The sequence below is a fragment of the Bombina bombina genome, chromosome 7, assembly GCF_027579735.1.
Source record: "Bombina bombina isolate aBomBom1 chromosome 7, aBomBom1.pri, whole genome shotgun sequence".
Lineage (NCBI taxonomy): Eukaryota > Metazoa > Chordata > Amphibia > Anura > Bombinatoridae > Bombina > Bombina bombina.
In genome coordinates this window covers 517612533-517756711 of record NC_069505.1, presented here as the reverse complement: position 1 = coordinate 517756711, position 144179 = coordinate 517612533, and the positions used below count along the sequence as shown (strand labels likewise).

General features: G+C 38.5%; 1 protein-coding gene and 1 long non-coding RNA gene across 2 annotated transcripts in view; one reads left to right on the top strand and one right to left on the bottom strand.

The window, feature by feature from the left end:
• Positions 1–2022, top strand: part of LOC128636044 (uncharacterized) — a 2376-nt gene extending 354 nt beyond the window's left edge. Inside the window, exon 2 of the long non-coding RNA XR_008398649.1 lies at positions 1493–2022. This is a non-coding gene — a long non-coding RNA (uncharacterized LOC128636044). The remainder of the gene's footprint in view (positions 1–1492) is intronic.
• Positions 2023–44521: 42499 nt separating this feature from the next.
• Positions 44522–104980, bottom strand: LOC128636043 (estrogen-related receptor gamma-like). The gene is made up of 7 exons (XM_053689117.1): positions 104913–104980; positions 98789–99162; positions 79363–79479; positions 77446–77565; positions 76045–76206; positions 59949–60218; positions 44522–44766 (listed from the first exon to the last, which is right to left on the bottom strand). The coding sequence occupies exons 1-7, from the start codon at positions 104978–104980 to the stop codon at positions 44522–44524; spliced, it is 1356 nt and encodes a 451-aa protein (XP_053545092.1).
• Between the last annotated feature and the right edge of the window lie 39199 nt (positions 104981–144179).

Below are 144179 nucleotides of genomic sequence, written 5' to 3'. Positions count from 1 at the left end.
GAGCAAGAGTGTGTGTTTGTTCCTGTGTGTGTGAGCAAAAAGTGTATGTTTGTTCCTGTGTGTGAGCAAGAGTGTGTGTTTGTTCCTGCGTGTGTGTGAGCAAGAGTGTGTGTTTGTTCCTGTGTGTGTGAGCAAAAAGTGTTTGTTTGTTCCTGTGTATGAGCAAGAGTGTGTTTTGTTCCTGTGTGTGTGTTTGTTCTGGTGTGAGCAAGATTGTGTGCGTTCTGTGTGTGTGAGCAAGATTGTGTGCTTGTATGTGCGAGCAAAAGTGTGTGTTTGTTCCTGTGTGTGTGAGCAAGAGTGTGTGTTTGTTCCTGTGCGTCTATGTGTGAGCAAGAGTATGTGTTTGTTCATGTGTGTGAGCAAGAGTGTGTGTTTGTTCTTGTGTGTGAACAAGAGTGTCTGTTTGTTCCTGTGTGAGAAAGAGTGTTTGTTCTTGTGTGTGTGAGAAAAAGTGTTTGTTCTTGAGTGTGTTTTTGTTCCTGTTTATGTGTGTGAGCAAGAGTTTGTTCCTGTGTGTGAGCAAGAGTGTGTTTTTGTTCCTGTGTGTGTGTGAGCAAGAGTGTGTGTTTGTTCCTGTGTGTGTGAGCAAGAGTGTGTGTTTGTTCCTGTGTGTGTGTGAGCAAAAAGTGTGTGTTTGTTCCTGTGTGTGAGCAAGAGTGTGTTTTGCTCCTGTGTGTGTGTGTTTGTTCCTGTGTGAGCAAGATTGTGTGTTTGTATGTGCAAGCAAGAGTGTGTGTTCTGTGTGTGTGAGCAAGATTGTGTGCTTGTATGTGCGAGCAAAAGTGTGTGTTTGTTCCTGTGCGTCTATGTGTGAGCAAGACTGTGTGTTTGTTCCTGTGCGTCTATGTGTGAGCAAGAGTGTGTGTTTGTTCCTGTGTGTGAGCAAGAGTGTGTGTTTGTTCTTGTGTGTGAACAAGAGTGTCTGTTTGTTCCTGTGTGAGTGTGAGAAAGAGTGTTTGTTCTTGTGTGTGTGAGAAAAAGTGTTTGTTCTTGAGTGTGTTTTTGTTCCTGTCTGTGAGCAAGAGTGTGTGTTTGTTTCTGTGGTGTGAGCAAGAGTGTGTGTTTGTTCCTGTGTGTGAGCAAGAGTGTGTGTTTGTTCCTGTGTGTGAGCAAGAGTGTGTGTTTGTTCCTGTGGTGTGAGCAAGAGTTTGGGGCCTATCTATCAAGCTCCGTACGGAGCTTGAGGGCCTGTGTTTCTGGCAAGCCTGCAGGCATTGCAGGGCTTTTTGCAGGGCATTGCCCCAAGCTAATCATCTCTTTTACAAAAAATACACAAAGTCCCAACAATAAAACCCCCCACCCACCAAACCCCCCCAAATAAAAGAACCTAACACTAAAAAAAACTAAACTACCCATTGCCCTGAAAAGGGCATTTGTTTGGGCATTACCCTTAAAAGGGCATTTAGCTCTTTTATTGCCCATCCCTAATCTAAATAAAACATCCCCCCCCTTAAAAAAAACCTTAAAAAAGCCTAAGTCTAACCCCCAGGTTGATACCGTTCCTGAAGTCCGACGGAGAAGGTCCTGTTCCAGGCGGTGAAGTCTTCATCCAAGCGCGATCTCTTCTTCCAGGAACATCCTGTGCGGAGCGGAGCTGAAGACCGATGACCGTGGAGCTGAAGACCGGCGACCCTGGAACTAAAGACTGGCGACCCTGGAACTGAAGACCGGCGACCACGGAGCCATGGAGCATGGAGTATCCTCTTCGTCCACCGTAGACTGAATAGTGAATTCAAGGTACGCGATTAAAGATGGCGTCCCTTGAATTCCTATTGGCTGCTAAACCAAAAATGGGCCGGCTCCTAAGCTTACATTCTTGCTTTTCAAATAAAAATACCAAGAGAACCAGGAACATTTGATAATAGGAGTAAATTAAGAAGTTGCTTAAAATTGCCTGCTCTATCTGAATCACGAAAGAAAAAAATTGGGTTTAGTGTCCCTTTAAGAAAACTTGATGATAGAAGTGAATTGGAAAATGTTGTGCTCTATCTGAATAATTAAAGAAAATGATGTCCCTTTTGTGTGCCTTTAACACATTCCTTATTGGCTTGCAGAGCTCTCTTTAACCCTTTCTCAGACACACATATCTGAAGAGTTTGGATTAACCCCTTCCATACACAATCCTGTCATGAATCACTCCCTAAACATGTCTTATAATGTTTTTTTCCTAGTTGCAAACCCATTGAAAATTAGAGTGTAAGCTGTCAGGGGATTTGTCCTCTTTTATTCTGGCACATAACACCTTGTGCTGTATGGTTTTATAGACGTGTGGGACTTTGAGTGGTTCAATGCTCTAAATATCATAAGGTGAGTGGTCTACAGCAGTGTTTCGGAACCGTGGTCCTCAATTAACCCCAACAGGCCAGGTTTTCATTATAGCTGAACCAGTGCACAGGTGAAATAATCAGCTGATGGCTGAGAGCAGGTTAGTAACCATGGTTACTGATCAGCTGATTATTTCACCTGTGCCCTGGTTCAGCTATAATGAAAACCTGGCTTGTTGGGGGTACGCGAGGACTGCAATTGAGAAGCACTGGTCTATAGCACTGGTTTTAAAACCTTTCCTCAGGCCTCCCTAACAGGTCAGATGTTCAGGATTACTTTGGGTGAGAACAGTTTAATAACTGTGTTTACTAATCAGCTAATAATTTCACCTGTGCTCCAGTTCAGATATCTTCAAAATCTGGCCTGTTAGGGAGGTCTGAGGACAGGTTTGAAAACCAGTGATCTACAGAGAATGAACTGATTTAAAAGAACGTACTATACAGAACAACGTACTATACAGAACAACGTACTATACAAAACAACGTACTATACAAAACAACGTACTATACAGAACAACGTACTATACAGAACAATATACTATACAGAACTACGTACTATACAGAACAACGTACTGTACAAAACGACATACTATAAAGAGCAACGTACTATACAAAACAACGTACTATACAGAGCAACGTACTATACAGAACAACGTACTATACAGAGCAACGTACTATACAGAACAACGTACTATAGAGAACAACGTACTATACAGAACAACGTACTATACAAAACAACGTACTATACAGAACAACGTACTATACAGAACAACGTACTATACAGAACAACGTACTATACAAAACAACGTACTATACAAAACAACGTACTATACAGAGCAACATACTATACAAAACAACGTACTATACAGAACAACGTACTATACAGAACAACGTACTATACAAAACAACGTACTATACAGAACAACGTACTATACAAAATACTAGTGCAGGAAGGAAAAGCGAGAGGGCGCCACAATAGCGTAATATTGTCTGGTATTGTGAGCAAACATATATAGACAAATGGTGTGCTTACCAGAACAAGAGGCACTGTGCTGTGACCAGTGCGTGATAGCTTGCTAGCACTTAACAGTGGCTAGTACACTGGATGGATAGCGTTCCTTGGAGTCTTTGCTGGTACCCCCTAGGCAACCTTTTTCTTGGTACTGGTGATTTCAACTGGAATATGAAATCTGGTGTGTTGTTGTATGGTATTGGAATACCACAAGGCTTAGACAACTTCTTGTAATAAAAAGCTTTAATATGACGCGTTTCTCAACCCCAACTGGGTCGTTTCCTCAGATAAAAGCGAATAAAAGTGGTTACATTTACCAACATTATATACACATTGTATCTTTAAAAACAGGAAGTTGTCATTAGGTGTTTGTCCAATAGGACTACATTTTCAATTGTGAGAGCCCAATCTTGGCTATCAGCTGTTACCAATATTAACACAAGCATCAAGGAGGAAAAACCCCTATACAAAAGATTTGCAAAAAGACATTATAAATAAATCAATACAAAGGTTCCTTTGTGTACAATTTTGTACTTTTGTCTGTGTAATTATTGCAGTCTAACTAGTTGTTGGCATAATAGGAAAAAACATAGCAAAACAAACAGACCTTTTATAAGGCTCTTTCACCTTGCTGTATATATATTTGTTTTGATGATATAGTTGTGTCATGTCTGATAATAAGCGTGCTGCAAGCTTGTATCTGTTTATGGGTTGATGTTGATACTGAAAATCTTTGTAGTGTATTGGATAACTATGACCGGGCATATAAAAACATGTTTTATATGTAAGGTCATACAAAACAGTGTATGACTGAAAATAAGATTCCTTAGATTATGTGTAAAATCAATGGAAGACCTGAGTAGTGGCTCTATTTATAACCTGTGAGGTTGTGATTTTGTATCAAATATCAGGAGCGAAGTTTTAACATTGTATTTCCTAAAAAATTATCTTGTTTAATTATCTTGTTTGATCTTTAGGTGTCACTGTATTTAATATCTGCTGTTATCAGCCCGGTATGGTGAAGGGTTCATATTTGAAAAAATCTGGTGATGAAATATCTGATAGCATGATAGTATAAACATGAGTAAATATATGAACTTGTATTTGGTAGCGGATTAACTGCTTATAAATGATGTGATGTGTATGTATATGTAATATGAAAGAAAAAGTGTATATTTTGTAATAGAATGTTGGAAGTGTTTGAAATGTATGTTTTTGTATGTATAGATATATATTTTTAACTCATTCTACACTATAAGGTAGATAATGTGTTAAACTAAGAAATATTAGAAACCAATGGTTGCCCATGGAGTCATATTGCATTATAAACCTATAAACAACAAAATTGAGAAAAAGTAAAAAGAGGTCATGATATATGTGCCGTGATCACCCGAACAGTAAAACTGTCAGTTGGTATATATACAAACAATGGTATTGTTATAAATATTTGGTGCATGGAAGAATAAGAAATGTAACACATGAAACAGCAAAACAACAACAACACACCAGATTTCATATTCCAGTTGAAATCACCAGTACCAAGAAAAAGGTTGCCTAGGGGGTACCAGCAAAGACTCCAAGGAACGCTATCCATCCAGTGTACTAGCCACTGTTAAGTGCTAGCAAGCTATCACGCACTGGTCACAGCACAGTGCCTCTTGTTCTGGTAAGCACACCATTTGTCTATATATGTTTGCTCACAATACCAGACAATATTACGCTATTGTGGCGCCCTCTCTCTTTTCCTTCCTGCACTAGTATATTCCCCACTCTCTGGGACCAAGAGGAGCTGCCTGCTTTTACGCCACCATTTCATCTCAGAAGAAACACTTCTACCACCGTTTTTTCCAAAAAAAGGGGAGAAAAATATTGAAACAAACTTATAGGAATCCCTTTTCTGTCAAGGACACAATCACTAACCGGTTTTACGGTAGAGTTTGCACATTGACTTTGTTTGCTAAGATATGTTTTATGTTTTACACTTTTTTCAGCGCGCTTTTTTTATCCCCACCTGGGATAATTCATACTATACAAAATAACATACTTTACAGAACAACATACTATACAAAACAACGTACTATACAAAACAAGGTACTTTACAGAACAACGTGCTATGCAAAACAACGTACTTTACAGAACAACATACTATACAAAACAACGTACTATACAAAACAACGTACTATACAGAGCAACGTACTATACAAAACAACGTACTATACAGAGCAACGTACTATACACAACAACGTACTATACAGAGCAACGTACTATACAAAACAACATACTATACAGAACAACGTACTATACAAAACAACGTACTATACAGAACAACATACTATACAGAACAACATACTATACAGAACAACGTACTATACAGAACAACATACTATACAAAACAACATACTATACAAAACAACATACTATACAAAACAACATACTATACAAAACAACGTACTATACAAAACAACATACTATACAAAACAACATACTATACAAAACAACGTACTATACAAAACAACATACTATACAGAACAACGTACTATACAAAACAACATACTATACAGAGCAACGTACTATACAGAACAACGTACTATGCAAAGCAACGTACTATACAAAACAACGTACTATACAGAACAACGTACTATACAAAACAACGTACTTTACAGAACAACGTACTATACAGAACAACGTACTATACAAAACAACGTACTATACAGAACAACGTACTATACAGAACAACGTACTATACAGAACAACATACTATACAAAACAACGTACTATACAGAACAACGTACTATACAAAACAACGTACTATATAAAACAACGTACTATACAGAACAATTTACTATACAGAGCAACATACTATACAAAACAACGTACTATACAGAACAACGTACTATACAGAACAACATACTATACAGAACAACATACTATACAGAACAACATACTATACAGAACAACGTACTATACAAAACAACGTACTTTACAGAACAACATACTATACAGAACAACGTACTATACAAAACAACGTACTTTACAGAACAACGTACTATACAGAGCAACATACTATACAAAACAAGGTACTTTACAGAACAACGTACTATGCAAAACAACGTACTATACAAAACAACGTACTATACAGAACAACGTACTATACAGAACAACATACTATACAAAACAACGTACTATACAGAACAACGTACTATACAAAACAACGTACTATACAAAACAACGTACTATACAAAACAACGTACTATACAGAGCAACGTACTATACAAAACAACGTACTATACAAAACAACGTACTATACAAAACAACGTACTATACAAAACAACGTACTTTACAGAGCAACGTACTATACAAAATAACGTACTATACAGAGCAACGTACTATACAAAATAACATACTATACAGGGAGTGCAGAATTATTAGGCAAGTTGTATTTTTGAGGATTAATTTTATTATTGAACAACAACCATGTTCTCAATGAACCCAAAAAACTCATTAATATCAAAGCTGAATAGTTTTGGAAGTAGTTTTTAGTTTGTTTTTAGTTTTAGCTATTTTAGGGGGATATCTGTGTGTGCAGGTGACTATTACTGTGCATAATTATTAGGCAACTTAACAAAAAACAAATATATACCCATTTCAATTATTTATTTTTACCAGTGAAACCAATATAACATCTCAACATTCACAAATATACATTTCTGACATTCAAAAACAAAACAAAAACAAATCAGTGACCAATATAGCCACCTTTAGACACTCAAAAGCCTGCCATCCATGGATTCTGTCAGTGTTTTGATCTGTTCACCATCAACATTGCGTGCAGCAGCAACCACAGCCTCCCAGACACTGTTCAGAGAGGTGTACTGTTTTCCCTCCTTGTAAATCTCACATTTGATGATGGACCACAGGTTCTCAATGGGGTTCAGATCAGGTGAACAAGGAGGCCATGTCATTAGATTTTCTTCTTTTATACCCTTTCTTGCCAGCCACGCTGTGGAGTACTTGGACGCGTTTGATGGAGCATTGTCCTGCATGAAAATCATGTTTTTCTTGAAGGATGCAGACTTCTTCCTGTACCACTGCTTGAAGAAGGTGTCTTCCAGAAACTGGCAGTAGGACTGGGAGTTGAGCTTGACTCCATCCTCAACCCGAAAAGGCCCCACAAGCTCATCTTTGATGATACCAGCCCAAACCAGTACTCCACCTCCACCTTGCTGGCATCTGAGTCCAGCCACGGGCCCATCCATCTGGCCCATCAAGACTCACTCTCATTTAATCAGTCCATAAAACCTTAGAAAAATCAGTCTTGAGATATTTCTTGGCCCAGTCTTGACGTTTCAGCTTGTGTGTCTTGTTCAGTGGTGGTCGTCTTTCAGCCTTTCTTACCTTGGCCATGTCTCTGAGTATTGCACACCTTGTGCTTTTGGGCACTCCAGTGATGTTGCAGCTCTGAAATATGGCCAAACTGGTGGCAAGTGGCATCTTGGCAGCTGCACGCTTGACTTTTCTCAGTTCATGGGCAGTTATTTTGCGCCTTGGTTTTTCCACACGCTTCTTGCGACCCTGTTGACTATTTTGAATGAAACGCTTGATTGTTCGATGATCACGCTTCAGAAGCTTTGCAATTTTAAGAGTGCTGCATCCCTCTGCAAGATATCTCACTATTTTTGACTTTTCTGAGCCTGTCAAGTCCTTCTTTTGACCCATTTTGCCAAAGGAAAGGAAGTTGCCTAATAATTATGCACACCTGATATAGGGTGTTGATGTCATTAGACCACACTCCTTCTCATTACAGAGATGCATATCACCTAATATGCTTAATTGGTAGTAGGCTTTCGAGCCTATACAGCTTGGAGTAAGACAACATGCATAAAGAGGATGATGTGGTCAAAATACTCATTTGCCTAATAATTCTGCACTCCCTATACAAAACAACTTGCTAGACCTATGAGCAGTTACCTGCAGTACAGATAATGACCATTAGGTGGCAGGGCCCTGACTATAAAGGCTTTTAACAGGGGATTTAGAACTTTTACCGCTGATTAAAATATAAAGGAGATGTCTCTGTATCCTGCTTCTCCGTTTGCCAACCATTCCCTTATTTGCTCAAACTTTTTTACAGTCTCCCAGGCTCAGTTATTTATCTGCTCTTAGGACAATTTTCTCCCTTATTTTTTTACAACATGTAAAATCTATTTCAAACATATAATATTCTACTCTTGTTAAATTCTTAAATCTTATGTATCTGACAGTTTAATGCAGTGATTTTTAACCTTTTTTTTGCCGTGGCACACTTTTTTACATTAAAAAATCCTGTGGCACACCACCATCCCAAAATGTTAAAAAAAATCACACATTGTAGCCTAATACAGCATATATATATACACATACACACAAACACACACATACTGTATGTATTGTGCTGTTATGCCATGCCTCCTACACACTACCCCTGCACTGGGAGTAAAAAACAAGCAAAGTTTAAAAAATATGTCACACTGTTGTCAGTCTGCCGTGGCACACCTGAGGATCTCTCACGGCACACTAGTGTGCCACGGAACACTGGTTGAAAAACACTGGTTTAATGTCTTTACTCCCACTGGACATTTAATGATGAATATAATTCACAGATTTAAAGAACGTTGTATTAAAGGGACAGTCTAGTCCAAAATAAACTTTCATTATTCAGATAGGGCATGTCATTTTAAACAATTTTAAAATTTACATCTATCACCAATTTTGCTTTGTTCTCTTGCTTTTCTTTTTTTTTTTTTAAATACATTTTTTATTCATCCAACAGGGTAAACACATATACATAGTGCACATTTAGTCACATAAACGCCAACAAAACAAGAAAAGACCCAAAATAGTAATAAAAAAAAAACCAGATAACAAATCAAGAGTAAACAAGTCCTTAGTACAATAAATATATAGTGACACAAGGCCATATGGCATTTCAAAAATATCTTGATCCAAATTTGATCTGAAATATTCTTTTTCACCAACAAATAAAAACGAGAGTATACACTGTTGGGGTTTTTAGAATTTTTTTTAAAAAAGAAAGATAATAAGTAAAAAAAGAGAAGAAGAAGAAGAAGAAGAAGAAGAAGAAGAGAAGAAAAAAAAAAAAAAAAAACACCCCTCTCCCGCCCTCTCCCAACTACTCTTTTATAAAGCATACATCGGGCCTAAGCCATTAATACAACTAGTTCCTTATAGACTTTGTGAGTTTAAAGGGATACTAAACCCATTTTTTTCTTTCATGATTCAGATAGAGCATGAGATTTTAAACACCTTTCTAATTTACTCCTATTATCAATTTTTCTTTGTTCTCATGCTATCTTGATTTCAAAAAGCAGTACTGTAAGCTTTAGAGCCAGACCATTTTTTGTTCAGCACATGGGTAGCACTTGCTGATTTGTGGCTAAATGTAGCAAACCAATCAGCAAGCTCTACCAAGGTGCTGAACTAAAAATGGGCCGGCTCCTAACCTTTTATTACTGCTTTTTCAAATCAAGATAACATGAGAACAAATAAAAATTGATAATAGGAGTAAATTAGAAAGTTGCTTAAAATTGCATGCTCTATCTGAATCATGAAAGAAAAAAATGAGTGTTTAGTATCCCTTTAAGCAAATACCCACTCTGGGGGAAAATATCTCTCAATACTAGATATTGAAAAGTTTCTGAACTATGAAAATACAGTGTAAGTATATATTGAGTTGGTAGAGGAAATAGGAGAATAATTTTAAGCCACTTTAAAAAAAAAAAAAAAAAAAAAAAATGTGCGTCTCTTGCGGGATTATTAGATTAAACTGTTCGAAAATAATCTGAGTATGTACAGCTTTAATGAAGGTAGATAAAGAAAGAGCTTCTCTACTCTTCCATTCCTTTAAAATTAGATTGCGACCTATCATAATACAGGTATTAATCAGGTTAGTTTCTTGCCTTGATGGGCTTATATATAAGAAAATTATATTTTTTGCATGTATTGCAATTTGGAAATCTAAAGATTTGTTTAGCCAAAAGGAAATTTTCTTCCAAAACTGATTAAAGGGACAGTCAACACCAGAATTTTTGTTGTTTAAAAAGAAAGATAATCCCTTTATTACCCATTCCCCAGTTTTGCATAAACAGTACAGTTATAATACACGTTTTACCTCTGTAATTATCTTGTATCTAAGCCTCTGCTGACTGCCCCCTTATTTCAGTTCTTTTGACAGACATGCAGTTTAGCTAATCAGTGCTCAGTCCTAGGTCACTTTATGTGCATGAGCTCAATGTTATCTATATGAAACATGTGAACTAATGCCCTCTAGTGGTCAAAATGTATTCAGATTAGAGGCAGTCTTCAAGGGCTAAGAAATTAGCATATGAACCTCCTAGGTTTAGCTTTCAACTAAGAATACCAAGAGAACAAAGCAAAATAGGTGATAAAAGTAAATTGGGAAGTTGTTTAGAATTGCATGCCCTATTTAAATCATGAAAGTTTTTTTGGGACTTGACTGTCCCTTTAACTTTTGGGCAGGAGAAAAAGCAATGTATAATATTTGCCTGAGGGTAGCCACATTTAGTACATGATATAGTTTCATTTTGTTTCCACTTAGCTAATCTTTGTGGGGTAATATAAGCATTGTTTATTAGCTTGATATGGTACTCTTTTCATGTGTTGGAGATTGGTCCTTTTCTAATCCAATTAATACTGTTTTTAAGATCCCTTACTTCAAAATCTCTAAAGTGGTTCTTCCAATTATCCTTAATTAAAGGGACATTAAACCAAAAAAATGTATTTCATGATTCAGATAGAGAATACAATTTTAAACAACTCTCTAATTTACTTCTATTATCTAATTTGCTTAATTCTCTTGATATTCTTTCTTGAAAAGCATATCTAGATAGGCTCAGCAGCTGCTGATTGGTGGCTGCACATAGATGCCTCGTGTGATTGGCTGAACCATGTGCATTGCTATTTCTTCAACAAAGGATATCTAAAGAAAGAAGCAATTTAGATAATAGAAGTAAACTGGAATATTGTTTAAAAACATAATTTATGTAAGAACTTACCTGATAAATTCATTTCTTTCATATTAGCAAGAGTCCATGAGCTAGTGACGTATGGGATATACATTCCTACCAGGAGGGGCAAAGTTTCCCAAACCTCAAAATGCCTATAAATACACCCCTCACCACACCCACAATTCAGTTTAACGAATAGCCAAGAAGTGGGGTGATAAGAAAGGAGCGAAAGCATCAAAAATAAGGAATTGGAATAATTGTGCTTTATACAAAAAAAATCATAACCACCACAAAAAAAGGGTGGGCCTCATGGACTCTTGCTAATATGAAAGAAATGAATTTATCAGGTAAGTTCTTACATAAATTATGTTTTCTTTCATGTAATTAGCAAGAGTCCATGAGCTAGTGACGTATGGGATAATAAATACCCAAGATGTGGAACTTCCACGCAAGAGTCACTAGAGAGGGAGGGATAAAATAAAGACAGCCAATTCCGCTGAAAATAATAATCCACAACCCAAAACAAAAAGTTTTAATCTCAATAATGAAAAAAAAATGAAATTATAAGCAGAAGAATCAAACTGAAACAGCTGCCTGAAGTACTATTCCTACCAAAAACTGCTTCAGGAGAAGAAAAAACATCAAAATGGTAGAATTTAGTAAAAGTATGCAAAGAAGACCAAGTTGCTGCTTTGCAAATCTGATCAACAGAAGCTTCATTCCTAAAAGCCCAGGAAGTAGAAACCTGACCTAGTACAATGAGCCGTAATCCTTTGAGGCGGGACTTACCCGACTCTACATAAGCATGATGAATCAAAGACTTTAACCAAGATGCCAAAGGAAATGGCAGGAGGCCTTCTGACCTTTCTGGAACCAGAAAAGATAACAAATAGACTAGAAGTCTTTCTAAAATCTTTAGTAGCTTCAACATAATATTTCAAAGCTCTTACTACATCCAAAGAATGTAAAGATTCTCCTTAGATTCTTAGGATTAGGACACAATGAAGGGACAACAATTTCTCTACTAATGTTGTTAGAATTCACAACCTTAGGTAAAAATTGAAAAGAAGTCCGCAACACCTGTCTTATCCTGATGAAAAATCAGAAAAGGAGATTCACAAGAAAGAGCAGATAACTCAGAAACTCTTCTAGCAGAAGAGATGGCCAAAAGGAACAGAACTTTCCAAGAAAGTAATTTAATGTCCAGAGAATGCATAGGTTCAAACGGAGGAGCTTGTAAAGCCCTCAGAACCAAATTAAGACTCCAAGGAGGAGAGATTGACTTAATGACAGGTTTGATACGAACCAAAGCCTGTACAAAACAATGAATATCAGGAAGATTAGCAATCTTTCTGTGAAAAAGAACAGAAAGAGCAGAGATTTGTCCTTTCAAGGAACTTGCAGACAAACCTTTATCCAAACCATCCTGAAGAAACAGTAAAATTCTAGGAATTCTAAAAGAATGCCAGGAGAATTTATGAGAAGAACACCAAATGTAAGTCTTCCAGACTCGATAATAAATCCTCCTAGACACAGATTTACGAGCCTGTAACATAGTATTAATTAGTGAGTCAGAGAAACCTCTATGACTAAGAATCAAGCGTTCAATTTCCATACAGTCAAATTTAATGATTTGAGATCCTGATGGAAAAAAGGGCCTTGAGATAGAAGGTCTGGTCTTAACGGAAGAGTCCAAGGTTGGCAACTGGCCATCCAAATGAGATCCACATACCAAAACCTGTGAGGCCATGCTGGAGCCACCAGCAGTAAAAACAAACGTTCCATTAGAATTTTGGAAATCACTTTTGGAAGAAGAACTAGAGGCGGAAAGATATAGGCAGGATGATAATTCCAAGGAAGCGACAACGCGTCCACTGCCTCCGCCTGAGGATCCCTGGATCTGGACAGATACCTGGGAAGTTTCTTATTTAGATGAGAGGCCATCAGATCTATTTCTGGAAGTCCCCAGATTTGAACAATCTGAAGAAATACCTCTGAGTGAAGGGATCATTCGCCCGGATGTAACGTCTGGCGACTGAGATAATCCGCTTCCCAATTGTCTACACCTGGGATGTGAAACGCAGAGCTTAGACAGGAGCTGGATTCCGCCCATACAAGTATCCGAGATACTTCTTTCATAGCCTGAGGACTGTGAGTCCCACCCTGATGATTGACATATGCCACGGTTGTGACATTGTCTGTCTGAAAACAAATAAACGATTCTCTCTTCAGAAGAGGCCAGAACTGAAGAGCTCTGAAAATCGCACGGAATTCCAAAATGTTGATTGGTAATCTCGCCTCCTGAGATTCCCAAACCCCCTGCGCTGTCAGAGATCCCCATACAGCTCCCCAACCTGACAGACTCGCATCTGTTGAGATCACAGTCCAGGTTGGACGAACAAAAGAAGGCCCCTTGGACTAAGACGATGGTGATCTATCCACCACGTCAGAGAGTGTCGTACATTGGGATTTAAGGATATTAATTGTGATATCTTTGTATAATCCCTGCACCATTGGTTCAGCATACAGAGCTGAAGAGGTCACATGTGAAAACGAGCAAAGGGGATCACGTCCGATGCAGCAGTCATGAGACCTAGAATTTCCATGCATAAAGCTGCCGAAGGGAATGATTGAGACTGAAGGTTTCGACAGGCTGAAACCAATTTCAGACGTCTCTTTTCTGTTAGAGACAAGGTCATGGACACTGAATCTATTTGAAAACCCAAAAAGGTTACCTGAGTCTGAGGAATCAACAAACTCTTTGATAAATTGATCCTCCAACCATGTCTTCGAAGAAACAACACAAGTTGATTCGTATGAGATTCTGCAGAATGTGAAGACTGAGCAAGTACCAAGATATCGTCCAAATAAGGAAATACCGCAATACCCTGTTCTCTGATTACAGAGAGAAGGGCACCGAGAACCTTTGAAAAGATCCTTGGAGCTGTTGCTAGGCCAAACGGAAGGGCCACAAACTGGTAATGCTTGTCTAGAAAAGAGAATCTCAGAAACTGAAAGTGATCTGGATGAATCAGAATATGAAGATATGCATCCTGTAAATCTATTGTGGACATATAATGCCCTTGCTGAACAAAAGGCAGAATAGTCCTTATAGTTACCATTTTGAATGTTGGTATCCATACATAACGATTCAATATCTTTAGATCCAGAACTGGTCTGAAGCAATTCTCCTTCTTTGGTACAATGAATAGATTTGAGTAAAACCCCAGACCCTGTTCCAGAACTGGAACTGGCACAATTACTCCAGCCAACTCTAGATCTGAAACACATTTCAGAAATGCCTGAGCCTTCATTGGGTTTATTGGAATGCGAGAGAGAAAAAATCTCTTCGCAGGCGGCCTTACCTTGAAACCTATTCTGTACCCTTGTGAAACAATGTTCTGAATCCAAAGACTGTGAATCGAATTGATCCAAATGTCTTTGAAAAATCGTAACCTGCCCCCTACCAGCTGTGCTGGAATGAGGGCCGCACCTTCATGTGGACTTGGGAGCTGGTTTTGACTTTCTAAAAGGCTTGGATTTATTCCAGATTGGAGAAGGTTTCCAAACAGAAAACGTTCCTTTAGGAGAAGGGTCAGGCTTCTGTTCCTTATTCTGATGAAATGAACGAAAACAATTAGCAGCCCTATATTTACCTTTAGATTTTTTGTCCTGAGGCAAAAAAGTTCCTTTCCCCCCAGTAACAGTTGAAATAATAGAATCCAACTGGGAACCAAATAATTTATTACCTTGGAAAGAAAGAGAAAGCAAAGTTGACTTAGAAGACATATCTGCATTCCAAGTTTTAAGCCATAAAGCTCTTCTAGCTAAAATAGCTAAAGACATATACCTGACATCAACTCTAATGATATCAAAGATGGCATCACAAATAAAGTTATTAGCATGTTGAAGAAGTTTAACAATGCTATGAGTATTATGGTCTGATACTTGTTGTGCTAAAGCCTCCAACCAAAAAGTGGAAGCGGCAGCAACATCAGCCAAAGAAATAGCAGGCCTAAGAAGATTACCTGAACATAAATAAGCTTTCCTTAGAAAGGATTCAATCTTCCTATCTAAAGGATCCTTAAAGGAAGTACTATCTGCCGTAAGAATAGTAGTACGTTTAGCAAGAGTAGAGATAGCCCCATCAACTTTAGGGATTTTGTCCCAAAACTCTAATCTGTCAGATGGCACAGGATACAATTTCTTAAACCTTTGAGAAGGAGTAAATGAAGTACCCATATTATTCCATTCCCTAGAAATTACTTCAGAAATAGCATCAGGGACAGGAAAAACTTCTGGAATAACCATAGGAGGTTTAAAAACCGAATTTAAACGCTTAGTAGATTTAGTAGCAAGAGGACTAGATTCCTCCATCTCTAAAGCGATTAAAACTTATTTAAGTAAAGAGCGAATAAATTCCATCTTAAATAAATATGAAGATTTATCAGTGTCAATATCTGAGACAGAATCCTCTGAACCAGAAAAATTCTCATCAGAAACAGACAAATCAGAATGATGACGGTCATTTAAAATTTCATCTGAAAAATGAGAAGTTTTAAAAGACCTTTTACGTTTACTGGAAGGAGGAATAACAGACATAGCCTTCCTAATAGATTTAGAAACAAATTCTTTTATATTAACAGGAACATCCTGAGTATTAGATGTTGAAGGAACAGCAACAGGTAATGGTATATTACTAATGGAAATACTATCTGCATTAGCAAGCTTATCATGACATTCATCACAAACTACAGCTGGAGGAACAGTTACCACAAGTTTACAACAAATGCACTTAACTTTGGTAGAACCAGCATCAGGCAGCGTCTTTCCAGAAGTAGATTCTGATCCAGGGTCAATCTGAGACATCTTGCAATATGTAATAGAAAAAACAACATATAAAGCAAAATTATCAAATCCCTTAAATGACAGTTTCAGGAATGGGAAAGAATGCCAATGAACAAGCCTCTAGCAACCAGAAGCAATGAAAAAATGAGACTGAAATAATGTGAAAAAAAGGTGGAGACAAGAATGATGCCCACATTTTTTAGCGCCAAAAAAGACGCCCACATTATTGGCGCCTTAAATTTTTTGGCGCCAAGAATGACGTCACATCCGGAAACGCCGACATTTTTTGGCACAAAACGTCAAAAAAATGACGCAATCACAAACAACTTTCGGCGTCAAGTATGACGCCGGAAATGACAAAAAAAAATTTTGCGCCAAAAAAGTCCGCGCCAAGAATGACGCAATAAATTGAAGCATTTTCAGCCCCCGCGAGCCTAACAGCCCACAGGGAAAAAAGTCAATTTGAAACAATTTTTAAGGTAAGAAAAAAAATTGATTATTCATATGCATTATCCCAAATAATGAAACTGACTTGTCTGAAATAAGGAATATTGATCATCCTGAATCAAGGCAAATATAAGTTTAAAGACATATATTTAGAACTTTATATATAAAGTGCCCAACCATAGCTTAGAGTGTCACAAAAAATAAGACTTACTTACCCCAGGACACTCATCTACATATAGTAGATAGCCAAACCAGTACTGAAACGAGAATCAGTAGAGGTAATGGTATATATAAGAGTATATCGTCGATCTGAAAAGGGAGGTAAGAGATGAATCTCTACGACCGATAACAGAGAACCTATGAAATAGATCCCGTAGAAGGAGACCATTGAATTCAAATAGGCAATACTCTCTTCATATCCCTCTGACATTCACTGCACTCTGAGAGGAAAACCGGGCTCCAGCCTGCTGCGAAGCGCATATCATTGTAGAATCTAGCACAAACTTACTTCACCACCTCCACGGGAGGCAAAGTTTGTAAAACTGAATTGTGGGTGTGGTGAGGGGTGTATTTATAGGCATTTTGAGGTTTGGGAAACTTTGCCCCTCCTGGTAGGAATGTATATCCCATACGTCAGTAGCTCATGGACTCTTGCTAATTACATGAAAGAAATTGTATTCTCTGACTGAATCATGAAAGAAAGATTTTGGGTTTAATGTCCCTTTAATTCAAGAAAATGTTTACTGTTTTTATTTAAACAGATTTTATATAAGAAGGAAGAGGAGTGACAGCCCTTTTGGTAAAGGCTGATGTAGTCCCCCATTTCTCCTAAATCCCCAGATCCTTGTAAGATATCTATATTATCAGAGATAAAGTGCCTAATTTGCAAATACGCAAAGAAATAGTTCTTATAAATATTATATTGTCGAGAAATAGTTTCAAACGTTTTAGTCTGGTTATTCCTATCTAGCAATTGGGCTAGAAACACAAAACCCTTTTTTTACCACTCTCTAAAGGTCTGCTAGTTTAAACCAGGTATAAAATTTGGGTTGCCGTTGATTGTAAGAAAGGGGGAAAATTGAAAATTTATTTCTAGGGTGGAACATAGTATCTGCCACGCCGTAATTGTATTCCATATAATAATCTAATTCTGGATATTTCCTGGAAGTTGAATTTTTTTACAATGCAATACGCTTTAAGTGAAAAACGGGATATTAAATTTTCTTCTAAGTCAAAATATGTTAAATGATTTTCTTTGGTAAGCCAATCTACTGCATATCTAGCTAGAGTAATAATATTATAAACTTTAATATCCGGAAAAGAGGCTCCACCGAAATCCGTAAGTTGAGATAGCTTCTTTATTGATAGTATATGCCTTCTCTTAGCCCAGATAAATGTGGCACAAGCTCTGTAAAAGGAGTCTATGTCTTTCTTAAGTATAAATAGCGGGACATGTTGTATAATATATAATAGCTGGGGTAATAATATAACTTTAATAAGCATTACTTTCCCTGAGAAAGATATAGGGAATGCTTGCCATCTACATAATTTTGCTTGTGTCCTTAACAAAAAAATCTGTAAAGTTTAATTTATACCAGTTATTCGGGTTCCTATGGAATATAAATCCAAGGTACTTTATTGATTCCACTTCCCTAAATGGATGGTTATAATAACTATTGTTATGTTTATGAAGCCATATGATCTCGGTTTTGGATATATTAATTCTATATCCTGAGATAGAGCTAAATAGATCAAATATTTGGAGACAAAGTGGGATACTACTTTTTGTATCTTTAAGAAATAGTAACAAATCATCCGCGTATAGAGAGAGTATTAATTCCTTGTTGCCTATTTTAATTCCCTTCAATTCTTGTCTAAAAATTATAGCAAGAGGTTCTAGGGCAAGATTAAATAAAAGAGGAGAAAGTGGGCATCCCTGTCTTGTCCCTTTATTTAGAGTTAAATTTAAAGTAGGTGAGCCGTTCACCAAAAGAGATGAAACTGGGTGATTATATATTGCTTTAATAAAAGATAGAAAATGACCTGAGAACCCAAATTTATAGAGAGAATAATATAGATGTTCCCATATTACGGAATCGAACGCTTTCTCTGTGTCTACACTTAAAATTGCGAAATCTTTGTCCCGAGTTCCTCTTTTTTATACAGATCGTTCCAGAATAAATCCAACAACAGTGCTACTTTCCTAGTATTTTTAATCGAGGATCTGCCTGTCATAAATCCGGACTGATCCTCGTGTATAATCCGGGTAAGACCTTCTCTGAGTCTATTTGCTAAAATGGAGGTAAGTATTTTATAATCTATGTTTAGTAGTGAAATGGGTCTGTATGAGCCTAAATCTGTTGGGTTTTTATCTTTCTTCAAAATTAGTGTGATCATGGAAGAAGTAAAAAACTTTGAGATTGGATTATTCTTGACATAATACTTATTATATAGCTGGTTTAAGACCTCTAAAATCTCATTTTTTAATATTTTGAAAAATTCTGCTGGGATCTGGTCTGGTCCTGGCGCTTTGTTTAACTTAGCAATATCAATCGCTTCCTCGATCTGGTGGGATGGTGGGTAGTGTTATCTTATTCCAAAATTGGGTTTTAATTGATGTGTCTACTTCTTTTGCTGTGTATATTTTTTTATAGTAATCAAAGAAGGCTTTTTTTTAATACTTGACAGATGTGTGTAAGTTTGTTTATTTTCTATAATTTTTTCAATAGTATTATTTTTTTTCCTCATTTTATCCAGACTCGCTAAATATTTAGCTGATTTACCCATTTGACCTCTATACCTTGCATTTATTTTCAATTCCTCTATTCTATTATTATAGGTTAAAAAAGATCTCTCTCTTGCCTTGCAGCAGTATATTTATTCCAGTGTATATTATTAGGGGAAGCTATATAAATTCTATAAGCTTTTCTAACTTGATTTGAGAGTTGTATGCTTTAATTTCGCCTCTCATATAGGCTTTAGCTGTTTCCCAAAATATTTCAGATTTTTCATAATATGCGTAATTATATTTTTTATATTCTCTCCATTTCTGAGTTAGCCAATTACGAAATTGCTTTTCTTAGTTGAAAGCTAATTCATATGCTAATTTCTAAGCCCTTGAAGGCCGCCTCTTAGCTCAGGGCATTTTGACAGTTTTTCACCACTAGAGGGCGTTAGTTCATGTGTGTCATATAGATAACACTGTGCTCATGCACATGGAATTCCTAGGAGCCAGCACTGATTGGCTAAAATGCAAGTCTGTCAAAAGAAATGAAATAAGGGGACAGTCTGCAGAGGCTTTGATACAAGGTAATCACAGAGGTAAAAAGTGTATTAATATTACAGTGTTGATTATGTAAAACTGGGGAATGGGTAATAAAGGGATTACCTATCTTTTAAAACAATAACTATTCTGGTGTAGACTGTCCCTTTAAATGGAAATAAAACCCACATTTTTCTTTTCATGATTTAGCTAGAGCATATAATTTTTAACACCTTTCCAATTTACTTTTATTATCATCGAAATTGCTTTGTTCTCTTGGTATCTTTTGATGAAAATAATAACCAGGCAGGCTTAGGAGCTGTGAGCTAGCTGCTGATTGGTGGCTGTATATATATCTCTCATCTGTCATTGGCTTACAGATGTGCTCAGCTATCTCTCAGTAGTGCAATGCTACTCATTCAATAAAGGATACCAAGAAAATGAAGCAAAATTGAAAATAGAAGTAAACATTTTTGGGTTTCATGTCCCTTTAAGATAGACTGTGTGAACTGTGAATGAAGATGATTTGTATGAAAAATGTTGTTGTACCAAACTGTAAAATAAAGTTGTTTTTTACCAGTAACTACTGAATAATAGGACAATTTAATAACTGAAATTTGTTGTTTCCTTATTTTCTTAAAAAAAAAAAAAAAAAACAGCAGTAAATTACAGAAGTAGCAGGCACAATAAATACATAGGCCTAGATTTGGAGTTTTGCGTTAGAAGGGGTGCGTTAGCTACGCGTGCTTTTTTTTGGCCGCACCTTTTAAATACCGCTGGTATTTAGAGTTCACAGAATGGCTGGGTTTTCAGTGCGTTAGGCTTCAAAAAGGAAGCGTAGAGCATAATTTACCGCCACTGCAACTCTCAATACCAGCGGTGCTTACGGACGCGGCCAGCTTCAAAAACGTGCTCGTGCACGATTCCCCCATAGGAAACAATGGGACAGTTTGAGTTGAAAAAAAAACCTAACACCTGCAAAAAAGCAGCGTTCAGCTCCTAACGCAGCCCCATTGTTTCCTATGGGGAAACACTTCCTAAGTCTGCACCTAACACCCTAACATGTACCCCGAGTCTAAACACCCCTAACCTTACACTTATTAACCCCTAATCTGCCGCCCCCGCTATCGCTGACCCCTGCATATTATTTTTAACCCCTAATCTGCCGCTCCGTACACCGCCGCAACCTACATTATAGTTATGTACCCCTAATCTGCTGCCCCTAACACCGCCGACCCCTAAATTATATTTATTAACCCCTAATCTGCCACCCCCAACGTCGCCGCCAGCTACCTACACTTATTAACCCCTAATCTGCCGACCGGACCTCACCGCTACTATAATAAAGTTATTAACCCCTAATCCACCTCACTCCCGCCTCAATAACCCTATAAGAAATAGTATTAACCCCTAATCTGCCCTCCCTAACATCGCCGACACCTAACTTCAATTATTAACCCCTAATCTGCCGACCGGACCTCGCCGCTACTCTAATAAATGTATTAACCCCTAAAGCTAAGTCTAACCATAACCCTAACACCCCCTAAGTTAAATATAATTTAAATCTAACAAAATAAATTAACTCTTATTAAATAAATTATTCCTATTTAAAGCTAAATACTTACCTGTAAAATAAATCCTAATATAGCTACAATATAAATTATAATTATATTGTAGCTATTTTAGGATTTATATTTATTTTACAGGCAACTTTGTATTTATTTTAACCAGGTACAATAGCTATTAAATAGTTAATAACTATTTAATAGCTACCTAGTTAAAATAATTACAAAATTACCTGTAAAATAAATCCTAACCTAAGTTACAATTAAACACTACACTAGCAATAAATTAATTAAATAAAATACCTACAATTAAATACAATTAAACCTAACACTACACTAGCAATAAATTAATTAAATAAAATACCTACAATTAAATACAATTAAACCTAACACTACACTATCAACAAATTAATTAAATACAATACCTACAAATAAATACAATTAAATAAACTAACTAAAGTACAAAAAATAAAAAAGAACTAAGTTACAAAAAATAAAAAAATATTTACAAACATTAGAAAAATATTACAACAATTTTAAACTAATTACACCTACTCTAAGCCCCCTAATAAAATAACAAAGCCCCCCAAAATAAAAAAATGCCCTACCCTATTCTAAAATTAAAATAGAAAAGCTCTTTTACCTTACCAGCCCTGAAAAGGGCCCTTTGTGGGGCATGCCCCAAAGAATTCAGCTCTTTTGCCTGGAAAAAAAACATACAATACCCCCCCAACATTACAACCCACCACCCACCACCCACATACCCCTAATCTAACCCAAACCCCCCTTAAATAAACCTAACACTAAGCCCCTGAAGATCTTCCAACCTTATCTTCACCACACCGGGTATCACCGATCGGTCCAGGCTCCGATGTCTTGATCCAAGCCCAAGCGGGGGGCTGAAGACATCCATCCTCCGGCTGAAGTCTTGATCCAAGCGGGCAGAAGAGGACATCCGGACTGGCAAACATCTTCATCCAGGCGGCATCTTCTATGTTCTTCCATCCGATGACGAGTGGCTGATCTTGAAGACCTCCAGCGTGGATCCATCCTCTTCTTCCGACGACTAGACGACGAATGAAGGTTCCTTTAAGGGACGTCATCCAAGATGGCGTCCCTCGAATTCCGATTGGCTGATAGGATTCTATCAGCCAATCAGAATTAAGGTAGGAATATTCTGATTCGCTGATGGAATCAGCCAATCAGATTCAAGTTCAATCCGATTGGCTGATCGGAAAAGCCAATAGAATGCAAGCTCAATCTGATTGGCTGATTGGATCAGCCAATCGGATTGAACTTGAATCTGATTAGCTGATTCCATCAGCCAATCAGAATATTCCTACCTTAATTCCTACCTTCAAGCCGCTCGTCATCGGATGGAAGAACATAGAAGATGCCGCCTGGATGAAGATGTTTGCCGGTCCGGATGTCCTCTTCTGCCCACTTGGATCAAGACTTCAGCCGGAGGATGGATGTCTTCAGCCCCCCGCTTGGGCTTGGATCAAGACATCGGAGCCTGGACCGATCGCTGATACCCGGTGTGGTGAAGATAAGGTTGGAAGATCTTCAGGGGCTTAGTGTTAGGTTTATTTAAGGGGGGTTTGGGTTAGATTAGGGGTATGTGGGTGGTGGGTTGTAATGTTGGGGGGGGGTATTGTATGTTTTTTTTCCAGGCAAAAGAGCTGAATTCTTTGGGGCATGCCCCGTAAATGGCCCTTTTAAGGGCTGGTAAGGTAAAAGAGCTTTTCTATTTTAATTTTAGAATAGGGTAGGGCATTTTTTTATTTTGGGGGGCTTTGTTATTTTATTAGGGGGCTTAGAGTAGGTGTAATTAGTTTAAAATTGTTGTAATATTTTTCTAATGTTTGTAAACATTTTTTGTAACTTAGTTTATTTAATTGTATTTGTTTGTAGGTATTGTATTTAATTAATTTATTGATAGTGTAGTGTTAGGTTTAATTGTAGATAATTGTAGGTATTTTATTTAATTAATTTATTGATATTGTAGTGTTAGGTTTAATTGTAACTTAGGTTAGGATTTATTTTACAGGTAATTTTGTAATTATTTTAACTAGGTAGCTATTAAATAGTTATTAACTATTTAATAGCTATTGTACCTGGTTAAAATAAATACAAAGTTGCCTGTAAAATAAATATTAATCCTAAAATAGCTACAATATAATTATAATTTATATTGTAGCTATATTAGGGTTTATTTTACAGGTAAGTATTTAGCTTTAAATAGGAATAATTTATTTAATAAGAAATAATTTATTTCGTTAGATAAAATTATATTTAATTTAGGGGGGTGCTAGTGTTAGGGTTAGACTTAGCTTTAGGGGTTAATAAATTTATTAGAGTAGCGGTGAGGTCAGGTCGGCAGATTAGGGGTTAATAAGTGTAGGTAGGTGTCGGCGACGTTGAGGGGGGCAGATTAGGGGTTAATAAATATAATATAGGGGTCGGCGGTGTTAGGGGCAGCAGATTAGGGGTACATAAGTATAACGTAGGTTGCGGCGATGTGCGGTCGGCAGATTAGGGGTTAAAATTTTTTATTAGAGTGGCGGCGATGTGGCGGGGCCTCGGTTTAGGGGTACATAGTTAGTTTATGGGTGTTAGTGTACTTTAGAGCACAGTAGTTAAGAGCTTTATGAACTGGCGTTAGCCCAAAAAGCTCTTAACTCCTGACTTTTTCCTGCAGCTGGAGTTTTGTCGTTAGATTTCTAACGCTCACTTCAGCCAAGACTCTAAATACCAGCGTTAGAAAGATCCCATTGAAAAGATAGGATACGCAAATGGCGTAGGGGGATCTGCGGTATGGAAAAGTCGCGGCTGGAAAGTGAGCGTTAGACCCTTTCCTGACTGACTCCAAATACCAGCGGTAGGACAAAAGCAGCGTTAGGAGCCTCTAACGCTGGTTTTGACGGCTACCGCCAAACTCTAAATCTAGGCGATAGTTACTACAAAGTTATTTACTTCACACAATAAAGGATTTTATGGGATTGTTTCATTGTTGTAATAAAAAAAACACTACATAAACAGTAGATTTTACTGTTTATTTCTAATATTTTTTTTTACTTAATTTGTAAAGGGTCAATACTTTTCTAGAGGAAGGGCAATATGAGTAGCTTTTCCTTTGATGTGGGTTGCTAGGAGACACCTGCTCTAGCTGCTGTCAGTTTCTTGCTTGTTAAAGGGACAGTCTATTCAAAATTAAACTTTCATGATTCAGATAGGGTAATACATTGTAAGCAATGTTCCAATTTACTTTTATCATCAAATTTGCTTGTGTTCTATTGGTATTCTTTGTTGAAAGCCTAAACCTAGGGTAAGGCCCTCATGCGCTAATTTCTAAGTCCTTGAAGGCTGCCTCTTATCCACTGTATTTTAACAGTTTTTCACTACTAGACAGTGATCAGTTCATGTGTGCCATATAGCTAACATTGTGCTCACTCCTTTGAAGTTACCTAGGAGTCAGTATATTACTATAACCGTGTTGGTTATGCAAAACTGGGGAATGGGTAAATAATGGATTATCTATTATTTTTAATTAACTTATGTCATTATACTAAGGAGCACTGTTTCATATCCCTTTAAGAGTCACATTGGACCTTTATTTGCCACTTGCAGAGCCTGTGAACACATTTTAAAAACCTGTTAATTTAAAGGATTTTTGCATAAATGTTTTATAGATGATTCATTTCTATAGCCCATCTGGGAGTGTTTTTGTAAAAAATGTATAGTTTTGCTGATTTTTTAAGAACATTGTGCTGATTTTCAGACTCCTAACCAAGCCCCACAGTGTTAGATGTATACACAAGTTTACAGATTCCTGTGGCTCTGTTTGTGTTATCTGTCTTTTCATATGATGGGAGGGGGTATCTTCTCTCCAAGCCCCTTTCACTGGGTTGTCCCCTGTCTAAGATCATCAACAGTTCTAAACTGGGAGCTTTTAAGTAAGTTTTTTAAAAGGTTCTATGCTGGATGTTTAGATCATTATCTGTGCTTATTATTCTTTATTGTTGTGTCTATTACATGCCATGATTAAAAATTGATGTATACTGTCCCTTTAAATAAATATCAGCTAGATTACGAGTTTTCAAAAAGTTACGTTATTATTTTCCTATAGACGCTGCATTACAAGTTTACAAACATACGCCATTTGCGTGCGATATGGTTATGTTGAGCTCCATACCGCACACAATCAGAGCGCTGCTGAGACGTGCTCGTGCACGATTCCCCCCATAGACATCAATGGAGAGAGCCGGGGGGGGGAAAAAAAAAAAACCCTGCGATCGCGGAAACAAAAGTTCTGTAACCGCAGCCCCCATTGATGTCTATGGGAAATAAAACTACTGTTTAACACCCTAACCATAAACCCTATGTCTAAACCACCCCTAATCTGCTGCCCCAGATCGCTGACACCTGCTTACAGTTATTAACTCCTAATCTGCCGCTCCCGATATCGCCGCTACCTAAATAATATTATTAACCCCCCTAATATGCCCACTCCCCGTTATTGCCGCCACATATACTACATTTACCTTAACCCCTAAACCTCAAGCCCCCCAAATCACAAGCTAAATTAAACTATATTAACCCCTTTAACCTAACCCTTAACCACGCAACCCTAACCCTAACATAACCCTAAACCTAGCCCCAACACCCCCCTTAACATAATAAAGATATAGCTAAATTAAATTTACAATTATTAACTAAATAAACCTATTAACCCTAAACTGCCAGCCCCCCACATCGCAACAAGCTAAATTAAACTATATTAACCCCTAAAACCTAACCCTAACCCCCACTAACATTAACCTAATTAAATTAGATTAAAATAAATGTAGAATTATTAACTAAATAATTCCTATTTAAAACTAAATACTTACCTGTGAAATTAAACCTAAGCTAGTTACAATAATGACTACATAGTTACAGTGTATCTAGCTTAGGGTTTTATTTTTATTTTACAGGTAAGTTTGTATTTATTTTTAACTAGGTAGACTAGTTAGTAAATAGTTATTAACTATTTACTAACTACCTAGTTAAAATAAATACAAACTTACCTGTGAATTAAAACCCTGCCTATACACTAAAACCTACCATTACAAAAAAAAACTACTATCATTACAAAAATAAAAAAAACTATAATTACAAAAAAAAACCCCGAAATTATCCAAAACAATAAAGATTATTCCTATCTAATACCCTTAAAAAAAAAAAAAAAACCCCCAAAATAAAAAACTTACTCTAGAATAAACTAGAAATTAGAGATGGGTCCCAGCACTCACCATCCAATTTAGGGTGCACGCTAAGGGGTTTCTGCACTAAACCCAGAAGTAGACAGTATTGTAGAAAAGGAGCAGCAGCACCACACTTTAGGAAATTTTAACTGCTTTTAATGATGAAACTATCAGAAAGACAACGACGTTTCGGTCATCAACTGACCTTAATAATGTTGTATACAGAAGTAGCTAAATACACTGTTTAATAGCTATATGGGGAGGGGTTACAAATACCTGTGTGGGTGTGTACCCTTATAGTTAACACTTTCATATACCAAACATAGTATGATTCTCAAACTCCCTCTAGTGGACAAAGGTACTTCATTTTAAACTTCTATAGTGACCTATAAGACAAAATATAAATATATACATTATAAAAACATCAATTTACGGTGTGTTGTAATTGCAATAATGTAATTAGAGGTGACTGTTTCTTGCATCCCCTGACCGGCAAAGAAATATAAATCCCTGGTTACTTTACATGTAACTCAGAGTATGTGATTTACTTAATCAAATGTCCATGCTCAAAGATTTACATAGATGAGTCCTACACGTAGGGTAAGGGATAGAATTGTTGAACACAATCCAACATAAGATGTGGGAAATAGGGACGCTCCAGGTCTCTAATCATTTCTTGCAGGCAGGCCACACTATCTCCCAATTGAGATTCCAGGTCATAGACAGATCAGGAGGCCTAGGAGAGGTGGGGATAGACAATCTATACTCAAAAGCAGAGAGACATTTTGGATTTATACATTACAAACACTTGCCCCTCTAGCGAATGCCTAAGGAAATAGATTGGCAAGTAACGCTGTGAATATACTGTATTAATAGTTATACAAAGATCTGGATATGTTGTTATAAGTGAGCGTGATATGTAGATATATTGTTTCTCTGTAATATTTGCTTTTTGCAATATTATAATGCCGTAAATTGATGTTTTTATAATGTATATATTTATATTTTGTCTTATAGGTCACTATAGAAGTTTAAAATGAAGTACCTTTGTCCACTAGAGGGAGTTTGAGAATCATACTATGTTTGGTATATGAAAGTGTTAACTATAAGGGTACACACCCACACAGGTATTTGTAACCCCTCCCCATATAGCTATTTAAACAGTGTATTTAGCTACTTCTGTATACAACATTATTAAGGTCAGTTGATGACCGAAACGTTGTTGTCTTTCTGTATGTTTCATCATTAAAAGCAGTTAAAATTTCCTAAAGTGTGGTGCTGCTGCTCTTTTCTACAATACTGTCTAGAATAAACTACCAAGGGCCCTTAAAAGGGCCTTTTGTAGGGCATTGCCCTGAAATAAACAGCTCTTTTACTCCAAAAAAATACACCCCCCCCTAACACTATACAAACCCACACCCCCCAAACTACCAAGGGCCCTTAAAAGGGCCTTTTGGGGCTTCTTAAAATAACTTTTGTAGGGCATTACCCTGAGATAAACAGTTATTTTGCTAAAAAAAAAAACACCCCCTAAAAATATACATTAAACAAAATAACAAACAAATGAGTCAAAAAAAAAAAAAAAATTCCAATTCTAATACCCATAAAAAAACACCCCAAAATAAAAAACCTAATCTAGAATAAAATACAAGGGCCCTTAAAAGGCCTTTTGTGGGGCATTGCCCCCAAATATATCAGCTCTTTACCTGTAAAAAAACACAAACACCCCCCAACAGTAAAACCCACCACCCAACCAACCCCCCCAAATAAAAAAAACTATCTAAAATAACCTAAGCTACCCATTGCCCTAAAATGGGCATTTTTATGGGCATTGCCCTTAAAAGGGCATTTAGCTCTTTTACGGCCCAGACCCTAAACTAAAAAATAAAACCCACCCAATAAACCCTTGAACGATCTTCATCCTGGCGAAGTCTTCATCCAGGTGGCAAGAAGTCTTCATCCAGATGGCCTTTTCTATCTTAATCCAGCCGGCGAAGTCCTCATCCAGGCGGAAAGAAGTCTTCATCAAGGCAGCCTCTTCGATCTTAATTCAGGCAGCGCGGAGCGGATCCATCCTGAAGACATCCGGCGAGGAGCATCCTCTTTTAATGGTCGCCGCCGTACACTGAATCTTCAATGCAAGAGACGAGATTCAAGATGGGATCCCTTGCATTCCTATTGGCTGAGAAATTTGAATCAGCCAATAGGAATTAGGGCTGCTAAAATCCTATTGGCTGTGCAAATCAGCCAATAGGATTTAAGCAGCTCTCATGCTATTGGCTAATTCGAATTTTTCGGTTTTATTTTTTAGTGTAGGGTCTGGGCAGTAAAAGAGCTAAATGCCCTTTTAAGGGCAATGCCCATACAAATGCCCTTTTCAGGGCAATGGGTAGCTGATATCTTTGGGGCAATGCCCCACAAAAGGCCCTTTTAAGTGCTATTGGTAGTTTATTGTAGGGTAGGGTTCTTTTTATTTTGGGGGGCTTTTTTATTTTGATAGGGCTATTAGATTAGGTGTAATTCTTTTTATTTTTGATAAAAAAAAAATCCGTAATTTAATGTTTTTTTTTGTAATTTAGTTAGTTTTTACTTTTTGTAATTAGATACTTTTTGTAATTTTTAGAGGTAGTGTTAGGATTTTTTATTGGTAGTTTAGTTTTATTTAATTGGTAGTTAGTTTAATTTTAGTTTAATAATTAACCCCTTAACGACTGAGGACGTGCAGGGTACGTCCTCAGAAAAAAGGCAGTTAATGCCTGAGAACGTACCCTGCACGTCCTCAGTGTGGAAAGCAGCTGGAAGCGATCCTGCTCGCTCCAGCTGCTTTCCGGTTATTGCAGTGATGCCTCGATATGGAGGCATCCTGCAATAACGTTTTTAAGTCATCCGGTGCAGAGAGAGCCACTCTGTGGCCCTCTCTGCACCGGAGATCGGTGGCTACCTGCGTTGGTGGGGTGGGAGCCGGACCGGGAGGGCGGGTGGCGGCCATCGATGGCCATGTGGATGTGAAGGGGGGCGGGATCGTGGGCGGGGGTGGCTTGGGGGCGCGCTCGCGGTGCACGGGAGGGTGGGGGGCGGGCGCGTGCACGGGGAGGGAGCGGGTGGGAACCGCTACCCTACAGAAAATGGGAAATAAAAAATATATCAAAAATAAAATTTTAAACAATAAGCAAGGTGGGTGGGGGTTTAGTCTGTGGGGGGTGGGGGGGGGGGAAGCTACACTACAGAAAAAAACCAAAAAAAACAAAAAAAAAGCATTTTTTATTGTAAACTGGGTACTGGCAGACAGCTGCCAGTACCTAAGATGGCCCCCAATAAGGCAGAGGGGAGGGTTAGAGAGCGGTTTTGGGGGGGATCAGGGAGGTTGGGGGCTAAGGGGGGGATCCTACACAGTAGCATATGTAAATATGCTAAAAAAAATTCATTTTTTTTTAAAACCCTTTATTTTAGTACTGGCAGACTTTCTGCCAGTACTTAAGATGGCGGGGACAATTGTGGGGTGGGGGAGGGAAGGGAGCTGTTTGGGAGGGATCAGGGGGTGGGATGTGTCAGATGGGAGGCTGATCTCTACACTAAAGCTAAAATTAACCCTGCAAGCTCACTACAAACTCCCTAATTAACCCTTTCACTGCTAGCCATAATACACGTGTGAGGCGCAACAGGATTTAGTGGCCTTCTAATTACCAGAAAGCAACGCCAAAGTCATATATGTCTGCTATTTCTGAACAAAGGGGATCCCAGACAAGCATTTACAACCATTTGTGCCATAATTGCACAAGCTGTTTGTAAATGATTTCAGTGAGAAACCTAAAATTGTGAAAAATTTTACGTTTTTTTTAATTTGATCGCATTTGGCGGTGAAATGGTGGCATGAAATATACCAAAATGTGCCTAGATCAATACTTGGGGTTGTCTACTACACTACACTAAAGCTAAAATTAACCCTACAAGCTCCCTAAAAGCTCCCTAATTAACCCCTTAACTGCTGGGCATGATACACTTGTGGTGCGCAGTGGCATTTAGCGGCCTTCTAATTACCAAAAAAGCAACGCCAAAGCCATATATGTGTGCTATTTCTGAACAAAGGGGATCCCAGAGAAGAATTTACAACCATTTATGCCATAATTGCACAAGCTGTTTGTAAATGATTTCAGTGAGAAACCTAAAGTTTGTGAAAAAATTTGTGAAAAAGTGAACAATTTTTTGTATTTGATCGCATTTGGCGGTGAAATGGTGGTATGAAATATACCAAAATTGGCCTAGATCAATACTTTGGGATGTCTACAAAAAAAAAATATATACATGTCAAGGGATATTCAGGGATTCCTGAAAGATATCAGTGTTCTAATGTAACTAGCGCTAATTTTAGAAAAAAATGGTTTGGAAATAGCAAAGTGCTACTTATATTTATGGCCCTATAACTTGCAAAAAAAGCAAAGAACATGTAAACATTGGGTATTTCTAAACTCAGGACAAAATTTAGAAACTATTTAGCATGGGTGTTTTTTGGTGGTTTTAGATATGTAACAGATTTTGGGGGTCAAAGTTAGAAAAAGTGTGTTTTTTTCCATTTTTCCTCATATTTTATCATTTTTTTTATAGTAAATTATAAGATATGATGAAAATAATGGTATCTTTAGAAAGTCCATTTAATGGCGAGAAAAACGGTATATAATATGTGTGGGTACAGTAAATGAGTAAGAAGAAAATTACAGCTAAACACAAACACCGCAAAAATGTAAAAATAGCCTTGGTCCCAAACGGACAGAAAATGGAAAAGTGCTCTGGTCACTAAGGGGTTAAAATAGTTAAATTGTTCGTTTAAATTTTTTTTTTTTTAATTTGACAGGTAAGTTTTAATTAAATCTAAGCTAGGGAAATTGTAATTTTAATATAAAGTTAGGGGGTCATTAGGTTTAGTGGTTACTAGTTTAAATTAGTTTATTTTGTTGGGGGATTTCAGTTTAGGAGTTAATAGTTTATTTTAGTATATTTCTTTGTGGGGGGGCTTGCAGTTTAGGAGTTAATAGGTTTATTATAGCGGTGGTGTGGGCGGACGGCAGATTAGGGGTTAATATTATTTAAATAGTGTTTGCTATGCGGGAGCGCGGCGGTTTAGGGGTTAATACGTTTATTATAGTGGCGACAATGTCGGAAGCGGCAGATTAGGGGTTAATAAATTTATTATAGTGTTTGCGATGCAGGAGGGCCTCAGTTTAGGGGTTAATAGGTCGTTTATGGGTGTTTAGTTTACTTTGTAACACTTTAGTTATGAGTTTTATGCTGCAGCTTTGTAGTGTAACACTCATAACTACTGACTTTAGATGGTGGTATGGATCTTGTCATTTTAGACTGTAACGCTTTTTAGCCAGAACGCAAAACTTGTAATACCGGCGCTATGGGAATCCCATGAAAAAACTTAATTTTTACGTGTGCGGGACTGACGTTGCGTTACAGGCTAAAAGGTGTATGGTAGACCTATGCCGACAACACTTTAAATAGCTGCGGTGCTGTTTTAACGCTAAAAATGCCATATTTTCAGCGTTACAAGCTGCAACACAAAACTTGTAATCTAGGGGATTCATTTTTTTTAAAAAAAAAGGGTTTAGGAGCAGCAATGCAATATTGAGAGCTACAGTATCTGCTAATTGGTGGGTTTACACAAATGCCTCTTGTCATTGGCTTACCAGATGTGTTCAGCTAGCTCCCAGTAATGCATTGTTGCTCTGTTGTTGACTTTAAAGGGGCAGTATACTCTAATCTTTTCTTCTTATAAATGTAAAGTAGGGCATCAATTTTACCTTCTAAAGTTTACCAAACTTTGCAAAAAAAGTTTTGTGTTTTTTTTTAAACTGACAACAGTACTTATCAGTAATCTACCTAACTCCCCAAGTCAGAATTTCAGTTCAGTCGTGATGTTGTATCTTTTCTATTGAGAACAGAGCTACTTACTGCTTGTGGCTGACGAGCATATGCTGCAACACCTCAACGTCACTGCTAGTTTAGGGTAGTCACCTGTCTGGGAATGTAGGCCCAGACATACAATTGTCCAGGAGGTTTGTGTGTTTGTGTGTCTGTGTTTGTGTGGGAGTGTGTCTGTGTGTGTGTTTGTGTGAGAGTGTCTGTGTGAGTGTGTATCTGTTTGTGGGAGTGTGTCTGTGTGTGTGTTTGTGTGGGAGTGGGTCTGTTTGTGTGGGAGTGTGTGTGTTTGTGTGGGAGTGTGTCTGTGTGTGTGTTTGTGTTGGAGTGTGTCTGTGTGTGTTTGTGTGAGAGTGTCTGTGTGAGTGTGTATCTGTTTGAGGGAGTGTGTCTGTGTGTGTGTTTGTGTGGGAGTGTGTGTGTTTGTGTGGGAGTGTGTCTGTGTGTGTGTTTGTGTTGGAGTGTGTTGGTGTGGGAGTGGGTCTGTTTGTGTGGGAGTGTGTCTGTGTTTGTCTGGGAGTTTGTCTGTGTGTGTGGGAGTGTGTGTGTTTGTGTGGGAGTGTGTCTGTGTGTGCGTTTGTGTTGGAGTGTGTCTGTGTGTGCGTTTGTGTTGGAGTGTGTCTGTGTGTGTTTGTGTGAGAGTGTCTGTGTGAGTGTGTATCTGTTTGAGGGAGTGTGTCTGTGTGTGTGTTTGTGTGGGAGTGTGTTTGTGTGGGAGTGTGTCTGTGTGTGTGTTTGTGTTGGAGTGTGTTGGTGTGGGAGTGGGTCTGTTTGTGTGGGAGTGTGTCTGTTTGTGTTTGCCTGGGAGTTTGTCTGTGTGTGTGTTTGTGTGGGAGTGTGTCTGTTTGTGTTTGTGTTCGAGTGTGTCTGTGTGTGTTTGTGTGGGAGTGTATTTGTGTGGGAGTGTATTTGTGTGGGAGTGTGTTTGTGTGGGAGTGTGTTTGTGTGGGAGTGTGTCTGTGTGGGAGTGTGTCTGTGTGTGTGTTTGTGTGGGAGTGTGTCAGTGTGTTAGTGTGGGAGTGTGTGTGGGAGTGTGTCAGTGTGTGTGTTTGTGTGGGAGTGTGTCTGTGTGTTTGTGTCGGAGTGTGTCAGTGTGTGTGTTTGTGTGGGAGTGTGTCAGTGTGTTAGTGTGGGAGTGTGTGTGGGAGTGTGTCAGTGTGTGTGTTTGTGTGGGAGTGTGTCTGTGTGTTTGTGTGGGAGTGTGTTAGTGTGTGTGTTTGTCAGCATATTTCTGTGTGTGAAAGAGGGAGTTTATTTGTGTGTGTGTGTGAGAAAGAAAGATTGTGTTTTAGAGTGTGTGTGAGTGTAGTCTGTGTGAGTGGGAGCATGTGTGAGAGTGTGTGTGCTGTGTACGGCACAAGTGTGTTTGGGTTTGGCCTGAACTAACGGTGGCAACCTTAAAGGGACATTAAACACTAAATAAATGCTAGATAGAAAAGTTTAGTCTGAGAATAACATATAGATGTATTTTTTAACGTTTCATTAACTGTTTAAATATTGACAAAATAAGTGTAAAGTTTTAGTGTCTATAAAACAATGGGAGCTGCCATGTTGTAACTTAGGTTACCTAATCTGCTGTGGCCAATTAGGGACTTTTATAAATAGGTCACTAGAGTGTGCAGCCAATGGCTGTGTGGAATATAACAGTGTTCTGCCCTTCCATTTCTAACAGGAACTGAAAAGCTCACAATTTCAGAATGGCATTACAGGAAAAGGGGACAAAATAAATAATAAAAGTATATTGCAAAGTTTTTATATATATATATATATATATATATATATATATACATATATACGATTTATCATTTTATATTACCAACGCAAAGTGTTTAATGTCCCTTTTAAGTGTAGAAGCTGTACTCATGATAAATAATTAAGCTTGTCAATGGCAAAAGCTGTTGAATTGATCTGCTGGTGCCCATAACACACCAACTGCCAAATGTATACGAATATCCAAAAGAGACAGTTGGTTATGTGAACTGTTGCAGAAAAAGCACAAATACACACGTGACTCATCATAGTTCAATGTTGCTTTATATGATTCAACCATTAACTGACAAGAATCGATAGCCTGGCCGGCCCTTACCCAATAATCGCATAAAATATTATGACAATTATTTTAAGCACCTCACCAACTTCTCCTCTGACTTGCTTTCAACTGACATCCTAGCATGGCTATTGGTCTAGAGGTGAAAACCTCACCTCATTGGAGAAAGTGCTGTGCCGCGGGCAGGCGGAGACGCTGTTAGCAATCTACTTTTCCTACAGATAGGGTGAGTTTAACGATGCAAGAAACTGTTTTAGTGATAGTAAATCCTAGCGTTTGTTATACGCTTGAGTTCAAATGTTATGGTTCTTGATTCTCCCTTGGGTTCATCTAAAAACATTTTACAACCTACCTTACTTATGTATATGTGTGACATAAATGTCTGTCTGTTACCTATAGCTGTCACCAAACCTGATGTGACTGAGAAACACAAGAGATAGTTTCTTAGTTTCTTTCTTTCTCTTTCTCTCTCTCTCTCTCCCCTCTCTCTCCTCTCTCTCTCTCCCCTCTCTCTCATCTCTCTCTCTCCTCTCTCTCCTCCCTCTCTCTCTCCCCCCCTCTCTCTCTCTCCTCTCTCTCCTCTCTCTCTCTCTCCTCTCTCTCCCCCCCCCCCTCTCTCTCTCTCTCTCCCCTCTCTCTCTCCTCTCCTCTCTCTCCCCCTCTCTCCCCCCCCTCTCTCTCTCTCTCTCTCTCTCTCTCCCCTCTCTCTCTCCTCTCCTCTCTCTCCCCCTCTCTCCCCCCCCCTCTCTCTCTCTCCCCCCTCTCTCTCTCTCCTCTCTCTCCTCTCTCTCTCTCTCCTCTCTCTCTCTCTCCCCCCCCTCTCTCTCTCTCTCCCCTCTCTCTCTCCTCTCCTCTCTCTCCCCCTCTCTCCCCCCCCTCTCTCTCTCTCCCCTCTCTCTCTCCTCTTCTCTCTCTCCCCCTCTCTCTCTCTCCTTCCTCTCTCTCTCTCTCTCTCTCTCTCTCCCCCTCTCTCTTCCCTCTCTCTCCCCTCTCTCTCTCTCCTCTCTCTCCCCTCTCTCCCCTCTCTCTCTCTCTCCTCTCTCTCCCCCCCTCTCTCTTCCCTCTCTCTCCCCTCTCTCTCTCCTCTCTCTCCCCTCTCTCCCCTCTCTCTCTCCCCTCTCTCTCTCCCCTATCTCTCCTCTCTCTCCTCCCTCCTTTTCTTTCTCTATCTCTATTGATACTCCCTATCTCACTTTCCCTCCTTTCTTTTATCCCCTCTTTTGCCCTGTGTTACTCTTTTCCCATTCTTTCTCTTTATCTACTTATCTATCTTTCTATCTATCTGTCAAATATTTGTCTGTCTGTCTCTATCTATCTACCCATCCATCTTTCCCTCTCTCTATTTCTCTCTGTGTTTCTCTCTCATTTCACTTGCAGTCTTTCCTAGAGCTACGGAAGCTTTCAAGATATCAAGTGGTCATCCCAGTAATTAAAGCCGGCAGCACTTACGTACCACTAGGTCCTAAGGGGGATTAATTAACATTCAAATTTATTCATTAAATCGCACTCTGCTGCTGCTACAAAGGAATTCAGAATAACCCTTTCCTTATAACTCACTAGCCATGCGCCAGTATCTGATGCATGTCGACTAGAGGGATGATTAACGCCAAAGTCCTAACGATCCTTGCTAATTAACAAACACATCATCTTAATTTGGGGACTTCGATTTTCTATCAGTTTTGAGGCTGATTTTTAACACTGCAGCTGCTAAACTATTTTTTTTTTCAGCTTGGGTATTTCATTTATTTTGGGATATAATAAAATAAGCTGAGAAGTTAAATATGTAAAATATATATTAAATATTATGAAATATATGCTCTAAGACTTTAGTTTAAGTATGGTCAAATACAAATTAATTATATAAATAACAGATAACTGACTTGAAACCAGTATCTCTAAGCATGAGCAAATATTTAGAAAATATACAAAAAAATAAAAACACAAAAAATGATAAAATAAACACAGGAGGCATTTCTAGAGGTGTGTCCACTTTTCAGGGGGTGTGCCACTGGACAACAACATATATACATATATTAAATTATGTTGTTGATTATCATCTTTTGTATTTGATGTTTTGTGTAACCATTTTGTTTAATTTATGGTGGTGATTATTATGATACTTATGGATATATTTGCACTCCATGTTTTCTCTTCTTTGATGTGCCCTGTGAAGAACCATTAAAGGGACAGTCTACTCCAAAATTTTACTTTTGTGATTCAGATAAAGCATGACATTCTCTTGGTATCTTTGAAATGCAAGAATGTAAGTTTAGACGGCGGACCATTTTTGGTGAACAACCTGGGTTGTTCTTGCTGATTGGTGGATAAATTCATCCACCAATAAAAAAGTGCTGTCCAGAGTTCTGAACAAAAAAAAAAGCTTAGATGCCTTCTTTTTCAAATGAAGATAGCAAGAGAACGAAGAAAAATTGATAATAGGAGTAAATTAGAAAGTTGCTTAAAATTGCATGCTCTATCTGAATTATAAAAGAAAAAAATTGGGTTCAGTGTCCCTTTAAAGGGACAGTCTACTCCAAAAAATTTATTGTTTAAAAATATAGATAACACCCATTCCCTGGTTTTGCACAATTAACATTGTTATATTAAAGGGATACTAAAACCATATTTTTATTTAATGATTCAGATAGAGCATGCAATTTAAAGCAACTTTCTAATTTACTCCTATTATCAATTTTCTTCATTCTCATGCTATCTTTATTTGAAAAAGAAGGAATGTAAGCTTAAGAGCCAGTCTATTTTTGTTTCAGTACCTGGGTAGTGCTTGCTGATTGGTGACTAAATGTAGCAAACCAATCAGCAAGCTCTACCCAGGTGCTGAACCAAAAATGGGCCGGCTACTGTGCTAACATTCTTGCATTTTCAAATAAAGATGGCAAGAGAACAAATAAAAATTGATAATAGGAGTAAATAAGAAAGTTGCTTTAAACTGCATGCTCTATCTGAATCATGAAAGAAAAAATGTGGGTTTAGTGTCCCTTTAATACACTTTATAACCTTTAAACTCTAAATATCTGCCTGTTTCTAAGCCCCTGTAGGCCTCCTCTTATCTCAGGGCATTTTATTAGCTTTTCACAGCAAAACAGCGCTAGTTCATGTGTGTCATATAAATAACACTGTGCTCACTTCTGTTGGGTTACAAATGAATCAGCACTGATTGGCTAAGATGCCAGTCTGTAAATAGCACTGAGATAAGGGGCAGTCTGCAGAGACTTAGATACAAGGTAATCACAGAAGTAAAAAGTATATTAACATAACCATGTTGGTTATGCAAAACTGGGGAATGGGTAATAAAGGGATTATCTATCTTTTTAAACAATAAAAATTCTGGAGTAGACTGTCCCTTTAATTTGTAATGTTCTTACTTTCAATAAAGTTTTGAAAATTAAAAAAAAAGTGTGCTTTATTAGTCTGTCTAATTGTGTTTTTATATAAATAAAAAATGATATTTTAAATGACTATTGGGTTAGAATAAGGAGCCATTATTATTTATTCTAAGCAGCTGAGAATGGAAGCACTGGTTACTAGGGCTAAATATGAACCCATGTTGACATTCTTTGGAGAAGATGTTTGAAGAGAAAAAAATTGGCTGAAATCAGCTATGAGGATACATAACAACAAAGTGCCAGCAAGTTAAATGCTTGTTTATATGAGACATTTGAGATTTAAATTACTGTCTAAATCTGGAAAGTTAAAGGAACTGTGGAGTCAAAATTACATAAGGGATAAACCTCCTATTACGTCATACGTTCTCTAAACTAATGAACTTCTAAATAAAACACAACACCATTGCTTGGGAGAAAGACTGGTCACGGTCACATTTATTAAATAAACATAATTTAACTCTGGCTAATATTTGTCAAATATTAGACAACTTTTCAATAATAATAAATGAACTTGTAGCAAGTTCCTCATAACTGCGGCATCTACTCACTAACTTAACCCCTACTGATTGACGGTCAAGGCCCCTCCGATGTTTTCAGCGTGGCACGTGGTTACGCACGCTCAATGGCATAGAGAGAGAGTGGTGTTATGTAGAGCTCTTTGGCCTGCATCTCTTAAAGGGAGAGAAACCCCTAGACCGGCACCCAGTGGGCGTCACCTCTCCCTGTTCTTTCGGGCCGTCACTCTGCTCTCTCAGTGCCCGCTCCCAGGGCCTTGCCCGACTGCCAGCTAGGGTATACTCAGCCAGCCCATTAAGGCGACCCCTACAACCGAGTCGTAGAAACACGCCTGAGAGAGGTGGATGACTATTTTACAACCCAGGCTTATGGGGCTAGTTAAATTAAACCTACCCCAGCCGGGAGAACTACTAATGCCCTTAAATTCCCCTTATTGCCGCCACCTTCTTTATCCAGGGACGGGCGGGCGGGGAAAAACTCCCTTGAAGTCTGGATGCAAGAAGAGGCCGGATCCACTGCAACAGTACCCTATAAAGGTAAGAGGTACACCCGCTCACAAACTTGCAACAATGTAACAACAAACACCTAGAACACCCCAGACTTCAAGTCAGTTATCCCTTAATTTTGTTACAGGCCCACTAGAGGGCCCTCCACTGCCATTTTCATGATTCAGATAGAGAATACAATTTTAAACAACTTTCCAATTTACTTCTGTTATCTACTTTGTTTTGTTTTCATTGTATCCTTTGTTGAAGAGCATGCCTAGTTCAGATCAGGAACAGCACTGCACTACTGGGAGCTAGCTGCTGATTGGTGGCTGTACATATGCACTTCTTATTGGCTCACCCGGTGTGCTCATTTACTTCTCAGTAATGCATTACTGCTACTTCAACAAAGGATACTAAGAGAATGAAGCAAATTGGTTAATAGAAACAAGATGGAAAAGTGTTTAAAATTGCATGCTCTCTCTGAATCATGAAAGAACAAATGTGGGTTCCATGTCCCTTTTCTTGCAATTTATAAAAAAAGGCCACATTATATAGAGCAATACGGCTGCTACTGCTAAATTGTAACGCCGTATTCAGGGGTCAAGTCCTACAAAAATAAGTGTGGGAACTCACCAAGACTTCCACACCCCATCACATTTAATATTGTTTTATATACAGTATATACACACAACCACACTGTATTTATATGTATATAATCTATATACACTTTGGTTAATGAAAGCAATTTAAATCTTGGGTGACCATATTGCCTTTTAAATAGGGACACATATAAAAAATACATATGTCAGGGTTCTTATAATGTAACATTATTCAAAACATTTCTTTAAACAGCCCTGACATATGTATTTTTCATATGTGTCCCTATTCGAAGCGACAATATGATCACCCTAATTGAATACCAGTAAAGGGTTGAATGGTTACCTTTGGGGCTGAGACTCCTCCTCTGTCACAGAGTCTCACGCATTAAGGTGGAAAAGTCCTATGTCTGCTGAGGGGAGTTAAATAACCCCAGAGCAAGCCATACAGAAATGTAAGCACCATGTCTTACACACAATGTGTGGTGATCACACAGCAGGACCGCTGACAGGCTTGCATTTAGTGTTTTGTAGGAAGTGTTACTGCCCATTACTAGAGGATCTCACTATCCCTCTAACCAGACTGTGCTCCAGCTCCTCCTACAAGCAACAGCAGTCTTTACTGAAGTGTTACTGTTCTCTTTCCAGGGGGAACTTAGTTCCTCCTGCAAAAATAGTGCAGAAACTCCGTTCCTGTGCGTTTCCACTTAATTTGACTTCTGCTCCTATTGGAAAACTGAAGAAAAATGAAAAATGTACCAATTACAAGGTTTTATCTTTTCCTTCAACATAAATAAAACAAAAATATCAGCTGTCCAATCAAGTAGGGTGGGAGAAGTAGAGGATTCTGGGATAAAAAAGTCACCCCTATTCCAGTTATAGTTTCACAAGTAAAACATATATTCAATTTAATTTCAAATTGTATTTTTATTGTACATTTAATTACAATATGTAAGTATGTTCCTTCAGTTAACATTTTATGCAGGAATTCAGGGGGGCGCATTGTTACAAACGTTTTCTGTAAAGTCACAATGCAACAACGGTTTTCCAGGTAGTACCCATAGACCTGACATTAAAATCCTTACTTAAAGGGACACTGAACCCAATTTTTTTCTTTCATGATTCAGATAGAGCATGCCATTTTAAGCAACTTTCTAATTTACTCCTCTTATCAATTTTTCTTCGTTCTCTTGCTATCTTTATTTTAAAAAGCAGGCATCTAAACTTTTTTATTAGTTCAGAACTCTGGATAGCACTTTTTTATTGGTTGATGAATTTATCCACCAATCAGCAAGAGCAACCCAGGTTGTTCACCAAAAATGGGCCGGAATCTAAACTTACATTCTTGCATTTCAAATAAAGATACCAAGAGAATGAAGAAAATTTGATAATAGGAGTAAATTAGAAAGTTGCTTAACATTTCATGCTCTATCTGAATCACAAAATAAAAAAATTGGGTTCAGTATCCCTTTAACAAAACAAGATGATACCAATTTTTTGTATCATACAGTCTATTTAAAAATCATTAAAGGCCACCAAATATTCTTAAACTCCACAACATTTGTATTCTGTGTAATATATAAATTGGCGTGCTTTAGTCAACTCTTTCCTATCATGCTTCCAAGTTAATAATTAGGATGGTATCTTTGGGATTATTTTAAGGATTTTTTGGAGTGACAATGACAATTAAAACAGGAAACCCCAAAATTTCTTTCATGATTTGTATAGAACATACAATTTTAAACAACTTTACAATTTACTTCCATGATGAAATTTGCCTCGTTCTCTTGTTATCCTTTGCTGAAGGAGCAGCTTTGCACTACTGGCAGCTAGCTGACAGTGCGGATCAGGTCCGACAGACATCGCTGAATGCGGAGAGCAATACGCTCTCCATATTCAGCATTGCACCAGCAGCTCACAAGAGATGCTGGTGCAACGCCGCCCCCTGCAAACTCGCCAGAAACACGGGCCCACAAGCTCCATACGGACGTTGATAAATGGGCCTCATTGTCTTACATAGTAACATGACAGATAGGCTTGAAGAAAGACAAACATCCATTACATTTAACTATTTGATCATCTATGGTCCATGCTATCTTCTGACCATTAAAGGGACACTGAACCCAAATTTTTTCTTTCGAGATTCAGATAGAGCATGACATTTTAAGCAACTTTCTAATTTACTCCTATTATCAAATTTTCTTTATTCTCTTGGTATCTTTATTTGAAATGCAAGAATGTAAGTTTATATGTCGGCCCATTTTTGGTGAACAACCTGGGTTGTCCTTGCTGATTGGTGGATAAATTCATCTACCAATAAAAAAGTGCTGTTCAGAGACTGAACCAAGAAAAAAAGTTTAGATGCCTTCTTTTTCAACTAAAGATAGCAAGAGAACGAAGAAAAATGTATAATAGGAGTAAATTAGAAAGTTGCTTAAAATTGCATGCTCTGTCTGAATCACAAAAGAAAAAAATTGGGTTCAGTGTCCCTTTAAGAATGTAAATATGTTTTTACAGTATTATTCTGTGTGATATATAAGTTGGGGTACAGTAGTCAACTCTTTCAACTCTTTCCCATCATGCTTCGGAGTTAAAGGGACATTATACACTCATTTTTTCTTTGCATAAATGTTTTGTAGATGATCTATTTATATAGCCCATAAAGATTTTTGTTTTTTTAAATGTATAATTTTGCTTATTTTTAAATAACATTGCTCTGATTTTCAGACTCCTAAACAAGCCCCAAAGTTTTATGAGAATACCGTCAGCTACCTACTCCAGCTTGCTCCTGTTTGTGTAAAGGGCCTTTTCATATGCAAAAGAAGGGGGAGGGGGGGAGTGTCTTATTTCCCACTTGCAGTGGGCTTTCCAAATACCTTTTCAACTGAGCTAAACTGAGAAGCTTCTAAGTAAGTTTTTAAACAGTTTTATACTGGATTTTTATATCAGTATCTGTGCATCTTATTCTTTATAGTAGTGTCTATTACATGCAGTTATATGAAAATGAGTGTATACTGTCCCTTTAATGATTAGGATGGTACATTTGGGATTATTTAAAAATTCTGTGGAATTACACTGGCAATTAAGATAATTAAAGGGACAGTCAACACCAGAATTTTTGTTGTTTAAAAAGATAGATAATCCCTTTCCCATTCCCCAGTTTTGCATAAACAACACAGTTATAATATATGTTTTACCTCTGTAATTACCTTGTATCTAAGCCTCTGCAAACTTATTTCAGTTCTTTTGACAGACTTGCATTTTAGCCAATCAGTGCTGACTCATAAGTAACTCCACGGGAGTGAGCACAATGTTATCTATATGACACACACGAACTAACACCCTCTAGTGGTAAAACATGTCAAAATGCATGCAGAAATTAGCATATGAGCCTATCTAGGTTTAGCTTTCAACTAAGAATACCAAGAGAACAAAGCAAATGTGGTGATAAAAGTAAATTGGAAAGTTGTTTAAAATTACATTCTCTATCTGAATCATGAACAAAGTTTATTTTGGACTTGACTGTCCCTTTAACAAGAAATTTAATATTTGTATTTGTTTAGTCGCTGGAAACAAGAGTTAAGAACAACCGCTGCTCCTTAAAGGGACACTGATCCTAAATTTTTTCTTTCGTGATTCAGATAGCGCATGCAATTTTAAGCAACTTTCTATTTTACTCCTATTATCAATTTTTTCGTTCTTTTGCTATCTTTATTTGAAAAATAAAGCATCTAAGCTATTTTTTGGTTTAGACCCTGGACGGCACTTGTTTATTGGTGGGTGAATTTATCCACCAATCAGCAAGAACAACCCAGGTTGTTCACCAAAAATGGGCTGGCATCTAAACTTACATTCTTGCTTTTCAAATAAAGATACCAAGAGAATGAAGAAAATTTGACAATAGGAGTAAATTAGAAAGTTGCTTAAAATTGTATGCTCTATCTAAATCATGAAAGAAAAAAAATTGGGTTCAGTGTCCCTTTAACTCATCTGCCACCTCTGAGGCGGCGGATAGCAATCATCCCGATTGCATACGATCGGGATGATTGACACCCTCTGGCCGCAAATCTGCAGGGGGCGGCATTACACAAGCATTTCACTAGGAATGCTTATGCAGTGTTAAATGCCAACAGTGTATGCTGTCGGCATTTAGCGATGTCGGGTGGACATGATCTGCTATAGCGTATCATGTCTGTCCGACATTTAGTAAATCGGCCCCTATGTTTTGTAGCTGTGCTTTTATCATGCAAGGGAATAAATGGGACATAGTAAGATTGTAGATGATCTTCCATGTATATGATTTACCTTGACAAACATAGAGTTGGGTTCATGTATGATATCTGTTGATGGCCTAACACCACCATTAGCAGATGTTTTATGCACATGGCTACTAGTAATAACCTCTGGTGGAAAAATAATCTAGAATGAAAGCAAAACATAAGACATGTTGTGTAGCATAGTAACATGATAGATGGGGTTGAAGAACGACAAAAATCCATTACATTTAACCATTTGATCATCTGTAGTCCATGCTTACATCTGTCCACCAATAATGTAAATATGTTTTTACAATATTATCCTAAGACATGTTGAAAGAATATTACATTGTAATATAGACTGAAAGATGTATGTGTAGTCCAATCTTAAGCCCCATTACTTTGCAATTAAGTGCCAAGAACTCAAGAAAGCCGAGATGAAGCCATTCTTCATCTGTTCAGAGGCTATCCTCTTAGTTTTCCACATCAGTGGACTTCCAAGGTCCTTGTTTAGCTTTGGCTCAGCCAGCAGAAAGTCACAAGGATAAACAACCAGGGTGGAGGTCACATTTTTGCTTCTAGCATCTCAAGGAAGAGTTTGTGCATGGGGATTTTGCCCTCTAGTCGGATCTGACAGAAGGTACGAACTGCCTCGTTGGCTGTCTGGCGAAGAAGTGGCAGGGTCATGAGAAGTTTCCCAGTCCGATGATTGTCCTCTGGGTGATGTTCCTTCTCATAGTCCTGCAGTGCCTCATGAAGATGGTCTTGTAGGCTCAAGACAGCTTCCACATTCTCTATGTTGGTGGAGTCTGTCCAATGGAATAAGAAATGGTTAGTGGTGTGGAATCAAAGCCTGTTGACTACTACACAACTTCCATGTGTGAAAGATTCTTCACTTTTGCTTCCTTGTTCTACTACTAATAATTCTGTCTTTGATCCTCTTTCCATTTTCTCTCTCATTTGTCACAGATCTCTTGTTTTTCCTTTCACTCTGTCCCTTATGGATCACCCCCCCCCTTTCTCAGTTCTATTATATTTCAAAATTTTCATATCTTTCTGTCTGTCTCTCTACAAAGTATTTATTTTCTTCTGTCTCTCTTCAATATATTTCCACTATCCATCTCTCTCTATTTGTTTATGTCCACAATCCCTTCACACTCCCTATTTGTTATTAATCTCTCTCTCTCCTCTCTCTCTCTCTCTCTCTCTCTCTCTCTCTCTCTCTCTCTTCTCTCTCTCTCTCTCTCTCCTCTCTCTCTCCCTCCTCTCTCTCTCTCTCTCTCTCTCGTTTGCATCTATTTATTCTCCCTCTACATATTTTTCTTCCTTTCCCTTTCTTTTCCTCTTCCCTCTCCTTACACCTTCTCTCTCTATATGTCTCCCTCTTTCTGTCCCTCCCTACAGATTTCATCAACAACCAATTAGAAATACACTAATCAATACTGGCTGATGGATAATATAATTATGAGAGATCAATCTTCTAATTGTAGAGACAGTAATCACTTCTACAATTTGACAGAGGATGGGACACATTAACAAACCTCAATTTTTTACCTTATAATCACCATGATTTATAAGATGGTAGACACATATTGTATTTATAAAACAGCAGCATTTACTCATCTGGGTTCAATAATACATTTACATAACATTTCTAATCAATCATCTCATATTTTGGCTAGTCAGTAAAGAAAAGTTGGGGCAAAATTGTGTTTTCACAGTCTAAGGAGGAGCCTTTTCAGAGATATATATTGAAAATGTCTATAGACTGTGCAAACAGCCTTAATACAGTATTTTTCAGGAGTTTTAACAAATAATCCAAAACATACATATATTTGAAACATTTCTTTAACCTGTTAACTTTACAAATTATTTCTTTCATGTAATTAGCAAGAGTCCATGAGCTAGTGACGTATGGGATATACATTCCTACCAGGAAGGGCAAAGTTTCCCAAACCTCAAAATGCCTACAAATACACCCCTCACCACACCCACAAATCAGTTTTACAAACTTTGCCTCCCATGGAGGTGGTGAAGTAAGTTTGTGGTTCCTTCGTTGTGTCCTAATCCTAAGAACTCTAAGGAAAGATCGTTGCATTCTTTGGATGTAGTTAGAGCTTTGAAATATTATATTGAAGCTACTAAAGATTTCCGAAAGACTTCTAGTCTATTTGTTATCTTTTCTGGTTCTAGGAAAGGTCAAAAGGCTTCTGCCATTTCTTTGGCATCTTGGTTAAAATCCTTGATTCATCATGCCTATGTCGAGTCGGGTAGAACTCCGCCTCAAAGGATTACAGCTCATTCGACTAGGTCAGTCTCTACTTCCTGGGCATTTAGGAATGAAGCTTCGGTTGATCAGATTTGCAAAGCAGCAACTTGGTCTTCTTTGCATACTTTTACTAAATTCTACCATTTGGATGTGTTTTCTTCTTCTGAAGCAGTTTTTGGTAGAAAAGTACTTCAGGCAGCTGTTTCAGTTTGATTCTTCTGCTTATAATTTCAGTTTTTTTCATTATAAGATTTAAACTTTATTTTGGGGTGTGGATTATTTTTCAGCGGAATTGGCTGTCTTTATTTTATCCCTCCCTCTCTAGTGACTCTTGCGTGGAAGATCCACATCTTGGGTATTCATTATCCCATACGTCACTAGCTCATGGACTCTTGCTAATTACATGAAAGAAAACATAATTTATGTAAGAACTTACCTGATAAATTCATTTCTTTCATATTAGCAAGAGTCCATGAGGCCCACCCTTTTTTGAGGTGGTTATGATTTTTTTGTATAAAGCACAATTATTCCAATTCCTTATTTTATATGCTTTCACACTTTTTTCTTATCACCCCACTTCTTGGCTATTCGTTAAACTGATTTGTGGGTGTGGTGAGGGGTGTATTTGTAGGCATTTTGAGGTTTGGGAAACTTTGCCCCTCCTGGTAGGAATGTATATCCCATACGTCACTAGCTCATGGACTCTTGCTAATATGAAAGAAATGAATTTATCAGGTAAGTTCTTACATAAATTATGTTTTTTATTTTCTTGCATATTTTCTACTTAGACCCACAATTTGTAGGTATTTCCTGTTATGTGTTTTGGGTAACAAAGACAAACAATAAAGAGTTCTTTATTCAAGTGATGTTTCGGAGCTCACTAGCCCCTTCTTCAGACCAACCTTGAATTGAATACGAAATATAATATATATATATATATATATATGTGTGTATTATTTATTATTTATATGTGTATATATGTATTTACAGATATACATACACATATAAACACATAAATACATAAGTATACATATATAGACATACAGTATATAAGTGCATTAGAGCCCTTTGCAGTTAAGTAGATGAAAACATGTAAAAGCATATTCATGCAATATTCATATTTAATAAAGTGTTTATGTATTTACTGTAAATATTTCACATTCCAATGTTCTGCACATAGAACAATATGCTCTATTAATTTTGAAATAGATATTCCTATATATATTATATACAGATATATATATATATCTGTATATAATACGAGCACTATCCGACACGTGCAAAAAGCGCGAGTGTGAGCGATAAATAGCGCTCCACTCATAATCTTGCCCTTTTGGGTTTTGAGTGACTTAACTTGAAAAACCCTCACATTTTTGTATATAAAATTTTAATTCAGTGTTTCATTCTATTGACTGATTTGAATTTGAACATGCAAATCAGCCAATAGGAATGCAAGGGTATCCCTATATAAAAGGGTACCACACATTTCACTTTCAGTGTGCGGCTGGTGACCATATGAAGAGAACCTCCGTGTTCAAGCTCTAAAGATGAAGACCACTGCTGCCGCCGACACCAGGATGTAGAGAAGAAGATGGACCCCCACCGGGATGAAGATGGTGCTCCACCATGATCATCTTTGGTGAGTACCATCTTAGGCTTTAGTGTTAGTTTTTTTTTAATCTGGGCAGCAAAAGAGCTAAATGCCCTTTTAAGGGGACATTCAACACCTTTAAGATCCTATATAATAAATGGCCAAGTATGTTTGTCAGATGCAGTCATGCGCAGTAGAGACTGCACGTGACAAACATACCTGACCGTTTGGATCCTGACACTCAGCACAGAGCAAGGCTGAAGCGGAGTGTCAGGGAGCGTGGCCGACGGGAGCGTTGTGATGGGGGCGTGACCGGGTGTCGCGAGGGGCGTGACAGGGCGTTGCGAGGGGCGTGGCAAGACAGGCAAGGGGCGTGGCCGGGCGGGGTGCCGCGATGGTGGCGTGGCCAGAGAGGCAAAGGCTTTCAATGAAGACAGAGCCAGAGAGGGAGCAGGAGAGGGGGGGGGGGAGAACGGCCAAAGAGGGGGGAGAGAGCCAAAGGGGGGGGAGAGCCAAAGAGGGGGGAGGGAGAGAGAGATCCAAAGAGGAAAGAGAGCCAAAGAGGAGAGAGAGCCAAAGAGGAAAGAGAGCAAAAGAGGGGAGAGAGCCAAAGAGGGGGGAGAGAGAGCCAAAGAGGGTGGGGAGAGAGCCAAAGGGGGGGGAGACAGTCAAAGGGGGGGGGGAGAGCCAAAGAGAGGGGAGAGAGAGAGAGCCAAAGAGGAAAGAGAGCCAAAGAGGAGAGAGCGCCAAAGAGGAGAGAGAGCCAAAGAGGGGAGAGAGCCAAAGAGGGGGGAGAGAGAGCCAAAGAGGGGGGTTAGAGAGCCAAAGGGGGGGAGAGAGCCAAAGAGGGGGGGAGACAGCCAAAGGGGGGTGAGAGCCAAAGGGGGGGAGAGCCAAAGAGTGGGGAGAGAGAGAGCCAAAGAGGAGAGAGAGCCAAAGAGGAGAGAGAGCAAAAGAGGGGAGAGAGCCAAAGGGGGGGGGGGATAGCCAAAGAGGGGGGGTAGAGAGCCAAAGAGGGGAGAGAGAGCAAAAGAGGGGGGGAGAGAGCCAAAGAGGGGGGGGAGAGAGCCAAAGGGGGGGAGAGAGAGCCAAAGGGGGGGAGAGAGCCAAATGGGGGGGAGAGAGCCAAAGAGGAGAGAGAGCCAAAGAGGGGGGAGAGAGAGCCAAAGAGGGGGGAGAGAGAGCGCCAAAGAGGGGGGGGGGAGAGCACCAAAGGGGGGGGGAGAGCCAAAGAGGGGGGGGAGAGAGCCAAAGGGGGGGAGAGAGCCAAAGTGGGGGGAGAGAGCCAAAGGGAGGGAGAGAGCCAAAGGGGGGGAGAGAGCCAAAGGGGGGGGGAGAGAGAGCCAAATGGGGGGGAGAGAGCCAAATGGGGGGGAGAGAGCCAAAGAGGAGAGAGAGCCAAAGAGGGGGGAGAGAGAGCGCTAAAGAGGGGGGGGGAGAGCGCCAAAGGGGGGGGGGGGGAGAGCCAAAGAGGGGGGGGGAGAGAGCCAAAGGGGGGGGGGGGAGAGCCAAAGGGGGGTAGAGCCAAAGAGGGGGGAGAGAGAGAGTCAAAGAGGAGAGAAAGCAAAAGAGGGGAGAGAGCCAAAGATGGGGGAGAGAGAGCCAAAGAGGAGGGGGAGAGAGAGCCAAAGAGGGGGGGTAGAAAGCCAAAGAGGGGGGAGAGAACAAAAGAGGGGGGAGAGAGAGCAAAAGAAAGGAGGGAGAGAGCCAAAGAGGGGAGAGAGAGAGAGCAAAAGAGGGGAGAGGGAGAGCAAAGGAGAGGGGGGAGAGAAAGCAAAAGAGAGGGGGAGAAAAAGCAAAAGAGAGGGGGGAAGATAGAGCAAAAGAGAGGGGGGAGAGAGCAAGAGGTGGGACCGCTGTACTGCAAAAAATGGCCCGTGTACACAGGCTTTAGTACTAGTATTACTATAAATGGTTTAATTACATGTAGTAAAACAACTTTGTAATATACTTTCATTATTTATTTTGTTCTCCTTTCCTGTAATTTAATTCTGAATATTTTCTGAATACTCTCATGATTCAGATAGAGCAGCAATTTTAAGCAACTTTCTAATTTACTCCTATTATCAATTTGTCTTTCTTCTCTTGGTATCTTTATTTGGAAAGCAGGAATGAAAAGCTTAAAGGGACATGAGACCCAAATAATTTCTTTCATGATTCAGATAGAGAATACAATTTTAAACAACTTTCCAATTGACTTCTATTATTTAATTTGCTTCCTTATCTTGTTATTATTTGCTGAAAGGTTTATCTAGGAAAGCTCAGGAGCAGCAGAGAACCTTGGTTCTAGCTGCTGATTGGTGGCTGCATTTATTTATCAATTGTGATTGGCTCACCCATGTGTTCAGTTATAAACCAGTAGTGCATTGCTGCTCCTTCAGCAAATGATACCAAAAGAATGAAACAGATTTGATAATAGAAGTAAATGATAAAGTTGTTTAAAATTGTGTTCTCTATCTGAATCATTAAAGAAAAAATTTGGGTTTCATGTACCTTTAAGAGCCGGCCCATTTTTGGTTCAGAACCTGGTTTGCACTAGCTTATTGGTTGCTAAATGTAGCCACCAATCAGAAAGCTCTAGCCAGGGGTCTGAACCAGAAATGGGCCGGCTCCTTAGTTTAGATTTCTACCTTTTCAAATAAAGATTCCAAGAGAATGAAGAAAAATTGATAATAGGAGTAAATTAGAAAGTTGCTTAAAATTACATGCTCTATCTGAATTATGTTTAACTTTACCCTTATTTTTTCAATATTTAAACAATATTTTCAAGTACATGTACAAATTATTCTCAGGCTAATATTTCCGCTGAATACATCAATGCCCAGCCAAATGCCCTTTCCAGGGCACTTTTTAAATTATTTTTTTAGATTGTTGTGGGGGGTTAGAGTTTTTTTTTTTAAATTTTTTTTCCTTTTAAGGGATATTTGTTGTTTAGTTTTAGATAAAAAAAAAATTTGGGGGTGTCTTTTTATTTTGGGGTTTTAGAATAGGCATAATTCTTTTTTAATTTGTGGGTAATTTGTTTGTTATTTTTTGTTATGTTAGGCTTTTTTTTAAGTAATGTATTTTATTTTTTGCTAACAGTTGTTTTTTTAACCTTAAAGGGACACTGAACCCAATGAGCATGACATTTTAAGCAACTCTCTAATTTACTTCTATTATGAATTTTTCTTCGTTCTCTTGCTATCTTTATTTTAAAAGCAGGAATGTAAATCTTAGCAGCCAGCCCATTTTAGGTTCAGCACCATGGATAGTGGTAAAGTTAAACATAATTCAGATAGAGCATGTAATTTTAAGCAACTTTCTAATTTACTCCTATTATCAATTTTTCTTCATTCTCTTGGAATCTTTATTTGAAAAGGTAGAAATCTAAACTAAGGAGCCGGCCCATTTCTGGTTCAGTACCCTGGCTAGAGCTTTCTGATTGGTGGTCACATTTAGATAGTTCCGAACCAAAAATGGGCCGGCTCTTAAAGGTACATGAAACCCAAATTTTTTCTTTAATGATTCAGATAGAGAACACAATTTTAAACAACTTTATAATTTACTTCTATTATCAAGTCTGTTTCATTCTTTTGGTATCATTTGCTGAAGGAGCAGCAATGCACTACTGGTTTATAACTGAACACATGGGTGAGCCAATCACAATTGATAAATAAATGCAGCCACCAATCAGCAGCTAGGACCAAGGTTCTCTGCTGCTCCTGAGCTTTCCTAGATAAACCTTTCAGCAAATAATAACAAGATAAGGAAGCAAATTAAATAATAGAAGTAAATTGGAAAGTTGTTTAAAATTGTATTCTCTATCTGAATCAGGAAAGAAATTATTTGGGTTTCATGTCCCTTTAAGCTTTTCATTCCTGCTTTCCAAATAAAGATACCAAGAGAAGAAAGAACAATTGATAATAGGAGTAAATTAGAAAGTTGCTTAAAATTGCTTCTCTATCTGAATCATGAGAGTATTCAGAAAATATTCAGAATTAAATTACAGGAAAGGAGAACAAAATAAATAATGACAGTATATTGCAAAGTTGTTTTACTACATGTAATTAAACCATTTATATTAATATCTTAAAGGTGTTGAATGTCCCTTTAAAAGGACATTTAGCTCTTTTGCTGCCCAGATAAAAAAAAAAACGAAAACACTAAAGCCCAAGATGGTACTCACCAAAGATGATCATGGTGGAGCACCATCTTCATCCCGGTGGGGGTCCATCTTCTTCTCTACATCCTGGTGTCGGCGGCAGCAGTGGTCTTCATCTTTAGAGCTTGAACACGGAGGTTCTCTTCATATGGTCACCAGCCGCACACTGAAAGTGAAATGTGTGGTACCCTTTTATATAGGGATACCCTTGCATTCCTATTGGCTGATTTGCATGTTCAAATTCAAATCAGTCAATAGAATGAAACACTGAATTAAAATTTTATATACAAAAATGTGAGGGTTTTTCAAGTTAAGTCACTCAAAACCCAAAAGGGCAAGATTATGAGTGGAGCGCTATTTATGTTTAACTTTACCCTTATTTTTTCAATATTTAAACAATATTTTCAAGTACATGTACAAATTATTCTCAGGCTAATATTTCCGCTGAATACATCAATGCCCAGCCAAATGCCCTTTTCAGGGCACTTTTTAGATTATTTTTCTAGATAGTTTTTTTGTTGTTGTGGGGGGTTAGAGGTTTGTATTTTTTTGTATTTTTTTGTATTTTTTTTATTTTTTTAGAAAAAGAACTTTTTGGCCATGCCCTTTTAAGGGATATTTATTGTTTAGTTTTAGATAAAAATTTTTTTTGGGGGGGTGTCTTTTTATTTTGGGGTTTTAGAATAGGCATAATTCTTTTTTAATTTTTGGGTAATTTGTTTGTTATTTTTTGTTATGTTAGGCTTTTTTAAGTAATGTATTTTTTTTTTGCTAACAGTTGTTTTTTTAACCTTAAAGGGACACTGAACCCAATGTGCATGACATTTTAAGCAACTCTCTAATTTACTTCTATTATGAATTTTTCTTTGTTCTCTTGCTATCTTTATTTTAAAAGCAGGAATGTAAATCTTAGCAGCCAGCCCATTTTAGGTTCAGCACCATGGATAGTGCTTGCTTATTGGAGGCTTACATTTACCCACCAATAAGCAAGCATAACCCAGGTTCTCAATCAAAAGTGGACCGGCTCCTATGCATCACATTCCTGCTTTTTAAATAAAGATAGCAAGAGAACAAAGAAAATGTAATAAAAGGAGTAAATTAGAAAGTTGCTTAAAATTGCATGCTCTATCTGAAACATGAAAGAGAAAGAATTTCGATTTTTTTTTAATAGTAGGTAGGTTTTTCTTTTTTCTAAAAGGTAGTTTACTTTTTTTTGTAAAGCTAGGGTTATTCTAATTTTGGATAACTTAGGGGGTGTTAGGTTAGGGGTTTAAATGTTAGTGGGTTACTTTGTGTTGGGGGGCTGGTGCTTTAGGGGTTAATAGTGTAGAAGCTTACTTGCCGGTGGGGTGTGTGTGTGTGGCGGTTTAGGGGTTAATAGTGTACAGCGGTAGTTTGCCATGTGGGGGGTGGCAGTTTAGGGGTTCATAGTGAAGTTTAGTGCAACTGTTTCATCCGGACAAACTCTTTATGCAACCTTTTAGGTTGCATAAAAAGTTTGAGTGGTAAATGTGATTGCGTTCGCATATTACTGTTCATCACTACCCATAGAAAATATGGGGAGCGTAAATTACAACAAGTTTGCGCAAATTAATTTGCGGTTATTTGAACAGCCTGGCACTTGTAATATGGGTTTGAGTCTAAAGAACACGTCAATATCGTGATCGTGTTTACGCTCCTCGCGCTAGCGATATCGCTCAACTTGTAATCTTGCCCAATATGTTTTGTTTATTTTAGTTAAAAGTCAATAAAAATAGTATTCACATGCATGAAATAGTTTTTTTTTCATTATAATTTACTGCAAAATTATCACTGGAGCCTGCTTTTCCTTATTCTTGTTGCGGATTTATTTATTTTTGTTATTACACTATAAAGTACCCTTTTAAAATTACATATAAAATAAATGAATGCAGGATACAATGGATATTACTGTACATACAAGTAATGCATTCAAATTAAAAAAAGATTTAGAGGAATATTATACACTTCAATATCTTTATTAGTATGAATTTCTGTAGCAAAACTAACAATATAAAAAAATAATCCAGTTATATTTAAAAAAATAAATATAAATATATATATATATAAAATAAAAATAATATATATATATATATATATATATAAAAAAAAAAAAAAAATATATATATATATATATAAAATAAAAATAAAATATATATATATATAAAATAAAAAAAATATATATATATATATATAAAATAAAAATAAAATATATATATATATATAAAAATAATATATATATATATATATATATATATATATATAAAATAAAAATAAAATATATATATATATAAAATAAAAATAAAAAATATATATATATATATATATAAAATAAAAATAAAATATATATATATATATATATATATATATATATATAAATTTAAAACAAACAACAGCAACTATTAAAAGCTCATGCGGGAATCTAAATTAAGAAAATCAATTCGGCACATTTGCCGGAGGCTTCAAAGCATTTGCTAACAGTGCGAGAAGTGGGTTATTTCTGCCCCCTCATCCCCTCCCTTCCTAATTTTCCTAAGCACCCTATGCACAGAGCTCTTCAGGGCATTATCGATTGCTGTGTTGGACTCCTAGAGATGGATCATCGATAATGCAGTGCTGCCTGTGACAGGAACCACTGACATCTGCGGATGACAACAGACTGCTAGGGGTTTGGGCACCTAAATTTAAAAAAAAAAGAGGCGCCAAAGTAGAGGCTTGAAGGCTAAAATGAAAAATAGAGCAGAAACATACTGTGGTAGTCCGGGCAAAGAGATCTCGATTAAAGTTGTCTAAAATTATTTTCCAGTTGAAGTTTAAAATGTTACATCTTTTTTTGATTTCTGAAGTAAAATAAAACTATTTTCATGCTTGGGGAGGTGGGAGTTACCTGTGCACAAACAGGTATTTCCTGTTGTTTTCAAAATATAGTTTTAATGGAAACTTTTTCTAATGCAGACATTTTTTTTAAATCATATGGTAACAATGCTATTTCATAGGCATATTGGAGCTTTTTGAGTTTAATGCCCCTTTAAAGGACAGTAAACATTAAAGGGACAGTCTAGTCAAAAATAAACTTTCATGATTAAGATAGAGCAGCAATTTTAAGCAACTTTCTTATTTACTCTTATTATCAATTTTTCTTCGTTCTCTTTGAATCTTTATTTAAAAAAGCTGTAAAGTAAGCATAGGAGCCAGCCCATTTTTGGTTCAGCACATGGGTAGCACATGCTGATTGGATGGCTCCATTTAGACACCAATCAGCAAGCGCTACCCAGGTGCTGAAGCAAAAATGGGCCGGCTTCTAAGTTTAGATTCCTGCTTTTTTAATAAAGCTACCAAGAGAACAAAGAAAATTTGATAATAGGAGTATTGCTTATAATTGCTGCTCTATCTGAATCATGAAATTTAAATTTTGACTAGACTGTCCCTTTAAGAACAACTTGTCTTCATTTTAAAGAAGAGAAGCTCCAGTTTTGGCTGAATTATCCCCTAACAAATCCTGGCTTCACTGCATAGGTAGCACAAGTACAGTGATTTCTCTGTGCAGGCTGGGTGGTCAAATTTGTAAATTTTGCTACTTTACAGTTCACAGGTTTTCCCCATTTCTGTTGCCCCAAAGTGGACACCAAGGTGAATCCTCTAGTCACTATGGTAGCAAATTCATGGTTTTGTTGTTCATTGTAACAGAGGGTTAGTGGGAGCTAGCTGAACACACCTGGTGAGCCAATGACATGAGCCACCAATCAGCAGCTAGCTCCCAGGAGTTCATTGCTGCTCCTATCTAGGTATGCTTTTCAACAAGGAATTAAGACAATTAGATAATAGAAGTAAACTGGAAAGTTGGTTAAAACTGTATTTTTCAAATACTACCCATGATTTCCAGGGTGTTAGTGATGCAGTTAGCAGTGACAGTGTAGGTGGACACTGTAGTATTTATTAGGGGTAGGGTAAGGGTTAATAATAGGGCTGGGGTGAGGGCTAACTCAAGCCTCTTCAATACGAATTCAGGTTATTTAACAGTGATATATGTTTCTATTTATTTATTTTAATATGGGTCTTTTTTATGTTTTGTAATTGGGTTATGTTTTAGCAGGGGTTGGATGATTGAGGAGTATTTGCAGTGGGTGGATGGGATGTCACACGGGAGTTATGAGTGGAAATGTATTGCAGTGGATGAATGAAAGAATTTTGGAGTCCATTGGATGTTAACACTATGACAGAATTGTGGTTTAACATTGGTGGGGGAGTAATGTGCTATAACAGTGGTACCAGTTTTAGTGGTTGGGATCAGATATTCCTAACGACTGATAGCAACTAGCTATAAAGAGCTGCGGTTATTTAATGAGCAACAAATAACAAGCAACTGAGTTTTATCAACACCAACAAGCAACTGAGGGCCTCATATACGCTAAAGAGAGCACACAGGGCCGGCTCAACCATGGGACCAAGTGGGTCCAACAAACCCAGGCTTAACTTGACGAGGCGCAGCACTTCAGTGGCTGAGTCAGTCACTGTCAGACCCAGGCCACTCCTGTCCTCCATGGGGGAAGTTGCAGGCTCCCAACAGCATAACCTCATCATACACAAAATACACAGAACCAGTCAGTGGCGACCTTTAAGATGGGACAAGTACATCTCTTCCTTCCCACTTATTGCTCAGTTGTGCCTAAGCATTGGTTGCATGCAGGTAGGTAGGCTTAGTAAGGTCAGCGGCCAGGCAGATTTGTAAACATTTTAAACTCTCCAGCAGTTAAATAAATCATTGGAGACATATTAAAGGAGCAGGATATTTTTTTTTACAATACAGTGTTGCTTTAATTAAGATGTTACAGCTGCACTTGTAAAGTAAATTGTGAATATGCATATGTGCTAGTGCATTTTATGATTGCACTATCGCTTGCATGTAACTATGTGTTTAACCCCTGTAAAGAGTTTAAACTTACAGTTAAAGCTAGCTCCATTGCAGCAAAGCACTACTGGGAGCTAGCTGAACACATATAATGAGCCACTTACAAAAGGCATGTGTGTAGCCACCAATCAGCAGCTAGTTCCTAGTAGTGAATTGTTGCTCCTGAGCCTACTTAGGTATGCTTTTCAAAAAAGGATACCAAGACAACGAAGTGAATTTGATTAAAATTGCATGGTCTGAAGAAAGTTTAATTTTGCGTTTTATATCCATTTAAGCCATGCTATTAAGCTTTCCACCTCTTGTTGAACTATGCACTGGATACATTCACTAAGGGTTCACTGTAGCCTCTTAGGCTTCCTGCCCTCACCAGACTCTTTAGGTTTGTAAAGCTCTCATGTTGTTCTATGCAACTTATTCTATGGGTGTTCACAAGGGGGACATCTGCCCCACCCCCTGGAATATTCTCCTCACCTGAAGGAAAAAAGACAATTGAATGTCCATTTATTTCCTTTAATTCCCCCCTTGAATGTAGCTCTGTTTTAGAGGAAGAAACACAGCATTCTGGTAGTTACATAGCATTCTAGAATTTGTAGTTCAATATTGTGCCACTGCAGTTCTGGAATCTAATTCCCAGCATGCATTGAACAGTGGTGGGGAGTGAGCTACCTGGAAGGAAGAAAGGTTTGAATGAAACCTTTAGGCGCCATGTACTAAATGGCGGGCGGACAGCTTCTTAACTCGCGAAGCTGTCCACCCGCCTTCGCTACACACGGGCAGCGGATCTGAGGGAGACTGAGAGACTAAAGAATTGGCAGATGAATGAGCTTTAGTAGATCAGTTGCATAGGAAACATAAGAATTGACAGGGTTTGAAGAGCTGGTGAGGCCAGTGAAGCTGGAGAGGCTTGAGGGAGCTTTAGTGAATCAGCAGCATACAAAAACATAGGAACTACTGAGGATGTGAAGAGCTGGTGAGGCCAGTGAAACTGGAGAGGCTTGGGGGAGCTTTAGTGAATCAGCAGCATACAAAAACATAGGAACTGCTGAAGATGTGATAAGCTGGTGAGACAAGTAAAGCTGGAGAGGCTTGAGGGAGCTTTAGTGAATCCGCAGCATACAAAAACATAGGAACTGCTGAAGATGTGATAAGCTGGTGAGACCAGTGAAGCTGGAGAGGCTTGAGGGAGCTTTAGTGAATCAGCAGCATACAAAAACATAGGAACTACTGAGGATGTAAAGAGCTGGTGAGGCCAGTGAAACTGGAGAGGCTTGGGGGAGCTTTAGTGAATCAGCAGCATACAAAAACATAGGAACTGCTGAAGATGTGATAAGCTGGTGAGACCAGTAAAGCGGGAGAGGCTTGAGGGAGCTTTAGTGAATCAGCAGCATACAAAAACATAGGAACTGCTGAAGATGTGATAAGCTGGTGAGACCAGTAAAGCGGGAGAGGCTTGAGGGAGCTTTAGTGAATCAGCAGCATACAAAAACATAGGAACTGCTGAAGATGTGATAAGCTGGTGAGACCAGTAAAGCGGGAGAGGCTTGAGGGAGCTTTAGTGAATCAGCAGCATACAAAAACATAGGAACTGCTGAAGATGTGATAAGCTGGTGAGACAAGTAAAGCTGGAGAGGCTTGAGGGAGCTTTAGTGAATGAGGAGTTGAGAGCAGTGAAACTAGAGAAGCTGGAGGAGTTAATTACATCACAGGCTTTTCAAAGGGCTTTTAACAGTGTTTTACGGAAGCAAAAAATAAGCCGCTAAAGCGAAAGTAAAACATGACAAGTAATTGATTTAGTATTGACGACTGTCTAATGTGTTTGATAGCAGTTTTTTGTTAGCTGTGCACGGGACATACAAGTCAATAGAATGCTGTGCTACATATTATGTGCAATTAACAATATTAACTTATCCAGAACATCCAAATACTAAAACGCAAACATAAATAATCTATAAATTATCTTTTAGTTGTGAACAAAATTCACATTTCAAAAGTGTGATATCCGCTTTATTTTTATTAAAAAAAAAAGCTGCAAATAACTTTATTAACACAAGAACTGGGAACGCACACAAAATGTAACATTAAAAAAACCCTCAAAACAAATGTACAGTCAGTCAAGGAATGCTGGGTCAGTGATATTTTATAAAGGATATTGAAATAGAACATATGACAATCTACATGAGAAGTGTTTTCTAATGGACTGAAATGCTGCTGTTGACTTAGTGTAAATATTAAAGGGATAGTAAACCCTAAAATGTTCTTTCATGATTCCGATAGAGCAGTAATTTTAAACCACTTTCTAATTTCCTTCTATTATAATTTTTTCTTTGTTCGCTTGATATCTTTTGTTGAAAAACAGGGAAATAAGCTTTGGAGCCTGCCCATGTCTAGAGCACTATATGGCAGCAGCTTTACAAGAATGTTATCTATTTGCAAGACCACTAGGATGGCTTGTAGTTCTCCAGACACTTACATAGGTATCTCTTCAACAAAGGATGTCATGAAAACAAAGCACATTGTATAATAGAAGTAAACTGGAACATTTTAAAAAATTCTATGGTCTGTCTGATTAATAAAAGAAAATGTTGGGGTTTCATAACCCATTAAACATTTTTATTATCAAGTTTTGCTTCATTTCTTTGGTATCCTTTGTTGAAGATGCAACAATGCACTTCTGGGAAGTAGCTAAATACATCAGTAAGCCAATGATAAAGAGGTATTAATGTGCAGCCACCAATAAGCAGCTAGCTCTCAGCTCCTGAGGCTAACCAGGTATGCTTTTCAACAAAAAATATCAAGAGAATGAAGCAAATTTGATAGTAGAAGTAAATTGGAAAGATGTTTAAACTGTATGCTCTATCTGAATCATGAAATACAAATGTTGGGTTTCATGCCCCTTTAAGTTACATTTCCCATAATATTTGAAGCTGATATCCATATTTGGATTGTTCTATTCAGTAGAGAAATTAGTGCAACAAAATGTGCTAAGTTCTAATGGACGTCTGAGGTTAGAAAAAAATGATTATATACTTTCTGTAGCTGGATGGGATACGGTCAAGTTACCTGAGTTTGCAAGTGCCATAGCCTTTAAAGTCACAAACTCCTCCTTGTCCAGTTTGGTTTTTCGATATTTCCTGATTAGCTGGAGCAGAACTGCATGAAGGTGTAGAAGTCCAGTGTTCCGACATTGCTCCCTGTCCAGGAGGAAGTTCTCTGCCACCACCAGCTCCTCGCTCAGTGGCAAAGACCGGTAGACAATACCCAAGACTAGGATCTCCATCCATGCGCTTTGCAGAAGGGCCATCTGGTCCACCAAGGAAAGGACAGAGAAACCTGGAACATGGAGTAATAGGTTATCTGAAGACCCATAAAGCCATAGTATATGGATATTGAGGTCAGTTGTCAAAATTGTGACAGTTATATAGGGATAGAGAAGTTATATGGATATTCTATGGAATATATAACAGGAAGTGATCATATGGAGCAGTAGATTATATATAGCAATATGAAGAATAATAGAGGGGGTTATTTGTGGCAAAATTAGGTATAGGGAGAGTTACATGGAGCAATAAGAGAAGTTGTATGTAGAGGTTATATGGAGCAATAGGAGGAGTTATATAGAGCAGGGTTCTTCAAACTTTTTTCCCAAAGACCCAGTGACATGATACCACCGACCTTTGTGACCCTATTTTATGCTTGGTCTGAAAATGGCAGAGGTAATATACAACAAGATAGCTGCAATTTTTGGCAAAGTGACTAAAATGTGTGCTTACTTTATTCCTGACTGTAATCAAACTTGCAAGTGTTGTAAAAGATAATAGCACACACACACACTCTCATACAACATACACTCTCATGCCTTACACACACACACACACACACACACACACACACACACTTTCATACCATGCACAAATACCACACACACTCTCATACCATAAACACACCACACACAATCTCATACCACACACCTTTATAACATACAGACACACTCTCATACTACACACACTCTCATACCATACACACACCACACACAATCTCATACCACATACCTTTATAACATACACACACACTCTCATACTACACACACTCTCATACCATAAACACACCACACACAATCTCATACCACACACCTTTATAACATACAGACACACTCTCATACTACACACACTCTCATACCATACACACACCACACACAATCTCATACCACATACCTTTATAACATACACACACACTCTCATACTACACACACTCTCATACCATACACACATCACACACAATCTCATACCACACACCTTTATAACATACACACACACTCTCATACTACACACACTCTCATACCATACACACACCACACACAATCTCATACCACACACCTTTATAACATACACACACACTCTCATACTACACACACTCTCATACCATTTACACACACCACACACAATCTCATACCACACACCTTTATAACATACCCACACACTCTCATACTATTTACACACACCACACACAATCTCATACCACACATACCACACACCTTTAAAACATACCCACACACTCTCATACCATTTACACACACCACACACAATCTCATACCACATATACCACACACCTTTATAACAGACACACACACTCTCATACCACACACATTACACACACTCTCATACCATACACACACACCACACACAATCTCATATCACACATACCACACACCTTTATCTCATACCACACACACTACACACACAATCTCATACCACACATACCACACACATATAACATACACACACACTCTCATACAACACACACACTACACACATTTTCATAAAACACACACTCTCATACAACATACACACAATTTCATACCACATACACCACTCACACTCACATATAACACACACACAAGTTGTGACCCAGTAAACATAGTGTTGCAACCCTGTAATGGGTCCCGACCCCTAGTTTGAAGAACCCTGATATAGAGTAATAGAAGGTTTCATAGGAAGGGGTTACATGGAGCGATAGGAGGAGTTATAGGGAGGGTAATATAGAGCAATAGGAGGAGATGTAGGGAGAGTTATATGGAGCGATAGGAGGATTTATAGGAAGAGTTATATAGAGCAATAGGAGGAGTTATAGGAAGGATTATATAGAGCAATAGGAGGAGTTATAGGGAGAGTTATATGGAGAAATAGGAGGAGTTATAGGGAGGGTTATATGGAGCAATAGGAGGAGTTATAGGGAGGGTTATATGAAGCAATAGGATGAGTTATAGGGAGGTTTATATGGAGCAATAGGAGGAGTTATAGGGAGGGTTATATGAAGCAATAGGAGGAGTTATAGGGAGGGTTATATGAAGCAATAGGATGAGTTATAGGGAGGGTTATATGGAGCAATAGGAGGAGTTATAGGGAGGGTTATATGGAGCAATAGGAGGAGTTATGGGAGGATTATATGGAGCAATAGGAGAATTAATAGGGTGGAGCAATAGGAGGAGTTATATAGAACAAACGGAGGAGTTATTGGGGGGTTAAAAAAAAGCAATAGATAGTGTTATAGGGAGGGCTATATGGAGCAATAGGAGGAGTTATAGGGAGGGTTATGTGGAGCAGTAGGAGGAGCAATATGGAGGGTTATATGGAGCAATATGAGGAGTTATAGGGAGGGCTATATGGAACAATAGTAGGAGTTATAGGGAGGGTTATATAGAGCAATATGAGGAGTTATAGGGAGGGTTACATGGAGCAATAGGAGGAGTTATAGGGAGGGTTATATGGAACAATATGAGGAGTTATAGGGAGGGTTACATGGAGCAATATGAGGAGTTATAGGGAGGGTTATATGGAACAATATGAGGAGTTATAGGGAGGGTAATATAGAGCAATAGGAGGAGATGTAGGGAGAGTTATATGGAGCGATAGGAGGATTTATAGGAAGAGTTATATAGAGCAATAGGAGGAGTTATAGGAAGGATTATATAGAGCAATAGGAGGAGTTATAGGGAGAGTTATATGGAGAAATAGGAGGAGTTATAGGGAGAGTTATATGGAGCAATAGGAGTAGATATATGGAGAGTTATATGGAGCAATAGGAGAAGTTATAGGGAGGGGTTATATGGAGCAATAGGAGGAGTTATAGGGAGGGGTTATATGGAGCAATAGAAGGAGTTATATGGAGAGTTATATAGTGCAATAGGAGGAGTTATAGGGAGGGTTATAAGGAGCAATAGAAGGAGTTATAGGGCGAGTTATATGGAGCAATAGGAGGAGTTATAGGGAGACGTTATATGAAGCAATAGGATGAGTTATAGGGAGGGTTATATGGAGCAATAGGAGGAGTTATAGGGAGACGTTATATGAAGCAATAGGATGAGTTATAGGGCGAGTTATATGGAGCAATAGGAGGAGTTATAGGGAGACGTTATATGAAGCAATAGGATGAGTTATAGGGAGGGTTATATGGAGCAATAGGAGGAGTTATAGGGAGGGTTATATGGAGCAATAGGAGGAGTTATAGGGAGGGTTATATGGAGCAATAGGAGGAGTTATGGGAGGATTATATGGAGCAATAGGAGAATTAATAGGGTGGAGCAATAGGAGGAGTTATATAGAACAAACGGAGGAGTTATTGGGGGGTTAAAAAAAAGCAATAGATAGTGTTAGAGGGAGGGCTATATGGAGCAATAGGAGGAGTTATAGGGAGGGTTATGTGGAGCAGTAGGAGGAGCAATATGGAGGGTTATATGGAGCAATATGAGGAGTTATAGGGAGGGTTATATGGAACAATAGTAGGAGTTATAGGGAGGGTTATATAGAGCAATATGAGGAGTTATAGGGAGGGTTACATGGAGCAATAGGAGGAGTTATAGGGAGGGTTATATGGAACAATATGAGGAGTTATAGGGAGGGTTACATGGAGCAATATGAGGAGTTATAGGGAGGGTTATATGGAACAATATGAGGAGTTATAGGGAGGGTTACATGGAGCAATATGAGGAGTTATAGGGAGGGTTACATGGAGCAATAGGAGGAGTTATAGGGAGGGTTACATGGAGCAATATGAGGAGTTATAGGGAGGGTTATATGGAACAATATGAGGAGTTATAGGGAGGGTTACATGGAGCAATATGAGGAGTTATAGGGAGGGTTATATGGAACAATATGAGGAGTTATAGGGAGGGTAATATAGAGCAATAGGAGGAGATGTAGGGAGAGTTATATGGAGCGATAGGAGGATTTATAGGAAGAGTTATATAGAGCAATAGGAGGAGTTATAGGAAGGATTATATAGAGCAATAGGAGGAGTTATAGGGAGAGTTATATGGAGAAATAGGAGGAGTTATAGGGAGAGTTATATGGAGCAATAGGAGTAGATATATGGAGAGTTATATGGAGCAATAGGAGAAGTTATAGGGAGGGGTTATATGGAGCAATAGGAGGAGTTATAGGGAGGGGTTATATGGAGCAATAGAAGGAGTTATATGGAGAGTTATATAGTGCAATAGGAGGAGTTATAGGGAGGGTTATAAGGAGCAATAGAAGGAGTTATAGGGCGAGTTATATGGAGCAATAGGAGGAGTTATAGGGAGACGTTATATGAAGCAATAGGATGAGTTATAGGGAGGGTTATATGGAGCAATAGGAGGAGTTATAGGGAGGGTTATATGGAGCAATAGGAGGAGTTATAGGGAGGGTTATATGGAGCAATAGGAGGAGTTATGGGAGGATTATATGGAGCAATAGGAGAATTAATAGGGTGGAGCAATAGGAGGAGTTATATAGAACAAACGGAGGAGTTATTGGGGGGTTAAAAAAAAGCAATAGATAGTGTTAGAGGGAGGGCTATATGGAGCAATAGGAGGAGTTATAGGGAGGGTTATGTGGAGCAGTAGGAGGAGCAATATGGAGGGTTATATGGAGCAATATGAGGAGTTATAGGGAGGGTTATATGGAACAATAGTAGGAGTTATAGGGAGGGTTATATAGAGCAATATGAGGAGTTATAGGGAGGGTTACATGGAGCAATAGGAGGAGTTATAGGGAGGGTTATATGGAACAATATGAGGAGTTATAGGGAGGGTTACATGGAGCAATATGAGGAGTTATAGGGAGGGTTATATGGAACAATATGAGGAGTTATAGGGAGGGTTACATGGAGCAATATGAGGAGTTATAGGGAGGGTTACATGGAGCAATAGGAGGAGTTATAGGGAGGGTTACATGGAGCAATATGAGGAGTTATAGGGAGGGTTATATGGAGCAATAGGAGTTATAGGGAGGGTTATATGGAGCAATAGGAGGAGTTATAGGGAGGGTTATATGGAGCAATAGGAGGAGTTATAGGGAGGGTTATATAGAGCAATAGGAGGAGTTATAGGGAGGGTTATATGGAGCAATAGTAGGAGTTATAGGAAGGGTTATATGGAGCAATAAGAGGAGCTATAGGGAGGGTTATATGGAGCAATAGGAGGAGTTATAGGGAGGGTTATATGGAACAATAAGGAGGAGTTATAGGGAGGGTTATATGGAGCAATAGGAGGAGTTATAGGTAGGGTTATATGGAGCAATAGGAGGAGTTATAGGGAGGGTTATATGGAGTATTAGGAGGAGTTATAGGGAGGGTTACATGGAGCAATAGGAGGAGTTATAGGGAGGGTTATATGGAGTATTAGGAGGAGTTATAGGGAGGGTTATATGGAGCAATAGGAGGAGTTATAAGCAGAGTTATATGGAGCAATAGGAGGAGTTATAGGGAGGGTTATATGGAGCAATAGGAGGAGTTATATGGAGGGTTATATGGAGCAATATGAGGAGTTATAGGGAGGGTTACATGGAGCAATAGGAGGAGTTATAGGGAGGGTTACATGGAGCAATAGGAGGAGTTATAGGGAGCAATAGGTGGAATTATCGGGAGGGTTACATGGAGCAATAGGAGGAGTTATAGGGAGGGTTATATGGAGCAATAGGAGGAGTTATAGGGAGGGTTACATGGAGCAATAGGAGGAGTTATAGGGAGGGTTATATGGAGCAATAGGAGGAGTTATAGGGAGGGTTACATGGAACAATAGGAGGAGTTATAGGGAGGGTTATATGGAGTATTAGGAGGAGTTATAGGGAGGGTTACATGGAGCAATAGGAGGAGTTATAGGGAGGGTTATATGGAGTATTAGGAGGAGTTATAGGGAGGGTTATATGGAGTATTAGGAGGAGTTATAGGGAGGGTTATATGGAGCAATAGGAGGAGTTATAGGGAGGGTTATATGGAGCAATATGAGGAGTTATAGGGAGGGTTATATGGAGCAATATGAGGAGTTATAGGGAGGGTTGTATGGAGCAATAGGAGGAGTTATAGGGAGGGTTATATGGAGCAATATGAGGAGTTATAGGGAGGGTTGTATGGAGAAATAGCAGGAGTTATAGGGAGGGTTATATGGAGCAATAGGAGGAGTTATAGGGAGGGTTATATGGAGCAATATGAGGAGATATAGGGGGGGTTACATGGAGCAATAGGAGGAGTTATAGGGAGGGTTACATGGAGCAATAGGAGGAGTTATAGGGAGGGTTATATGGAGCAATAGGTGGAGTTATATGGATGGTTATATGGAGCAATAGGAGGGTTATATGGAGCAATAGGAGGAGTTATAGGGAGGGTTATATGGAGCAATAGGAGGAGTTATAGGGAGGGTTACATGGAGCAATAGGAGGAGTTATAGGGAGGGTTATATGGAGCAATAGGTGGAGTTATATGGATGGTTATATGGAGCAATAGGAGGAGTTATATGGAGCAATAGGAGGAGTTATAGGGAGGGTTATATGGAGCAATAGGAGGAGTTATAGGGAGAGTTATATGGAGCAATAAGAGGAGTTATATGGAGCAATAGGAGGAGTTATAGGGAGGGTTATATGGAGCAATAGGAGGAGTTATAGGGAGGGTTATATGGAGCAATAGGAGGAGTTATAGGGAGAGTTATATGGAGCAATAAGAGGAGTTATAGGGAGGGTTATATGGAGCAATAGGAGGAGTTATAGGGAGGGTTATATGGAGCAATATGAGGAGTTATAGGGAGGGTTACATGGAGCAATATGAGGAGTTATAGGGAGGGTTATATGGAACAATATGAGGAGTTATAGGGAGGGTAATATAGAGCAATAGGAGGAGATGTAGGGAGAGTTATATGGAGCGATAGGAGGATTTATAGGAAGAGTTATATAGAGCAATAGGAGGAGTTATAGGAAGGATTATATAGAGCAATAGGAGGAGTTATAGGGAGAGTTATATGGAGAAATAGGAGGAGTTATAGGGAGAGTTATATGGAGCAATAGGAGTAGATATATGGAGAGTTATATGGAGCAATAGGAGAAGTTATAGGGAGGGGTTATATGGAGCAATAGGAGGAGTTATAGGGAGGGGTTATATGGAGCAATAGAAGGAGTTATATGGAGAGTTATATAGTGCAATAGGAGGAGTTATAGGGAGGGTTATAAGGAGCAATAGAAGGAGTTATAGGGCGAGTTATATGGAGCAATAGGAGGAGTTATAGGGAGGGTTATATGGAGTATTAGGAGGAGTTATAGGGAGGGTTATATGGAGCAATAGGAGGAGTTATAAGGAGAGTTATATGGAGCAATAGGAGGAGTTATAGGGAGGGTTATATGGAGCAATAGGAGGAGTTATAGGGAGGGTTATATGGAGCAATATGAGGAGTTATAGGGAGGGTTACATGGAGCAATAGGAGGAGTTATAGGGAGGGTTACATGGAGCAATAGGAGGAGTTATAGGGAGCAATAGGTGGAATTATAGGGAGGGTTACATGGAGCAATAGGAGGAGTTATAGGGAGGGTTATATGGAGCAATAGGAGGAGTTATAGGGAGGGTTACATGGAGCAATAGGAGGAGTTATAGGGAGGGTTATATGGAGCAATAGGAGGAGTTATAGGGAGGGTTACATGGAACAATAGGAGGAGTTATAGGGAGGGTTATATGGAGTATTAGGAGGAGTTATAGGGAGGGTTACATGGAGCAATAGGAGGAGTTATAGGGAGGGTTATATGGAGTATTAGGAGGAGTTATAGGGAGGGTTATATGGAGTATTAGGAGGAGTTATAGGGAGGGTTATATGGAGCAATAGGAGGAGTTATAGGGAGGGTTATATGGAGCAATATGAGGAGTTATAGGGAGGGTTATATGGAGCAATATGAGGAGTTATAGGGAGGGTTGTATGGAGCAATAGGAGGAGTTATAGGGAGGGTTATATGGAGCAATATGAGGAGTTATAGGGAGGGTTGTATGGAGCAATAGCAGGAGTTATAGGGAGGGTTATATGGAGCAATAGGAGGAGTTATAGGGAGGGTTATATGGAGCAATATGAGGAGATATAGGGGGGGTTACATGGAGCAATAGGAGGAGTTATAGGGAGGGTTACATGGAGCAATAGGAGGAGTTATAGGGAGGGTTATATGGAGCAATAGGTGGAGTTATATGGATGGTTATATGGAGCAATAGGAGGAGTTATATGGAGCAATAGGAGGAGTTATAGGGAGGGTTATATGGAGCAATAGGAGGAGTTATAGGGAGGGTTACATGGAGCAATAGGAGGAGTTATAGGGAGGGTTATATGGAGCAATAGGTGGAGTTATATGGATGGTTATATGGAGCAATAGGAGGAGTTATATGGAGCAATAGGAGGAGTTATAGGGAGGGTTATATGGAGCAATAGGAGGAGTTATAGGGAGAGTTATATGGAGCAATAAGAGGAGTTATATGGAGCAATAGGAGGAGTTATAGGGAGGGTTATATGGAGCAATAGGAGGAGTTATAGGGAGGGTTATATGGAGCAATAGGAGGAGTTATAGGGAGAGTTATATGGAGCAATAAGAGGAGTTATAGGGAGGGTTATATGGAGCAATAGGAGGAGTTATAGGGAGGGTTATATGGAGCAATATGAGGAGTTATAGGGAGGGTTACATGGAGCAATATGAGGAGTTATAGGGAGGGTTATATGGAACAATATGAGGAGTTATAGGGAGGGTAATATAGAGCAATAGGAGGAGATGTAGGGAGAGTTATATGGAGCGATAGGAGGATTTATAGGAAGAGTTATATAGAGCAATAGGAGGAGTTATAGGAAGGATTATATAGAGCAATAGGAGGAGTTATAGGGAGAGTTATATGGAGAAATAGGAGGAGTTATAGGGAGAGTTATATGGAGCAATAGGAGTAGATATATGGAGAGTTATATGGAGCAATAGGAGAAGTTATAGGGAGGGGTTATATGGAGCAATAGGAGGAGTTATAGGGAGGGGTTATATGGAGCAATAGAAGGAGTTATATGGAGAGTTATATAGTGCAATAGGAGGAGTTATAGGGAGGGTTATAAGGAGCAATAGAAGGAGTTATAGGGCGAGTTAAATGGAGCAATAGGAGGAGTTATAGGGAGACGTTATATGAAGCAATAGGATGAGTTATAGGGAGGGTTATATGGAGCAATAGGAGGAGTTATAGGGAGACGTTATATGAAGCAATAGGATGAGTTATAGGGCGAGTTATATGGAGCAATAGGAGGAGTTATAGGGAGACGTTATATGAAGCAATAGGATGAGTTATAGGGAGGGTTATATGGAGCAATAGGAGGAGTTATAGGGAGGGTTATATGGAGCAATAGGAGGAGTTATAGGGAGGGTTATATGGAGCAATAGGAGGAGTTATGGGAGGATTATATGGAGCAATAGGAGAATTAATAGGGTGGAGCAATAGGAGGAGTTATATAGAACAAACGGAGGAGTTATTGGGGGGTTAAAAAAAAGCAATAGATAGTGTTAGAGGGAGGGCTATATGGAGCAATAGGAGGAGTTATAGGGAGGGTTATGTGGAGCAGTAGGAGGAGCAATATGGAGGGTTATATGGAGCAATATGAGGAGTTATAGGGAGGGTTATATGGAACAATAGTAGGAGTTATAGGGAGGGTTATATAGAGCAATATGAGGAGTTATAGGGAGGGTTACATGGAGCAATAGGAGGAGTTATAGGGAGGGTTATATGGAACAATATGAGGAGTTATAGGGAGGGTTACATGGAGCAATATGAGGAGTTATAGGGAGGGTTATATGGAACAATATGAGGAGTTATAGGGAGGGTTACATGGAGCAATATGAGGAGTTATAGGGAGGGTTACATGGAGCAATAGGAGGAGTTATAGGGAGGGTTACATGGAGCAATATGAGGAGTTATAGGGAGGGTTATATGGAGCAATAGGAGTTATAGGGAGGGTTATATGGAGCAATAGGAGGAGTTATAGGGAGGGTTATATGGAGCAATAGGAGGAGTTATAGGGAGGGTTATATAGAGCAATAGGAGGAGTTATAGGGAGGGTTATATGGAGCAATAGTAGGAGTTATAGGAAGGGTTATATGGAGCAATAAGAGGAGCTATAGGGAGGGTTATATGGAGCAATAGGAGGAGTTATAGGGAGGGTTATATGGAGCAATAGGAGGAGTTATAGGGAGGGTTATATGGAGCAATAGGAGGAGTTATAGGTAGGGTTATATGGAGCAATAGGAGGAGTTATAGGGAGGGTTATATGGAGCAATAGGAGGAGTTATAGGGAGGGTTATATGGAGCAATATGAGGAGTTATAGGGAGGGTTACATGGAGCAATATGAGGAGTTATAGGGAGGGTTATATGGAACAATATGAGGAGTTATAGGGAGGGTAATATAGAGCAATAGGAGGAGATGTAGGGAGAGTTATATGGAGCGATAGGAGGATTTATAGGAAGAGTTATATAGAGCAATAGGAGGAGTTATAGGAAGGATTATATAGAGCAATAGGAGGAGTTATAGGGAGAGTTATATGGAGAAATAGGAGGAGTTATAGGGAGAGTTATATGGAGCAATAGGAGTAGATATATGGAGAGTTATATGGAGCAATAGGAGAAGTTATAGGGAGGGGTTATATGGAGCAATAGGAGGAGTTATAGGGAGGGGTTATATGGAGCAATAGAAGGAGTTATATGGAGAGTTATATAGTGCAATAGGAGGAGTTATAGGGAGGGTTATAAGGAGCAATAGAAGGAGTTATAGGGCGAGTTATATGGAGCAATAGGAGGAGTTATAGGGAGACGTTATATGAAGCAATAGGATGAGTTATAGGGAGGGTTATATGGAGCAATAGGAGGAGTTATAGGGAGACGTTATATGAAGCAATAGGATGAGTTATAGGGCGAGTTATATGGAGCAATAGGAGGAGTTATAGGGAGACGTTATATGAAGCAATAGGATGAGTTATAGGGAGGGTTATATGGAGCAATAGGAGGAGTTATAGGGAGGGTTATATGGAGCAATAGGAGGAGTTATAGGGAGGGTTATATGGAGCAATAGGAGGAGTTATGGGAGGATTATATGGAGCAATAGGAGAATTAATAGGGTGGAGCAATAGGAGGAGTTATATAGAACAAACGGAGGAGTTATTGGGGGGTTAAAAAAAAGCAATAGATAGTGTTAGAGGGAGAGCTATATGGAGCAATAGGAGGAGTTATAGGGAGGGTTATGTGGAGCAGTAGGAGGAGCAATATGGAGGGTTATATGGAGCAATATGAGGAGTTATAGGGAGGGTTATATGGAACAATAGTAGGAGTTATAGGGAGGGTTATATAGAGCAATATGAGGAGTTATAGGGAGGGTTACATGGAGCAATAGGAGGAGTTATAGGGAGGGTTATATGGAACAATATGAGGAGTTATAGGGAGGGTTACATGGAGCAATATGAGGAGTTATAGGGAGGGTTATATGGAACAATATGAGGAGTTATAGGGAGGGTTACATGGAGCAATATGAGGAGTTATAGGGAGGGTTACATGGAGCAATAGGAGGAGTTATAGGGAGGGTTACATGGAGCAATATGAGGAGTTATAGGGAGGGTTATATGGAGCAATAGGAGTTATAGGGAGGGTTATATGGAGCAATAGGAGGAGTTATAGGGAGGGTTATATGGAGCAATAGGAGGAGTTATAGGGAGGGTTATATAGAGCAATAGGAGGAGTTATAGGGAGGGTTATATGGAGCAATAGTAGGAGTTATAGGAAGGGTTATATGGAGCAATAAGAGGAGCTATAGGGAGGGTTATATGGAGCAATAGGAGGAGTTATAGGGAGGGTTATATGGAACAATAAGGAGGAGTTATAGGGAGGGTTATATGGAGCAATAGGAGGAGTTATAGGTAGGGTTATATGGAGCAATAGGAGGAGTTATAGGGAGGGTTATATGGAGTATTAGGAGGAGTTATAGGGAGGGTTACATGGAGCAATAGGAGGAGTTATAGGGAGGGTTATATGGAGTATTAGGAGGAGTTATAGGGAGGGTTATATGGAGCAATAGGAGGAGTTATAAGGAGAGTTATATGGAGCAATAGGAGGAGTTATAGGGAGGGTTATATGGAGCAATAGGAGGAGTTATAGGGAGGGTTATATGGAGCAATATGAGGAGTTATAGGGAGGGTTACATGGAGCAATAGGAGGAGTTATAGGGAGGGTTACATGGAGCAATAGGAGGAGTTATAGGGAGCAATAGGTGGAATTATAGGGAGGGTTACATGGAGCAATAGGAGGAGTTATAGGGAGGGTTATATGGAGCAATAGGAGGAGTTATAGGGAGGGTTACATGGAGCAATAGGAGGAGTTATAGGGAGGGTTATATGGAGCAATAGGAGGAGTTATAGGGAGGGTTACATGGAACAATAGGAGGAGTTATAGGGAAGGTTATATGGAGTATTAGGAGGAGTTATAGGGAGGGTTACATGGAGCAATAGGAGGAGTTATAGGGAGGGTTATATGGAGTATTAGGAGGAGTTATAGGGAGGGTTATATGGAGTATTAGGAGGAGTTATAGGGAGGGTTATATGGAGCAATAGGAGGAGTTATAGGGAGGGTTATATGGAGCAATATGAGGAGTTATAGGGAGGGTTATATGGAGCAATATGAGGAGTTATAGGGAGGGTTGTATGGAGCAATAGGAGGAGTTATAGGGAGGGTTATATGGAGCAATATGAGGAGTTATAAGGAGGGTTGTATGGAGCAATAGCAGGAGTTATAGGGAGGGTTATATGGAGCAATAGGAGGAGTTATAGGGAGGGTTATATGGAGCAATATGAGGAGATATAGGGGGGGTTACATGGAGCAATAGGAGGAGTTATAGGGAGGGTTACATGGAGCAATAGGAGGAGTTATAGGGAGGGTTATATGGAGCAATAGGTGGAGTTATATGGATGGTTATATGGAGCAATAGGAGGAGTTATATGGAGCAATAGGAGGAGTTATAGGGAGGGTTATATGGAGCAATAGGAGGAGTTATAGGGAGGGTTACATGGAGCAATGGGAGGAGTTATAGGGAGGGTTATATGGAGCAATAGGTGGAGTTATATGGATGGTTATATGGAGCAATAGGAGGAGTTATATGGAGCAATAGGAGGAGTTATAGGGAGGGTTATATGGAGCAATAGGAGGAGTTATAGGGAGAGTTATATGGAGCAATAAGAGGAGTTATATGGAGCAATAGGAGGAGTTATAGGGAGGGTTATATGGAGCAATAGGAGGAGTTATAGGGAGGGTTATATGGAGCAATAGGAGGAGTTATAGGGAGAGTTATATGGAGCAATAAGAGGAGTTATAGGGAGGGTTATATGGAGCAATAGGAGGAGTTATAGGGAGGGTTATATGGAGCAATAGGAGGAGTTATAGGGAGGGTTACATGGAGCAATAGGAGGAGCTATAGAGAGGGTTATATGGAGCAATAGGAGGAGTTATAGGGAGGGTTATATGGAGCAATAGGAGGAGTTATAGGGAGATGTTATATGGAGCAATAGGAGGAGTTATAGAGAGATGTTATATGGAGCAATAGGAGGAGTTATAGGGAGATGTTATATGGAGCAATAGGTGTTCTAAGAAGAGGGTTTATAAAGAAAATAGGAGCAGTAAGAAGAGTTAGCTTATACAATATTTAATTGATTTTGTAGTTTCAATTACTGATCCCATATTTGAGTTATCAAACAAAGTGCTGCAATATTGTGAGTATCAAAGCATTGCAGACCTCTCTGGCATGCAACCAGTGAACATCTATCTGGGATTTATGTCTATTTCATGTAAGTACAGATCTCTGATGCTGCTTTTATACAGACAGTACAACAGTTATCAACTATTTGGTGTATCGAAGAATGTGTCACCGACCAAAGATAACCTTCAGTTTCCTCTGCCCTTTTGCTGCTAGTGTGCCCCTCCTGTCCTCTCTTGAGCTGTCTTTTTTTCAATTACCTCCTCTTTATCCTGTCATTCTACAATTACCTGGTCTTCTCTCAAAGACATCTGAATACAATTGTTTTTTTTATTTTTTTTATTGGACAGTAATTGGCAAATATTGGAGATTGTTATCACGGGAAGAAGGGAGAGGAGGGGGGAGTAGCTCATTTTATTTTTCATTAACAGGGTCTGCCCTGTCATTCCTGGCATACAAAAAAATGCCAGAGACCCTGAACATTGTTAATTAGGAGATCTAATCAGTTCATTTTATTTTTTGAACACTCAATAGATGCCAAAGAAGATAACTGATAACCAAGCTCGGTAGAGATAAAACATCCTAGTTGTTCACGAAATCTGTCCTTAACCTAAAGAACTCAACAAAATGTACTCTCTTACCATTAGAATGAGTCAAAATGATAGCAACTAGGGTTGTCAGATGTCCAGTATTTAACAGGACAGTCCGGTTTTTAATGTAAATTGTATATGTCATATCTTGAAGAATATTTGCTGACTAAAGCTTCTAGGAGGTAGATTTCACAAACAGCGGATGCTGCAATCTACCCCCATAGTTTTCAGATCGCTTATGACCGCTACTCCTTAACTCATCCGCCACCTCTGAGGCGGCGGACAGCAATCATCCCGATTGGATACGAACGGGATAATTGGCACCCCCTGAATCTGCATGGGGCAGCATTGCACAAGCATTTAACTAGAAATGCTTGTGCAAGGTTAAATGCCGACAGGGTATGCTGTCTGCATTTAGCTATGTCGGGCGGACATGATGCGCTACAGCGAATCATGTCCGTCCGACGTTTAAAAAATCGGCCCCTTGATCTCTAATCACTTCCTTATGTTCTTGACACCAGATAAGACATTACTGAGTCATGTAATAAAAGTTATGTTACAGCTGTTTAAATTGACTTTTCAACATTCATTCACAACTTTTCCAGCTCTATTAGAAGTCAGGAATATGGCGCATCAAAGCGAACAAAAAAATATCATTAATTTAAAGGGACATGAAATACAATTTATTTTCTATAGTCAAACAAAGCATATGATTTAAATTATAAAAATGTCCAATTTACTTCTGTTATCAAATTAAAGGGATAGTAAACCCCAAAATGTTCTTTTATGATTCAGATAGAGCATACAATTTTAAACAACTTTCCAATTTAATTCTATTATCAAATTTTCTTCATTCTCTTGTTATCCATTGCTGAAGGGACAGCAATGCACTACTGACAGGAAGCTGAAAATATCTATTTAGCCAATCACAAGAGACAAATGTGTGCAGGCACCAATTAGCAGCAGCTCCCACTCGTGTATGATATGTTCATATTCATTTTTTAACAAGGGATACTAAGAGAACAAAGCACATTTGAAAATATAAGTGAATTTAAAAGTGTCTTAAAATGACATGCTCTATCTGAATCATGCAAGTTTAATTTTGACTTTCCTACCCCTTTAACTTCATTCTCATGATATTGTTTGTTAAAGACAGAAAGATAGAAAGAGTGTGCACGTGTCTGGAACACTATAGAGCAGCAGTTTTTGCAAGAATGCATTTGAGTAATAGATGGTAGCAGTGTGTGCACAATGTATAACCTTTTTAAAAGCATTTTATGCACAACTGCTTTCATATAGTGCTCCACGCAGATGCATGTTCCTGAGCATACCTACCAGTTTTTAACAAAGAATACAAAGTCAATTTGGCAATAGAAGTAAACTCGATTTTTTAAAATTGTACTTAATCATGAAAGAAGAATTGAGTGTCCCTGTAAACAACAAAACTAATTTAATACATATTAAAATGATCTCTTTTTAAATAAAACAATGAAGAACAAGAGTTTAATATTTCCTTAATGGATGCAGTAATAATGGTACCTGGAACATGTTTGGCCCAGCCAATGGTGATCAGGAGATCCCTGTTAATAATTTCACATAAAGTGGTCAAAGTGTGGAGGTCGCTATCTGGAAGACTGGGGTCAGGGGAAGCAAAAATCTCTCCTGGTTCCACTAGAACTAAGTGCGACACCACTTTGTTTGCTGTAAGGAACAAAAGTACTGGTTAGTGTGAGTACAGCCCGGTTAGTCACATTTTTTAGGAGGTGATACAGAATATAAACCTTTAAATGCCTGCATATAAAACAGTAGACCTCATTTTCCTTATTTTCAGGTCTTGAGAATTTTTCTACCAAATTCGCCATTCAAGTCTAAAATGATTTTTGTAGATAAATTATTCAATAACAAAACATATAGGGCTAGATTACAAGTGGCGGAAATAGCATGCGTATTACAAGTTGAAAGTAAACACGATTGTGAGAGCGCAATCACATTTTATGCCTGTCGGGTTAGCACGACTGAACACCTAGCGTACCAAACACAACATAAATACATTTAAAATGACAGTTACACTCATATAAACACTATCTGATAAAAATTGGTCAGATAAATATTAATTAAAAAGTTATAAGAGCTAAAAGATATATGGCATATGAAAGGGTGTTTGACTGCAAAGTGCTATATTTTATATATGAATAAATATACATGTCTAAATATGTGTATGTGTAAATGTTGTAAATATATATATATATATATATATATATATATATATATGGCTATATATCTATTCCTATGAATATATTGGTATAGATATCTATTTTACATTAACATTATATATTATAAATTTTATATATATATATATATATATATATATATATATGTATATAGAGAGAGAGAGAGAGAGAGAGAGAGAGAGAGAAATATTTAATAAAAAAAATCTATGTAAAGAACATAGGAATGTAAAATATGCATAACGCTCTTTATGTGTTTTGCGCTTTACATAGTAATAATAATTATTAAAAATTATACATACTGTAAAAAATTCTATATAATTCATAGATTATATTTAATTGTTTTACAGTATGTATAATAATTTTTAATAACTCTCTCTCTCTCCCTATTATAACGTATGTATTACTGCCATAGTATTGTACTAAAATAAAGACTGGTGCATGCTCCTGAGATTCATTTTGTTGTCTATGTCTCTTTAATTGTAAATAAGTGTGTGTAGTATCATATGTGGGTGGGGAGGAACAGAATGGGCAGAGCCATGGGAACCATTTGTGGGTGTGGTAAATATTGCTGTAACCTACTTGATTGCTGTGCTGTAAAGTGGCCCAGGATTTTTTTTTTTTTCAAATGTTGGACCAATAAGTAGAATTAAACCATAGTTTTATAATGTGACCACCTTTGTATTCTTGGTATTGTGTGCCCAATACTTACTTGTTTTCTTCCCTGGAAGGGAATGATGAGAGGTGAAATAAGAGCATGGGTCTGGGGCTTCAACCTCTATTGGACGTCTGTACTTCTGTCGCCCCCCTCGTACCCGGTCCAGACGCACTCCTATAAACAAAAGATCATATTAATTTTATCTTGTACTTGAACACCAACCAGTTGATGGCAAAATCATAACATTTGTATACTTATTATCCTTGTGCATTCTTGTTTTTGGGTAGACTGCACAACAGGAAAGCCCAAGCATTTGTTAAAGTCCATCCCAAAGGGACAATTTATTAGAACTAAAAGAAATTGTACAACACAAGAAGCTTATTTTAGGAGTTGTGAAAAGACCTTACAAAGGTTAGAGAATATGGGCTATGCTAGAGAGTATACAGCTTGTGGATGACATATCTATTAAAGAACAAAAGTGGTAAGTCTTACAAAAACAAAACAAGATACTTTGCGACAGCATATAGCATAGAATACTCTAAAATATACAATATTGTGAGAAATGATTTACACATATTGAAAGGTGATCCTATTTTAGAAAGAATTATTAGGGTTGGAATTTTGTCTCCCGTAAGGCACAGACCCTTGGAAGTATGTTATCCTCTTCAATGTTTAAACAAGAAGTCACCAGAACATGGCTATCTAGAAGGGTGGTCTGTTAAAAATATACAAATAAAGGTGCAAACCATGTTCCTACATTAATGAAGGGAAGGACTTATTGTCTCCACAACTACAGGTCAGGAATATAAAATTAAATATACCACTACTTGTAATACCACACATTTTTGTTGACCTGTAGGGGATGTAATTCCCAGTATGTTGGAAGAACATATTGAACATATTAGGTCAATAGAAGATCCAGACTCTAATACCCAATGGACAAACACTTTAGATATTATCATAATTCTGACAGAAATTTGTTAAGTATCCATGGACTAGATTTTGTAAAAAGTCATAGGCGGGGAGAGGGTGATAGAGAAAGGAGTTTGGATAAACAAGAAGTTTATTGGATTTTCCACCTTAGGAGTAAGGTATCATATGGACTAAATTCTCACATGGATGTGAAATCATTTTTCTAGTTCCAATATTTATTTTGTTCTTGATACTATAATGATGTAAAATACTCAGGATTTGGTTACTAAACTATTTACTTGATAAACAAGATGATATGTGTATCCAAATTTGTAACACAATTTACATTGTTGCTCTATCTTTAAATTGCTTCTTTGTATAGACAGTATGCAGAAATTAAAAAAAATTTGTAGACAGAGGCATAGAAGCCCTAGCTTGGAATTAGCCAACTGCCAGGGAACAAGGGCAGGAGAAAGCTTGAAACGCGTATGGGAGGCTACTCTGTGCTATACGGATCTGGAGTACAATGCTTTTTTATGTTGAGAGTGCATTTGCAATAATTTTTTTTAACTTTTTGTACAATAAAACTTGGAATTGTTTACCCCGGAACTTATTTGTTTTGGATGTGCCCAAGAAACATTTGTCATACACAACAGGAAAGTCTTAAATATATAATTATCTCTACAAATCCATCAAGTCATTCTAATCAGTTACCTAAGCATATATTTTCTAATCAACACATTTTACTAAAGGCTACAGGACGGGTCACAGCCAAATAAAACCTTTTCTCTCAATCTCCCCATTCATCTCTATGATATATCGGGTTGGTCTAAATAATTAGGATCCTCCAGACCAGAGTACAAATAGATCCTCCAGGCTATGCAATTTATTTGGCTCCTTCTTATTGCTCTTTAACCAATGGCTAAGACCTACCTGAAGATCCAAAGAGGAGGTGGTGAGATCAGAGACTGTTATGGTATAATAGGATGGAAAGTTAATATCTGTAAAGCTATTGTCTCCCAAATGACTACAGCATATGTAAGGTTTCAAGACACAAACCTTCCTTCATCATTCCAACTTTCAGGCACTTGCGAAAGCGGCAGGCTTGACAAGATTTCCTCCGCCTCTTGGTGATTTCACAGTCGTTCACCACAGGACAGCTGTACTCGATGTTACCTAGAAGAGAAAGAATGGAGGCGTGTGTGAAATTGAGACATGAATATCTAGAACATGTTATATAGATCAGTACTACAAGTTATTAGAGCAAGAGGTGAAATTAAAGCGATATGAAACACACATTTTTTTTCTTTCATGATAGACAGAGGGGCATATTTAAGAAAGTGCGAGCGGACATGATCCGATATTGCGGATCATGTCCGCTGCACATCGATAAATGCCGACAGCATACGGTTGATTTCCGGCGATGTCTGTCTGCCGCCTCAGAGCAGGCGGGCAGGTTATGGAGCAGAGGTCTTCAGGCTCGCCAGAAACACGGAACATCAAGCTCCATACGGAGCTTGATAAATATACCCCACAGTATGCAATTTTAAACAACTTTCTAATTTACTTTTTTTGATCAAATTTTCAGCATTCTCTTGATATCTTTTGTTGAAAAGAAGGGACATATGCTTAGGAGCTGGCCCATTTTTGGAGCACTATGTGGCAGCAGTTTTGCAAGAATATTATCCATTTGCAAGAGCACTAGAAGGCAGCCCCATTTCCTGCCATGTAGTTCTTCAGATGCCAATTTTGGTATCTCTTCAACAAAGAATATCATGGGAATGAAGCAAATTTGATAATAGAAGTAAATTGGTATGTTCTGTCTGAATCAAAAGAAAATGTTTGTGTTTCATATCCCTTTAAAGGGAGCAGATATATGGATCATTAGGAGAAGGTATAGATCTTATGGAGCAATAGGAGGGGTTATAGATTGATTAGGAGGGGAGTTTATATGGAGCAATATGGGGAGGATTTACAGGGGATATTTTACTTTATATACTTTGGGGCATATTTATTAAAGTCTGGCGGACCTGATCCGACAGTGCGGATCAGGTCCGCCAGACTTCGCTGAATACGGCAAGCAATAATCTCGCCGTATTCAGCATTGCACCAGCAGCTATAGGCCACCAACAGGGGGTGTCAATCAACCCGATCGTACTCGATCGGGTTGATTTCTGGAGATGTCTGTCCGCCTGCTCAGAGCAGGCGGACAGGTTATGGAGCAGCGGTCTTTGTGACCGCTGCTTCATAACTGCTGTTTCTGGCGAGCCTGCAGGCTCGCCAGAAACACGGGGCATCAAGCTCCATTCGGAACTTGATACATATGCCCCTTTGTATCTTGTCTTACAGTCCTGTCTCGCTATATCAAAGCTGACAAGATTGTCTGTTCTCATTTTTCTTCTATTTATTTTGAACTGTTTTTAAAGGGTCATTAAACACTAACGGCTAGATTTAGAGTTCTGCGGCCAAAGGGGTGCGTTAGCTACGCGTGCTTTTTTTCTCCCGCACCTTTTAAATACCGCTGGTATTTAGAGTTCACAGAAGGGCTGCGTTAGGCTCCAAAAAGGGAGCGTAGAGCATATTTACCGCCACTGCAACTCTAGATACCAGCGTTGCTTACGGACGCGGCCAGCTTCAAAAACGTGTTCGTGCACAATTCCCCCATAGAAAACAATGGGGCTGTTTGAGCTGAAAAAAAACCTAACACCTGCAAAAAAGCAGCATTCAGCTCCTAACGCAGCCCCATTGTTTTCTATGGGGAAACACTTCCTAAGTCTGCACCTAACACCCTAACATGAACCCCGAGTCTAAACACCCCTAGCCTTACACTTATTAACCCCTAATCTGCTGCCCCCGCTATCGCTGACACCTGCATATTTTTTTAACCCCTAATCTGCCGCTCCGTACACCGCCGCAACCTACATTATCCCTATGTACCCCTAATCTGCTGCCCCTAACACAGCCGACCCCTATATTATATTTATTAACCCTTAATCTGCCGCGCCCAACGTCGCCTCCACCTACCTACACTTATTAACCCCTAATCTGCCGACCGGACCTCATCGCTACTATAATAAAGTTATTAACCCCTAAAGCTAAGTCTAACCTTAACACTAACACCCCCCTAAGTTAAATATAATTTAAATCTAACGAAATAAATTAACTCTTATTAAATAAATTATTCCTATTTAAAGTTAAATACTTACCTGTAAAATAAACCCTAATATAGCTACAATATAACGAATAATTATATTGTAGCTATTTTAGGATTAATATTTATTTTACAGGCAACTTTGTAATTATTTTAACCAGGTACAATAGCTATTAAATAGTTAATAACTATTTAATAGTTACCTAGTTAAAATAATTACAAAATTACCTGTAAAATAAATCCTAACCTAAGTTACAATTAAACCTAACACTACACTATCAATAAATTAATTAAATAAAATACCTACAATTATCTACAATTAAACCTAACACTACACTATCAATACATTTATTAAATACAATACCTACAAATAAATACAATTAAATAAACTAACTAAAGTACAAAAAATAAAAAAGAACTGTTACAAAAAATAAAAAAATATTTACAAATATTAGAAAAATATTACAACAATTTTAAACTAATTACACCTACTCTAAGCCCCCTAATAAAATAACAAAGCCCCCCAAAATAAAAAAAATGCCCTACCCTATTCTAAATTAAAAAAGTTCAAAGCTCTTTTACCTTACCAGCCCTTAAAAGGGCTTTTTGCGGGGCATGCCCCAAAGAAAACTGCTCTTTTGCCTGTAAAAGAAAAATACAACCCCCCCCACATTAAAACCCAACACCCACATACCCCTAATCTAACCCAAACCCCCCTTAAATAAACCTAACACTACCCCCTGAAGATCATCCTACCTTGAGTTGTCTTCACTCAGCCGAGCCACCGATGGAACTGAAGAGGACATCCGGAGCGGCAGAAGTGATCCTCCAAGGGGCGCTGAAGAAGTCTTCCATCCGATGAAGTGATCCTCTAGGCCGCGCTGAAGAAGTCTTCCATCCCGGCGATGTCATCTTCCAAGCGGGGTCTTCAATCTTCTTTCTTCAGGATCCATCTTGCAGACCTCCGACACGGAACATCCTGCTTGCCCGACGGACTACCGACGAATGAAGGCTCCTTTAAGGGACGTCATCCAAGATGGCGTCCCTCAAATTCCGATTGGCTGATAGGATTCTATCAGCCAATCGGAATTAAGGTAGGAAAATTCTGATGGGCTGATGGAATCAGCCAATCAGATTCAAGTTCAATCCGATTGGCTGATCCAATCAGCCAATCAGATTGAGCTCGCATTCTATTGGCTGATCGGAACAGCCAATAGAATGCAAGCTCAATCTGATTGGCTGATTGGATCAGCCAATCGGATTGAACTTGAATCTGATTGGCTGATTCCATCAGCCAATCAGAATTTTCCTACCTTATTTTATGTACTTTAGTTTATTTAATTGTATTTATTTGTAGGTATTGTATTTAATAAATGTATTGATAGTGTAGTGTTAGGTTTAATTGTAGATAATTGTAGGTATTTTATTTAATTTATTGATAGTGTAGTGTTAGGTTTAATTGTAACTTAGGTTAGGATTTATTTTACAGGTAATTTTGTAATTATTTTAACTAGGTAACTATTAAATAGTTAATAACTATTTAATAGCTATTGTACTTGGTTAAAATAAATACAAAGTTGCCTGTAAAATAAATATAAATCCTAAAATAGCTACAATATAATTATAATTTATATTGTAGCTACATTAGGATTTATTTTACAGGTAAGTATTTAGCTTTAAATAGGAATAATTTATTTAATAAGAGTTAATTTATTCCATTTGATTTAAATTATATTTAACTTAGGGGGGTGTTAGTGTTAGGGTTAGACTTAGCTTTAGGGGTTAATACATTTATTATAGTAGCGGTGAGGTCCGGTCGGCAGATTAGGGGTTAATACTTGCAGTTAGGTGTCGGTGAGGTTAGGGAGGGCAGATTAGGGGTTAATACTATTTATTATAGGGTTATTGAGACGGGAGTGAGGCGGATTAGGGGTTAATAACTTTATTATAGTAGCGGCGAGGTCCGGTCGGCAGATTAGGGGTTAATAAGTGTAGGTAGGTGTCGGCGACGTTGAGGGGGGCAGATTAGGGGTTAATAAATATAATATAGGGGTCGGCGGTGTTAGGGGCAGCAGATTAGGGGTACATAAGTATAACGTAGGTGGTGGCGGTGTGCAGTCGGCAGATTAGGGGTTAAAAATTTTTATTATAGTGGCGGCGATGTGGGGGGGCCTCGGTTTAGGGGTACATAGGTAGTTTATGGGTGTTAGTGTACTTAAGAGCACAGTAGTTAAGAGCTTTATGAACCGGCGTTAGCCCAGAAAGCTCTTAACTCCTGTTTTTTTTCTGCGGCTGGAGTTTTGTCGTTAGATTTCTAATGCTCACTTCAGCCACGACTCTAAATACCGGCGTTAGAAAGATCCCATTGAAAAGATAGGATACGCAAATGGCGTAGGGGGATCTGCGGTATGGAAAAGTCGCGGCTGCAAAGTGAGCGTTAGACCCTTTAATGACTGACTCCAAATACCAGCGGGCGGTAAAAACCAGCGTTAGGAGCCCCTAACGCTGGTTTTGACGGCTACCGCAGAACTCTAAATCTAGGTGTAAATAATGCTAGAGAGAATGAAGCATGTATTTGGTGTTATAAGAAAAGATTAGTCCATGACTAACATGTAGATGCATTTTTTAAAGTTTCATTAGTTGTTTGAATAGTGACAAAATAAGTGTAAAGTTTTAGTGTCTATAAAACAGTGGGGGCTGCCATGTTGTAACTTAGGTTACCTTCTCTGCTGTGGCCAATTAGATACAGTTATAAATAGGTCACTAGAGTGTGCAGCCAATGGCTGTGTGGAATATAACAGTGTTCTGCACTTCCATTTCTAACAGGAACTGAAAAGCTCACAATTTCATAATGGAATTAAAGGAAAAGGGGACAAAATAAATAATAAAAGTATATTGCAGTTTTTTATAAATACAATTTATCATTTTATATTGCCATCTCAAAGTGTTTAATGTTCCTTTAAGTTTTCTTTTATTCAGATTTCAGAGTAGACTGTTTTATAGATAGAGCTTTTCATTTGTTTGTCTGTCTGTAAGGTGTTTCTGTGACTATGGTTTCATTCACAGCTCTATGCGCCAAGAGGTTTTTCGGTTTAGAGGAAGTTACATTGATTATCAAAGGAAACCCATTTTTTTTTCTTTCATAATTCAGATAGAGAATGCAATTGTAATCAGTTTACTTCTATTATCTAATTTGCTTAATTCTCTCTGTATCCTTTGTTGAAGAAAAAGCAATGCACTACTGGGAGCAAGCTAAACACATCAGGTGAGCCAATAATAATAAGCATATATGTGCACTCACCAATCAGCAGCTAGCTCTCAGTATAGTTTTCAACAAATTATACCAAGAGAACAAAGCAAATTAGATATCAGAAGTGAATTGGAAAGTTGTTTAAAATTGCACGCACTGTCTGAATCATCAAAGTTTAATTTTAACTTTATTGTCCTTTAAATTAGCAACTCAGTGCCGTGACTAGGGATAGGTACAATCTGTATAAACTGCAGCACATCCCCCCCACACTAGATATTAGATCCACTAACTGTTTTTTTTTTATAAGGAGCAATCAAATTTATAAGCCGAAAGTAGCGCAAGGTGGCAAGATATTCAAAATGGATCCATCGCCACATCTAGACAGACGACAAAATATTCAGAAGGGCTGACAGTACTGTTTACAGGCAGCGTCTTCGAGAGGCGTTTTACCATACATTTCAGTGGGTGGCGATGCTTTTCTGCTACTGGCGATATAGTCAAAGCAGCAATCGCCACCTACATCAAAGATGTAATATAAACGATCCCTTTACACAGTACTGTATGACAATGCAATTTACATGGTATACGGGAAGTCACACCTCATCAGATGTGGCGGATCAAGAGTTTATGAGTGCACAAATAGCTCCCTAAATAATATTAATAAGTGGTATTAAAACTTACACTTTTATTTCTATTTTTATTAAAATATAAGGTTACCTCGGTTCTAAGAACCTACAAAGAAATTAAACCAGTTAGCGTACAAAAACCTGAATCCAAGCTCCAAAAAATAGCACAGGTAGCAAACCTGGCCAATAACTGGTCACGTCGGCGTCAGTTGGGGGCATGCAGTTAGACAGATTGCAGAAAAAGGAAAAATAATAATAAATTGCTACGCGTTTTGTCCAGTAAACTGGGCTTTTTCACGCTTAAATAGTCAAAAATAGAGTTGAAAACTGAGTGCTTTCAAAGCCGGTAATTTAAATATGTGAGCGGCCAATCAGAGCGTTGCATCCTTTGCCGCCTTATTTCCTATTGGCTCGGTCACAAGACTACCTGAATGAAGACTACCGGCTAGGCTATTTCTATTGGTTATTGTCAGTTTTCAAAGCGGACTGTTACATGTGACTAAAAACGACCAATCAAAAAGACGCCTACTCTGCCATAGTGTTTATATTGCACAGTGTTTGAACAGTTTATTGTGGTGACTACGTGAAAGGAGACTAATACCGGGTGAACAGTTGAATCACATGTTCGTCCGTTTGTCCAATCAGGTGTGCGCCTACCATCCCATTGGGATATACTGAACAAGATAAACTCTAAGGGTAATTTATGAAAACTATCTGTTTGATGACTCTTGATACCCAGATGGTCAGGTCACGTGACTCGTCTTTCGACCTATCATATGAGTGCCTACATTTTCATAGAGAGTCTATGTAAAAAAAGTTGGAATAACAGTTACAGTTATGGTAATGGATACATTCTAGGGTTTATATTGTGTGTTCCGTGTGCAATCATATCAGTGGTCAAATTTAATCTTAAATTCCATCAAAACAAATCAGAACATAATAAAGAAAGTTTGAATACAACATTATGGGCTAGTTTTATATTTTAGAATACGTGAGAAAAAGCGGGTCACGTGTATAAAAAAAATCTACATGTAGAATGGTGGTCAGACGCGTTTTGGCTCATGCCTTCATCCGTGACCTAGTTTTATATTTACATGCTAATTCTGAAGATCTACACATAAAATATTCCCTTGGACCATAATTATTACCATATCTTTTTATAAATATACCCAATAATTGTTATTATCGTTCATTCTATTTGGGGTTACACTGTTCAAAAGAAATATCCATTTAGTTTCTTTTTGGAGTAGTGACATCTGTGTAAGTCCACCTCTGATGCCACACTTAATTGTATCCAAACCCCAGCATTTCAAGGCCTTAGGTTTGGCATTGTGGTGTGTCAGAAAGTGTTTAGCCACAGTAGTGATTTGTTTTCCTTTTTCTACTGCCTTCCTGGCAGTTCGAATGTTACTTAGATGTTCAGTAATTAGGGTGCGAGTGGACATACTAACATAGTAAATATTACAGTCACAGCTTAGACAATAAATTAAATTTTTTGGATTTGCAATTAATGTAATTCTTGTATAAGAGTTTATTACCAAATCGGTCGATGTTTTATTTATTTTTTATCATGTGTTGGCAGGTTGAACACGAACCACAGGCTATTGAGCCTCTGAAAAGTGGTTTTCTCTTTGGCAATCGGTCAAAATGACTGCTAACCAATGTATCTTTTATAATAATAATATTGTGATCGCACTATAGCAAACATATATAGATATATAATAATATAGGGCGTTTGCTACACAGCCATCGCAATATTATAAATAAAACACGATCACGCAATCGCAATATTCTAAAATAGGAAAATGCAAAATCATAATCACAACATTGTGAAATATGAAACAGCAAAAACATTGCAACAATGTGAAATATGAATGTTGTGATTGCGAATGCGCGTTCTCAATATAATGTAAATATGAATATTAAGAATGCGCAATCACAATCTTAAAATAAGTAAAAATACACGCATAAGGAGTAAATTTTGTCTTGTCTCTTACAAGATTTTTTTAAACATTGTTTTAATTAAATGAATTGTACCCATGGACAGCGCTGCAGAATATGTTGGCGCTTTATAAATAAAGTACAATAATAAAATAAATAATAATGGGGGAACATCACCGTGGATTTCTAATATTCAAAGCAGTCATCCACCTTAGCTATCCCTTTTCAGCCATTCAGTCTCGCCTGCTTTTCAGTGGCGATATTTCCCAGTGTGACAAATCTAGTGAACGTGCATTGAAACTGAATATACATATGCATAATTTGAAGTGTTACTTTATTTTTGCGAACTCACAGTTTATTTTGTGTAAACCCGCTTTAAAGACAGCCCTCTCTGCTACCTACATCACAGCTCAGTGGCGATGTCAGCAGACTTTTGCTGAATTTGTGATCCCCATTACATCCTATGGGAACACATCGACACTCGACAGCACAATGAGGTTCAGCCTACTTTTTTAGAAAATACCAACAGATTGCAAGCCGGGCAAACCCAAACAGGCAATTTCTTGTTGGTCTGTGGGTGTTTTGAATCACCAGCTTATTTTACTGAGCACTATCTTGTAAAGTGAGTGTCTCTCTTTTGCATAAAGCATAATAGTGATTCCCCCTTAACCCCTTGAGTGCTAATGACGGCTCAGAGCTGACGTCACGCGCAACTTTATTTAAAATTGTCAATACAAAGTATAGGGAAAGGGGGCATGCTGCTTAGAAACCTGTATCTCAGGGATCTAAGCAGCTATAGACCACCAAGACCCACCATTGGAAAGGTAATCGCCTAACCTTTCCAATGGTATAAATCTTGGGGATCTGGGGGGTGGTGGAAATAAAAAAGTAAAAAAAAAAATGTTTTTTGAAAATAGTAAAAAACAGAAAAATATTAAATTCAACTTAGCACTTAAAGGGTTAATGATATACACAGTTCCCAATGTAAACATTTTCTCAAAAACAATTTCTGAGCACCTCATAATACTGATGAGGCATCTTACAGAATCTCACCAGACCAGAGAGCTTTAGAGAATCTGGCAAAAGATGTGTGACAGTAATATTCCCACATTCCCTGGGTTCTTTATTTGCTGCTGTTTTAATTACAGATAATAATAATGAGTCGCACATACTGAGGGCAGAGCGCTGGCGTACATGATCTCCCTCTCCGGGGGTGGGGGGGGGGGGGGTGACTGGGCTTCAGGATGTACAAGGCTGAGCTGTCACTCACTCCTCGCACAAGCTAATGAATATTGACTGTTCTCTTCTGGCTGATGGATTCTTTTGCAGCACTCGGGGCAAGGGGGGGGTGAAGGGAGGGGAAGCTGGGGAGTGAGAGAAAATGGAAAGGGATTGGGGGCAGCAGAAACTTGGCACAGCCTGGAACCCAACTAGGCTACATTGACTAAACATGGTGTGTTTAGCAACAGAGCATGTGAGGGGTTAAACTCATAATTGAATCTCCCATAAAATGTGAAATTATGTGTGATGTATCTTTTATTATTTGTCATATTTTCTAATATTTAAACACAAAAATTTTCTTTCATGATTAAGATAGAGCAAATCATTTTAAACATCTTTCCAATTTATTTAAAGTATAATTTTCTTGCTGTTCTTTATTGAAGGAGCAGCAATGCAATACTGGGAGCCGGCTGAACACATTGGTAAGCACCTCCATCAGCACCATAGAATATCTGTACCTTTATTGGAACATGTGGGTCTCAGGCAAAAAGTGGCGATGTTTCGGGTTAAACAAAAGTTTGTTTTCCGGCCGTTACAACGTGGCCGCAGAACTGCTCCTACAAAATGAGTGGGCATGGCTCTTTATGCGCCATTGTACAATGAACAGGCTCTCAGTTGTAAGAGCTATGATGCACGCCTGAAGTTTTGTGCATGCGCAATGTGCTTGACTAAGTGTCATATAACCCAGTCCCCAGGATAACGTGATGTCCCGCACACTGCCAGGAGCGAGTACAACCAGACCTACAAGAAGGAAGAAGGATGAAGGAAGAGTTTGGCAGCAATGTTCAGGAGGCTGAATAAAGGAAGATTACATAAAATACTGTATTCCCTTTTGCTCTGCATGTTGTGCCAGCGGATGGTGGAGGGTTACAGCGGTGGAACAGTTGCATACAGGTGCCTTGTTTTCCAGTGTAGACTATCCCTTTAAATGTTTTGATGCTAATGAGCCACAAATTTTAAAATGATGTTCAGCTCACGTGTACAACTAACAAATCTCTCCTGTTACATATGTAATATGTCACTATTGATTTTATATATATATATATATATATAAATATTATGTTTTAACCAGTATGTCCTACTTATGCTCTCTGGCTGATAGGTTGTTCCTGTTAATGTCCATTGGGGGATAAATAAATCTTACGCTCATTGGTTGAAAGGTAATTCTTACTAATTTTCTTTGGCTGATATGTATAATGAGGATTTGTAGCTAGCACCCAATATTTAAATGAGCATTAGTAGGAAGTGCCTATCAGAAAATGAGCATTAGTAAAAAGTACCTGTCAGCTAATGAGCATCAGCAGGAAGTATCTACCAGCCAATGTGCATTTGTAGGAAGTTCCTATTAGTCAATGAGCATCAGTAGGAAGTGCCTATCATTTGATGGCCATTAGCCAAGGAGCATTAGTAGGAATTACCTATCAGTGAATGACCATTAGTAGGAATTGCCTATCAGCAGATGACCATTAGTGGGAAGTGCCTATTAGCTGATGACCATTAGTAGGAAGCATCAGCCAATGAGCATTAGCAGGATGTACTGATCAGCAAATGAGCATTAGAAGCACTTTCAGCCAATTAGCTGATGAACATTAGAAGGAAGTGCCTATAAGCTAATGAACATTAGTAGGAAGTCGCTATTAACTGAACATTAGTAGGAAGTGCCTATTAGCTAATGAACATTATCAGGAAGTGCCTATTAGCTGATGAACATTAGTAGGAAGTGCCTATTAGTTGATGAACATTAGTAGGAAGTGCCTATTAGCTAATGAACATTATCAGGAAGTGCCTATTAGCTAATGAACATTATCAGGAAGTGCCTATTAGCCGATGAACATTATCAGGAAGTGCCTATTAGCTAATGAACATTATCAGGAAGTGCCTATTAGCTGATGAACATTAGTAGGAAGTGCCTATTAGCTGATGAACATTATCAGGAAGTGCCTATTAGCTGATGAACATTAGTAGGAAGTGCCTATTAGCTGATGAACATTAATAGGAAGTGCCTATTAGCTAATGAACATTAGTAGGAAGTGCCTATTAGCTGATGAACATTATCAGGAAGTGCCTATTAGCCGATGAACATTATCAGGAAGTGCCTATTAGCTAATGAACATAAGTAGGAAGTGCCTATTAGCTAATGAACATTAGTAGGAAGTGCCTATTAGCTGATGAACATTAGTAGGAAGTGCCTATTAGCTGATGAACATTATCAGGAAGTGCCTATTAGCTGATGAACATTAGTAGGAAGTGCCTATTAGCTGATGAACATTAATAGGAAGTGCCTATTAGATGATGAACATTAGTAGGAAGTGCCTATTAGCTGATGAACATTAATAGGAAGTGCCTATTAGCTAATGAACATTAGTAGGAAGTGCCTATTAGCTGATGATCTTTATCAGGAAGTGCCTATTAGCCGATGAACATTATCAGGAAGTGCCTATTAGCTAATGAACATAAGTAGGAAGTGCCTATTAGCTAATGAACATTAGTAGGAAGTGCCTATTAGCTGATGAACATTAGTAGGAAGTGCCTATTAGCTGATGAACATTATCAGGAAGTGCATATTAGCTGATGAACATTAGTAGGAAGTGCCTATTAGCTGATGAACATTAATAGGAAGTGCCTATTAGCTGATGAACATTATTAGTAAGTGCCTATTAGCTGATGAACATTAATTGGAAGTGCCTATTAGCTGATGAACATTAGTAGGAAGTGCCTATTAGCTGATGAACATTAGTAGGAAGTGCCTATTAGCTAATGAACATTATCAGGAAGTGCCTATTAGCCGATGAACATTATCAGGAAGTGCCTATTAGCTAATGAACATTATCAGGAAGTGCCTATTAGCCGATGAACATTATCAGGAAGTGCCTATTAGCTAATGAACATTATCAGGAAGTGCCTATTAGCTGATGAACATTAGTAGGAAGTGCCTATTAGCTGATGAACATTATCAGGAAGTGCCTATTAGCTGATGAACATTAGTAGGAAGTGCCTATTAGCTGATGAACATTAATAGGAAGTGCCTATTAGCTAATGAACATTAGTAGGAAGTGCCTATTAGCTGATGAACATTATCAGGAAGTGCCTATTAGCCGATGAACATTATCAGGAAGTGCCTATTAGCTAATGAACATAAGTAGGAAGTGCCTATTAGCTAATGAACATTAGTAGGAAGTGCCTATTAGCTGATGAACATTAGTAGGAAGTGCCTATTAGCTGATGAACATTATCAGGAAGTGCCTATTAGCTGATGAACATTAGTAGGAAGTGCCTATTAGCTGATGAACATTAATAGGAAGTGCCTATTAGATGATGAACATTATTAGTAAGTGCCTATTAGCTGTTGAACATTAGTAGGAAGTGCCTATTAGCTGATTAACATTATCAGGAAGTGCCTATTAGCTGATGAACATTAGTAGGAAGTGCCTATTAGCTGATGAACATTAATAGGAAGTGCCTATTAGCTAATGAACATTAGTAGGAAGTGCCTATTAGCTGATGATCTTTATCAGGAAGTGCCTATTAGCCGATGAACATTATCAGGAAGTGCCTATTAGCTAATGAACATAAGTAGGAAGTGCCTATTAGCTAATGAACATTAGTAGGAAGTGCCTATTAGCTGATGAACATTAGTAGGAAGTGCATATTAGCTGATGAACATTAGTAGGAAGTGCCTATTAGCTGATGAACATTAATAGGAAGTGCCTATTAGCTGATGAACATTATTAGTAAGTGCCTATTAGCTGATGAACATTAATTGGAAGTGCCTATTAGCTGATGAACATTAGTAGGAAGTGCCTATTAGCTGATGAACATTAGTAGGAAGTGCCTATTAGCTGATGAACATTATCAGGAAGTGCCTATTAGCTGATGAACATTATTAGTAAGTGCCTATTAGCTGATGAACATTAATTGGAAGTGCCTATTAGCTGATGAACATTATCAGGAAGTGCCTATAGCTGATGAACATTAGTAGGAAGTGCCTATTAGCTGATGAACATTATCAGGAAGTGCCTATTAGCTGATGAACATTATCAGGAAGTGCCTATTAGCTAATGAACATTATCAGGAAGTGCCTATTAGCTGATGAACATTATCAGGAAGTGCCTATTAGCTGATGAACATTAGTAGGAAGTGCCTATTAGCTGATGAACATTATCAGGAAGTGCCTATTAGCTAACGGACATTATCAGGAAGTGCCTATTAGCTGATGAACATTAGTAGGAAGTGCCTATTAGCTGATGAACATTATCAGGAAGTGCCTATTAGCTAATGAACATTATCAGGAAGTGCCTATTAGCTGATGAACATTAGTAGGAAGTGCCTATTAGCTGATGAACATTATCAGGAAGTGCCTATTAGCTAATGAACATTATCAGGAAGTGCCTATTAGCTGATGAACATTATCAGGAAGTGTTTATTAGCTGATGAACATTAGTAGGAAGTGCCTATTAGCTGATGAACATTATCAGGAAGTGCCTATTAGCCGACGAACATTATCAGGAAGTGCCTATTAGCTAATGAACATTAGTAGGAAGTGCCTATTAGCTGATGAACATTAGTAGGAAGTGCCTATTAGCTGATGAACATTTTCAGGAAGTGCCTATTAGCTGATGAACATTAGTAGGAAGTGCCTATTAACTGATGAAAATTAATAGGAAGTGCCTATTAGCTGATGATCATTAGTAGGAAGTGCCTATTAGCTGATGAACATTATCAGGAAGTGCCTATTAGCTGATGAACATTAGTAGGAAGTGCCTATTAGCTGATGAACATTATCAGGAAGTGCCTATTAGCTAATGAACATTATCACAAAGTGCCTATTAGCTGATGAACATTATCAGGAAGTGCCTATTAGCTGATGAACATTAGTAGGAAGTGCCTATTAGCTGATGAACATTAGTAAGAAGTACCTATTAGCTAATGAACTTTAGTAGAAAGTGCTTTTCAGTCAATGAACATTGTCGATAAATCGATTAATATTATTAGGAAGTGCCTATTAGCTAATGAACATTATCAGGAAGTGCCTATTAGCTGATGAACATTAGTAGGAAGTGTCTATTAGCTAATGAACATTATCAGGAAGTGCCTATAAGCTGATGAACATTAGTAGGAAGTGCCTATTAGCTAATGAACATTATCAGGAAGTCCCTTTAAGCTAATGAACATTAGTAGGAAGTGCCTATTAGTTGATGAATATTAGCAGGAAGTGCCTATCCGCTAATGAGCATTATTAGGAAGTGCCTATTAGCTAATGAACATTAGTAGGAAGTGCCTATTAGTTGATGAATATTAGCAGCAAATGCCTATCAGCTAATGAGCATTATTAGGAAGTATCTATCACTTAAAGGGACATAATACTCATATGCTAAATCACTTGAAACTGATGCAGTATAACTGTAAAAAGCTGACAGGAAAATATCACCTGAGCATCTCTATGTAAAAAAGGAAGATATTTTACCTCACAATCTCCTCAGCTCAGCAGAGTAAGTTTTGTGTAAAAAGTTATACTTCACCTGCTCCCATCTGCAGGTAAAAATAAAAATAAAATGAAGAAATGAACAGCAGCCAATCAGCAGTGCTGAGGTCATGAACTCTTACTGTTATCTCATGAGATTTTATAGTAAGCTTCCTTTACCTGATTGGTGAAATATGAGAGTTCACGAGGCTCATCCTTTCAGCTGTCCCAGGACAGACACACTAAAATGCTGCTTAGAAATCCTTTACAATGGGAGGTGGCTACTGAGGAACTTTTGAGGTAAAATATCTTTCTTTTTTACATAGAGTTGTTCAGGAGATATGTTCTAGTCAGCTTTTTACAGCTATGCTGCATCACTTTCAAGTGTTTAAACATTTGGGTATTATGGCCCTTTAATGAACATAAGCAGTGAAATACACATTTGATACTGCTGTATTAGTTTAAATGTAATTTTAATTAGCTTAAACTACACATTTTTAAGATGACAAATTAGCATGTTAAATACTGCTCCTGCATATAGATGACGGATTATTTGTGCACAGTGTTTAATGCTATTTTTAGTCTTTTTATGTCCTTTTGGGGTCACTAATCACTATGATCAATGATTTATAAAACAGTATCAGTACATAAATATTTTCCTGCTAAGACTACAACTGTCTCAGAAAAGTGGAAGACAGACTTTAGAGAAGAGAGTGGTGTGGTCTTTGCCCCCCCCCCATTTCTGCATTGTAATAACAATTAGCACAGTATCCAGGGGGTTAACAGCTAATAGATAGCGGCTCAGACCACATTGAGCTGTCACACACTGATCAATGGGATTATTCCACTTATTGAAAGGCCCAATATGTCAACAAAATATAGATTCATACTGTGGTTTTGTTCTGGGTCAATAGACATTAGTTAAGGGTTGTAATGTGGAGCCTCTCTAAAAAAAGGGGAACATGGAGCCTCTTTATTTGCTACAATTGTTTTTATGTGATATGCACTAAGGTAAAGGCAACTGCCCCCATAATACTTTTATTCATTCATATCTAATCCTGCCACACATCCCCACATATTTCTCATCTCCCCTCATAGCCCTCACCCCCTTCATATATCTCACCTTCCTTCATATCTCTCACCTCCCCCTCATAGCCCTCACCCCCTTTATATCTCTCACATCCCCTCATATTTCTCACTTCTCCCTCATAGCCCTCACCCCCTTCATATCTCTCACCTCCCCCTTACAGCACAGCACTCATCCCCTTCATATCTCTTATCTCCCCTTGTATCTCTCACCTTCCCTCATATCTCTCACCTCCCCTCATACCTCTCACCTCCCCTTATATCTCTCACTTCCCCTCGTATCTCTCATCTCCCCTTGTATCGCTCACCTTCTCTCGTACCTCTCACCTCCCCTTGTATCTCTCACCTCCCCTCATATCTCTCACCTCCCCTTGTATCTCTCACCTCCCCTCGTACCTCTCACCTCCCCTTGTACCTCTCACCTCCCCTTGTATCTCTCACTTCCCCTCGTATCTCTCACCTCCCCTTGTATCGCTCACCTTCTCTCGTACCTCTCACCTCCCCTTGTATCTCTCACCTCCACTTGTATCTCTCACCTCTCCTCATACCTCTCACCTCCCCTTGTATCTCTCACCTTCCCTTGTATCTCTCACATCCCCTCATATTTCTCACTTCCCCCTCATAGCCCTCACCCCCTTCATATCTCTCACCTCCCCCTTACAGCACAGCACTCACCCCCTTCATATCTCTTATCTCCCCTTGTATCTCTCACCTTCTCTCATACCTTTCACCTCCCTTTGTATCTCTCACCTCCCCTCATATCTCTCACCTCCCCTTGTATCTCTCACCTCCCCTCATACTTCTCACCTCCCCTCATACTTCTCACCTCCCCTTGTATCTCTCCCCTCCCCTCGTATCTCTCACCTCCCCTCATATCTCTCACCTTCTCTCATACCTCTCACCTCCCCTTGTATCTCTCACCTCCCCTCATATCTCTCACCTCCCCTTGTATCTCTCACCTCCCCTCGTACCTCTCACCTCCCCTCCTACCTCTCACCTCCCCTTGTATCTCTCACATCCCCTCGTATTTCTCACTTCCCCCTCATAGCCCTCACCCCCTTCCTATCTCTCACCTCCCCCTTACAGCACAGCACTCACCCCCTTCATATCTCTTATCTCCCCTTGTATCTCTCACCTTCTCTCATACATTTCACCTCCCCTTGTATCTCTCACCTCCCCTCATATCTCTCACCTCCCCTCATACTTCTCACCTCCCCTTGTATCTCTCCCCTCCCCTCGTATCTCTCCCCTCCCCTCATATCTCTCACCTTCTCTCATACCTCTCACCTCCCCTTGTATCTCTCACCTCCCCTCATATCTTTCACCTCCCCTCATATCTCTCACCTCCCCTCATATCTCTCACCTCCCCTTGTATCTCTCCCCTCCCCTCGTATCTCTCACCTTCTCTCGTACCTCTCACCTCCCCTTGTATCTCTCACCTTCCCTCATATCTCTCACCTCCCCTCATACCTCTCACCTCCCCTTGTATCTCTCCCCTCCCCTCGTATCTCTCACCTCCCCTTGTATCTCTCACCTTCTCTCGTACCTATCATCTCCCCTTGTATCTCTCACCTCCCCTCATATCTCTCACCTCCCCTTGTATCTCTCACCTCCCCTCGTACCTCTCACCTCCCCTCCTACCTCTCACCTCCCCTTGTATCTCTCACCTCCCCTCATATCTCTCACCTCCCCTTGTATCTCTCACCTCCCCTCATAGCTCTCACCTATGTCACCTCCCCTCATATCTCTTACCACCTTTATATGTATTACTATTTCTTACAGTTTCACTATATCTCTAATCTCTCCCCTACCCTCATATATTTCAACCCTCCTCAAATCTATAACTTCCACTCACAGTTTTCCCTTTTTTGGTTGGTTTGCTAAATATTTGAATAAATTAGTTTCATATGATTTGTGATGGTGTTAGTAAAATAAGTACTAAGTAATTTGTTTCAAAACTAAGTCATCTTTATAACCTCCGATATCATTCTGAGAGCATTCCTTCCAATTGTCAAATCTACCTTACATGACACAATTCTAAAGTGCAGGTCCACTGATATTCAGTGTATAGACTTGTACTACATTTCATTATTCCTACTCAATTCAGTTTCACAGTTAGTATTTTAAAATGCCCAACACTGTCAGCCATTAAAGCGTTAACTTTTGGTGAGACAATTTAACATGGTGTCAGCGGTGGGATTTCTTTTCACATAGTTAGTTATGAAGATTAATCAATAAAGATTTAATTACATTGTAATAACCCCTGACCCAATCCATCAGTGAGCTGTCAGAGTCCATTATGTCTCTCTAGCCAGGGGAAAGGACAGTGAGACAGTGGGTTCAACTAAGAGGTATATCAATAGACAGGCCACATTGCTTGTCAAAAACCTATTAATATTTATGTTCTTATATTAATGTATCATCTTCACCGGCTCAGTCGCTGCCAGGACCAAACTGCACTAGTAACAAGTTTATGGGCCCCTGTTAGGACCAAAGTGTACTAATGACAGTGACATGTTTATGGGCTCAGTCTCTATTGGGACCAAGGTGTACTAATGACAGTGCCATGTTCATAGGCTCAGTGTCTGCTGGGACCAAAGTGCACTAAAGACAGTGACATATTTAAAGGAAGCAGCCCCTGCTCTGACCATGAGATAGTTTATTAAACAAAAAAGGACATTTAAAAGGAAATGAAACCCAGCGTCTTTCTTTCATGATTCAGATCATGTAAAATGTACTTCTTTTATCAAATTTGCTTTATTCTCTTGGTATCTTTTTTTTAAATTTTTTAAAAGAGCAGCTAGCTGAACACATTGGGTGAGCCAATGACAAAAAGCAATATAAGCAATATAAGTGTAGCCACCAATTGGCACCTAGCTCCCAGTAGCGCATTGCTGCTCTGAGCATACGTAGATATGCTTTTCAACAAAGGATACCAAGAGAACGTATACAATTAGATAATAGAAGTAAATTAGAAAGTTGTCTAAAATTGCATACCCTAACAGCATCATAAACATTTTTACTTTATTATGTTATTTTTTTATTCTGTGTCTAAAATATGGTATTTTCAACCTTTTTCTTTTTAGATGTTTAAAATGTTTATGTGCTGATTTTTTTTAACGTTGCTGTTCATTAATAGAGCTGCAGGAGTTGTTAGCCAATGAGCACTCTGTCCTGGGGGGTGGGGGAGTTGTGCATGCATGTGCACTTCCTATTCAATTCAAACTCAAAATAAACAGCTATAACTTAAATTGTTTTTTGTCATGCAAAATATATTAGCAATTAGCATACTTAAATAGTGATTTTTCATTTGTGTTACAGAAATATTTTAAGTTTAAAAGGGCATGAAACCCAAAACTTTTCTTTCAGAATTCAAATAGAACATACAATTTCAAATAACTTTCCATTTTGCTTCTATTATCTAATTTAATTCATTCTCTTGTTATCCTGTGTTGAAAAAAGAATACCTAGAAAGGGACAGCAATGCACTAGTGGGAGTTAGCTGGCTCACCAGGTGTGTTCAGCTAGCTCCCAGTAGTGTAAAGCTGCTACTTCAACAAAGCATACCAAGAAAATGAAGCAAACCTGATAATAGAAATAAATTGGGTAAAGATCTTTCTGAAGAAAAAAGGTTGAGTTTTTAATTTCCATTTAATCCACCTATAAATAAATGCTATTATTTTGCATACCTTGTATTGTGCGTTTGAAGAACGCCTTGCATGCTTCGCAAGATGCAACCCCATAGTGGTATCCAGATGCAGTATCTCCGCAAACGAGACAAAGCCTTTTAGGGATGGACCTCAGTACACACTGAATGGCTGGGTCCTCACCTAGAGATGGGGGGCTGTCTGCAAACAGCTTTTCTCCTGAGTCTGAAAATCCTAATAGGGCAGTGGGTGAGTCCAGACCTTGTGACTGACCCCCTACAGAGAGACCATAACTGCTGCTGGTGTCAGACATTCCTCCAGGGCTGAAATAACCTGCAGTGTCCATTTGTAGGGTTGGACTGGATGGTTCAGCTTTAACTTGAATGCCCAGGTTATGGGACACGCCACACAGGAACCTGCAAAATACATAGAAACATACATTTTGACTGCAGATAACAACCATAGGCTCAACACGTTTTCCTATATTTCTAATAAAATATAAAACCTTATGCCAATCCCAGACACAAAGCTTTTCTTTGCCATCTGTAATAGAGCTTTATTCCATGGATTGACCTTACTATTTTTGTTGCAAGTAGCCTTACATATACAATCAAGTATTCTACTGGCCTTTACTTGGTGCCCTACTGCATTTAAAATACTCTGAAGTAATAAATAATACCCTACATTGTTATTAGGACCATGTTCAACAACCCCCAATGGAGATAAACACCATACATCCATTTACATAAAGTATGGTCAGTTCATAGACATAGGTTAGACTACCTTATCCCTAAACACATTTGGTATTGTAATACTTATGCTGTCAGATAAAATGGGTTACACTTACAATTTAAAATTAAAAATGGGTACAAAATGTTCAGCAATCTCCTCAAAATAAGCCTTCCTTTTGAATCCACCCACTTTGGAGATCAGAAGACTCCATTTAAGGTTCATAGTCATACACCATATACGTGTAAGACACACAAAATATCCACCCATCTAGTTTTACGGGAAATTTCTCAGGCTCATCATAAACTAGGTGGTCCTGATGGGGTAGAGATGGACAGAGAGATGATAGGGATGTGAAAGAAAAATATGGACTTTGAGATAGAAGGATACAAAATAGAAAGAGATTGCAAGAATCCTTTTCATATAAGTTGACATGAAAGGAGAGCTTGTCTCTTGCCTTTCTTTGGTGAAGTCCTGATCAATACAAGTCAATACTGTTTGAAAGAGATGCTTAACATAGATTCTGTCCATTTAGATACGGCAACCTCCCTCTGGAGAATTTTAGACATAGCATCTATCTGGTCTCCTGGCCCTCATAAAAAAATAACTTTTGTAGACCCATTAAGATAATAACTGAGAATTGTGTGCAGATTATATACACATAGGCAGTATCTGGATATTCTAATCTGAGATCTGGGTAGGTTTCTACTAACATTAACATTGACAAGCGTCAGAAGAAGAGAGAAAAGAAAATCAAACTTTTGTGGTTAAAGGGACAGTAATTAATTGTAATATAAAATGCTTAAAGTGATATGAAACCCCAAATGTTTCTTTAATGATTCAGATAGAGAATACAGCCACTAATCAGAAGCTAGCTTTCAGTAATGAGAATACTTATTATTTATTGCATTAAACAATGATACTTTTTATTGGACTAACTATACATTTACAAGCTTTCGGAAGAATGTCTTCCTTTTTCAAGTCTGAAGCAATACTAACCAATTTGATGGAATTTACTGATTATATCTTAAAACATGGGATGGCTAAAAAGACAGAAAGTGTTAGAGGTCTGAATGCAGGGGGAGGAGGGGGTATTGTAAAAATCATGATGGGGGTTTAGGAGACAGAGGCAGTCAGTGTCAGTAAAGGGTAACAGACAGGGGAAATATATGGTTATACACAAAGCATATACTGACATAAAATTATGTATCAGAATAGAATCAATATGTATAAAGATGTGAAATTAGGTATACAGGGGAATATAAGAGTCAAAAAAAGGAGAAAAAAAAAATGGGAATAATAATAATGACAAAAGTGTGGACATAGGCTTACCTGCGTACCTATGCAACAAAAATACTCTTGTTATTTTTATATCTAAATCTCTGGACTAACACGGCTACTCCAATCACCGTATATATATATATATATATATATATATATATATATATATATATATATATATATGTATGTGTGTGTGTGTGTGTATGTGTCTAAATAATAATTGTATACTAATATTTAATAATGTGTTTTACTGTGTATTTACTGTAAATATTTAACATTCCAATGTTCTTCACATACAGGACAATGTTATTTTTATTTTAAATAGATGTTTCTAAATATATATCTAAATATACCTATACCTGTATAGATATATAGGTATAGATATATATTTTACATTATTATTAGTATCATATATATATAAATATATATTTAATAATAACTTTGGGTTTCGCACTTTAGGTCTGGGGTGTCGGGTTAAGCGCACATGAAGAATGAATATTAAAAAATTATAATAATTATTATAAATACTTTAATATTTATATATTCTATGGATTATGTATAATTTTTACATTTGTCTTCAAAAAGTTGAGAAGTGAAGTTTAGAATAATTAGGATCTAATATAGTTGAAAACAACTGTGTTATTGGGGCAAGAACTGTAGGGAAGGATTGATGTTTACAAGGTCTGAAGAGATCAGAATCATTGGGGTGGAGATGAGCACTGAAATGATTGACAAATTAAAGAGACAGTAAAGTAAAATGTAAACTTTCATAATTCAGATAGAGCATCTGTCAAATTTGATACTAATATCTAATTTATTTTGTTCTCTTGGTATCCATTATTGGAAAGCATACCTAGGTAGGCTCAGGAGCACTACTGGGAGGTGGCTGCTGATTGGTGGCTGCACATATATATCTCTTATCATTAGTTCACTTGAGGTGTTCAGCTAGCTCTCAGTAGTGCATTGCTGCTCCCTTAAAAAAAGATACCAAGAGAATGAAGCAAAATTGATTATAGGAGTAAATAAGAAATTTGTTTAAAATGATATGCTCTAACTGAATTGTAAATGAAAAATGTTAGGTTTCATATAACGTTAAGAAAACTGAAGGGACTTGACTGTTACGGAGAAGATGTCCAACAAGTTTAAGTGACAGAGAACGATAGTTGTAGCTCAGGGATATAAAGGAGGTTGTTATGGTTAAAATATAAAACAAATAAAGTTGGGTGACTTTAGAAACCTAAATGAATGGTCTCATAATTTAGGTGATGGAATTGGTGTCATGTCTGATACAGGGATGATTAGAGATGGAAAAAACCCAGCATTGTAGAACAGGTGAAGTTATATAGAGGAAATGGGGATAGTGCTACAGGGGTATCAGGAATGAATGAAAGGTCTTAGAAGGTGAAAGAAGTTCTCTTGATGGCACATTAAACACTAAGGGGCCTATGTATCAAAGGTCTTCGGACCTGATCTGACAGTGCGGATCAGGTCCGCAAGACCTCGCTGAATGCAGAGAGCAATACGCTCTCCGTAATCAGCATTGCTCCAGCAGCTCACAAGTGCTGCTGGTGCAACGCCGCCCCCTGCAGACTCGCGGCCAATCGTCCGCCAGCAGGGAGGTGTCATTCAACCCGATCGTACTAGATTGGGTTGAATTGTGGTGATTCCTGTCCGCTGCTTCATAACTGCTGTTTTTGGCGAGTCTTCAGACTCACTAGAAACACGGGGCCCTCATACTCCATACGGAGCTTGATAAATGGGCCTCCATGGGTCAGATTACAAGTGGAGCGCTAAATATCACTTGCCAGGAAGCGAAATTAGCGCTCCACTTTGTAATACCAGTGCGCTCTAATGTGCACTCGTATTACAAGTTAATCACAATGCGAACACGACTTTGTGTTCACATTGCTAGGAAGCATTGCGCTCCCAAGAACGTGCTTTCATAGGCTCATTGTTCTGATGCCGTTGAAGACGGCATCAGAACCTTGCTCAGCAAAGGGGGTAAGTAGCACAGCTAAGGGCAGCATTTTTAAATATATATGTTTATGATTATATACATATATATTTATGTGTTGATATTTGTATATACACATATTAACAAATAAATATATATGTATATATTCATATTATTATTATATATCATTTTTTTTCTAACACCCCCCTCCCACCAACTTTAAAGCCCCAAAACTACAATGCCCTCTATTTTGATGGTATTTGGGGCACTTTTAGAAAATTAACCAGAGATCTAATCTCTGGTAAATTTTTTGAGCGCTAACTGCTATGGCGAGTTCGCGGTAGCAATACTCAGCCACTTGTAATGGCTGGTTAATTATTGCCTTCCCACAAACGGGCAAATTTGCCCGTTTGTGGGAGCACAATAATTTAGCGCTCCACTTGTAATCTAGCCCTAAATAAATGCCACATGGTATGTTCAAAGCAAAAAATTACAGTGTTTTGTTGAAACATAAGTTGTTAAAATGTTAAAGAAATAAATGTAAAAAATTATTCTCAATCAAGTAATAGCTGCCCCCATGTTGTAACCTGGGTTTAAAAGCCTATAACATTCTAATGTATAGTCATCTTTACAATATGTTTTATTATTTTGTTTGCTCTGATTTTTTCCCCACTCTCCAACAAATACAGTTAGTGCATCCGGCTTGGTTTAATGCAGGAGCTAAAAAAAATAAATAAATATTCCTAACTGGTTACATACAACAAAGAAGAAAAAGAAGTGTGCCCCTGGACTGCAAAACAAATAAAAATTTTCTTCAAATAATTACAATTTTAATGCTTTTAAATTATTTATTTTGCTTCCAGATATTATGAAAATTACACTCACACACACACATGTATATTATGCATTTTGCAAAACCTTTAATTTCCATTTCAATTAACCGTTGCACTTCGATAAAAAAGTATTGAAATTATCATGTGCGTAAAGTGCAAATACTCAAATTTATGTATCTTACATTTCTTTATTTATACTTATTCTGCAACACTTTGTTAACATCTAATAAAAAAAATGTAAACTCCTTTCCTTTAGATATATTCCAATAACAGTAAAGACTAAAATGGGAATTAACTATTTTTAATTAAAAATGATCCTCCATACATTTTGGATATAAAGTTTTAAAAATGATCCCATGCAAATTTTAGAATGTATTGAATAAATGCAACTTTTTTTTTTACTTTCAAAATTTTAATTTTAATTTAATATAATATGTATTTATTTTATTTTAATTTAATTTAAAATTGCATAAGAAAAAACAAATAAGTTAATGAAAAAAAGAGTGTGTGTTTTTTTTTAATATGTATTTTAAATTGTCTTGTGAAAACTAAATAAAGCAATAAATTATTATTTTTTAGGGAAAGGGTTTGCCTTCTTAATCATCAAATATATCTATGTTTTTGCTTATTTATTACTTTGAAAAAATATTAAACAAAAACCTGTTTTTTTTTGTGGGCTTACATTATTGTACCTTGAAACTTTAAAAATAATATTTGAAAAATAGAAAAAATAAGAATGGTTTGGCTTAACTTGGTTATATTTGTAGAAAAGTTAAAGCATACTTACTTTGATATATTTTTGATATATCTAAACAAAGTTATGAGTTTAATAACTTTATTTTGGCTTATTTTGGCTATTGCTTTTGTCTATTAATTTATTCCAGTGTCCTGGGATCTTTGTGAGCGTGCTCTATTTATAGCATAAAGATGAAAATAAAAATTGTAATATTTAAAACATGTTTTCATCAACTTTTATGTACATCACAAAAGACGAATAAAAAACATTTTGTAAATGTTATATTAACTCAAAATGCATCATATCACTGAAATGTAACATTGAGTTAATTTAGTTGTTTCTATGAAGAGTTTTTTTTAAAATTATAACTAATTTAAAGTATGCAATTCTTCAGCTATAAGGAAATGGTAGTGGATATATGGAACACTTTATTAGCATATATAGTAATAGATTACTGAAGTCAATAAACTCATCCCATATCTGCCAATAATTGGTTCATTTAACACACACACACATATATAATATATATATATATATATATATAAAATATATATAATATATTTTTATATATATATATATATATATATATATATATACACACACACAAACAAACATATATTAATTGTTACTTACGTAGGAGAATATAGTTTTTCCTGTTGGGTATCTGGAATTTCCAGCCAGGATAATTCCAAGTAATCCATAGATTTTAAAACTAGTGGAATCCTATGTGTGACTGGCCAGTCAGTAGGAGGAAGCCCTGTACCCATCCAGAACCAGACTGAGCTCAGAGGTCTGTTCAGCTCCCCTCCATCCCTCACTGACTCCCTCATCATATATTTGCATAGGGTGTGCTGGGGGCAGGGAGAGGGGGACAGTCACTCTGTAAAGTCACACACAGCTCCTAAGGTCATTACTTCATCCCGAGCCCTTGCAGAGGAAGACCAGCTCCAGATAAATGAGAAGGATGTACATGGGAATTTAATGAGGGTTATGAGTGTGTGATAATAGTGTGTTCATCATGGAATGCACAAGGTGTCTGGCAGAATATGCCCAGGGTAAGCTGTCTATCTCTCTGTGCCTAATTCTGTCTTATTCTTGTGTCTCATTTTTTTCCTCCAAATCTGTTTTGTTTACATGTATATACTTTATAACTCTTTTTATATATATATATACATATATATATATATATATATATATATATATATATATATATATATATACATATATATATATATATATATATATATATATATATATACATACATGTGTGTGTATATATATATATATATATATATATATATATATATATTTATGCACCTCTATCTATTTTTATTTTTTTCAACACACATACAGTCCTGTTGGGAGTAAATCTTCTATGATTGCAAAATAATGACCCTGCAAAATACTACACAGATATTTCTTGTCCAGAGCAAATGAAGATGAGATATACATCCTCAATTTTTTTTTTCAAGGGGTATATCCCTTAACTGCAAAACAATGCAATTTTTTCTAACAATACGAGAGTTGTAAATGCTTGTAAATAATTATTGTGTATGCAAATCATTTGCAATGCATTACTTGTTGTAATATAAAATGCTTAGTTATGCACAGTAAAATAGGTTTGCATTATACTCTCATTATTTATTTTCCCCCTTTTCTTGTAGCTTTAAAGGGAAATGAAACCCAAAATTTCATGATTTAGATAGAACATACAATTTAAACAACTTAACAATTTACATCTATTACCAAATTTGCTTCATTCTCTTGTTATCATTTGCTGAAGGAGCAGCAACACACTACTGGGAGTTAGCTGAACACATCTAGTGAGCCAATCACAAGAGACAAATGTGTGCAGGCACCAAGCATCAACTAGCTCCCAGTAGTCTAGGATATGTACATATTCTTTTTCAATAAAAGGTACCAAGAGAACAAAGTATATTTGAAAATAGAAGTGAAGTTAAAAGTATCTTAAAATGACATACTCTATTTGAATTATGCAAGTTTATATTTTTTTCCTATCCCTTTAAGTGTAAAAAAATCCTGAAAACTGAAAGAGCAGACTAAAGGCTAACCCTACTACATATCTCTTCCTAATTCACCATTTTTTATCTGATGATATCTGATGAAGCCAAACAATTGAGACAGTGATAGTGATATGCTCAGTCATCTCCAAATTCAAGTCTGGATTGGTGGGTGGAGATTGACCATTCAAAAACAAGCAAGGTGTTAATCAGTTCTAAAACTGTTCAGACTCTGGGGCCTATTTATGAAAGGCCTGTCGGACATGATACGACAGTGCGGATCATGTCCGACAGACCTCGCTGAATGCGGAGAGCAATACGCTCTCCGCATTCAGCATTGCACCAGCAGCTCTTTTGAACTGATGGTGTCAATCAACCCGATCGTATTCGATCGGGTTGAATTGCGGTGATCTCTGTCCGCATCCTCAGAGCAGACGGACAGGTTATGGAGCAGCGGTCTTTAGACCTGAAGGCTCGCCAGAAACACGGGGTTTCACGCTCCATACGGAGCTTGATAGATTTGCCCCTCTGACAGCAGAAAGATGTTGCATTTAAAAGGTGTTTACTGAGTTTACCTTTAATGTTCAATGATTCTATCAGAGCCGATCATTCTAGTGGATTATTATTTTACACTGTTTCTGCACTATTGTATAGTTGCTTCCCATGTAATAAGGATAACAGCAGGTGTTTGAGCATTTTATTATCGTAGATTTTTACAAATGGGGCCAATCACAATCCTTAAACAAAGTTTATCTAAAAAAATCCCATAGACTTTAATGGTGAATTTTGGAATTGATATCAAACATGTTCTGTTTAAAGTGTGAGATTGTAATATATTATGTTTAATTATGTGTAGTTACAAAACTTTGCATATATACCTCCATTATTTGTTGTGCCCCCCTTTTCTGTAATTTAACTCTGAAAATTGTTGATTTTCTAACTTCCACAGGGTCTCCACGTTTGAACTTAAGTTTTCCCCTTATCTATCTATCTATCTATCTTTCCTGCTGATGACAATTAGGGACAGATTAAAAAAATAAAAAAAATAAAAGAGACTGTCCAAACAATGCTGTGTGGAAAATAGGATGATCTAAAACGGTTTCTACACAGCCTAGTTTGCACAGAGATAAATAGAAAACTAGTTACAAAATGTTGGATCCCATTACTTTACTTATTTTATTAAATCTAAACCTTTACATTTAAATATTTAAACAACTAATAAAACTGTAAAAAAAAATACATCTACATATAAGGCTAATCTTTGATATGAATACACCTTTGTTTCTAGCATAAACTTCCTGTTTAAAGGGACATGAAACCCACATTTTTTCTTTCATGATTCAGATAGAACATACAATTTTAAACAACTTTCTAATTTACTTCTATTATCTAATTTGCTTAATTCTCTTGGTATCATTTGTTGAAGGAGCAGCAATGCACTTATGGTTTCTAACTGAACACATTGGTGAGCCAATCACAATCAATATATATATGCAGCCACCAATCAACAGCTAGAACCTAGGTTCTCTGCTGCTTCTGAACTTGCCTAGATAAACCTTTCAGCAAAGGATGGTGTCTCATATTGTACTGTCCTTTTATCTTTGTTACCCATGGACAGCGCTGTGAAATCTGTTGGCGCTTTAGAAATAAAAAATAATAATAATAATAAAAAGGATAAAAAGAGAAGGAAACAATTTAAATGATAGAAGTAAATTGGAAAGTTGTTTAAAATTGTATTCTCTATCTGAATCATGGATTAAAAAAATTGGGTTTCATGTCCCTTTAACATCCCTTTAAGGGGACAGTCTACTCCAGAATTTGTATTGCTTAAAAAGATAGATAATTACCTATTCCCCAGTTTTGCATAACCAACACAGTTATATTAATACACTTTTTACCTCTGTGATTACCTTATATCTAAGTCTCTTCAAACTGCCCCTTTATGTCAGATATTTTGACCGACTTGCATTTTAGCCAATCAGTGCTGACTCCTAGGTCACTCCACGGGCATGAGCACAATGTTATCTATATGGCACACAGGAACTAACACCCTCTAGCTGTGAAAAACAGTCATATGTATTCAGATAAGAAGCGGCCTTCAAGGGCTTAGAAATTAGCATATGAGCCCACCTAGGTTTAGGTTTCAACAAATAATACCAAAAGAACAAAGCAAATTTGAAAGTTGTTTAAAATGACATGCCCTATCTGAATCATGAAAGTTTAATTTTGACTAGATTGTCCCTTTAACTCTGAAAATTGTGGGATTTCCAATCCCTGTTTAAAGCTGAAGTTCACACTTGACACTGCTATATTCCACAGAGTCATTGGTTCCACGCTCTTCTGACCCTTTTTTAACTGACTAATTGGCCTCAACAAAAAAGAACACCTAGGTTACAAAATGGTGGAGCGCATTGCTTTATGGGGGCTAAAATGTTACACTTATTTTTTCAATATTGAAACAAATAATATAATTGCTATAAATACTTCTGCATATAAGTCTCAGGCTATTCTTTGCTTTAAATAAGCTCGCCGCAAACACAAGTTATGAAGCAGCTGTCTAAAGACCGCCGCTCCATAACCTGTCCTCCTGCTCTGATGCGGCGGACAGACATCGCCAGAAATCAACCCGATCGAATACAATCGGGTTGATTGACACCGAATCTGCAGGGGGCGGTATTGCATCAGCAGTTCACAAGAACTGCTGGTGCATTGATAAATGCAGAGGGCCCGATCCGATATGCAGCGTCACCCGCAAAAGCCGGCGACGCTGAAATTTGCGCTGGTTTGGTATCACATATACGGCGTAACCTAGAAGTTACGCTCGTATATTTCTGCCTTCGCCCGTAGTTTTTTGGGCCATAGGCAGGTATACCAAACCAGCGCAGTTTGGTATCCAATATACAGCGTAAGGACTTACGTGGCGAAAATGGAGAAATCTTACTCCATTTTCACCTCGCCACAAAATGCAGCCGTAGTAAGCCTTACGCTGTCTATTGGAGCCCCGTAACTCCCTAAACTAGCTGCTAAATAAAACCTAACACCTAACGCATGCGCAATTTCTATCTACCTGTCAACCGCGATCCCCCGCCGCAATCCCTAATAAAGTTATTAACCCCTAAACCGCCGCACCTACATTAAAAGTATAACCCCCTAATGTGATCCCCCTACACCGTCGCAAGCTACATTACATACCCCCTAATGTGAGTCCCTTACACCGCTGCCATCTACCTTACCTACCTTACCTACCCCCTAAAGTGAGCCCCTACCACGCCGCCATCTATCTTACCTACCCCCTAAAGTGAGCCCCTACCCTGCCACCATCTATCTTACCTACCCCCTAAAGTGAGCCCCTACCCTGCCGCCATCTATCTTACCTACCCCCTAAAGTGAGCCCCTTACACCGCCGCCATCTATTTTAAAAATATTAACCCCTAATTTAATCCCCCTACACCGCTGCCAGCTATATTAACTATATTAACCCTAATTATATTAGGGTTAATATAGTAAATATAGTTATTATATTATATATATTAACCCTAATTATATTAGGGTTAATATAGTTAATATCGTTATTATATTATATATATTAACTATATTAACCCTAATTATATTAGGGTTAATATAGTTAATATCGTTATTATATTATATATATATTAAGTATAATAACCCTATCTAACTCTAACATCCCTAACTAAATTCTTATTAAAATAGATCTAACTAATATTAATATTATTAATTAAAATATTCCTATTTAAATCTAAATACCTATAAAATAAACCCTAAGATAGCTACAATGTAATTAATAATTACATTGTAGCTATTTTAGGGTTTATATTTATTTTACAGGTAACTTGGTATTTATTTTAACTAGGTACAATAGCTATTAAATCGTTAATAACTATTTAATAGCTACCTAGTTAAAATAATTACCAATTTACCTGTAAAATAAATCCTAATCTAAGTTACAAATACACCTACATTACCAATAAATTAAATAAACTACAAATATTTAAACTAAAATACAATAAAATAAACTAAACTAAATTACAAAAACAAACACTAAATTACAAAAAATAAAAAAAATATTACAAGATTTTTAAGCTAATTACACCTATTCTAAGCCCCCTAATAAAATAATAAAGCCCCCCAAAATAAAAAAAATTTCCCTACCCTATTCTAAATTAAAAAAGTTCACAGCTCTTTTACCTTACCAGCCCTTAAAAGGGCCTTTTGCGGGGCATGCCCCAAAGAATTCTGCTCTTTTGCATTTAAATAAATATACAATACCCCCCCCCCAACATTACAACCCACCACCCACATACCCCTATTCTAAACCCACCCAAACCCCCCTTAAAAAAAAAACCTAACACTACCCCCCTGAAGATCTCCCTACCTTGTCTTCACCCAGCCGGGCAGAACTCTTCATCCGATCCGGGCGATCTCCAATCAAGCGGCAGTGAAGTCTTCTTCCATCCGGGCGATGTCTTCAATCAAGCGGCAGTGAAGCCTTCTTCCATCTGGGCGATGTCTTCAATCAAGCGGCAGTGAAGTCTTCTTCCATCCGGCGATGTCTTCAAGCAAAGCGGGATCTTCAATCTTCTTTCTTTGCTCCTCCGCCGCGGAGCATCCATCCGGCACGACGACTGAACGCAGAATGAGGTACCTTTAAATGACGTCATCCAAGATGGCGTCCGTCGAAATCCGATTGGCTGATAGAATTCTATCAGCCAATCGGAATTAGGGTAGAAAAATCTGATTGGCTGATTGAATCAACCAATCAGATTCAAGTTCAATCCGATTGGCTGATTGAATCAGCCAATTGGATTGAACTTGAATCTGATTGGCTGATTCAATCAGCCAATCAGATTTTTCTACCTTAATTCCGATTGGCTTATAGAATTCTATCAGCCAATCGGAATTCGACGGACGCCATCTTGGATGACGTCATTTAAAGGTACCTCATTCCGCGTTCAGTCGTCGTGCCGGATGGATGCTCCGCGGCGGAGGAGCGAAGAAAGAAGATTGAAGATGCCGCTTTGCTTGAAGACATCGCCGGATGGAAGAAGACTTCACTGCCGCTTGATTGAAGACATCGCCCGGATGGAAGAAGACTTCACTGCCGCTTGATTGAAGACATCGCCCGGATGGAAGAAGACTTCACTGCCGCTTGATTGGAGATCGCCTGGATCGGATGAAGAGTTCTGCCCGGCTGGGTGAAGACAAGGTAGGGAGATCTTCAGGGGGGTAGTGTTAGGTTTTTTTAAGGGGGTTTGGGTGGGTTTAGAATAGGGGTATGTGGGTGGTGGGTTGTAATGTTGGGGGGGGGGTATTGTATATTTATTTAAATGCAAAAGAGCAGAATTCTTTGGGGCATGCCCCGCAAAAGGCCCTTTTAAGGGCTGGTAAGGTAAAAGAGCTGTGAACCTTTTTAATTTAGAATAGGGTAGGGAATTTTTTTTATTTTGGGGGGCTTTATTATTTTATTAGGGGGCTTAGAATAGGTGTAATTAGCTTAAAAATCTTGTAATATTTTTTTTTATTTTTTGTAATTTAGTGGGGGTTTTTTTTGTAATTTAGTTTAGTTCATTTTATTGTATTTTAGTTTAGATATTTGTAGTTTATTAAATTTATTGGTAGTGTAGGTGTATTTGTAACTTAGGTTAGGATTTATTTTACAGGTACATTGGTAATTATTTTAACTAGGTAGCTATTAAATAGTTATTAACTATTTAATAGCTATTGTACCTAGTTAAAATAAATACCAAGTTACCTGTAAAATAAATATAAACCCTAAAATAGCTACAATGTAATTATTAATTATATTGTAGCTATCTTTTAAATAGGAATATTTTAATTAATAATATTAATATTAATTAGATCTATTTTAATAAGTATTTAGTTAGGGATGTTAGAGTTAGATAGGGTTATTATACTTAATATATAATATATATATAATATAATAACGATATTAACTATATTAACCCTAATATAATTAGGGTTAATATAGTTAATATATATAATATAATAACAATATTAACTATATTAACCCTAATATAATTAGGGTTAATATAGTTAATATAGCTGGCGGCGGTGTAGGGGGATTAAATTAGGGGTTAATATTTTTAAAATAGATGGCGGCGGTGTAAGGGGCTCACTTTAGGGGGGTAGGTAAGATAGATGGCGGCGGGGTAGGTAAGATAGATGGCGGCGGGGTAGGGGCTCACTTTAGGGGGTAGGTAAGGTAGATGGCGGCGGGGTAGGGGCTCACATTAGGGGGTTATAGATTTAATATAGCTGGCAGTGGGGTCTGGGAGCTGCGGTTTAGGGGTTAATACATTTTTTATTGTTAGGATAGTGAGGGGGGATAGGAGATAGAGGGTTAGACGTGTCGGGCTATGTTAGGGAGGCGTGTTAGACAGTACGGGTGATTTTATAACTTAGTCAGGTTTTGTAGGCGCCGGCAGTTTCTAAAGTGCCGTAAGTCACTGGCGACTCCAGAAATTTGTACTTACGCAGATTTCTGGACATCGCTGGTTTGTCAGACTTACGGCACTTTAGCCTCTGACGGCGCTGTATATTGGATAGCTCGAGTTGCGAGCTGAAACTGCGGGCGGCGGGGGTTCCCTCGCTTGCGCCGCAAACTACGATCTTTATCGGATCGCGCCCCGAGAGCGTATGCTGTCGGCATTTATCAATGTGCGGCGGACATGATACACAATATCGGATCATGTCTGCTCGCACAATGATAATTTGGCACCTTAGTGTTTAATGTCTCTTTAAAGGGATATTAAACAGTGCACATTTAGTAAAAAAAAAAAAAGAAAAAGAAAAGAAAGATATTTTTAATCAAAGTAAATATAAATAGATTGTTTTAAAAACAGCAAAAACTTTTGCTTTTTTGCAATATGAGTACCATCATTAAAATGATCAGTGTAGCCCCTGCCTACAGCAAAATAAGGGAGATGAGAACTTAGGTTGCATTCTGCCTCTTTAGAGCATGTGCAGACCGTGACTTCCTGTCTCTCTAGCTTTCCCTGACTAGTAAACCAGCTCATGTTACAGAGTAGATTAATGACATTAACTAGATATGCCTTCTTATCAAGACCACAGCCCCCCAGGAAGTAATGGACCCCTCACAAATTAAGTTAAAAAAAATAAAAGGTAAAATTCTTTTAAAATGACAAATAATAATATTGCAATTATTTCTATTAAATAATCCACTGCTCTGCTTTTTTATTTTTAATCTCTTTAAAGGGATACTGAATCCAATTTTTTCTTTCAGATAGAGCATGCAATTTTCAGCAACTTTCTAATTTACTCCTATTATTAATTTTTATTCGTTCTCTTGCTATCTTTATTTTAAAAATTAGGTATGTAAGCTAATGAGCCGGCCCATTTTTGGTTCAGTACCCTGGCTAGCGCTTGTGATTGGTAACTACATTTAGCCACCAATAAGCAAGTGCAACCCAGGTTCTGAAAAAAATGGGCCGGCTCTTGAGCATAAATTACTGCTTTTCAAATAAAGATACCAAGAGAAGGAAGATAAATTAATAATAGGAGTAAATTAGAAAGTTGCTTAAAATTGCATGCTCTATCTGAGTCATGAAAGTTTAATTTAGACTTTAATGTCCCTTTAATGAAGTGAGTCATCTCTATCCTGCCAATTAGAATAAGAGTCTAAATTCCTAAGCAACTGTGACAATTGAGGACAGAAGGACAATGATGCTGAGACACTCTTTAGGCTGTCTGAGCATCATGGGAAATGTAGTTCCAAAATATCTGACGTCACTGTGCAACTTTATTTATACTTAACAATGTTAATTATAGGAGCAGGGGGCATGCTACTTAGAAGCCCGTATCTCAGGCATCTAAGCAGCTACAGACCCCCAAGACCAACCATTGGAAAGGTAATCATCCAACCTTTCCAACAGTGTAAGTCGTGGGGCTCTGAAAAAAGTTAAAACATTTTAAAAAAATAAATAAAAAATAAACAAAAACTTAAAAAAATCTTAGCACCCAGGTGGGAAAGTGCTTAGCACTCAAAGGGTTAAATATCTGACATGAAGATTTTACATGTTGTACACAATAAGGGAGACCATGCTCTAAGTGCAGATTAATGAGGAGCCTGTAGAAAAAAGTTTGGACAAATAAGCTAGATCCCTTGAAATAATAGAAGGTTGGCAACTCTACCATAGCTGTAACTCACTCACCTCTATACAAGCCCAACTCTCCCGTCCAGCATTAGCCATTTCCACCACAGCTAACTCTATATCCCAGTTTCTCATTTCTAAAACATTGTTGTGTTCACAATTCATGACTTGCTTTAGATATTGATCACCCAATGGTGTTGCAAAGGGGCATTAGCAAAATGGCTGCCACCTAGGTTTGTAAATCCCTAGCTTTCCCCACCACTCTATCTAGGCCAGTGTGTACACCCACCCCTTCCTATGACATGCCAACCTGCCAAAAATACCCCTTGACTTGCCCTCCCGTCATGGCAATGCCCACAAATCACTGGTAGGCCTCATAGAACTGCCCCACCCAGATGTAATTTCAGGAGATTATGCAGCCTATATACCAATAAAACACAGCACATTCACTACTATCCACCAATATCAAAGCTTCCTCATTTTACCACCAAATCAGTCTGTATTACACTACTTAAACCCCCATGAAGCCTTACTTATCCTCCAAAAAGACACATCTAAAGCCCACCATTATTAAGTGTCCATTGCATAACATTTCTTGGACACTGTCCACCAGCCCTGATGTCATCGCTCTTGGTCTAAGCCCGATATACCAAAATTCACAAACCTTCCAAACCAAGCACATCACCTCCAAAAATTGCTAGTTCTCATCCCTTACTAGCCAGCAGTCTTGTTTTTCAGTGACAGTCATAGTTTGTAACTTTCTGTCCGGTGATTTAATGGACCCAGAAATCCATCCATGTTGTAAAAATCTGCCTTGAGGTTTGGGCTTGACATGGATAACTGAAGGTGTTGTTCTTATGTATAAATGTGTTTGCATATTAAGGTATTGAAGTCTCATACATAGAACAAAAATGTAATAAAATAAAATATATTTAATTAGATGATCCGGCATCGTTAGTTATTGCAGTTTATAGTAGACTTGTGCATGATCGAAAAATTTGTTTCGGTTCGGATCGATTCAGATTTTTTCGAATTTCGGTTCGGATCAATTCGAATTCGGAAAAATTTGAATGAATTCGTTTCGGATTCATTTCATATTCGAATAAATTCGGCTGGATTCGGTTCGATTCGATTCAGAATTTCGGTATGTGTTAGGTGGGATGTGCTGTGTATTAGACTAGTATTATGTACTGTATATTAGGTGTAACCCATAGCAAAGTGATATAACCTAATATACTGTACAATACTAGTGTAATCCATGGCCATCCGAATCTACCGAATAAATCCGAACTAATTCGGATTTATTCGGTAGATTCGGTACTACCGTAATTCGGAAATTCAAATCGATCCGAATCTCCGAATTTAACAAATTCGTCCGAATTTGGATTCGGAACAAATCGAAACGCACATGTCTAGTTTATAGGTCAGAATGAATAAAGCCTAGATTGGCTTCTCCAAATAAGGCAAATGGCAGGAGGAGTTTTGCTATTGAAAAATAATTGCAGGTAAAAGGATGTTAACTTGTTTAAAAAATGTTTAGACTTGGCTGATATGTTATTGTATAGCAACACAACAGAAATGCCTTGTAAGTACATTGTCTTTACTGTACTTTTAATGTTCAATTTTGTTTGTTCCTCAACAGAATCCCAAACAAATGTACCCAGCAGCGTGTCCTTCTTGAAGAAAGTAGAAATTGTGTGCCGCAATATGTTCTCTGACAATGGGATCTGCTCTGAACCATTAGAAGAGTTGAGCTGTGCTTGGTGCTTCTCATGGTCTTCATAGTTGGAGCTATTCTAATCCATTAGAAATCCATTTAAAAATCCAGTTAGTATGTGGTCTTCCAGTGGGCAATGGGCCACTATGGGGAAGTAGCATAATGGCTGCTCCTCTAATGGGGGTCTTCCATGGTTTTCCCACTACCACTCTGCCCAGGCCTGCCCCAGCTTTACCCCCACCTATGGCACGCCCAGTCATATCTCCCATCGTGACCCCGTCTGCAAATCACCAGTTAGTCACCTGGAAGTGCCCCCTGATTTAATTTCTAGAGACGCTATTACCAGTTGGTTTGCACTGCCTAATTCTTTTAAGAAAGAGAATTTTACAATAGTGTTCCTATCAATCAAAGAACAATTACTGAGCAGCTTATCCCATGACTTTTTGACTTTTTCTATTTCTATTGAAAACTGTTTTCCCAGTGAGTAACAATATCATAAAGGACCAACACCTTACCTGTTGGTCCTGTATGATATGTCTTGTTACTCACTTTTTATGGAATAAATGTATGCACTGATTGACCACGTTGGATCGTTCTTTTTAATTATCCTGTGTATTGTTGAGAAGCGTGGGACGCTTCTTTTACGGTCCTTAGCCGTTTTCTTTGAATCCCGAGGCTGTATTTCTGGACGGGTCACATGACCGCACAGAGTGAAGTGCCATTCTGAAGGAGCTTGTTGGGCTGCCGGCATCTTCCACTAACTTAGTGGAGCTCGGTTAAGATCCACAGCAGATTGAATCTCATCACGGACACTATGACTTTGTACAAACACAGAACAGTTGCTACAGAGTGACTTCGTACACTACGCTATTGGGAGTTGCTTATCACTGCCTTGACTCGAATTGAGCTTGCTGTATGGTAGACTGTTGACACCTACAAACGGCAAATTTGTCTCCTTTCTAGGCAGTAACATTTCAGCATTAGAACGAACATTTTCAAGTAAAGATACCAAGAGAACGAAGAAAAATTGATAATGGGAGTAAATTAGAATTGCATGCTCTATCTGAATCATGAAAGAAATAAAATTAGGTTAAGTATCCCTTTAACTCACCACTTAATAACACTCCTTGCACTATCTATTAAAAGTATAGTAAAGGTATAGGGTGCGCTAAAAAAGCTTTGGCCATAATAGGGTACTTTGGTTAAATAAATTAACCATAAAAAAAAACAAAAAACGCACCGTACTCCATTTGCCTCTGTGTGTAAGAAAAGCTGATATTTTTATGATATCACATATGTATTTTGGGTGGCTTACAGTATTACTTACTTCAAACTTCTAAAGATTTTGTTGGATTTGAAAGGCACCAAAAAGGAACCCTAAAAAACGCTAGAGTTAAATACAAAGATTTCACTAATTACTAATCGCTTAGAATGGATGTCGTTATGTAATTGCCTTGATATAAAAAACACAGCTCTATACCTCCCTGGAGACTATGCTGCACTGTGAGGCTAGTGACATAGTAAAGGAGATCCAGGGTGATGAGTTGTAGCAAAATGGGTTGGAGTCACATCAAATAATGGGCGGAGTTGGGGATAGAGTAGGCGGGCTATATAGGAAGGGGGTGGAGCTGTAAAAAGAATCATCAGATAAGGTTCTGAGGAGCAGCCGGAGAGATAATGGGCAGAGCTTCCAAACTGTAAGAATCATTCCACATACATTTGTAAACAACTTTCCAGAAGCCCCTGGGAGTGACACAGTGAATGGAAAGGGGGCTTTGATCAAGGGAGGAAGAGGCCCTCGTGGGGTTGGTGTGGCAGCAACAGAAGGGGTGGTCTCAAGAGGTGCCATACTTAAGGGGCTGAGCAGGAAGAGGCAGGAAGTCACTTGTGAGTAAACACGGTGGTGACAGCAGCTTTTACACTTGATCCTTCGTGCTTCTTCCCGCTCAATATTGAGTATGGCGCAGCTTGACGCTTTGCTGGGTCAACTTAGGGAGGCTGAGGAGAAAAAGGGACCTACCTGTTTGGAGGAAAGGCTCCAGTCCCTGCTGGTTCCTTACGTCGGCGGAGGGGAAGAACAGGCGGCAATGAGGTCCAGGCCGGTCCGGCTCTCCAGGCCACCTGCTAGATTGAGTCTGGATGCTGGGAGGAGTTCCGGTTGCCGCAGAAGAAGTCCGGGTGCCAGGAAGGTGTTGAAGAAGACGGCGTCCCTCAGTTCCACGGATCAACAGGCCCCAGCAGTGCGGCAGCAGCCCTGCATAATGGAGGGAGATGACGTCATTGTTCCGAACCTGGAGCCCCGCCCCAGCCAAGCCAGGGTGACTCTGGCGCAGGGTAAGACAAGGGCGCACGGCCTGTGGGGGCCTGTAGGTGGAGGCAGATGTCAAAGCATGAGTCACGGCACAGGGGGGCCAGTGGTGTTGGGGGTTCACATCCAAAGGGAAGAGGAGTGCTGGCAAGGGGGGCTGGTGAGCTTGCAAGGAGCAGAGGGTTTGATGGCAGCCAGGGATAACGGCTCTGGGGCCCATATTCAGGTGCTGGGTAACACGGCCAAGGTTGTGAGGCCTAGTGGGGATCCAGGGGTTCCTCATGGTATTTATGTGGTGGGGAAGGGGGGTCGAGGGATAAAAGCCCTGAGGCTCATTGGGAGATGGGGGCCTGGGCTGACTTTGAGCACCACACCCTTTGCTTAGATTCCTCTGAGGAGGATGTGGTCCCTCCCACTCCTCAAAGGGGTGGTCTTCGGAGTCAATTCACGATCCCAGGTGGGTCACTAAGGGGCCCCACTGCAATTAGGGGGCGTGGGGAGGAGCTGTGTGGGGCTGTTACAGCTGGGGCAGATGTTAATGTGCCTAACAATGTTTCTTTTACAGATTGGGGTGAGGTTGAGTCACGGCCAGGGGTTTCTCCCAGCCCACCTGCGGTGAGTGAGGTTGGCCTGAGTGGGGATACTTATGGCCTGCAAGATTCTTGGACAGAGACCATCAGGTTGGACTTGGAGGATGGCGTTCCATTTGAGGAATGTGCTGAGCTATGGAGAGGAGGGTGCCAGTGAGTATGGCTAGGGGCTTCGGATCTGGCCTGCGGGGCATTGTGGGGAGGGGTAATTCTGCTGGACATAAAGGGACTGTTGGTGCTGTGAGACGGCCGGCCAGGCTGGGGGGAGGTGGTTTGCCCAGTAGGGGTAGGTAGCGTAGGAGGTGTAGTGATATGGGGCAGGTTGGTGCCGGGGCTACGGCTCCTAAGAGGGGAAAAGGGGACGTTTCGGATACTAACCTGGGCCTTTACACGGCGCAGAAGGGTGTTGGGTTGTGGGCGCCAGTGGGGGGCTTGTCACATGTGTCTGTTTTGCAGGCTGCCGGATCAGAGCGGCGGGTGGCTGCTACGGAACCAGGAGTCACTGGTTTCCTGAGTCAGAGGCCTGTTACGGCTGTGTCCCACATGGATCAGCCCCAGAGGACCGAGGAGTCAAGAACAGGTACGGGTGGGGTTGACATGGTGGGTCGGGGTGTTGGGGCGGACGAGGGTGTGAATGTATGTGTTGATTCAGTGGCAGTTACTGTGGTAGCAGGGTTGAGGGATTTGTTGGCAAGGTTGGAGGGGTCTGGGTCCCAGGGTTCGGGGGGGGGGGGGGGTCGCCAGTTCTTGGATAACCCCCGCGGCTTCCGTATTAAGCAGTGTCACAGGGGGGTTGGCGGGGGTGGGGCCAGGGACTGCGGCTGCCACCCAGGTCCAGTCCGATGCGGTGGTGCCCCTTGTAGCTGGCAGCATTGCAGGGAAGGGGGCGGGGGGCACAGAGCTTAAGATTGCGGACACAGCTTTGTCGCGGTCCTGTCTTTGCTCTATTGGCCCATTGGGCATGCACCTTACGGCAGAGTTGAGGGAAAAGATTTGGAAGAGGGAATTCATTGAGTTGTTTTCAGTCTTGCCGCTAGACCAGTCTTTTGAAATCCCTGAGGATTCTAAGAAGGATGCGTCAAAGAAAGAGAAGGAGGAGAGGAAAAAGCGCTATAGGAAGTTACCAAAAACTTTTACGAATTGGTTCCAGGCGTTTGTCATCTATGCCAGTGTCATGGCGGGCAAGTTCCCTGACCAAGGAGCAGCGCTCTTCTGTTATTTGGATGAGGTCGCTGCGGCGCAGCGTACATATGGGGGCAAGGCTTGGTGGGCGTATGATGAGCAGTTTCGTCAACGCTTGTCTGTCAAGCCAGAGATGAGGTGGGATGATCGGGATATGGGCTTATGTTTTAAGATTATGACCCCGCTCCGGTCATCTCAGCCATTTCGTGGGGGAGCCGGCAGTTCTCCTCAGGGAGGGCCGTCAGCACCCGTCAAAAAAGGATTCTGCTTCTCCTTAAATGAGAAGGTGTGTAAATGGGGCTCGTCTTGCAAATTTAGACATGAGTGTTCAGGGTGTGGTGGTTCCCATCCGTCCTCTAAATGCTTTCGTAAGAATCGAGCAGGGGGAGGTTCCGAGTTGCCTGACAAGGGGAATAACCCCGGTGAGGGTAAGCGGGATGAGCGTTGGCTCACCCGGTACGCTAAGTATCGTGGGTGCATTGCTGTTGTGGCAGGGGTTCGAATATGGCTTTTCAAATACCTTCTACGGGGGGAGTCGTTCAATTCCGGGGTAACTTGAAATCCGCTAGGGAGTGGCCTGAAGTAGTGCAGGAAAAATTGGATAAGGAGGTCTCATTGGGGCGCATGGCGGGTCCTTTTGGAGCTCCACCAATTCTCCAGTTGCGCATTTCCCCTCTTGGGGTGGTCCCTAAGAAGGACCTGGGGAAGTTCAGGTTGATATATCACCTGTCCTTCCCCAAAGGGTGTTCTGTGAATGACGGCATTCCGGAGGAGCTGGCGTCGGTGTCGTATACATCATTTGACCTGGCTGTCAAACTCGTGAAGGAGGCTGGTCCTTCGGCGTTGTTGGCGAAGGTTGATATCGAGGCTGCTTTTCGGTTATTTCCGTTTCATCCTTCTTCTCATTATTTGCTGGTTTGTTGCTTTAATGGGGCCTATTACGTGGATCTTTGCCTCCCCATGGGGTGTTCCATCTCTTGCTCCTTGTTTGAGGGCTTTAGCTCTTTCCTGGAGTGGGTGGTGAGGGTCCAGTCGGGGTTTTCATTGGTAGTCCACTACCTTGATGATTTTCTTTTTGTTAGACCTGCCAGATCGGAGGTTTGTGGGCAGCTGAGGGACTGTTTTTATTCGGTGGCGAGAGAGTTTGGGGTGCCCATTGCCATGGAAAAGTCTGAGGGCCCTGTAACGGTCTTCAATTTTTTGGGCATCACCATTGATTCGGGCAAGATGGAGTGTAGGTTGCATCTGGATAAGATTGATGATTTGGTGGGCATGATTCGGCGGTTCTTAGGCTCGTCCAAGGTAACATTGAGGGACATTCAGTCCCTCCTGGGGAAGTTGAATTTCGTCTGCAGAATTATTCCCATAGGGAGGGTGTTCTCCAGGAGAATGTCGCTGGCTACGGCGGGTGTTCGTAAGCCTCATCACTTTGTGAGGGTGACAAGGGGACAAAAAGATGATTTGTTGATTTGGTTGCGGTTCCTGAAGGATTTTAACAGGGTGGCTTTGTTTATGGAGTCCCGAGTGTCTAACATAGATTTAGATTTGGTAACGGATGCTGCTGGGGGGCTCGGCTTTGGGGCCTATTTTCAGGGGCACTGATTTTGTTTTTCCACATTTGAGATTTCTTTGTTTCGCACGGCCTTCGTACTAGCCTTTTTCGGGGCCTTCTGCATTTCTGAATTGGTTAGCTCGACCAAAAGAGCGCCTGGTGGTTTGCGGGTGGACAATGTGGTGTGAGGTGAGGGCAGGGTGGATTTGTTCTTGAGGTGAAGTAAAACTGATCTGTATGGGAAGGGGAAGCATATAGTTTTATTTTCTAGTGGCAATACAGTTTGTCCCTGTGGAGTCTTGTCGCAATATGCGGCAATTCGGCCGGCAAACGGAGGCCCACTGTTAATTCATTCGGATGGATCCTTTCTGTCGCAATATCGGTTTAGGGCAATTTTGAAAGGGGCTATTGGTATGTTAGGGCTGCCCCCGTCCGAGTTTGGGTCTCATTCCTTCCGTATAGGGGAAGCAACGGAGGCCTCTATGCTAGGTTTGCAGGAGGAGGTGGTTAAACGTATTGGGAGATGGGGATCCACTCGTTACAAGTCATATGTACGGCCTGATTTGAGGGTACAGGATGTGGAGTGCTCGTGTTAACGGCTTTTCTGTGTGTTTGTTTTATTCTCAGGTGTGAAGAGCGTGTGGGTGATGGGGCACTCGTTTATTTACTGGACCAGGTCTGAGGCCAGGAAAAAAGTGGACGGCCTGCAGTTGGGGTGCCCAGTTGATCAGTGGGAGGTAAAATGGTTGGGGGTACGGGGTATGCGTTGGTAGAATTTGTTGCCATTGTTTGTGGATTACTGTAAGCAATTTCCTCCTCCGGGGGTGTTGATTGTGCATTTGGGGGGTAATGGTTTGGGTTTTATGTCCCAGAGGGAACTGGTTAGGAGGATCAAGAGGGACTTGGGTAGGATGATGGATCTTCACCCTACCTTGAGAATTATTTTGTCTCAGATTACACCAAGGTTGGTTTGGAGTGCGGCTTGGGACTATGACAGGTTGGAGCGCAGTCGGAAGAAAATTAATAAGCTGATAGGTTCTTTTGTTAGGAGACTTGGGGGTGCGGTGTCTTACCACTCAGATTTTGAGGAGGTGGGTTCCGGGGAGTTTTATTTGAGGGATGGGGTACACCTTAATCAATTTGGCCAGCAGCTGTTTTTACTGGACATTAAGGAATCTTTGAGGGAAATGTTGGGTTTGGCGGGACTGGGCTGATTTCATCAGGCCAGTCGGTGGCGGGGGTGCTAGTTCTCAGACAGCAAGGAAGGGAATATGGCCAAGTGAATTGGGGTTTGAACAAGTTGCCTCTCCATGGGGTGAGTGTGCAATTGGGTTCTTAAAGGGGCAAGGGGTTCCCTATTAAAGTGGAAGTGAGGTTCGTAACGGACTCAACAAGTATGTAGTTGAGTCCAGATGGAGTAGCGGCCATGTTGCTAAGTAGTAGGGGTATGGTCCAGTAGGATATTTAAATGGTGTGCAGGTCTAAGTTATTTAAGAACATTGTGTTTATGTTCATGTTTAAATGTGGTATTTATTAATAATTAAAGGTTGTATGGTTATTTAATAAAAGTGCTGCGGCCAACTTTGTACCAAGATGATGTCTCCTGTGTCTTATTGTTAGGTAGGTAGGGGGTGATTGTAGGCTTGTGCAGATTGGGGGGCCGGAACTTGACGACTTTAAAGGTCAGTTTCACTTATATTATAAATATTGCTTCATTCTCTTGGTATCCTTTGTTAAAGAAGCAGCAATGCACTACTGGGAGCTAGCTGAACACATTGTTAAGCCAATGACAAAGCATATGTGTGCATCCACCAATCAGCAGCTAGCTCCCAGCTCCTCATTCTACCTATGTGCTTTTCAAATAAAAATATCAAGAGAATTAAAAAAAAATAGATAAAATAAATAAATTGAAAAGTTGTTTAAAATTATAGGCTCTATATGAATTGGGAAAAATAAATTTTAGGTCTCACATTCCTTTTCAGGGTGGGAATTCCATATTTGTTCTATCTCTGTTAAAGGGACAGTCAAGTCCAAAAAAACTTTCATGATTTAATTTTAAACAACTTTCCAATTTACTTGTATCACCAAATTTGCTTTGTTCTCTTGGTATTCTTAGTTGAAAGCTAAACCGAGGAGGCTCATATGCTAATTTCTTAGACCTTGAAGGCCGCCTCTAATTTGAAAGCATTTTGACCACTAGAGGGCATTAGTTCATGTGTTTCACATAGATAACATTGAGCTCACGCACGTGAAGCTCCTATGAATCAGCACTGATTGGCTAAAATGCAAGTCTGTCATAAGAACTGAAATAAGGGGGAATTTTGCAGAGGCTTAGATACAAGATAATTACAGAGGTAAAATATGTATTATTATAACTGTGTTTGTTATGCAAAACTGGGGAATGGGTAATAAAGGGATTATATTTCTTTTTAAACTACAAACATTCTGGTGTTGACTGTCCCAGTCTTTTATATTCTCAGTTTCATGCATGTAAAATGCTGTACATATAAAGAAACATGTATACAAATACCCATACAGCATTACCTGGGACTTGTTTCTATTATTCTAAGACACTTTCTTATACCATAATAGGTGGAAAAAAGTCAAATATAATATCTGAGCACTGAACACAATTACTTTTAACCTCCTTAACCAGAGGGAAACCTCCAAACTGATAGCACTTCCATAAAAAATATAAGAACAATGTTACCCTCCAGTGGCCATAACAGAGAACTGCACCCAAATTTACTCAACAACTATTAGACTTCCATATTTTTGCTGACAATTAATTTAATCTAATATAAATCTAATTATTTACCCTGCTGCAATGCAATCTGTTGCAGCCTTTTCTGGCAGGTTAAGAACATTTTAACACAATGCAATTCAAAACCTGGGGGTCAATTTATTAAAGTCTGGCGGACATGATACGCTGTAGCGTATTCATGTCCGCCAGACACTGCAGAATGCGGACATCATACGCTGTCCATATTCAGCATTGCACAAGCAGTTCTAGTGAACTGCTTGTGCAATACCGCGCCCTGCAGATTCGCGGCTAATCGGCCGCTAACAGAGGTTGTCAATCAGCCCAATCGTATAGGACCGGGCGGATTGATGTACGCAGCCTCAGAGGTGGCGTATGAGTTAAGGAGCAGCGGTCTATACCTAAAGGCTCGTGCGGAAACAGGGTGAATTGGCCCAATTCGGCCAATAATAAATTGACCCCATAGAGTTAAAGGGACATGAAACCCAAAAATGTTCTTTCATGATTCAGATACAGGATACAATTTTAAACAACTTTCCAATTTACTTCTATTATTTAATTTGCTTCCTTCTCTTGTTATTCTTTGCTGAAAGGTTTATCTAGGCAAGCTCAGTAGCAGCAGAGAACCTAGGTTCTAGCTGTTGATTGGTAGCTGCATATATATATATATATATATATATATATATATATATATATATATATATATATACCAATTGTGATTGGCTCACCCATGTGCTCAGTTAGAAACCATTAGTGCATTGCTGCTCCTTCAACAAATGATAACAAGAGAATGAAACAAATTAGATAATAGAAGTAAATTAGAAAGTTGTTTAAAATTGTATGTTCTACCTAAATCATAAAAGAAAAAAATTGGGTTTCATGTCCCTTTAAAATAAAAAAAAAGTGTAACTATATTAATAAAAAAAAAGTATTTAATATATTTAAAGGGAATAAATCTGACAGTTAATTTGTAAATTAATTGTCTGGCAAACGATAGGCTGTGATATTCCAGTACTTCTGCAAATAAGCACTACTTTATCTTCATACACTTTATTAATGATTTGTAAAACTCTGCCTATTGTGCTAACTACTTGCTGTGCATATTTATCTTATAGGGACTGTAAAGTCAAAAATAAATGTTCATGATTCATATTGAGCATGCAATTTCACAAAACTTTCCAATTTACTTCTATTATCTAATTTGCTTTGTTTTCTTGGTATCTTTTTTTGAAAAATAAACCTAGGTAGGCTGACAGAAACGTAGGAGTGTGCATGTGTTTAGCATTCTATGGCTCTATGGGAGCAGCGATTGAAATATTATATAACATTGCTATAAACATTGTTACAAACACTGCTGCCATAGAGTGCTAAAGCCTCATGCACGCTCCTGAGATCACCTAGCATTAATGTTTAACCAAGAGAATTAAGCACAATTTATAATAGAAGTAAATTGGAAGGTTGTTTAAAATTCCAAACTCTATCCAATTTAAATGTATTTTTTACTTTACCGGCCCTTTAACTCTTTTATTTGGGGTCCATTAGAGGTAGCTGTAAATGGGCTCTAAGCAATCACTGGGTAATAGGAAGCTAATTCAAACAATTTGTGATATTTTGCAGCATACTTAGCTTACTTGCTTAGCTTACATAATTTGACTTTCAGCTTTTAGAAGGCAACAAACATCTCTTACACCAAAGAAAGCAAACAAATCTTGTATATTTCATTATTCATTTAAAGCTTTCAATTGATGGAGAATTCTATTTTAATTCAATGTCTCTTTAAAAAGCACAATATCAGAGCTATCGTGTCTGCTCATTCAAAGGTAACATTAATAACAAGTCTTGCATGGATAATGTTAGATCTTCTCTTTAATTCTGTATCTATCCTCTCTCTGTTTCTTTCTTTCTTTCTTTCTTTCTTTCTTTCTTTCTTTCTTTCTTTCTTTCTCTCTTTCTCTCTCTCTTTCTCTCCCTCTCTCTGTCTTTTTTTCTTCTCTTTCTTTCTTTCTTTCTTTCTTTCTTTCTTTCTTTCTTTCTTTCTTTCTTTCTTTCTTTCTTTCTTTCTTTCTTTCTTTCTTTCTCTCTCTTTCTTTCTTTCTCTCTCTCTTTCTCTCCCTCTCTCTGTCTTTTTTCTTTCATGTAATTAGCAAGAGTCCATGAGCTAGTGACGTATGGGATATACATTCCTACCAGGAGGGGCAAAGTTTCCCAAACCTTAAAATGCCTATAAATACACCCCTCACCACACCCACAATTCAGTTTTACAAACTTTGCCTCCGATGGAGGTGGTGAAGTAAGTTTGTGCTAGATTCTACGTTGATATGCGCTCCGCAGCAAGTTGGAGCCCGGTTTTCCTCTCAGCGTGCAGTGAATGTCAGAGGGATGTGAGGAGAGTATTGCCTATTTGAATGCAGTGATCTCCTTCTAAGGGGTCTATTTCATAGGTTCTCTGTTATCGGTCGTAGAGATTCATCTCTTACCTCCCTTTTCAGATCGACGATATACTCTTATATATACCATTACCTCTGCTGATTCTCGTTTCAGTACTGGTTTGGCTTTCTACAAACATGTAGATGAGTGTCCTGGGGTAAGTAAATCTTATTTTCTGTGACACTCTAAGCTATGGTTGGGCACTTTGTTTATAAAGTTCTAAATATATGTATTCAAACATTTATTTGCCTTGACTCAGAATGTTCAACTTTCCTTATTTTTCAGACAATCAGTTTCATATTTGGGATAATGCATTTTAATTTAACATTTTTTACCTTAAAATTTGACTTTTTCCCTGTGGGCTGTTAGGCTCGCGGGGGCTGAAAATGCTTCATTTTATTGCGTCATTCTTGGCGCTGACTTTTTTGGCGCAAAAATTCTATTTCCGTTTCCGGCGTCATACGTGTCGCCGGAAGTTGCCTCATTCTTTGACGTTATTTTGCGCCAAAAATGTCGGCGTTCCGGATGTGGCGTCATTTTTGGCGCCAAAAAGCATTTAGGCGCCAAATAATGTGGGCGTCTTATTTGGCGCGAAAAAATATGGGCGTCACTTTTGTCTCCACATTATTTAAGTCTCATTTTTTATTGCTTCTGGTTGCTAGAAGCTTGTTCTTTGGCATTTTTTCCCATTCCTGAAACTGTCATTTAAGGAATTTGATCAATTTTGCTTTATATGTTGTTTTTTTTTTTTCTTTTACATATTGCAAGATGTTCCACGTTGCAACTGAGTCAGAAGATACTTCAGGAAAATCACTGCACAGTGCTGGAGTTACCAAGCTAAGTGTATCTGCTATAAACTTTTGGTATCTGTTCCTCCAGCTGTTATTTGTATTGCATGTCATGTCAAACTTATTAATGCAGATAAAATTTCCTTTAGTACTGTTACATTACCTGTTGCTGTTCCGTCAACATCTAATTTTCAGAGTGTTCCCGATAACATAAGAGATTTTATTTTTTAAATCCATTTAGAAGGCTATGTCTGTTATTTCTCCTTCTAGTATAAATAAAAGTCTTTTAAAACTTCTCTTTTTTTCAGATGAATTTTTAAATGAACATCATCATTCTGATACTGTTAATGGTTCTTCTGGTTCAGAGGTTTCTGTCTCAGAGGTTGATGCTGATAAATCTTTGTATTTGTTCAAGATGGAATTTATTCGTTCTTTACTTAAAGAAGTATTATTTGCATTAGAAATAGAGGATTCTGGTCCTCTTGATTCTAAATGTAAACGTTTAAATAAGGTTTTTAAATCTCCTGTAGTTATTCCAGAAGTGTTTTATCTCCCTGATGCTATTTCTGAAGTAATTTCCAGGGAATGGAATAATTTGGGTAATTTATTTACTCCTTCTAGACGTTTAAGCAAATTATATCCTGTGCCATCTGACAGATTAGAGTTTTTTGAGACAAAAATCCCTAAGGTTATGGGGCTGTCTCTACTCCTGTTAATGTACTACTATTCCTACGGCAGATAGTATTTCATTTAAGGATCCTTTAGATAGGAAAATTGAATCCTTTCTAAGAAAAGCTTACTTATGTTCAGGTAATCTTCTTAGACCTGCTATATTTTTAGCGGATGTTGCTGCAGCTTCAACTTTTTGATTAGAAGCTTTAGCGCAACAAGTAACAGATCATAATTTTATAGCATTATTATTATTCTATAACATGCTAATAATTTTATTGGTGATACCATCTTTTGATATCATTAGAGTTGATGTCAGGTATATGTTTCTAGCTATTTTAGCTAGAAAAGCTTTATGGATTAAACTTGGAATGCTGACATGTCTTCTAAGTCATCTCTGCTTTCCCTTTCTTTCCAGGGTAAATAATCATTTTAGTTCCTTTCCTCACAAGGAACAAAAGCCTGATCCTTCATCCTCAGGAGCGGTATCAGTTTGGAAACTATTTCCAGTTTGGAATATATCCAAGCCTTATAGAAACCTATAGCCAGCTCCTAAGTACCTATGAAGGTGCGGCCCTTATTCCAGCTCAGCTGGTATGGGGCAGATTACGTTTTCTTCAAAGAAATTTGGATCAATTCCGTTCTTAATCTCTGGTTTCAGAAACATTGTTTCAGAAAGGTACAGAATTGGCTTCAAGTTAAGGCCTCCTGCTAAGAGATTCTTTTCTTTTCCGTGTCCCAGTTAACACAGCAAAGGCTCAGCATTTCTGTAATGTGTTTCAGATCTAGAGTTGGCTGGAGTATTTATGCCAGTTCCAGTTCTGGAACAGGGGCTGGGGTTTTATTTTATCTCTTCATTTGTACCAAAGAAGGTCAATTCCTTCAGACCAGTTCCGGTTCTGTCATTATTGAATCGTTATGTTAGGATACCAACATTCAAGATGGTTATTGTAGGACTATCCTGCCTTTTGTTTAGCAGGGGCATTATATGTCTACAATAGATTTACAGGATGTGTATCTGCATATTCCGATTCATCCAGATCACTTTTAGTGTCTGAGATTCTCTTTTTAGACAAGCATTACCAGTTTTGTGGCTCTACCGTTTGGCCTAGCCTCAGTTCCAAGAATTTTTTTCAAAGGTTCTCGGTGCCCCTTTTTTCTGTAATCAGAGAATAGGGTTTTGGTATTTCCTTATTTGGACGATATTTTGGTACTTGCTCAGTCTTCTCATTTTCGAAGAATCTCATACAAATCGACTTGTGTTGTTTCTTCAAATTCATGGTTGGAGGATCAATTTACCATTCAGTTCATTGATTCCACAGACAAGGGTAACCTTTTTAGGTTTCTAGATAAATTCAGTGTCTATGACTCTGTCCTTGTCAGACAAGAGAAGTTTAACATTGATATCAGCTTGTCAAAACCTTCAGTCACAATCATTCCCTTTGGTAGCCTTATGCATGGAAATGTTGGGTCTTAGGACTGCCGCATCAGATGCGATCTCCTTTGCTCGTTTTCACATGCGACCTCTTCAGCTCTGTATGCTGAACCAATGGTGCAGGGATTACTCAAAGATATCTCAATTAATATCTTTAAACCGATTTTACAACACTCTCTGACATGGTGGACAGATCACCATCGTTTAGTTCAGGGGGCTTCTTTGTTCTTCCGACCTGGACTATAATCTCAACAGATGCAAGTCTTACAGGTTGGGGAGCTGTGTGGGGGTATCTGACGGCACAAGGGGTTTGGGAATCTCAGGAGGTGAGATTTCCGATCAATATTTTGGAACTCCGTGCAATTTTCAGAGCTCTTCAGTCTTGGCCTCTTCTCAAGAGAGAGTTGTTCATTTGTTTTCAGATAGACAATGTCACAACTGTGGCATACATCAATCATCAAGGAGGGACTCACAGTCCTCTGGCTATGAAAGAAGTATCTCGAATTTTGGTTTGGGCGGAATCCAGCTCCTGTCTAATCTCTGCGGTTCATATCCCAGGTATGGACAATTGGAAAGCGGATTATCTCAGTCGCCAAACGTTGCATCCGGGCGAATGGTCTCTTCACCCAGAGGTATTTCTTCAGATTGTTCAAATGTGGGAACTTCCAGACATAGATCTGATGGCTTCTCATCTAAACAAGAAACTTCCCAGGTATCTGTCCAGATCCCGGGATCCTCAGGCGGAGGCAGTGGATGAATTATCACTTCCTTGGAAGTATCATCCTGCCTATATCTTTCCGCCTCTAGTTCTTCTTCCAAGAGTAATCTCCAAGATTCTGAAGGAATGCTCGTTTGTTCTGCTGGTAGCTCCGGCATGGCCTCACAGGTTTTGGTATGCGGATCTTGTCCGGATGGCCTCTTGCCAACCGTGGACTCTTCCGTTAAGACCAGACCTTTTGTCTCAAGGTCCTTTTTTCCATCAGGATCTGAAATCCTTAAATTTAAAGGTATGGAGATTGAACGCTTGATTCTTGGTCAAAGAGGTTTCTCTGACTCTGTGATTAATACTATGTTACAGGCTCGTAAATCTGTATCCAGAGAGATATATTATAGAGTCTGGAAGACTTATATTTCTTGGTGTCTTTCTCATCATTTTTTCTTGGCATTCTTTTAGAATACCGAGAATATTACAGTTTCTTCAGGATGGTTTAGATAAGGGTTTGTCCGCAAGTTCCTTGAAAGGTCAAATCTCTGCTCTTTCTGTTCTTTTTCACAGACAGATTGCTATTCTTCCTGATATTCATTGTTTTGTACAAGCTTTGGTTCGTATAAAGCCTGTCATTAAGTCAATTTCTCCTCCTTGGAGTTTGAATTTGGTTCTGGGGGTTCTTCAAGCTCCTCCATTTGAACCTATGCATTCATTGGATATTAAATTACTTTCTTGGAAAGTTTTGTTCCTTTTGGCCATCTCTTCTGCCAGAAGAGTTTCTGAATTATCTGCTCTTTCTTGTGAGTCTCCTTTTCTGATTTTTCATCAGGATAAGGCGGTGTTGCGAACTTCTTTTGAATTTTTACCTAAGTTGTGAATTCCAACAACATTAGTAGAGACATTGTGGTTCCTTCATTATGTCTTAATCCTAAGAATTCTAAGGAGAAATCGTTGCATTCTTTGGATGTTATTAGAGCTTTGAAATATTATGTTGAAGCTACTAAGTCTTTCCGAAAGACTTCAAGTTTATTTGTTATCTTTTCCGGTTTTAGAAAAGCCAGAAAACTTCTGCCATTTCTTTGGCATCTTGGTTGAAATCTTTAATTCATCTTGCCTATGTTGAGTCGGGTAAGACTCCGCCTCATAGGATTACAGCTCATTCTACTAGGTCAGTTTCTACTTCCTGGGCGTTTAGGAATGAAGCTTCGGTTGATCAGATTTGCAAAGCGGCAACTTGGTCCTCTTTGCATACTTTTACCAAATTCTACCATTTTGTTGTATTTTCTTCTTCTGAAGCAGTTTTTGGTAGAAAAGTACTTCAGGCAGCATTTTCAGTTTGAATCTTCTGCTTATGTTTTTCATTAAACTTTATTTTGGGTGTGGATTATTTTCAGCAGGAATTGGCTGTCTTTATTTTATCCCTCCCTCTCTAGTGACTCTTGTGTGGAAAGATCCACATCTTGGGTAGTCATTATCCCATACGTCACTAGCTCATGGACTCTTGCTAATTACATGAAAGAAAACATAATTTATGTAAGAACTTACCTGATAAATTCATTTCTTTCATATTAGCAAGAGTCCATGAGGCCCGCCCTTTTTTTGTGGTGGTTATGATTTTTTTGTATAAAGCACAATTATTCCAATTCCTTATTTTATATGCTTTCGCACTTTTTTCTTATCACCCCACTTCTTGGCTATTCGTTAAACTGAATTGTGGGTGTGGTGAGGGGTGTATTTATAGGCATTTTAAGGTTTGGGAAACTTTGCCCCTCCTGGTAGGAATGTATATCCCATACGTCACTAGCTCATGGACTCTTGCTAATATGAAAGAAATGAATTTATCAGGTAAGTTCTTACATAAATTATGTTTTTCTTCTTTCTTTCTTTCTTTCTTTCTTTCTTTCTTTCTTTCTTTCTTTCTTTCTCTCTCTTTCTTTCTTTCTCTCTCTCTTTCTCTCCCTCTCTCTGTCTTTTTTTCTTCTTTCTTTCTTTCTTTCTTTCTTTCTTTCTTTCTTTCTTTTTCTCTCTGTCCCATTTTCTCTTTCTCTCTCTCTCTCTCTCTCTCTCTCTCTCTCTCTCTCTCTCTCTCTCTCTCTCTCTCTATGTCTGTCTCTCTCCCTCTCTCATTCTGTCTCTTTCATTCATTATTTCTTTCTTTCTTTCTTTCTTTCTCTCTCTCTCCGTCGCTCTCTTTCTCTCCCTCTCTCATGCTTTCTCTCTCTCTCTCACACACACACACACACACACTCTCTCTCTTTATCTCTATCTATCTCTTTCTTTCTCTTTCTCCCCCCTCTCTGTCTCCCTCTCACTTCCCCTCTCTCTTTCTCTCTCCTTCTCTTTTGCCCTCTCTTTCTTATTCTCTCTCTCTCTCATCTTTCTCCCTCTCTTTCTCTCTATCTCTCTCCCTCTCACTTTCCCTCCCTCCCTCTCTTGCACACTCTCTCTAAATATTTTCTTTATCTCTCTCTCTCTCTCTCTCTCTCTCTCTCTCTCTCTCTCTATATATATATATATATATATATATATATATATATATATATATATATATCCGTCTCTGTCATTCTCTCATTCTTTCTTTCTCTCTCTCTCTCTCTCTCCTTCTCTTCTGCCCTCTCTTTCTTTCTCTCCCTCATATATATATATAAATATATATACAGTATATGTCTATCATCATATGTAGGCTACACAACATAAATTAGCACTTTATATATAAATATATATACAGTATATGTCTATCATCATATGTAGTCTACACAACATATATTAGCACTTTATATATAAATATATATACAGTATATGTCTATCATCATATGTAGTCTACACAACATAAATTAGCACTTTATATATAAATATATATACAGTATATGTCTATCATCATATGTAGTCTACACAACATAAATTAGCACTTTATATATAAATATATATACAGTATATGTCTATCATCATATGTAGTCTACACAACATAAATTAGCACTTTATATATAAATATATATACAGTATATGTCTATCATCATATGTAGTCTACACAACATAAATTAGCACTTTATATATAAATATATATACAGTATATGTCTATCATCATATGTAGTCTACACAACATAAATTAGCACTTTATATATAAATATATATACAGTATATGTCTATCATCATATGTAGTCTACACAACATATATTAGCACTTTATATATAAATATATATACAATATATGTCTATCATCATATGTAGTCTACACAACATATATTAGCACTTTATATATAAATATATATACAGTATATGTCTATCATCATATGTAGTCTACACAACATAAATTAGCACTTTATATATAAATATATATACAGTATATGTCTATCATCATATGTAGTCTACACAACATAAATTAGCACTTTATATATAAATATATATACAGTATATGTCTATCATCATATGTAGTCTACACAACATATATTAGCACTTTATATATAAATATATATACAGTATATGTCTATCATCATATGTAGTCTACACAACATAAATTAGCACTTTATATATAAATATATATACAGTATATGTCTATCATCATATGTAGTCTACACAACATAAATTAGCACTTTATATATAAATATATATACAGTATATGTCTATCATCATATGTAGTCTACACAACATATATTAGTACTTTATATATAAATATATATACAGTATATGTCTATCATCATATGTAGTCTACACAACATAAATTAGCACTTTAACACAAACTACCACATCTGCTAGAGCCTTTTGTATTGACTACTTTGCTGCCCCTAGCTAGCAACACAACAGAACCCTATGGCAAACATTCCTAACCACAAGGGAGATCAGATTTGGGAAGAAAATGTAAATAAAATCAGATAGAACTGCACTTTTCTTGCAGACTCTGTAGGCTGACCCTATGGAAATGTCATAGGAGAGCCCCAAAGCTCCTAGTTCCAAAGGAAGCAAAATGATTGTTAGATGCAAAGCTCATATTCAAATATTTCCCTTTTATCCATAGATTAAACCTGATGTTCCCAACTTACATGGCAGCAGCTGCTAGGGTGCAGCGTTGAAGCACAGGTGTTCCCCTTGCGCTCTCTCGGCTTGCGACTGGATGAGCTGAGGGTCGGGAGGATGGGATGAGAATTAATCCAATTACAATCCCAAGTCTCATTTAGACAGCAGAGTTAATGCGTTTGTTTGATATATACAGACTGCCAGCACTTTTGTGTTTGTAGTTTTAAAAATAATTGTAAATATCATGCAAAATCCCTGATGCAAAATATCATTAGCAATATAACTTACTACGTATAGAGCTCCAGAATGTAATTTCCCAGTGTGTAGTAAAATAAAAAACAAAGCAAAAACTTTGCAATGCTCCTTTATGGTTTATTTTGCCCCCTTTCTCTGAAAATTATATATTTTTCCATGGCCCCAAAAAAGCTGAAAGGCATCCAGAGCCGTGACCCTGCAACATGCAATACAGTGATGACTAGAGTGATCGGTGCATATTTAAAGGGACAGTAAACGTGTTTAAATAAAAATGTTTTGTTATGTGTAATGAAACAAGTTTCCAATATATTTTCATTAGTTTGTCCCCTTTTCATGAAATTTATCACTGAAAATTGAGCACCTTCTAATCCTCAAAACATGAAATGCACCCTGCTGATTTATCAAGGCTAACCCTGCTACATATCTATCCATAATTGGCTTTATCAGATTACAACTGCAAAACAGTTTGCTTTATAATAACATCATGACACTGGCTAGCTTTATTGTCTGCTGACTAAACCCCAGAGTGGCACCTCCAAATAACGCAAATTGTGGGTGGAGTTTGGCTATTGAATAATAATTGCAGCAAAAAGGATGTTAATTAGTTTTAAAAACATGAAGATTTGGCTATAGCAACACAGCAACATAAATGTCTTGTAATTACAAGCTGTTTCTGGCCCTTTAATTGACCACAGCAAAGAGACAAGATAATCATAGTCAAATGGCATTTCAAGGGGTATGTCCCTGGAATGCAAACTAGTGCACACCCACACACACGCATGCACACACATATCACACATATAGCATTGTTGTCCCTTCCTTCTCCTCAGACAGACTCCTGAGACAAATTATGTACAATGTATTAGAGACATCTGGATTTACATTTGAATTGGGTAAAAGACATAAAAAACCCATAAGAAATACTGTATTAGTTCATAATGTCTCTTTAAGTGTGTAGATGATAAAGAAACACTCTGAGACTCTAATATAAATTCAGTTCCAGTCTTTAAGAAATTATCGTTCGATATCGAAAAAACAAGATTGAACATTTTTTTATTAAGTCAAAATGATGACGATTTTTCAGATCAAACAGCCAAAATTGATAACTTACACTATATTTGATTTCCCTATAGGTCAGGGCAGGATGAAATTGCATTACAAAAATTAGAAGAATGGGCAGGTAAATGGAAAATTAGATTTAATACGGGGAAATGCAAGGTTCTACATTTTGGAAGTAAAAATAAGCAGGCAACATATTATTTAAGTAAGTAAGTAATAGATAACAAGCTAAAGATGGGTGCACAATGCAGGGCAGTGGCTTCTAAAGCTAATACGATACTAGCATGTATTAAAAGAGGTATTGATGCAAGGGAGGAAAGCATAATCCTGTCACTATATAAATCCCTGTTAAGACCTCACCTTGAGTATGGAGTGCAGTTCTGGGGACCAATCTCAAAAAAAGACATTGCAGATTTAGAAAAAGTTCAGAGAAGGGCCACAAATCTGATCAGGGGAATGGAGAATTTAAACCCTGAGGAGAGGTTACCCAAACTTGGTCTGTTTTCTCTAGAAAAAAAGCGCTTGAGAGGTGACATGATTACTTAATATAATTATATTCAAGGCCCATATACAGAGATGGTAGAAGTTCTGTTTATTCCAAGAAAATTGTTTGTGACAAGAGTTCACAATTTAAAGTGAAAGTTAATTTTGAACATTTGAAACACAGCATCTCATTATCCCAATGTATATAAACATAATCGCCATATTTGTTTTAATAAAAAATGTTAATATATTGGGTTTTTTACTAACTTTTTATTGAGCCGTTTGCATCCAGACTCCTCCCATCTCATTCTTCCTGCTTTCTCAGTCTTTACGTATAGAGCGGTCCCACCCGCTCTATACGTATCATCTATGCGCGTTCACAACGATCCGGACCATTTGCGCATGGGCGATTTAAGAATGCGACCCGCAATGCGCATGCGATTGACTAATCTGCTCGGCTCCAATGCGCAGGCGTCTCCCTCAGCGCGAATCGTTCACGAGCATTGTGAAATCGGATATGCTTGTTACAAGGAATGCATGCGCAGATGGGCCGACGCATGCGCAGATGGGCCAATGTTAAAATGACGTAGTGTCACGGCCGCCTAACGGCCAGGCTTTCAATTAGAAAAAAGAATTACGTAATAAGGAAGTAGGAATATGCAAGAAAAACGGGTTGATATTGCCGAATGCGATCTGAAGATTTTAAAAGAGGTAAAACTTCGTTTTGGACAATTTGTAAGCAATTTGATGAATGAAAGTCATAATTAATTTGAATCTTAATTTTAATTCTGTTGAACCAACATTTAAACTTTACCTTCACTTTAAGGTTGGAGGAAACATAATTTATGTAAGAACTTACCTGATAAATTCATTTCTTTCATATTAGCAAGAGTCCATGAGCTAGTGACGTATGGGATATACATTCCTACCAGGAGGGGCAAAGTTTCCCAAACCTTAAAATGCCTATAAATACACCCCTCACCACACCCACAATTCAGTTTAACGAATAGCCAAGAAGTGGGGTGATAAGAAAAAAGTGCGAAAGCATATAAAATAAGGAATTGGAATAATTGTGCTTTATACAAAAAAATCAAAACCACCACAAAAAAGGGCGGGCCTCATGGACTCTTGCTAATATGAAAGAAATTAATTTATCAGGTAAGTTCTTACATAAATTATGTTTTCTTTCATGTAATTAGCAAGAGTCCATGAGCTAGTGACGTATGGGATAATGATTACCCAAGATGTGGATCTTTCCACACAAGAGTCACTAGAGAGGGAGGGATAAAATAAAGACAGCCAATTCCTGCTGAAAATAATCCACACCCAGAATAAAATTTTAATGAAAAAACATAAGCAGAAGATTCAAACTGAAACCACTGCCTGAAGTACGTTTCTACCAAAAACTGCTTCAGAAGAAGAAAACACATCAAAATGGTAGAATTTAGTAAAAGTATGCAAAGAGGACCAAGTTGCTGTTTTGCAAATCTGATCAACCGAAGCTTCATTCTTAAACGTCCAGGAAGTAGAAACTGACCTAGTAGAATGAGCTGTAATCCTTTGAGGCGGAGTGTTACCCGACTCAACATAGGCATGATGAAATAAAGATTTCAACCAAGATGCCAAAGAAATGGCAGAAGCTTTCTGGTCTTTTCTAGAACCGGAAAAGATGACAAATAGACTAGAAATCTTTCGGAAAGACTTAGTAGCTTCAACATAATATTACAAAGCTCTAACAGCATCCAAAGAATGCAATGATTTCTCCTTAGAATTCATAGGATTAGGACATAATGAAGGAACCACAATTTCTCTACTAATGTTGTTAGAATTCACAACCTTAGGTAAAAAATTCAAAAGAAGTTCGCAGCACCGCCTTATCCTGATGCAAAATCAGAAAAGGAGACTCACAAAAAAGAGTAGATAATTCAGAGACTCTTCTGGCAGAAGAGATGGCCAAAAGAAACAAAACTTTCCAAGAAAGTAATATAACGACCAAAGAATGCATGGGTTCAAAAGGAGAAGCTTGAAGAGCCCCCAGAACCAAATTCAAACTCCAAAGAGGAGAAATTGACTTAACGACAGGTTTTATACGAACCAAAGCTTGTACAAAACAATGAATATCAGGAAGATTAGCAATCCTTCTGTGAAAAAGAACAGAAAGAGCAGAGATTTGTCTTTCAAGAAACTTGCGGACAAACCTTTATCTAAACTATCCTGAAGAAATATAAGTCTTCCAGACTCTATAATATATCTCTCTAGATACAGATATACAAGCCTGTCACATAGTATCAATCACAGAGTCAGAGAAACCTCTTTGACCAAGAATCAAGCGTTCAAACTCCACACCTTAAAATTAAGGTTTTGAGATCCTGATGGAAAAAAGAACCTTGAGACAGAAAGACTGGTCTTAACGGAAGAGTCCACAGCTGGCAAGTGGCCATCCGGACAAGATCCGCATACCAAAACCTGTGAGGCCATGCTGGAGCTACCAGCAGGACAAACGAGCATTCCTTTAGAATATTAGAGAATACCCTTGGAAGAAGAACTAGAGGCGGAAAGATATAGGCAGGATGACACTTGTAAGGAAGAGATAATGCATCCACTGCCTCCGCCCGAGGATCCCTGGATCCGGACAGATACCAGGGAAGTTTCTTGTTTAGATGAGAAGCCATCAGATCTATTTCTGAGAGTTCCCACATTTGAACAATCTGAGGAAATACCTCTGGGTGAAGACCATTCGCCCAGGTGCAACGTTTGGCGACTGAGATAATCCGCTTTCCAATTGTCCATACCTGGGATATGAACCGCAGAGATTAGACAGGAGCTGGATTCCGCCCAAACCAAAATTCGAGATACTTCTTTCATAGCCAGAGGACTGTGAGTCCCTCCTTGATGATTGATGTATGCCACAGTTGTGACATTGTCTGTCTGAAAACAAATGAACAACTCTCTCTTCAGAAGAGGCCAAGACTGAAGAGCTCTGAAATTGCACGGAGTTCCAAAATATTGATCGGAAATCTCACCTCCTGAGATTCCCAAACCCCTTGTGCCGTCAGATACCCCCACACAGCTCCCCAACCTGTAAGACTTGCATCTGTTGAGATTATAGTCCAGGTCGGAAGAACAAAGAAGCCCCCTGAACTAAACGATGGTGATCTGCCCACCATGTCAGAGAGTGTCGTATAATCGGTTTAAAGATATTAATTGAGATATCTTTGAGTAATCCCTGCACCATTGGTTCAGCATACAGAGCTGAAGAGGTCGCATGTGAAAATGAGCAAAGGAGATCGCATCTGATGCGGCAGTCCTAAGACCTAAAATTTCCATGCATAAGGCTACCAAAGGGAATGATTGTGACTGAAGGTTTTGACAAGCTGATATCAATGTTAAACTTCTCTTGTCTGACAAGTACAGAGTCATAGACACTGAATCTATTCTAGAAACCTAAAAAGGTTACACTTGTCTGAGGAATCAATGAACTGATTGGTAAATTGATCCTCCAACCATGAACTTGAAGAAACAACACAAGTCGATTCGTATGAGATTCTTGGAAAATGAGAAGACTGAGCAAGTACCCAGATATTGTCCAATAAGGGAATACCAAAAAAACCCTGTTCTCTGATTACAGAAAGAAGGGCACCGAGAACCTTTGAAAAAAATTCTTGGAACTGAGGCTAGGCCAAACGGTAGAGCCACAAAACTGGTAATGCTTGTCTAAAAAGAGAATCTCAGACACTAAAAGTGATCTGGATGAATCGGAATATGTAGATACACATCCTGTAAATCTATTGTAGACATATAATGCTCTTGCTAAACAAAAGGCAGGACAGTCCTACAGTAACCATCTTGAATGTTGGTATCCTTACATAACGATTCAATATTGATAGATCCGGAACTGGTCTGAAGGAATTGACCTTCTTTGGTACAATGAAGAAATAAAATAAAACCCCAGCCCCTGTTCCAGAACTGGAACTGGCATAATTACTCCAGCCAACTCTAGATCTGAAACACATTTCAGAAATGCTGAGCCTTTGCTGTGTTAACTGGGACACGAGAAAGAAAAAAATCTCTTAGCAGGAGGCCTTAACTGAAGCCAATTCTGTACCTTTCTGAAACAATGTTCTGAAACCAGAAATTGAGAACGGAATTGATCAAAATTTCTTTGAAGAAAACGTAATCTGCCCCATACCAGCTGAGCTGGAATAAGGTCCGCACCTTCATGGGTACTTAGGAGCTGGCTATAGGTTTTCTAAAAGGCTTGGATATATTCCAAACTGGAAATAGTTTCCAAACTGATACCGCTCCTGAGAATGAAGGATCAGGCTTTAGTTCCTTATTGTGAGGAAAGGAACGAAATGATTATTAGACCTAAATTTACCTTAGATTTTTTATCCTTTGGAAAAAAAGTTCCCTTCCTTCCAGAAACAGTTGAAATAATAATTTATTACCCTGGAAAGAAAGGGAAAGCAAAGTTGACTTAGAAGACATATCAGTATTCCAAGTTTAATCCATAAAGCTTTTCTAGCTAAAATAGCTAGAGACATATACCTGACATCAACTCTAATGATATCAAAAGATGGTATCACCAATAAAATTATTAGCATGTTATAGAATAATAATAATGCTATAAAATTATGATCTGTTACTTGTTGCGCTAAAGCTTCTAACCAAAAAGTTGAAGCTGCAGCAACATCCGCTAAAAATATAGCAAGTCTAAGAAGATTACCTGAACATAAGTAAGCTTTTCTTAGAAGGATTCAATTTTCCTATCTAAAGGATCCTTAAATGAATTACTATCTGCCGTAGGAATAGTAGCACATTTAGCAGGAGTAGAGACAGCCCCATAACCTTAGGGATTTTGTCCCAAAAAAACTCTAATCTGTCAGATGGCACAGGATATAATTGCTTAAACGTTTAGAAGGAGTAAAAGAATTACCCAAATTATTCCATTCCCTGGAAATTACTTCAGAAATGGCATCAGGGAGATTAAACACTTCTGGAATAACTACAGGAGATTTAAAAACCTTATTTAAACATTTAGATTTAGAATCAAGAGGACCAGAATCCTCTATTTCTAATGCAATTAATACTTCTTTAAATAAAGAACGAATAAATTCCATCTTGAACAAATACAAAGATTTATCAGCATCAACCTCTGAGACAGAAACCTCTGAACCAGAAGAACCATTATCAGTATCAGAATGATGATGTTCATTTAAAAATTCATCTGAAAAAAGAGAAGTTTTAAAAGACTTTTATGTAAACTAGAAGGAGAAATAACAGACATAGCCTTCTTAATGGATTTAAAAAATAAAATATGTTATGTTTATCAGGAACACTCTGAAAATTAGATGTTGACGGAACAGCAACAGGTAATGTAACAGTACTAAAGGAAATTTTATCTGCATTAATAAGTTTGTCATGACATGCAATACAAACAACAGCTGGAGAAACAGATACCAAAAAATTATAGCAGATACACTTAGCTTGGTAGCTCCAGCAGTAGACAGCGATTTTCCTGTAGTATCTTCTGACTCAGATGCAACGTGAGACATCTTGCAATATGTAAGAGAAAAAACAACATATAAAGCAAAATTGATCAAATTCCTTAAATGACAGTTTCAGGAATGGGAAAAAATGCCAAAGAACAAGCTTCTAGCAACCAGAAGCACTGAAAAAATAAGACTTAAATAATGTGGAGACAAAAGCGACGCCCTTATTTTTTAGCGCCAAATAAGACGCCCACATTATTTGGCGCCTAAATGCTTTTGGCGCCAAAAATGACGCCACATCCGGAACGCCGACATTTTTGGCGCAAAATAACGTCAAAAAATGACGCAACTTCCGGCGACACGTATGACGCCGGAAACGGAAAAGAATTTTTGCGCCAAAAAAGTCCGCGCCAAGAATGACGCAATAAAATGAAGCATTTTCAGCCCCCGCGAGCCTAACAGCTCACAGGAAAAAAAGAGTCAAATTTTTGAAGGTAAGAAAAAATGATTAATTCAAATGCATTATCCCAAATATGAAACTGACTGTCTGAAAAATAAGGAAAGTTGAACATTCTGAGTCAAGGCAAATAAATGTTTGAATATATATATTTAGAACTTTATAAACAAAGTGCCCAACCATAGCTTAGAGTGTCACAGAAAATAAGATTTACTTACCCCAGGACACTCATCTACATGTTGTAGAAAGCCAAACCAGTACTGAAACGAGAATCAGCAGAGGTAATGGTATATATAAGAGTATATCGTCGATCTGAAAAGGGAGGTAAGAGATGAATCTCTACGACCGATAACAGAGAACCTATGAAATAGACCCCGTAGAAGGAGATCACTGCATTCAAATAGGCAATACTCTCCTCACATCCCTCTGACATTCACTGCACGCTGAGAGGAAAACCGGGCTCCAACTTCCTGCGGAGCGCATATCAACGTAGAATCTAGCACAAACTTACTTCACCACCTCCATCGGAGGCAAAGTTTGTAAAACTGAATTGTGGGTGTGGTGAGGGGTGTATTTATAGGCATTTTAAGGTTTGGGAAACTTTGCCCCTCCTGGTAGGAATGTATATCCCATACGTCACTAGCTCATGGACTCTTGCTAATTACATGAAAGAAAAGGAGATTTAATCTCCTGCAACGGAAAACGTTTTTTCACTGTAAGAACAATAAAATTGTGGAACTCATTACCTAAGGAGGTAGTGAATGTCAATACCTTAGATACATTTAAAAAGGGTTTAGATACATTTCTGGCTAGTAATAAATAGGTCACCTTTTTAATGGGATTCATTTAAGCTCAACTGGAGATTTTTTGTAAGCATATTAGATTTGTATAAGTTGAACTCAGTAGATGAGGTTGAAAAAAGACAGAAGTCCACCATGTTACTATGTTCCTTATAATTCTATCTTTAATGATCGATGACTAGGCATATGCATTCCGCTATTACAGGCCGATCCGAATGTCATAGATGGGGGTCGCAAGCTGCATTTGCCACTTTTCAGACCCAAATTTCTTCTTGTGAAAGTGCAACACACTAATATTTGTGTAAATCCAGATCTTAGTGTGTTGCACTTTCACAAAATGAAATCCAGCACCTAAAATTGCAGAACGCAGCGTTGCACCTTTTTTTAAAATTTAGGGGCATATTTATCAAGCTCCATATGGATTTTGATGCCCCTTGTTTCTGGTGAGCCTTCAGGCTTGCCGGAAACAGAAGTTTTGAAGCAGCGGTCTCAAAGAACGCTCCATAACTTGTCTGCCTGCTCTAAAACCGCGGACAGAAATCAACCAGATCGAATACGATCGGTTTGATTGACACCCCCTGCTAGCAGCTGTATGGCCGTGAATCTGCAGGGGGCGGCATTGCACCAGCAGTTCACAAGAACTGCTGGTGCAATGATAAATGCCGACAGCGTATGCGTTACCATGCACTTTCATTAGACATCATTTTTGGCCAGAAGTTGGCAGCTGTTAAACAATAGTTTGTGCTGTATAAACTTTGTGCACATTATCGTTTATTAGTTCCCATTGATATCAGTAGGAGCTGATTATACTAAACAAAACAAAGAAGTAGGGAAAGGAAGCGATTAGAGCTAAATCCTCAAAAGGCATAATATATATATATATATATCTGTGTTTATAGGTGAGAGGGGTTATATTAAACCACACTGTTCCTTTAAATATCAAACAATACTTTATTATACACTATAAGGGTCCTTAAAAGCCCGTACGAAGGATGTTCCAATTCACAAGGAAATCGTTTTTGCACTAGCTTTCAT

Coding starts and splice junctions, on each gene's coding strand:
- LOC128636043 (XM_053689117.1), bottom strand. CDS start 104,980: ATGGATTACTTGGAATTATCCTGGCTGGAAATTCCAGATACCCAACAG. Junction 99,163..104,912: donor GAAAAACTATATTCTCCTAC/GTAAGTAACAAT, acceptor TGTATTTTGCAG/GTTCCTGTGTGGCGTGTCCC. Junction 77,566..79,362: donor AGTTGGAATGATGAAGGAAG/GTTTGTGTCTTG, acceptor TTTTGTTTATAG/GAGTGCGTCTGGACCGGGTA.